The sequence below is a fragment of the Hemicordylus capensis genome, chromosome 3 (genome assembly GCF_027244095.1).
Source record: "Hemicordylus capensis ecotype Gifberg chromosome 3, rHemCap1.1.pri, whole genome shotgun sequence".
In the NCBI taxonomy this organism is placed as follows: domain Eukaryota; kingdom Metazoa; phylum Chordata; class Lepidosauria; order Squamata; family Cordylidae; genus Hemicordylus; species Hemicordylus capensis.
In genome coordinates this window covers 166633752-166738537 of record NC_069659.1, presented here as the reverse complement: position 1 = coordinate 166738537, position 104786 = coordinate 166633752, and the positions used below count along the sequence as shown (strand labels likewise).

General features: G+C 44.6%; 1 protein-coding gene across 3 annotated transcripts; it reads left to right on the top strand.

The window, feature by feature from the left end:
- The first annotated feature begins 23104 nt into the window (after positions 1 to 23104).
- SLAIN1 (SLAIN motif family member 1) lies at positions 23105 to 84725 on the top strand. Of its 3 annotated transcripts, XM_053311294.1 has the most exons (8): positions 23105 to 23807; positions 42665 to 42804; positions 55545 to 55694; positions 59018 to 59167; positions 66393 to 66746; positions 72887 to 73042; positions 78296 to 78587; positions 82762 to 84725. In XM_053311294.1, the coding sequence occupies exons 1-8, from the start codon at positions 23293 to 23295 to the stop codon at positions 82835 to 82837; spliced, it is 1833 nt and encodes a 610-aa protein (XP_053167269.1). In that variant the 5' UTR covers positions 23105 to 23292; the 3' UTR covers positions 82838 to 84725. The 3 variants fall into 3 exon arrangements, with proteins under 3 accessions (XP_053167269.1, XP_053167270.1, XP_053167272.1); XM_053311295.1 differs by lacking the exon at positions 55545 to 55694; XM_053311297.1 differs by lacking the exons at positions 23105 to 23807; positions 42665 to 42804 and adding an exon at positions 44962 to 45019.
- Positions 84726 to 104786: the final 20061 nt, after the last annotated feature.

Genomic DNA, 104786 nt, shown 5'->3' with positions numbered 1-104786 from the left:
CAGAGGCATATTGCCTCTGAGGCTGGAGGTGGCCTGTAGCCATCAGGATTAGTAGCCATTGATAGACCTGTCCTCCATGAATATGGTCTAAGTCCCTTTTAAAGCCATCTAAGCTAGTGGCCATCACCAGCTCCCGTGGCAAATAATTCCATGGATTAATCATGCACTGTGTGTGTGTGGGGGTGGGGTGACTTTGTCGGTCCTAAATTTCCTGGAAATCAGTTTCATGGGATGACTCTGGTTTTAGTGTTGTGAGAGAGGGAGAAAAATGTATCTCTACCCACTCTCTCTACTCCATGCATAATTTTACAAACCTCTAATGTCCTGCCTCTTTTCCAAAATAAAAAGCCCCAGATGCTGTAGCCTTGACTTATAAGGAAGGTGCTCCAGGCCCCTGATAATCTTGGTTGCCCTCTTCTGCACCTTCTCCAGATTTACAATGTCCTCCTTAAGATATAGTGACCAAAACTATACACGGTACTCCAAATGTGGCCACACTAGATGTTTGTCTAAGGGCATTATCAATTAGCATATTTATTTTCAACCCCCTTCCTAGTGATCCCTAGCATGGAATTTGTCTTTTTCACCACTGCCATGCACTGAATCGACACTTTCAACGAGTTCACCACGATCCCAAGAAGTCCTATAATAAATAAATTAATTAAACTAAATTAAATTAAATTAAATTAAATTAAATATGTGAAGCTGGGTTTTTTTGCCCCAATATGCATCACTTTACACTTGCTTACACTGCATTTGCCAATCATTTCACCCACACACCCCGGTAGGAGAGATCCTTTGGAAGCTCCCTAGAATCTGTTCTGGATTTCACTGCCCTAAATAGTTTTGTATCATCTGCAATTCTGGCCACTTGGCTGCTTACCCCAGCTTCTGGATCATTTATGAATAAATTCAGAAGTAAGCAGTTCGAGATCAGCATTAACACTGAGTAGCAAGAAACTTTAAATCAAAGCAAATGACACAGACATTGTTGTCATTGTGACATCAGTTCCTCCATCACTAAAGAAGTTTGACCTTCAGACCATGTTGGTTTCTTTTGGCAAAGGCACAAATCACTGATGGATCTTGTCCACAAACTTGCTGACTCATTAAGGTGTGAAGAAAATAGCAGACTGCCCTTTTTTCCTTGCATTCACTGGGTGTTATACTATATATCATTTTGTGGCAAAGGCAATAAGTCTGCGTGGCATGCACTGAATGTGTTTTATGATGTGTCAAGTATGTTTACAAAACTGATTCAGTACCCAGCAGTGACTGGAGAGCAAGATCTCAACATCTTGGATATGGTTGTGGTAAACATATATACAGCTGTGCATGTGAACGATGCAACACTGGAAGTTTCTGCTAGGAAACTTGACTTCACTCCAGAATGCATGGAGTTTACTCAAAACCACAATCCTAGAAGCCTAGTTAGAATGTATACCAAAAAAGAGGAAAGGTATCACTAAGTCCAGGAGGATGCCAGCACGGCTAACAGGTAAAGTCAAGGAAGTCATAAAGGAGAAGAAGACTTCCTTCCAAAATTGGAAGGCCTGCCCAAATGAAGAGAACAGAAAGGAACATAAATTCTGGTAAAAGAAATGCAAGGAGAGAGGAGACAATAAGGGATGCAAAAAGAGAATTTGAGGAACATTTAGCTAAAAGCATCAAGGGGGATAACAAAAACTTCTTTAAATACATCAGAAGCAGGAAACTTGCCAGGGAGGTGGTTGGATCGTTAGGCAATGAAGGAGTGAAAGGGATTATTGAGGATATGGACGTTGCAGAGACGCTAAATGAGTTCTTTGCATCTGTCCTCATGGCAGAGGATATTGATCATATACCTGTTCCAGAACCAGGCTTTTTGGGGATGGAGGCTAAAGAACTGAGTTGGATAGAAGTGACAAGAGTTGATGTTCTAAATTGTCTGGAAAAATGGAAAACTAGCAAATCGCCAGGGCCTGACAGCATCCATCTAAGAGTCCTTAAAGAACTCAAATGTGAAATTGCCAACCTCCTTGCTAAAATATATAATTTATCCCTGCAATCAGGCTCTGTACCGGAGGACTGGAAAATAGCAAATGTAACACCCATTTTCAAAAAGGGATCCAGGAGCAATCCGGGAAATTACAGGCCGGTTAGCTTTACGTCTGTTCCAGGCAAATTGATGGAAAACATTCTCAAGGATAAAATTGTAAAGTGGATAGAAGAACAGGCCTTGCTGGAGGAGAAACAGCATGGCTTCTACAAAGGTAAATCTTGCCTCACGAACCTTTTGGAGTTGTTTGAGAGTGTCAAGAAGTGTGTGGATCATGGTGAACCAGTTGACATAGTCTACCTGGACTTCCAAAAAGCTTTCGACAAAGTTCTTCATCAAAGACTCCTGAGGAAACTTAGCAGTCATGGGATAAGGGGACAAGTACATGTGTGGATTAGTGACTGGTTGAAAGACAGGAAACAGAGAGTAGGTATACATGGGCACTAACCCCTGTACCTTGGGGACCTGGTCTGGTCTTCCAAGGTCCCGGGGGGGGATCCAGATAGTTGAGGCCGGGGGCAGGTGGTGGCCACCCTGCACCTACCCCTCCAAACTTCTGCTGGTTTTTAAAAAAATTATTCTTACCGCAGCCAAGGGGTGGTTGTGGGGGGGAGCAGAGCAGTCCTTTTCACTTCTTACTCCCTCCCCCGGCAGCGGCAGGGACCAAAGCGATGCTGGACCCATCTGTTTGGGCTGGCATCTTTAACAAACTGTGAGGCGCACCTGCGCAGTTGAGATTGTCGCAAGCCCTTGACATCACGGGCATGCAATGCTCTCTAAACTGCACAGGCGCGCCTCATAGTTTGTTAAAGACGCTGGCCTGAACAGATGGGACCAGTTTCTCTCTGGTCCCCGCTGCCACCAGGGGAGGGGGGAAGAAAGGAGAAGGACTGCTCTGCTCCACCCACCCCCCCCACAGCCACCCATTGGCCATGGTAAGAATGAAAAAACAGCAGAGGTTTAGCGGGGTGGGTCCCCCAAATTTGGTTTCGGGGGGCCTCGCGTGCGGGGGGGGGCTCACAGCTGGCAATCCAAGTGCCCAAATTACTTTGATGTGCTCCTGAATGGAGAGTTTTCACAGTGGAGGGAAGTAAGAAGTGCGGTCCCCCAGTGATCTGTACTGGGACCAGTGTTTTTTAATTTATTCATAAATGATCTAGAAGTTGGGGTAAGCAATGAGGTGGCCAAAATTTACCAACTACATCAAACTATTTACGGTAGTAAAATCCAAAGCTGATTGTGAGGAGCTCCAAATGGATCTCTCCAAACTGTGTGAGTGGGCGACAAAATGGCAAATGTGGTTCAGTGTTGGCAAGTATAAAGTGATGCACATTGGGACGAAAACCCCCAACTTCAAGTATACGCTGATGGGATCTGAGCTGTTGGTGACAGGCCAGGAGAGGGATTTTTGGGTCAGGGTGGACAGCTCATTGAGTGTTGACTCAATGTGTGGACACTCTGAAAAAGGCCTATTCCATGCTAGGCATGATTAGGAAGGGGATTGAAAATAAAACTGCTATTATAATGCCCTTATACAAAACTATGGTGCGGCCACACTTGGAGTACTGTGTACAATTCCGATCACCACATCTAAAGAAGGACATTGTAGAACAGGAAAAGGTGCAGAAGAGGCAACCAAGATGATTAGGGGCCTAGAGTACCTTTCTTACTAGACAAGACTACAACACTTAGGGCTTTTTAGTTTAGAAAGAAGACGACTGCGGGGAGACATGATAGAGGTCTATAAAATCATGCATGGTGTGGAGAAAGTGGATAGAGAGGATTTTTTCTCCTTCTCACATAACACTAGAACCAGGGGTCATCCAATGAGATTGATTGCCAAGAAATTTAGGACCAACAAACGGAAGTATTTTTTCACACAACGCATAATCAACTTGTGGAATTCTCTGCCACAAGATGTGGTGACAGCCAACAATCTGGATGGCTTTAAGAGGAGTTTGGATAACTCCATGGAAGAGAGGTCTATCAACAGCTACTAGTCGGAGGGCTATAGGCCACCTCCAGCCTCAAAGGCAGGATGCTTCTGAGTACCAGTTGCAGGGTAGTAACAGCAGGAGGGAGGGCATGCCCTCAACTCCTGCCTATAGTCTTCTAGTGGCATCTGGTGGGCCACCGTGTGAAATAGTATGCTGGACTAGATGGGCCTTGGGCCTGATCCAGCAGGGCTTATGTCCTTATATTAAAACAAAAATCCTATTTGGCTATTCCACCAACTAAGGATGCCCTCTTACTGCACTCAATACAGCCTGTGGTCAAAGCAGGAATAGTGTGGGGCCAAACAACTGCATGTCAACTGAACACACCAAGTCCTGCTGAGTGGGAATGGAAAAAAGAGGGAGAAACTTGGAAAATCCTTTGGACAGCTCTCCCACCTGTTGCGAAACGCTGCAAGGAACTGACAAAATGTACTTGCACAGCTGACTGCAAAGGAAGGTGTAAACATTTCAAAGGTGGCCTCGATTTCATTGGATTGTGTCACTGTACATGCTTGGATTAGAAAACTATAATTTATCTTCATTTTAGTTCATTACTCTGTTAAGTTAGTTTCACCATTTAAGTACTTTGTTGTATTAAAATAGTTTTGCTCATAAACACTCAACAGAACCATATAGCAATATTAACGTTGTTTATTACATGTAAGATTTTTTTGCCTCAGTTACTGAACGTGTCTTGTTACAAATACTGATCATACTTAAATTAAATTAACTACTTAATTCCTCCAAATGAAATATATTCCATACAATCTTAATAATATTTTATTTTATTTTATACCAGTATTCAAATGACTCTGAAGAATTTTAAGATCATGACTCAATATTTCTGTTCAGCTATCATATTGGATTTTTATCTACCATATTGGACTTTTGGGGTACAAAAAAGCTACTTCTTAAAACAATAAACATTTGACAACATTTCTGCTGAATGATTCTGATGACTTTCAACCTTTTATATTGAACACCGCCATATTTATATTCACCACCATATTGGATGGATATTCACCACCATTATATTCACCACCATATTGGATTTTTAGCCACCATATTAGATTTTTTGGGTGCCTAACATTGCTTTCTAAAAGCATAAACAACTGACAATTTTTCTCAGGTCTGTATCATCATCTGATGTTTTTTTAACATTCAACATCTCAACACCATAAGTATGTTTAGTGGCCATTTGGGATTTTTTGCCACCATATTGGATTTTTGGGGTGCCTAGCATTACTTTCTAAAACCAAAAACATTTGACAACATTGTGCTAAATCTCAGGTCTGTGCTACTATGAATGATTCTTGTGATTTTTAACAATTTATATCATGCCATATTTATTTTTGGCCACCATATTGGATTTTTGGGGTGCCTAGCATTACTTTCTAAAACCAAAAACATTTGACAACATTGTGCTAAATCTCAGGTCTGTGCTACTATGAATGATTCTTGTGATTTTTAACAATTTATATCATGCCATATTTATTTTTGGCCACCATATTGGATTTTTGGGTGTGTCCAATCTTACTTTCTTAAACTATACATACTTGACAACATTTCTGCAAAATCTCATGCTTGTGAGTCAGAGTGCACGATAGGGATGTGCAAGCTGGCTTGCATCAAGTTGGGCTCAACACTGAGCTGACCTGCTTCAGGCAGTCAAAGTTCAAACTGGACCGGCCTCCAAAGGGGTGTGTGTGTGCCGGTCTGAGTTCAAACTGGACTGGCCCCAATCCAGAGAACCAGTTCATGGGCCAGCTTGGGGGATATACTTGTTTAGGGGGATCCAGCTAGGATTCCCCTTTACAAGTACGGCAGATTCCCTAGCCTAAGAAGGGGGTGGCGGTGAAAGGGGAATCCTTTATCTTGAAAATGAAGGTGCTGGGGACAGCGGAGGTGGCTACAGCAGACACATTGGTTGGGGTTCCTCTAACCGCCCCACTGGCTTCCCAAATGACAGTTTGAGCAGGCTGTGGTTTGGGCCTGTGTGCACACACAGAGGCTACTCTAAGCAGCTGACCTGGACTGTCATAATGGAGGCCGACAGGGCGGGGAGTGTTGGAAGAGCCCCTGCTGCCACCTCTGATGTATATCCTTCATCACCATGGCCATCACTTCCGCAGTCACCTCTGCTGTCTTCGGTGCTTTCATTTTCAAGGTAAAGGATTCCCTCTCTAAGCCTCTTCACCCTCAATGATTAAACTTACAAAACTTACCCAAATCTCACGCTTATATACCACTTTTTCCAACAAAAGCAAAGCATTTAGAGCAAAAGAAATGAGAAAATTGTTCTCTGTCCTAAAAGAGCTCACAATCTGAAAAGACAAAGACACTAGCAACAGCCACCAGGAAGGACACTAATGCTGCACTGAAAAGGGACAATTGCTCGGCTCTCTCCCTGCTCAGTGTGGGAGTGTGCCTCTTGGCCTAGATACCAGTGGTTATCCATAAGTGGGCCTTCAAAGCTTGCTGAGAAACTACTGAGTCCTAAAATGGCACCCTTGTTGACTCCCCTGCCCCATTTCCCCCCAATCCTAGTCAGGTAGCAAAACAGGTTTATTATTGAGCCCTTGGCAAGTGACTTGCATTGACTTGGTAAGCCACAAGTTGTATAGGTCAGTTCTATTGTAAACTTCCTACTCCTGTGGAGGATATCTGCATTTGATGTTTTCATTAAACCATCTAGCAAGTCCCTGGGCTCCCCCATCATTTCAGACATTCAAAAATTAAATAAGTTTAGGAGCATCTGTTGTCTAGGTTTCGATTCAAGGCCATCTGTACAATAAGTGGGCCATGACTTCTTCCACAAGAACCCAGCAAGGCATAAACAATAAGAACTAGTCCTTCTGTTCATTAATTCATCCTTGCTGAGCAGCTGCGGTAATTGTACCATGTGTTTTATTGCTCTTATTATAGCTTATTTAAAGAGGGAGCCAAGAAAGGAAGGATGCTTTTATAGATCCTGGAATGTATCACATAAAAGGATGGGACAGTGACACTCCATTTCTTATTCCTAAAAACCATTAACATTTCAATGCTGATGTGAGGGTTTTTCAAACATCTGTTGTGCATAACTCTAGAGGAGTGTTGCATTTCTCTTTGACGAAGGCTTCATATAAACTTCCAAAAGAACAGTTCGCTGGCAGCTGTTTTAATGAACGGCTTGTCTTCAATAATGCATTAATTTAGACCGCATTGAGGGATGTTCTCATAAATTATAGGGTTATCTATGACTCATCAAATCCATTTTTCCAACCACAAAATGAAAGCACGTCTTTGTTTTACAAATCAGGGGCGCAATATCAATAGGAAAGGAACAACAGAGTGGAGCAGAAGCAGCAGCCTGTTTATTTTGCCAGACTCATTTTTACTTGGGGTCCCATGGCGAGGAGGGGGTTGACTGCTCTTAGCAGGCAGAACATACTTCTAAAAAATTAAGACTTTAATTTTCAAAATTATTATTGGTGATGAAGTTGTAATAGCTGTTAGGTTTGGTTTCGTGAAAATTCAACCTGCTTGTTTCTTTTTTGTTTCCTGCCCTGGGTATATCTCTATTACATTTGTATTTATTACATTTGTATCCTGCCTTTCCTCTGGAGAGCTTGGGTTGGCATACATGAGATTATCCCCCTCTCTCCTACCTGCAACCTTGGAGAAGCCGCTGCCAGTCAATACTGAGCTAGATAGACTAATGGTCTGACTCAGTATATGGCAGCTTCCTATGTTCCTAAGAATCTGGTGAGGTGGGATAGTCAGAGAAACAGTGACAGGCCATGGCAGCCCCCAAGTGAGCTTCACAGCTCAGCAAAGGCCTCGAAGCTCTCCTCAATCCACATCTCTCTTCTTTGGAGTGGAGTGGGCTACAATTCGAAATATACAATCAGTTTTGATGCTAAATTATTCATTCATTCATTCATTCATTCATTCATCATATTTCTATACCGCCTGATATATACATCTCTAGGTGGTGTGCAAAATTTAAAATATTTAGAAGTCACAGATTAAACTACATGACAATAAAAACAATAGGTATTAGAACAAGTTTTAAAATTTATTTAAAAATTCATTCTAATTAAAAGCCTGCAAAAACAGGAGAGTCCTGAGGTTGTTCCTGAAAACAAACAGAGAAGGAGATGCTCTTCTTTCAACAGGGAGCATATTCCAAAGCGCTGGGGCAGCCACAGAGAAAGCCTGGTCATGGGTTGCCACCAAATGAGCCTGTGGCATCCGTAACTGGACTTCTCCAGAAGATTGTAATAGCTGGCAGGGTGTTATGACAAAGGTAGGTGTTCTATTGAATAACCTGGACCTAAGCCATTAAATGAGACTTCTTTCACATACGGTGATACTGAATGAGAGCTGTGAGCCTTTCATCAATGCTATTAAACTCAGCTGAGGAAATAAGCATTAGAATGTCATGGGCTCCACTAATATAGAGGTTTTTAACCTTTTTGGATGTACAGACCCCCCAAACCTCAAATATTACCCACAGACCATTTATAAATTATAATTTTATCATTAAAATTCAAGAAAAATGAACGGCACACCATATTTGATTATAGATGATGGTTTTGGGGAGCTCCCTTTAATTATATATTTAATTTTCCACAGACAACCTGACCTACCCCTTGGGCCCATGCCCCCCACGCCCAGGATCCATGGATCCCAGGTAAAGAACCCTTGCACTGAGCTGACCCATGTGAAAGTATCTGTACCTGTAAGGAAGTGATAGTATTGAATGAAATGGATGTCACTGGAATGATTTTGGGAAAATCCGTTATTCCAATTGAACAAGAGTGGTTAGGGAAAGTATGGGATGGATTAAAAAATTGTAAAATAGATGGCATATAAGAAAATGAGGAACAGAATGGATTTGTCAGTGTCTGATGCATGGATATCCGAAACATAGTAATAATTACTTATAGCAGCTTGATAATACGGTTATGTGCTTCTCAGATCTGAGTGAAGCAATGTTCAAGAGGCAGCACTACTAGATGTAGTTTCTTTTGATGAAATAACACTTGAGAGTTGTGATGTCTGGGTAGTATTTGCTTTATTTACCATTTTAAGCAGTGTATCGTGGAGGTGAATACTCCTACAGCAGAGAGCAAATTGTGCCTTCGCCCCAAAGCTGTACCCCCAGCTCTAGCTAGCATCAGTTAGACACAACTCTCTCTCCCCCCCCCTCCCCTAGAGCACTGCTCTAAGACCCCAGCCCTGCAAGTGAATTCCCCATTCAGGAGGCATCTACCAACATTAATAGAACATTTATGATTCTTTTCACAAATCCCTGACTACCCATTAGATGATACTATAGGGGAAACTAAAGTGATAGACCGACCTATAAAACCATAGACTAGATTACATTCACAGTAATCAGATGCTGAAATTCACATTAGTACAATACATATTTTTTAAACCATCTCCTATATCTGATTTGCTTTATTGTAACATTATAATTACAAATAAATGCTGAGAACATAAACAGTGCTGAGATGGTTTTATACTTTTGGATATGCAGAGCAAGTTCTCTGATCCATGACCACTGATTCTATATAAGAAGGAAGGAAAGAGGCTAGAGGGTACATGCATGCATACCTTCTGTTGCACGCTGAACTCTCAGAAAACCCTAAGAGGAGGGAAACATATATTCTCTTTCCCCTGCTGTCAGCCTAGTATAAGCCTATGATTTAGACAGAACAAGTAACCACACTCCCCTCATTTTGAACCATGCATACATTTCGTAAGCCAGAGGAAAGGTATCCATATTATTCTGTTGTAGCAAAAGGTATAATTAAAGGTAGCTCCCCCAAACCATCATCTATAATCAAATATGGTGTGCCGTTCATTTTTCCTGAATTTTAATGATAAAATTATAATTTACAAATGGACTGTGGGTAATATTTGAGGTTCTGGGGGTCTGTATGTGCAAAAAGGTTAAGAACCCCTATATTAGTGGAACCCATGACATTCTAATGCTTATTTCCTCAGCTGAGTTTAATAGTGTTGACCAAAGGCTCACAGCTCTCATTCAGTTACCACCTTTTGTGAAAGAAGTCTCATTTAATGGCTTAGGTCCAAGCTATTTAATAGAGTGCCTCCTTTGTCATAAACATCTTAAACATCTTAAAGATTAACAAAACTATTGTGGCAGTAACTTCCATAGAAACTGAACAAGCTGAGTCTAAGATGCAGTCCCTCAAAGTGTGCTGAAAAAAGCTGGATCCACACTAAACACTGAATTACACAATGTATTAACAGTATCTCACAAAACTATTTCAATCAAATCAGCTCATCAAATGAAATCTGTCAGTTCCCTGAAATATCTGAAATTTAGAACCCAAGTGAGTTCAATTGCTTTTCAAATTCAGTCAATAAAACCACTAAATACATTTCAACAAATGTCTTCTGCAACTGAGAAGTCCAATGTTTTAAAATAACCATTTTGTACCAGCAACCTCTTGCCCCTAGGCAAGTTACTTCCCTGCTGCACCATTAGGTGGCTATACCACTATTCTGGGTAAAACACCTCTATGATGTCTTAAACTTCATCACTTGTCTGTAAAGCAAGTATCTCAATTTTGAAAGCTTGACTTATACGTATTATTGCAGGGATCCAAATATTAGGAGCATGATCCAATGCTCATAGAAACAGAGCCCACACACGAGGGATTGCCATAGGCCCTCTTGCACCCACACCCACCTACTGACTGTGTTCTCACTTTTATTTTCTTATAACAAGCTTCTTTTTCCCCCTTATGAGCTTCTCAAGGTAACTTGCCCTTTTCAAAATACACTCCTAATTCTTTCATTAGAAGACATTTGGCATGTGATTGTAAATAAAATAATTAACATATAATTTTCTAAATCAGATTCAAGTAGAAAAGATGTGATTTTCTTTATGCTACATCAGTGCTGACCTCCGGCTTCAGGGAGTTTATCAAAATCTCACAATCCTTGGGAGAAGGAAGAATATTGGTGTTCCACCTTGGGAAGTGGATCTGTTTGGACTGCTGTGCCTTTTCAAATATATTTAAATATAGTGACGCAATGGCTCAGCAATAGCAAAGCAGTTATAAACAAGAGGAATGTACATTATACGCAGGCGGAGCAGTGCCAAGAAAAAACCAGCTAAAAGCAGAAGAATCCATATGATCAATATGGCCATAATCTGTAGATAACAGCTAAATTATTATCTTAAAGGACTTATGAAAGTCAACTTCAAAACTGATTACAGTATTATGGTAATAGGCACTCCACAGTTTGCCTCAGGTTTCCGTGAAAGGAAAGGAAAATCCTTCAAGTCATTTACAATAACAAGTCCTCTTGTTATTTACACATGCATTGCATATATCATATCTGTGGTTCAGAGGATCAACACCATCACTATTCTGGTTTGGTTGTTCTTCTACGGTTTCTTATTTATGGCCCCCACTGTCAGAGCAAGCAGAAAGCTGGTGGTCAAAGAGCAACTCATAAAAGCTGCTTTATAGTGCTAAGTGGAACTCTATTGGCCTTGAGCTCTATAACTTGAGCTCTGCTGAGCTGCTAGCTGCAATACCACCAGACAGCCATCTGCTGTGGTGTTGGTGCAGCCAGAATCTACCATATGATGTCCCTGAGAACAAGATATTTAGATCCAGCTGTCTAGTTTGAGACCCCCAGTGCTTAGGGATGTGCAAACAGGTTTGAATTCAAACTGGTTCAGTTCGAAGGTCTGAACTGGAACCAAACAGGGCATTGAATTGGCAATGCCGGTCCGAGTTTGAACCAAAGAGAGCCTGGTTCTATTCAAACTGGTTCAAGCCTCCACAACTGAGTTGGGTGGTAGGCACCCATGGGTGCCAACTACCACCCAAACCCCAAAGCAATTGGACACTCCTATGATTTTTAATGTTTTCTTGAAACTTTTCCCCCCATAGGGTATAATGGGGACTCGAACTGGCCCATTATACCTAGGGGCACAAACATGGGGTGGGTGGTAGGCACCAACAGGTGCCTACCACCCACAGAAACCCAAAGCAATCGGACACTCTTGCAATTATAAATGATTTGGGGGGGGGGAAGATTTTTCCAATTATTGCATTTCTCCTCTGGGGGACAGTGAGGATTTGAGGCACCACAGCCAGCCCATTCTCCCCTTTGTGGGGTGCCTGGGCACTCCAAATTGGGTCTGGGGGCATGGAGGGTTGTGCCACAACTCCTCACAGGCAGCCCCAAGCTGGTGGGGTTTATGGTGCCCCCCCCGGAATTTTTTTAGTGAATGGCCTTTCTCAACAGTTTATTTATTTATTTTATTTTATTTATTGTTGAATTTCTATACCGCCTTTCATTAAAAACAACTCCAAGGCGGTTTACAAAAGTTAAAAACATACAATAAAAATGACAATTAAAATATTAAGCTAAAAATATTAAACAGATCTAATTTAAAAACTATAAAATACAAGCATAAAAACATATAGACACAAGAATAAGAGTTTATTAAGAGATAAGAGTTTATCTCTATCAGAGTAGCTTCTCTGGGGTGTGTGTGTGTGTGTGTGTGTGTGTGTGTGTGTGTGTGTATGAAGAGTTCTTAATAGGAATTCATTGAGAGTACTCATACAGCCACCAAGAATCCATGCCATGCCACCAAACCCACTTTGGGGTGCCTAGGCACCCCCCAAAGGGGGGGAATGGGGCTGCCTCAAATCCCCATTATTCACGATGGGAGAAATGCAGGAATTGGAAAATTTTTCAAAAATTCATTAATTTTGGGCGTGTCCAAGGAGTGTCCAATTGCTTTGGGGTTTGGTAGGTGATAGACACCCCTGGGTTTTGTGCTCCTAGGTGCTTCACATAGGGAATAATGGGCCAGTTCGAGTCCCTATTATACCTTATGTAGAACCTTTTAGAACTGGTTCAAATTGGGTTTGAATTCAAACTGAACCAGCGGGGGTGGGGCATTTGAACAAAACCAAAACCGAACCTACACACCCTGGTTCGAAGCTGGTTTGAATTCAAACCAAATAGGTCAAGCCAAATAGGCCAAGCACATTCCTACCAGTGCTTAATCAACTCTTGAAATTCTTCCGAATGAAAACTCCACTGACTGATGTATTTGTTCTTTCTGGCTACAATGCGCCAGTACAGGATACCACAATGCCTATCAAGCAAGTGGATAATTTTTTTTAAATTCTTTTGTTTAGCTAGAGAAGTTTCTTCAGTGGGCATGGAAGGCTAGAAGGTGGGTTCTAACCAGAGTAGGATTGATTTGTTAATAAAATGGGTTGATTTTAAATAATGTTTATTTTAGTTTTTGGTGCAAGATATGTTCCAATTTATCATTTTCAGTTTATAATCTGACCTCTGGGTTCTGAACCAGATGAAAAGCCCTCAGGGAAGGCCCCACATATTACATATACTAGTAATCAAGTCCAGGTCACATGTCATTACTGTAGCATGGATAACTCTGGCAAGGCTTATCTTAACAGGAGTGCCACATTGGCACACCAGCCTAAATTTTTGAAAGGTTATTTGTACCACAGAATGCCATTTGGGCCTCCAACGTATGAGCAAGACAGCACCCCCAAGTTGTGAACTTGATATTTAAGAGAGGGGATGACAATGCCATTCACAACTGGTTAAATTTATTTATTTATTTAACACATTTGTATACTGCCCAAAACGCAAGTCTCTGGGCGGTAAATGCCACCTCTCAGATCCATTGATCCTTTCAATGACACAATGAGCCCTTTCTCACAATCTGTGAGAAGGGCTCAAAGGGGTGAGGAGGAGAAGCCTCGAAAAGCTTGCCTCCCCTGCAGATGATCCACTTGTTGCTGGACAACTGGATCAGCTGCCCAGATGATTGCCGGCTTCTGCCAGTAGCTCGGAGGGTTCGGATGCTGGAACACAACACCACACCCCCAGAACTCCCATAAGGCACTGTGTGAGTGCACAGTGCATTATAGGGATCCCCTCCTTCGCTCCCTGAAGCCAGCCAAGGGCCCCGCAATCTGCCAGCCCCAGTCAGGGCTGGCAGGCAATCAGTAAAACAGGGTTAGGAGAGTGCTCTCTCTCATAACCTCGTTATAGAGGATGGCTCTGGAGGTGGGCTTGCCACCAAGGCTCCACTGGGATCGGGCATGATCTCAGTGGTACACACATGCAAGCAAAACCGGGCTAGTCTTCCTTAGTCCAGTTTTGCCTGCACGTGTGAATAGCTTCTATGACTGTCTTGTCTGGATTGAGACAATCTTCAGTTTATTAGTCCTCATCCAGCCCATTACCAACTTCAGGTATGTGTTCACTGCCTCCCTGATTCAGGTGAAAAGGAGCGATAGAGTTAAGTGTTATCAGCATAGTGATAATTTCACTCAAAATCTCTAAAAAAATTAAAATTGATTTTCGAAAAGTTTTAAAAATTGTTTTGTATTGTGTGCGCGCGTGCGTTGTGGTTTGATTTTTTAAAATGTATTTTTAATGGAAGTTTTAAATGTGTTGTGAGCCACCCATGAAACAACTTGTGGTGAACAAAGTTTATTAATTATTATTATTTATTTACACAGTCAGAAAGGTGTTATTGACTGGTTTGTTTTATCCAGACATCGAGTCCTTCCCAAGGACCTGGAATGGCTGAATTTTATGGTCAATGTTGTTGCTGCTGTTATAGATATCGTTGCAGAATATAGGCTGTTCCCAGTAAAGCTGCTTTTTGGAATTGGCTGATGGTGATTTCTGTGGCCCCTATGGTGTTGAGGTGCTCTTCAAGGTCTTTTGGAACTGCACCCAGGGCGCCAATTACCACTGGGATTATTTGGGTCTTTTTCTGACACAGCCTTTCAATTTCAATTTGTAGATCTTTGTATTCTGTGATTTTTTCTATTTCTTTTTCTTCTATTCTGCTATCCCCTGGTATTGCTATGTTGATTATTTTGACTTGTTTTTCTTTCTTCTCGACTACAATTATATCTGGTGTACTGTGTGGCAGATGTTTGTCTGTTTGTAGTCGGAAGTCCCATAATATTTTTACATCCTCATTTTCTTCAACTTTTTCAATTTTATGGTCCCACCAATTTTTGGCTACAGGTAGCTTGTATTTTTTGCAGATGTTCCAGTGTATCATCCCTGCTACCTTGTCATGCCTTTGTTTGTAGTCAGTCTGTGCAATCTTTTTACAACAGCTGATTAGGTGGTCCACAGTTTCATCTGCTTCTTTACAAAGGCGGCGCTGTTTGTTGTTGACTCTTCGACTTTTGCTCTTATTGCATTTGTTCTTAGAGCCTGTTCTTGTGCAGCCAGTATTAAACTCTCTGTTTCTTTCTTCAAGTTGCCTTTCTTAAGCCATTGTCAGGTCTTGGTGATGTCTGATTTTCCACTTATATTGTGCAAATATTGACTATGCAGTGGCTTATTTTTCCATTTTTCTGCTCGGTTCTTGACTTGTTCTTTCTTGTAGGCCTGCTTTGTTTCACTGCTGTTGAATAGTTTCGCATTATTGACCATTTGAAGTGCATCTTCTTCACTGTCCTTGATATATTCTGCAAGGCCTCTTTTCTCCTCCTCTGCTGTTTGATGGACTTGCAGCATTCCTCTTCCACCTGAGCTGCGAGGGAGGTAGAGCCTATCTACATCACTGCGGGGGTGCAGAGCATGATTGATGGTCATGATTTTCCTGATCTTATGATCAAGCGTCTCTAGCTCTGCCTGGGTCCAGTCTATTATTCCTGCAGTGTATCTGATAACAGGTATAGCCCAGGTGTTTATGGCTTGTATAGTGTTCCCGCCATTGAGTTTGGACTTGAGGATTTTTCTAACTCTCCTGATGTATTCACTTCCAATTTTTCTTTTATCTTCAGTGTGTGTGATGTTATCAGCCTGGAGAATGCCCAAGTATTTGTAACGTTCTTTCTCTTCCAGGTTCTTGATGTTGCTTCCATTGGGCACTTCTATTCCTTCTGTTTTTGTTATTTTCCCCTCTGTTCATTATTAATGCAGCACACCTGTCTAGTCCAAACTCCATTGCTATATCGCTACTGAATATACGGACAGTGTTTAGCAGTGATTTGATTTCTGACTGGGACTTTCCATACAACTTCAGATCGTCCATGTACAGCAGATGGTTGATTTGACGATGTTTTAGATGTTTGGTATCCGAGGCCGATGTATCCAATGTTTTAGATGTTTGGTATCTGTGTACTCCATATGCTCATTGCTTGTTTAATAAAAATCTGAATGTTTTTGCTGACACCAGTTGTTTCTAAACATTTTAGTATCCATGTGTGAGGCAATGAATCGAAGGCTTTCTTGTAGTCAATCCATGCAACACTTAGATTGGTTTTTCTTCTCTTGCAATTTTCTAAAATCATTTTGTCAATCAGCAGCCGGTCTTTTGTGCCTCTGGTGTTCGGGCAATTTCCTTTCTGTTCAACTGGAAGCTGTTTGTTAGTTAATAAGTGTTGCATCACTTCATCTGCTATTATTTCAGTTAATAATTTGAACATGGTTGGCAGGCAGGTTATCGGTCTATAATTACTTGGAACTGCACCTTTTGCTGGCTCTTTCATGATGAGATGAGTTTTCCCAGTTGTTAGCCATTGTTCGATATCACCTCCTTGCAAAATGTGATTGAACTGATTTGGTAGTTGTTTATGAAGGCTTGTTAGGTGTTTAAGCCAAAAGCTATGCAGTTCATCGTCGCCTGGAACAGTCCAATTTTTAATTTTCTTTACTCTTTCACTTATTAATTCTGGTGTTATTATTAGATCTTGCATTTGTCGGTTACATTTTTCTACCTCTTCCATCCAGCCTGCTTTTTTTATTATAATCTATTGGATTGTCCCATAATTTCCCCCAGAATTGCACTGTTTCTTCTTTATTTGGTGTTTCTATGTTTATTGTCGTTTCTCCTTCTATGCTTTGGTAGAAACGTCTCTGATTCGACTGGGAGATTCTGCCTGTGTTGTGTAATTCTGGCTTCATATCTGCTAATCTTCTGGATCAGATACTGTTTGGTGTTTTCATTCTTCAGCTTCTTGTCTTTCATTTCTTTCAATTTACTAGCATCTGATCTAAGCCTGGAGATTTTATTTTCTAATCTAATCTTCCATTTAGGTGATGTACTACTTTCTTTTTTTACAGGTCCACTGATCTTATATCCGAGCTCTTGTGTTGTTATTGTTGCTGCAATGTACATTAGTTGGTTTGTTTCCTGCAAATTATTGGTTGTTATTTTTGCAAGTGCAGCATTGACATCTTTTAATGCCTGAGCAAGTTGTTTTTTGACAAGTGTTTTTAGAGCTGGAAGTCGAACCCTGGTGGTTGTTTGGTTCATGTGCTCAGTTATTTTTTGCTTTAGTTCTTGTTGCTTTTCTGTTAAACGGCATTTGGGTTTTTGAGGTGAAGGCAAAGTGGAGGTTGCCTGGTTTTGATTTTGAAACAGTTCAGCAACAGTGGCATCCTCTATTTCCAACATCTCCGACACCTGCGCCTGAGTAACTGCTTCAATTGGTGGTAATTCTTCTTCCATATCTTGAGTCTGTGTTGCTCTTTGCAGTTCTTCCAGCTCAACTCCTGTGAATACTTTATTTCTTATTATGAATCTTCTCTGGTCTACTAGCCTTTGTTCTGTTATTTCTGTATCTGGATGCTTCTCTTTCCAAAGTTGGTACATTCTTTTTAAAAAACCTGTTCTAGTTGGACTAGACTTGTAATAGCAGATCATTATTTCCTTGTGGGCATTTTTCATTTTTTTTTTTTGGTTAAGCGACGTGTCTTCATTTATTATTATTATTATTATTATTATTATTATTATTATTATTATTATTCCTTGTTTACACAGTCAGACAGGTGTTATTGACTGGTTTGTTTTATCCAGACATCGAGTCCTTCCCAAGGACCTGGGATGGCTGAATTTTATTGTCAATGTTGTTGCTGTTGTTATAGATATCGTCGCAGAATATAGGCTGTTCCCAGTAAAGCTGCTTTTTGGAATTGGCTGATGGTGATTTCTGTGGCCCCTATGGTGTTGAGGTGCTCTTCAAGATATTTTGGAACTGCACCCAGGGCGCCAATTACCACTGGGATTATTTTGGTCTTTTTCTGACACAGCCTTTCAATTTCAATTTGTAGATCTTTGTATTCTGTGATTTTTTCTATTTCTTTTTCTTCTATTCTGCTATCCCCTGGTATTGCTATGTCGATTATTTTGACTTGTTTTTCTTTCTTCTCGACTACAGTTATATCTGGTGTAACGTGTGGCAGATGTTTGTCTGTTTGTAGTCAGAAGTCCCATAATATTTTTACATCTTCATTTTCTTCAACTTTTTCAATTTTATGATCCCACCAATTTTTGGCTACAAGTAGCTTGTATTTTTTGCAGATGTTCCAGTGTATCATCCCTGCTACCTTGTCATGCCTTTGTTTGTAGTCAGTCTGTGCAATCTTTTTACAACAGCTGATTAGGTGGTCCACGGTTTCATCTGCTTCTTTACAAAGGCGGCACTTGCTGTTTGTTGTGGATTTTTCAACTTTGGCTCTTTTTGCATTTGTTCTTAGTGCCTGTTCTTGTGCAGCCAGTATTAAACCCTCTGTTTCTTCAAGTTGCCATTCTTCTTCTTCTTCTTCTTCTTCTTCTTCTTCTTCTTCTTCTTATTATTATTATTATTATTATTATTATTATTAATAATGCTATTTACATACAGTCTACCGGATGTTATTGACTGGATTTGGTACTTTAATAATCGGGCCCTTACCAAGGATCTAGGATAACTTAAGAAAAATCAAAGATATTTTTGTAGTATTTATGCTATCCCGAATAGCGTAGCCTTCTGTAGTTGGTGTGTTGTAATTTTATTCATGCCCATGTTGTCAGGATGGTGTTCAAGTTATTTTGGTATTATTATTTTTTTATGTATGTATGTATTTAGTTGTTAGATGTATATACCACCCTTCCAAAATGGCTCAGGGTGGTTTACAGCACGTTTATTTAAACATCTTCCATTTTGTGCAGATATTAAATAGCATGGGAGACAAAATAGAGTTCTGTGGTATCTCATAGGACATCAGAGAGAGCAAAAGTCTCCCAGCACCACCTTCAATAACTGGTCTGAGAAGCAGAAACAGAACTGCTGGAGTATGTGGTTCTGTATCTGCTCCTAAAAAAGGCATGTTCTGTAACTCTTCTTTCCCTTCCAGGAAAGGAAGGTTCTCATGAATACAGAAATAAAACCTATATTTGATTTTATCATATAATGCTTGGTATATTTTTAAACAGAAAAACATTTTATAAACACATGTACAGCATTCATCATAATATCCAAGTTTATTTCATTTTACCAGTGTTTGCTGTTTGCTTATGAGAATCCAGCCTTAAAATATGAGATCTCTATCTTTCCAGTGTTCCTTTGTCTACAGTGCATCCACAATGAAATCTCTCTGTGTTAAGACATGAACTAAGAGTAGCCCTTCCCACAAAATGATTGGGTACAGAAAACACATGTGCAGCTCTTATTTCTCTTTTTCAAACAAGCAGCCTATATTGGTGACTTGTGCTTCTGTAATGTTACATTTGCATAATTACACCCATGCAATTAACAGTTTCAGTTGTGTGTGTGTGTGTGTGTGTGTGCGTGTGTGTGTATAGTCATTTTGGGAGCTTTCTAACTCAGAATTGTGCACACATGCTTCTTTGTGTCACATTAGAACTGGATAATTTCAGGCCTGAAAGTCCAACTGTACCAAGAAACCTTACTGTCCCAGCATTCCAGAAAACTGACCTACAATAGAAGAGGAAAAAGTAATTTTATGTAGTGTGTTTCGCTGTCATGTTATTCTTACCAATGCCTGTAAAATTTATATATTTAGATTTTGTTTTTATGATGTAACCTTTTGATAATCTTGTCCTTACAGCTTATAACAATAAAACTGAACTTGGTCCAGAATCTGGAAGAATATAAACTCTGTTCAGTTGCTTATTCCAGGAAGCAATGAATACACAACATGGGAAAAGGGGTCACATCCACCAGCCCTGCACTCACACTCTGGCTACATTTGCACGTAATACAGAATCGCACTTAGGCCTGCAGTTCCACACATGACATCCGAATATAGGGAGCTACAATCGGGTGTGGTGATGAAACTGAGGGTTCGGGATTGGATCTCCAATCTGAACCCTCTGGTTGTAGTGAGTTTCACTGCTGCAACCTAAGGTTCCAGGCAGCCTGAGGTATGTCTGAATTCAGAACTGCAGACTGCTGGCCCTGGAATCGGAGTTGAGGGAGGAAGCTCCTCTCTCAACTCCAGCATGATTGGCTGTACGGCCTGTCCTTCAGTAAAGAAGGGAGCCCACACAGCCGGCTCCCTGCCTCTTTGCAGTCTCGTTGACTGGAGAGAGACAGCTCTCCTGAATGTCTGAATTTGGACAGGAGAGCAAGGGGAAGGGGGGCAGAACTGCGGGTCCATTGGACCAAAGGTTTCACGTTACATGTGAATGCGGCTTCTGTGTGTTCATCATTGTTTGCATTTCCTTGTTTGCACAGGAAGCTAGACATGAATTGTTTTGCAGGCTGCAGATTGCACACAAGGAGCTATTCATATTAAGTGTATGCATGGAAGCTCTTCTGAAAGCAGGACAATGAAAGAGTAGAAGTTGAGAGTGGTCCAACAGACGTGAGATTCCCTTCTCCCCCCATGTGTTAATTTTTACACAGAATGAATGAACAGAATTATTGTCATTAAAGTACAAAATAAGTAAGATAGTGTTTCATGCTCACCACTCCCCCAAGTGGTCGGATGCTACAGGGATTAGTTTGCTTGTGAAGAGAGACTATTGGAGACCAAAGCATGGTTGAAGTACCAGATGAGATGATATCCACCTCATGATCTGGCCTTACTGTGCCCACTTCCATCTATATTTTACATATGCAAGGCTTGGGCTGGATAAGCTGCATGGTCTCGAGATGTGGCCCTGGTGTTATGTCCTAGGTATTTACTGGATTGATGATTATCTATATAATTATTTCTCTTAGCCAGCATGCGTGCCCAGGCTTTGGCGGCAGAACTCTCGCAACACGCTGAGAGAGTTCCCGGCATTACCTGGCCACAGTAATGGAGGTGGCGGCCTGGCCCGGCTCAAGTGAGGAGGAGGAGGTGGCAGCAGCCCCGTCCTCCAGGGTCATGAGGCAGTTGGGCCACCAGGAAGAGGAGATGGCAGGCAGCGGTAGAGCCGCGCTGCTGAGAGCAGAATGTGGGGGAGGAGAGCAGAAGGTGGGGGAGGGCAGGAGAGAAGGCCGCGATGAGGAGGTGGTGGCGGCCCCGGTTTGGCTACAGGGGTTAGGAGGTGGCGGGTGGCGGTAGAGCCGTGCCGCCAAGAGCAGTCCAGGAAAGAAAGCGCTGCTGGCGGCTGGGGACGGAAACGTGAGAAGACTGAGGCAGAAGGTGGGAGGGAGAGCAGGAGAGACGGCCACGGTGAGGATGAAGCAGCGGCCCCAGCCCAGCCCAGACACCAGGGTTAGGAGGTAGCGGGCGGCGGTAGAGCTGCACTACCAAGACCAGCCAGCGCTGCCGAGAGCAGCCTGGGAAGGAAAGCGCTGCTGGAGGGTGAGGATGGAAACAGGGCAGAAGGTGGGGGAGAGGGGGAACCACCAGCCCCAAAGAGCGCACAGATGCTCTGTGCGGGTTCAGCTAATTATAAGTATTAGCTTTATATCCTGTCTCTCTTCCATCATGGGGCTCAAGGCAGCATACATGGGTTTTTCTCCCATCTAGACATTGACCAGCCCTAGGAATGCTTAGCTTTATCAAGGTAGCTGTACCAAGTGCCCTCTGATGATGCTCTGGACCAATGCTATATCCATTCAAGGCCATGGCTCATGGCACTGCATTGGTACCATGGCTTTTTTTGCACACTACATCATATGGTAGTAGAATCAGGTGTTTGGCTGCCATCTGAAAGACATTCACCTGGAAGGAAGTTCCTCAGAAATCGGTGAGAATGAAGGTGAAAACAGCTAGCCACTTATTATGGCATGGTTACTGCTTAAAAACATCCACTGAGGATACAGCCACCAACAGAGACATAACTATAATAGGGCAAGGGGAGACCATGGTCTCGGTGCCCCCTGCCTCACCCCCTCCAGAGACTCATTTCCCCCACCCAACGCCCGCCTGAGCTTCCTTGAATATATATTTTAAAATTTTTAGAGGAAGGCAGTGACTGGGGGCCCATTTTAAAATTTGGTCTCTGGGCCCACTCCAATCTTGTTACGCCCCTGGCCACCAACTTCTTTACTGGGTCTGTCACTGTGTTTACACACAGAGATATTTAGCAAAAGAAGCTTTCTTCATAACTTTCTCTTTATGTTGTGAATAGCTTTATCTGATAAACGTCTAAATTAGACTACATTTAGAAGCAATAGGGCAAGAAAAAACACTGCCAAGTTTAAATGTTTGAGACTCTTATCATGTAGGCAGTTGATGACTGTGGCCACAGATACTGAGCAGAGAATTGCCATGGCCTTGCTGTTTGATTGCAGCAGTGGTGGGGGCAATGAGTGGCCCATTGCATGACCAAAGCTAGCATTCAACCCATAATTCATGGAGCAAGAAGGGGTTTGGTGTTGGCTATTTTTTTTTACATTGACCAGTGGTGGCTATAGTGGCCCTCTGTTTCCAGCCAGCTTAAGTCTGGAGGGTCAGAAGGTCATTACTTCCAAAGAATTTCCCCAAGGCATGGTCTTTTCAATTCGGTTTCCTCTCCCCCGCCCCATATCCAGTGACCAATACAAAATGGGGCTCCTGTCCCTCCCGCCCCCCATGAAACGATCAATACAAAATGGTGTTTTGAAGCCCCCCCCCCAATCTTGCTCTTATCATTAAAAAGAAAGAAAGTCTGGAAAAAACATGCTGGTTGGGAGAGGGTGGCGCCTCCTCGATCTCTCTCGCCTGTCCTGCCTTTCCCCGCTTTCTCCCTCAGAGCAGGCCCAACCTCCCGCGCGCTGCTCATTAGCGTCTCCCCGCCCCGCTTTGTTCCCATTGTGTGTCTTCCTGGCCCCGCTGGCGAGTGGGAGGGGATCGGGCGACGTGGATTTGTCGCTGCGCGCTGGCTCGCTGGCTGGCTGGCTGGCGCAAGGTGCGTCTCTGGCTAGCCGTGGCGGCAGATCGAAGGCGCGTTAGCGGAAAGGAAGGACCTTTTTCGTCTTCTAGCCAGGAGAAAGGAAGGCACGGGAAGAGGGTCTGCTTCTGCTCGTCTCCCAGCCGCCTCCGGGGATGGAGGCTGCTTTGCTGAAGCCGATCATGGCAGAAGTGAAGCCGGGCGCAGGGGCGGTGAGCGCCGAGCTGGAGGTGAAGAAGCTGCAGGAGCTGGTGCGCAAGCTGGAGAAGCAGAACGAACAGCTGCGCAGCCGGGCAGCTGCCACCTCCCCTTCCTCTGCGCCCTGCCCGGGACCCGGCAGCCCGCTCCAGCAACTGCTGCTTCCCGCAGCCATCCCGCAGCAGCAGCCAGCCACGGCCTCCTGCAGCTCCCCACCGGCCTGCATGCCCAGCCCGGCGCCCTCTCTCCTGTGCCAAGCCGAGCCCTTCGTCTACTTCAAGCCATCGCCTGCTGCGGGAGGAGGAGGAGGAGGTGGTGGAGGAGGAGGAGGAGGAGGTTCCTCCGGGCAGCAGGAGGCTGCCACTGCCCCCGCCACCAGCATCCCCCCGGCCACCGTCTTAGACGAGGTGGAGGTGCTCGATCTGCAGGGCGACAATTGCTGTGACCGGGAAGAGGAGGCGGAGGAGACCTGGTGGGTACCTTGCTCCCCCCCCCGCTTGAACATATTGCAGCCCCTTCCCCCACAATCAAATCTGCTCCAACCCAACCCGGCAGCGGGAGCGCCTTCCTGTTTCTCCTCCTCATTGCCTGGGTCTCTTCCAAGAGAAGCCCCCTCCCCTTCTTTTCTTACCCAGCTGGCGCTTTTCAAGGCTGCCTTATTAGCATTAACGCTGCAATCCCCCTTGATCCTGTTTTGCTGCCATTTAAATCTGCCTTTTCTCCCCCTAACGTCTCATCTGTTGTCATTAACTCCTTCAACGGTCAAAAGGACCCACTTAGGAGATTCCTGTTGTCGTTTCCTCCTTCTCCAGTCCTGGATTTGCCTCCTTAATCCTGCCTTTAATACAGGCTTTAAATGTGTGGGTTAATTTTTTGGGAAACGTTCGGATATTAAGTATTGTGATGTTTTCAGGTGCAAATGCATTAATCGATATGTAGATCCTACTGAATGCAATGTGTTGTGTGCATTAATAAAATTCCAAGATTGCTCCTGAAAATGTGAAACAGGTCAGTTAATAGTACAGATTCCAAAGTGGACGTTCACATTGGTTTTGGAATTAATTGTTTTGAATGGAGTGGAGCACGTTTTTCATCACTGCTTTCTCTTGCTTGAGCTGCTGGAATTTGTTGAGAGCCCCTGCAGTTCCACTGAGTTATTACATTTTGATTCTGTTCTCAATAGAAGAATTTGGAAGTGGTTGACAAGAGGAAGGAGAACTGAAGTCAGGCAAGGTGATGATCCCAATATTGCTTAGTTGGAAGTAAGCCCTATTGCAATCAGTGGAGCTTCTGTCTGAATTTTCATGCATAAAGTTATGGTAAAAAGAATGGTCATGGTTTTTCATCCATACTGACACCTTTGCGAGGCTTGAAATCGTGTTCCTTGAAAAAGCTTGCAAGGGATTTCAGGACTGTGGTCAGCAACCCCCATCTACAGCAATGGAACTTTCTCCTCAGTAGAAAGCAAAGTGTAAATAGGTTTGGAAATAAAATGAAATTGGAGGTAGCACGTGTGATTTATACAGCTGCATCAAACTGTATAAAGGCTGATAGCCAAAATAGCTTGTTTTTTCATTTTGTGTGTGTGTGTATGTGTGTGTGTGAGAGAGAGAGAGGCTGCCATCATTGTAGCTGTAGTCTTCAGTCTTTCCCAAAGCAAGACCTATGTTTAATCCCAGCCCGTTTACAGGGGATCCAGTTATGATTTTTTTATTGTGCATCTCAGCCTTTCCCTTCTGTGTTTCTCCTTTTGTCTTTTCAACCTTGATGGTTGCTTCAGGAGGGGGCAAATTTCAGCTTCAGGAGGGGGCAAATTTCAGCAGAAAGGAAATGGAAAGATAGGTTGCTTACCTCTTTCCTCCCACGCCCTGCTGATCCACAGCAACTCTCCACCTCCAAGTCCTGTATGCATTCCCTTCATGGGGTTCAAGATGTATGTTTATGAAAGTTAAAACATCTGAAACCTGGTGGGGGGGGGCTGTCTGGAGTGTCTAGAGCAGACAGGTGGCAGCAACAAAAGGTTAAGTGCATGCACTGTGACATTGAGCCACTGCAAATTGCTCCCTTCAAAATCTGCTTGTCCCTAGAAGAAGTAGCCATTCAGGTTTAAACACAAGTATGTGTAACTTGTAGTTTGTCCCTCTGTCCGTTTTCCTTCATCTCTCCTACTTTTGTATTTGAAACAGAAAAGAATTGCTGGTGGCCTTGGTGTGATATACATTAGCTCTGATTGTGATATAACTGTAGGTCAGGATTGTGATATAATTGTAGGTCAGGTTTTCCATCCACTGAAAATTCACATGCTATAGGGAAGAATAATGCTGATTTTTTTTAAAAAAGGAGGGAAAGGTTAATATTTTATTTCTTTTATAATTGTCTAAAGTGAGTCATATAGTTGGGGTTTTTTTTAATGCACACACACCTGCTGTTGTGCATGGGAACAACCTTCACAGTTAAAGTGATTTAAATGGGAAAGAAAAGTACATGCTTAACTCTCTCTCTCTCTCTTCTACTGGAATCCTGTTTGAAAATGGAGCCATTCACATGACCTACCAGGCAGGCAGGTGGGGTGAAGGCTTCCCAAACCTTTCCTTCCCCCTGATGATCCTTGTAAGCCTGGTAGGAGTGTGTTCCGCGCTGCCACACGATCAGCCCTTCTCTGTGCAGTGCGGAGCATGGCAGATCGCTCTGAGGCTGGGAATTGTTGTCCCAGCTTCTGAGAATCTCACAATGCACCATGTGAGTGTGCAGTGCATTGTGGGAATCCCCCCAGCAATGGGTGGATGTCCAACAGTGTTTCAGCCCCAGCTAAAAGCAGCCAGCGCTGACACATGATCAGGTTAACAGGGTTGAGGGCGCACTCACCTCCTTAACCTAGTTTAAGAGCCTGGCTTCTTAGCCATGTTTGATGCTGAGGCGACACTGGGAGGTGTGTGCCTACTGGTGGTTCCTACAGGCAGCCAAACCTAGACTTAGCTGTCCTAGCCCAGTCTTGGCTGCTCATAAGAACAGCCTCAATATCTATTTATCACTTTAGAAGTAAGCATTATGATAATTGGCAATAGAGGCCTGGTTTAGACGATTCCACAAACTATGTGAGCCAAAAGAGTACCACGTGTGGACGCTCCTGCTTCCCCTCTCCTCTTTTCTCCTCAATGTGAGCTACAGGTAAGGTAAAGGATATCTCACTGGTTAGGCCACAGCTCCGCTTGTCTGAATCCTAGAGCTGTGGTTTAATGGTGGCTTACAAACTAGGAGATGAAGCAAAGATCCTGGTTTATATCCTAGTTTATGAGACACAGTTCCCAGATTGGAAGAATGCGAAGCTGTAGTTTGAGGTACCAGGATTCCGTTGCACATGATGGAAGATGAGAATACACAGGTTCATTACTTGTTTAGCTTGCATTCCCAGGCCAATACGCCCTGGTTTGTAGAATCATCTGATGTGAGCCCATATTGGTAATCAGACACCACCAGAGCAATTATTTGTATGTGTGTCCATAAACTGAGAAATAAGGCCGTGCGCTTTAATTTTGCAAAAAGCTAAAGGCGGCATCACAAACATTAAGTCATAGGTGTTCCTTATACTGGGAAAAAGGCCTAGGTTTCAGAATGCAAATCTCAGCATATGTACCCTTGGGAGTAGAGCTTCTAGAAATTCTATTAGATCATCACTGACAGACTTGGCTCCAAAAATTGTGTTGACCTCAGCCAACATTTGGGGGGCACCACCACCATCACCACCACCATCATTATAAACAATCAACTTAAAACAATAAAAGTTCTCACATCAGTTTTCATGGCAAAATATATGAGAAATGGTGTCTCACCCAAAAAGTCTCACTATCTAAACATTATGTTACATGTGATCTATTGTGAAGGCCCTCTCATTTTCTTATTTAGTGTAAAGGAATGTAATTTGATTAATGTGGTGATGCATTTTTGCAGATGAACTATTAGGGCTTTTTGTGGGCTAGTGACCTTGGGTGGTGTGGATTTGCCATGACAAGCGTACCTGAATACCTCACGGCTTCCATACCTTATCACTTCCAAGGAGGCAGGCACAAGTCTTGTCACCTGTCTTCCCAGGATATCATTGATCCTTATAAATTTTGGAAGGTGGTACATAAATGCTAAGCTGTGTACAATATCTCTATATTGCAAGTGTGTTTGAGGGTGGAATGGGAGACTAAGGCTGAGAGGAAAATAGCTTGCCTTAGGCCACTTAGTGTGCTCATCACTGAGTTTTGAACTAGGGATTTAGTTGTAATGTTTCACTTCCACTGAAATCAGTGGAACTTACTTATGAGTAAACATGTTGTAAGGGTGGTTGAGTAGCCATCTTGATCATTTCTTGGATAGAGGGAAATAGAGTAGAAGCTATGTTGTAACTTTGTTTAAAAGCCAGTGGCTTTAATTCCTAAACTTGCCAGCTTAATATTAAATCCTGTTGGTTTCTGTAAGATCTTCGGAGTAACTGTGCATGGTGCTAGCTAATGTTTAAATTTAGGCATCTTATAAGGTGATGCATGATTATCACTTGTAAGCTGTAATTGTTCTGCTTATCTCATGGAGCTAGAGTGCATAGTAAATATATTCTCAACTGGCTGAAAGCTATTTGTCTGGCACAGCTGAGCTTGGCCTTTGCTTAAATATTGTTGTGCTAGGCTAGACTGAAACTTTCTTGTGGCTGAATTCCAGTCTGATTCCATAGTTGGGCCATGGTATTAAAGCTTTGATCTGAAGGAATCTAATTTATCCATAAAATTTTGCTCTTATTTATCAGAAAAGCTTATCAGCAAAATCAGCTTATCAGCATCAAGATCTGTTCATTCGTACAGATCTTGTGAATGTAGCATTGATTCCTCCCCCCCCCCCCCCCGGAAATGTATGTAAAGATCTTGGGGCTCCTCTTCTGCCACCTGGCTCATCATCATCATTATACTTAATTCTCTTAGCCAGCCACCAGCCATGCATGGGGATGTGGCAAGGCTGTTCGTGCTGGCGAAGGAGGCGCCTGATTGGCTGGGCACTGGTTGGCTGCTGTTTGCCAGACTGGAAGCTAATGGCGGCGGTGAAGAGAGGCAGGTGAGACAGTGGCAGCGGGCCTGGCCGCATTGGGGAGGCAGAGGTGGTGGCGGTGGGCTGTGGTGTGGTGTGGAGGTGGTGGTGGCGGGCTCGGCGGTGGCAGGGACTCGGCAGCGGCGGGCCCGGTGGCAGGGAGGTGGCGGTGGGCCTGGCAGTGGCGGAGAAGGTGGCGGTGGGGGGCCTGTCTGCGGCGGGGAGGCGGCGGGGAGGCGGCGACAGTGGGCCCAGCCACCTGGGTGAGGAGGTGGCTCTGCCGCCAGGAAGAGGAGGCAGTGGCAGGAGGGGAGGGGACGGGCTGGCTTGAAAGTCGGCCAGAAACCACGGGGCGGGGCGGGGGAGCAGGCCGAGCGGGCATAAGAGACGCCCAGGGGAAGAGGACACAGATGCTCTGCGCCGGGTCTGCTAGTATATTTTAATGAGAGATCCAGAGAAGTAGATCCGTCTGTTGCAATAAATCTACAGCTGCAATGCATTGATCACTAATTAGTTACAATTAAAAAATAATAATATTAAAATCCCATTAAAAAGGTGCCCCAATTAATTTGACGGATGATTTTTAAAGTTAATGATCTTTAATACAAGTCCTTACAAAAGCAGGAGACAGTTACCATCTTAGAAGGTGCATTCTTCCTTTTCTTGCACACACAAGGGAATGCCCTTTCTGAGAGTTGCCTTCTGCAACATGTGCGTCCATCAGCTAAAAACAAAGGGCAGCATCCAACATCAAGTCACAACTAAGTAGCATTGTAATCTCAATGAGACAAGTCAGTCATGACTAACTTAAGTCCCTTTAGTTTCAACAGGATGTAGTTATAGTAAACAATCTGCCCAAAGAAAATATGGGCTTTTCCCCTTCAGAGCTATTATTTTAGTCATAAGCAAATATAAGCAGATTTCATCAATTAAAACTAATATGATTTAGTCGATTACATTTTTTAACAGAGTGTCAGCCCTAGATAAGTCAGTTCCTGATCCAAGACTTACCCTATGCTTGTGATAGGTAGTATGAAGGTAATTTCCAATTGAAATGAATAAAGGGTGGGTTTGGACAATGCTTCATCTGCTGGCCCACCACAAGCAATCTGGACATGTGAGTACGCATACCCATATTTACCCAAATCAAAGACAACTTTGAATTCAAGACAACCCCCTTAAAAAGTAGAGGTTAAATACAAGTTATACCTGCATTCACTCAAAGAGAACAGGACTCTGAATTTAAGACTTCCTGATTTCTAATATAAAAAAACTTGGAAAAAAACCTGATTTAGGTAAAACCAGTATCATCCTCCTGGGAAAGGGGATGGGTGTGAATGCATGAATGTCCTTATCATGTTTGGGGGCCAGGCGGATGGAATATTGACTGAACTGGTCCTTTCTATTTCTTGAAACCTGTAGTTTTGATCTTAAGCAGGTGACTTCTTCCTTCCCACAAGAGGAGGGTTTTCAGACAGCAAGCCTTACTGCAAGTTTACTGCGAGGCTTTACTGTGATTTTGAAGTTGCCAAAAAATAAAATAAAAAACTCATGCCAAAAGTGGGGTTTTTTTTACCCTGGATATAAATCGGGCTACACTAACACACAATGAAAAACTCGAATTGTGTGTGAAGTGCTCCCCGATAGTTCGCAGGGTCTTCACAGTAAATCTGGCCGATATGTGGACACACACCTCAATTCCAGAGGAGATGTGGGCTAAAAGCCCTGTGAGAAAAATACACAGGAAATGGTTGGCATTGTAGCCATTCCATTGTTCTGGAACTGGGCATAAAAAGAAAGAGTTCCCTTTAGTGTTCCTTTTAATGGTAGCTGCCAGTTCATATTGACTGACATTCTGTGGCTGTTGCTGGAAGTTCCTGTCAATCTCCTGAGATATCTCTTCCCCTCCCTGCCATATAACAGCTTTTCCATATGTGCATTCAGCCTTTTAAAAGAAGAAAGAGAAGGAAAAAGCCAAAGCAGTACATGTTAAAATCAAAATCTGGTACACCCAAGCATGATTGCTAGTTTTGTACCATTTCTTCTGCATCACAAATAATATCCATGTTCTCAAAGAATCTTGTTGTTTTGTGTGCAAGATTTAGGAATAGTAGAGAAGGGAGAGGAATGTCAGACTGGCATTTGAGATAAGTGTAGTAGGGAGTTGGACAAGAATCTGAGTATCGGTTGAGTATCCCTTATCCAGACATCTGAAATCCGGAATGCTCCAAAATCTGGAAACCACACTGTAACAAAAACAAAAAACCCGCCTGCAGCTTTAACCTCTCACTGAGCAGAGCCCCGCCAGAGGTGTGCTTACGCTTTTTCTTTTTCTCTGGACCAGCCTGGTCCTTTAAGTGCTTTGTCTTCTCTGCCGCTTTTTTGGGCAGCAGAGCGGCCGTGACAGGGGCTGCCACGGGAGCCGAAGCTACCGCTGCTTCGGACGCCTTAGGGAGAGTCGCGGCCGCAGTCCCAGCAAGCGAGGGAACCGTCGCGACCTCCGAGAGCGCCCCTTCCGACAGGGAGCCTCTCAGGACGTCTCCCAATTGAGAAATCTCCATGTATTTTAAAGGCACAAATCACCAAAATGCAAGGGAAACTGAAAAAACTAACCGAAAGCCAACCAAACCTAAACAAATGAAGAAAGGGAAAGGAAGAAGAGAGGAAAATGGCAACTCCCTCCCCTCACACACAGTAGAAAGGGTAAAAGTCCTAAGCCTCACATGGCAGAAATCGCTAAAGAGAGCTAGCAGCTCAAAAAGTGACCCCTCCTCCACTCTCTGCTCAGTTTGGCACCTGCTCTGGCCCATGTCCAAGATATCTCATTATGCAAATATTCCAAAATCTGGAAAAATCCAAAATCCGGAACACTTCTGGTCCCAAGCAGTCTGGATAAGGGATACTCAGCCTGTATAGACATTCCAGGCTAATCAGGAGAATCTTCTAGGCGGGGGCGCACAATTCTCCTTCCTGTTCCTGACTCTTGTGACAGCAGAGTTTGAGGTCTCAGTGGAAACTCAGCCAACCCATCCGGTTTTTCTGATTGCAGCTCCTTGGACCTTATTCCTTACAAGTGAATGTTGCAAAAGCATGGTGTGAGGAAAAGAGTCTGCAGAACACTTGAGAAGGGGACATGATTCAGCCCTGCTTCAGGCCCTGTTAACCTAAAGGGTTAGAGTTAAAGTCTGTCCTCCACCAGCTAATTGCAGCCCCTTGCCTTCATTCAAGCTCCAATTGGGGGAAAAACTTTGAAAAATAAATGCCCTCCACCCTTACCCATGTAACAGGATGAGGTGGAGGAAGTTGATTTTTATTTATGGTGGCAAAATAGCTTGAGCCTGCACTGTATAAAAGACATACATGTTTGGATGCCTGTGAATGCTCCTCTAAATTAGGATTGTCTGCAGTTCCCTGTTCAGTGTGTGCGAAACTGAAACCTGGGTTTGCTGCCACGTAGTATATAGAAAGGCTCACAGTGAAGCACTTAAGTTGCCCTGATACCAATGCAAGTTAAGTGTGCCTGACCTTCTCTGGATTGTGCCCAAGGTATTTAAGCTTGTAACTAAGTATTCCCACACATGTAAGCAAATAACCTTTGACCCAAGAGAACCTGAAGTGAAGAGCTATTATTGGATGCTGGAGAGACTCCTTCACAAGCTGGATTTACAGCATAGAATTACTGTTCCTTTTGTATAATGTGCATAACCCCTGATAACTTGGCAGAGAGGCACCTTTAACATGGTGATTCTCTTTTATTTAGCAGGAGGAGAGGAACTGGCCCTATCCACCCCCAGCACAGTACCCCTCCAGTGACTGTTGCTGGTGTGTGTCTTATCTTATGTTTCTCTTTAGATTGTGAGCCCTTTGGGGACAGGGAGCCATCTTATTTATTTGTTATTTCTCTGTGTAAACCGCCCTGAGCCATTTTTGGAAGGGCAGTATAGAAATCGAATGAATGAATGAATGGATATCAACCTCCTAAATAAAATTAATTAATTAATAGAATAGCAGCCCCAAGTATGGGACTGAAAAGGCAAGCCCAGCACTGTATGTATTCAGCACATACACACACTCATTCCAGAAATATCTAGTCCCGGCATGGAATCTGGCAACCCAAAAATATAAGAATTGCTTTACATTCTACATGTTTAGATTATGCCAAGATGTTTTATGTGTCCACCTAACAATGTAATGTGTGAAATGGGGTAAACAGGTGTTTCATATTAATCAGGTAGCAGCGTTGACTGCAGCTCTCTATCAAGGCTTTGCTCAGAGAGGGTGTACATACCAGGATTTGCCCTGTATATAGTGTGAAATGCCCCTAGGCTTTCACTTTTAGAAGGCATATTTACAGCTCTCAGATAATAACTTGGGAATGAATAGACAGTTTAGTGATGACTCAAAAACTACAATGATGCTAGCCGGGGTTGTGGTCAAGGGGACTTTATTCACCTCTTGGGCTGCCTCTTGGGTTGAGCTGTTCTTGCATTCATTATGGTTGAGAACCGAAGGACTGCACCCAAACTTCTACATGCCCAAAAAGGTTCTTCCGGCTTTCAGGAAACATGAGTTTTGAGCCTCTCCCATTGCTCTACGCTTTATTTCACCCATGTATCTCAAATATATTTCAAATGTATTTGTAGAGTCTATAAATACATTTGAAATCTCCAAAGCACAAGTGTTGTGTGCAAAGTGACACATTTAAGTAAAAAGGTTCTGCTAGGGATATGGAAAAATTTAAATTGTGGATACTAAAAAGGAATTTAAAACAAAATCAAATGGCTTTTTAAATTTGGTTTATTTAAAGAAGGTGACTGGAATAGACACTGTGGGGCAGGAGTTTATTTTATATGGCTACCCCCCGCCACACACACACATACCTGCTTCTGGATTGGGAGAGGAACTCTGGTTGTGGCTTTTGTGAGCTTATCACTTTGGCCGTTATCTGTTTTGCTCATTTTTAATTGCTATAAGATCTTGCACCTAGGCCGGGTTTGCCTGATAGGGTGGGTGAACAGCTATTTGTGTGGCCACCAAAGCCAGTCACCAAAGGGGCCAGCCTTTGGTGGTGGCCTTTGGGGGTGGGACTGAGGGATGGGGCCAAACATGTTGTTTTGGACTGTTAAAAGGAATACTCTTGCTGACTACATTATTATTGTTGCCTAGTAATCAGTTGGGCATAGTACAGGTATGTGTCTTGGTTGTCCAGAGATGAAGAGGCGGGGCCTGGTATGACTCTGGAGTACCTATTCCAGTGGTGGTGGGGAATCGACGAAGATATGGCACTGGTAGGTCAGCTGGTTGTTACAGAGGAAGGGAACTCAGAAATTTAATTGTGGTTTCCCCTTCGAGAAGGCCTACCAGTGCTTTCACCTTGCAGAGCAGTGCTAATTGTCCACAGAACCTCACCTTATTACTCTGTAATGCCAGGTCGGTCCAAAATAAGTCTGAGATCATCAATGACTTGATTATGAATGAGCCAACCTGGTATATATTGTGGAAACTTGGTTGAGAGAGACTAGTGGTCTGGTTTAGTCCCAGCTTCTCCAGGTGAAATATTCTATGGTGGAACAGGTGAGAGAATGTGGGTGCGGAGATGGGGTGGCTGTAGTCTATAATACCATCTCCCTTACCTCTCTATAATACCATCCCTGACAGGGAATGGGCCCGTATTGAATGTGTGTACCTAAGCCTGGGGACCAAGGATAGGCTGGGACTTTTGTTGGTGTACTCATCACCCCACTGCCCAACAGAGTCCCTAACTGAGCTGATGGATCTGGTTGGGGAGTTGGCATTGGAGTGGCCCAAGTTGTTGTTAGTGTGGGACTTCATTTCAGGACCGGGTTGTCAGGAGCAGCTCAGTTGTTCATAGCAGCCATGATGATTATGGGCCTATCCCAAGTGGTATCTGGACCAATGCATGATGCTTGTCAAATGCTCAGTTTGGTCTTTTGCTCTGATCAGGGTCATGTTGCATGGGTGGAGACTCCTGTCATCTCCCCATTGTCATGGACGGACCACCATCTGGTTAAGGTAGGACTCGCACCCACAATCCACCTCTGCAAGGGTGAAGGACCTATTAGATTGGTCCGCCTGAGAAGGTTATTGGATGCAATAGGATTCTAAGAAGCCTTGGAAGGGTTTAGAGTTGGCTCTGCTAGTGATTCTGTTGATGCTATGGTACAGATGTGGAATAATGAACTCACTAGAGCAGTAGACACAATTGCTCTTAAGTGTCCTCTCTGACCTGCTTCAAAACCAGCCTTCTGATATTCGAAAAAACTATGGTAGCTGAAGCGGTGAGGTAGATGATTAGAACGCAAGTGGAAGACTTGGTGTGAATCCAACAGATCACAACACAGAGCACATTTTAAGATCTAGAGCTATGCTCTGACAGTGCAGGCAGCAAAGAAACAGTTCTTTTCTGCCCACATTTCTTCTGCAAATTCACATCCAGCGGAGTTCTCTGGGGTTGTGATGGGGCTAGTATGTGCCCCCTCCTCCTTGAATTTAGACTTGGAACCATTAGTCACTTGCTGTGACATTTTCAATGACTTATTTGCAGAGAAAATCTCTCATATTTGGACTGAACTGGATTCCATAGTAAACTGCTGAGTGTACTGTGGAGGTGTCCAACAACTCTTATAGGCTTAGATTGGATCACTTTCAGTTTGTGACTCCTGAGGATATGGACAAACTGCTTTGAACTGTGCGTCCTACAACATGTTCCCTTGACCCTTGCCCAGCTTGGCTTATTTCATCTGGTAATCATATTATCAGAGAGGGTATGGTAAATTATTATTATTATCATTATTTTGATTTCTATACCGCCCTTCCAAAAATGGCTCAGGGCGGTTTACACAGAGAAATAACAAATAAATAAGATGTTATAAATGCTTCTCTGAGGGAGGGCAGGATGCCTCCTTGTCTTAAGGAGGCTATTATTAGACCACTTTTGAAGAAAGCTACATTGGATCCCTCAGCTAATTACTAAAGACTTTTCACAGTCTTCCATGGTTGGGCACAGTGATTGAGTGGAAGGTGGCCTCTCAGCTTGAGGTAGTTTTGGATGATGCAGAGTATCTAGACCCATTTTAAAGTGGCTTTCAAGCCAAATATGGGATTGAGACTGCCTTGGTTGGCCTGATGGATGATCTCCAATTGGCTGCTGACAAAGGGAGTGTGACTCTGCTGATCCTTTTGGATCTCTCAGTGGCTTTTGATTAGAGGTGTGCAAACCAGTTTGAGTGGTCCGGGCTCAAACCAGACTGGCTCCGTTCCTGCCTCTCTGATAGATTCCAGATAGTGTCTCTTGGAGACTGCTGGAGTTCCACAAGGCTGCAATGCTCTTTAACATCTACATGAAACCGCTGGAAGAGATCATCATGAGGTTTGGTGCAGGATGTTATCAATATGTCTATGACACCCACATCTATTTCTCCATATTGACTTCCTCAGGAAATGGTATAACTTGCCTAAATGTCTGCCTGGAGGTAGTGATGGGCTAGATGAAGCTGAATCAAAATAAGACGGTGGGGGGTCAAAACCCAAGAGTTGGTTTAGATCTGCCTCTTATGGATGGAGTTACACTCCGCCTGAAAATTGAGGTATGCAGTCTGGGAGTGCGTCTGGATCCACATCTCTCTTTGGTATCTCAGGTTGAGGGAGTGGCCAGGAGCAGTGACCCTCTAAGAGAGATTCCCAGATGTTGTTCACTACAACTCCCAAAATCCCCAAGCAAGAGCCATTGCAGCTGGGGATTCTGGGAGTTGTAGTCAACAACATCTGGGAATCCCTGTTAGAGGGAACACTGGCCAGGGTGCTTTCCAGATTACACCCTGCAACAGGGTCACAGTGGATCTCTGAAGTGTGCTTCCATGCTTCCTGTGTTGTGACACTGCAGTCCCTACTCTGACAGCAGGGTGCTGTTCACATTTCCGATGCCTTGCCATATAATGTTATGACATTGTGTATCTGGCGTAAAAAGGTTGCTATTTTTTCGGGTTGTTAGTTTCCGTGAGACTGCTCCTCCTGCTGTTTACGTTTTGCCTGAACGGAAGCATTTTTCTGCTGTTGAGCAGCTAGTCTGGAAAGTGTCCAGGAGTGTTTTTTATCAGCTTCGGCTGCTGTGTCAGCTACGCCCATTTCTGGAGGCAAATGACCTTAAAACAGTGGTGCATATGCTGGTAACCTCCAGGCTCAATTACTGTAATGCACCCTACATGAGGCTGCCTTTGTTCGTAGCCCAGAAACTACAATTGGTACAGAATGCAGCAGCCAGACTGGTCTTTGGGACAACTCAAAGGGGCCATATAGCATCGATTCTGAAAGAACTGCACAGGCTACTGATGTGTTTCTAAGCAGAATATAAAGTGCTGGTTTTTACCTATAAAGCCCTCAATGGCTTGGGTCCAGGGTACTTAAGAGAGTGCCTTCTTTGTCATGAACCCAGCCGCATATTAAGATCATTTGGAGAGGTCCAGTTATGATTGCTGTCAGCTTGTTTGGTGGTGACTTGGGACTAGGCCGTCTGCCAGGGCTTTGGAATATGTTCCCTGTCAAAATAAGAGCATCTCAATCTCTGATTGCTTTTAGAAAGACCCTCAAGACACACCTGTTTTCTCAGGCTTTTAACTGAAATAAGTTTTAAACTGTTTGTTTTAATCCTATGAAGTTGTTTTAGCTTTTTATTCTATGACATTGTTTTGTTTTTACTCTGTTTTAGAGTTGTTGTTTTAAATTGTGTACACCACCTAGAGATACACATATCAAGTGGTTCATAAATTAAATAAATAAATAAATAAATAAATAAATCAGATGTTTTGATTACTTTAAAGTTGGCAGCCATAATGGTATCTTTTTAAAAACAAACTGGTTTAAAATGAAATCTGAACTTGATTTAACATAATCTCCTAAAACTCAATTTGTGACTCTTTGATGAACTGATAAAAACCTGCTTTTCTTTGCCAAGAAAGAACTGTGAGAAAATAATTTTGGGCCCAGTACACGAAGAGGGTGTGATGACACACTGAGAGCACAACCACCCTGACATCACTGAAGGACATCTTGATGTTCTTTCAAGACATCCTTCAACTGCATGTTGGGGCCTCCTAATGATCCATAAATGCATGCTCCCAAACCCTATTTAAATAGGGTTTGGAGTGTATGTTTAGGGGTCATTTGGATGAACAGCCCCTACACATACAATTGAAGGAAACCCTCACAGCACTTCAGGACATCTCTGTGACACAAGGGTGGATGCGCTCTTGGTACATCACTACCCTCTTCTCATGTTCAGCTGGTACTTGCGTGAATCAGCCCTTTGTCAGTCGTCATACAGCACAATAATTCTTATACTTACATTTTTGCTTGATAGTGGCGGCCACAGACGAGCAACTTTTCATGGCTGTCATGACTGATCCTTCTGGGTGATGTTTTTCTCCTATTTTATAACTTGTGTAACTATCTGATACCTTTAATTAGGTAAAAGTCAGTACTCTAATTATAAATATTTATACCAGTCAGCCAATTAGCCTGCAGTTCTATTTAAGTAGTATCTAAATAATAAATGGAAAACTTGATTTAAACCAATGGCTTTTGGTTGTTTTCTTTTTCCTGGTGACTTCAGATCAGACCATCCTGCAAAAAACATTATAGAAGGCAGGATGCCTCTGAGTAACAGTTTCCGGGGAGTAACAGCAGGAGAGAGGGCATGCCCTCAACTCCTGCCTGTGGCTTCCAGCAGCATCTGGTGGGCTACTGTGTGAAACAGGATGCTGGACTAGATGGGCCTTGTGCCTGATCCAGCAGGGCTGTTCTTATGTTCTTAACTTTATTGCTTTAGGCTGCAATCCTCATTAGGTTTACTAGGAGTAAGTCTGCTTGAACACAGTGTTACTGACTTCTAAATGAACGTGTTTAGTTTTGTGCTGTCAATATTAGACCAACATATCTGAGAAGGAGAGCCTCTTGGGTGTGTCCCTTTCCCAAGGATGGAATTATTGTAACCTCATATAAATGTAAGACAAGGATTAAAAAAGTAGTTTTCCATTTTACTGGAACGGTATAGCAAGCTGGTGCTTTAGTACATCTTCTGGAAGAAATAGAAGTGATTCTACATATTAGTGAAGTCTGGAGCATATGGACCAATATCACCAGTTTTATAAAGTCTAAGCAATTTCTTCTAAAACTGTTGCAAGCTGGTTGATTTAGTATATCTTCTTGAAGCAATAGAGGTGATTCTATACATCAGTGGAACATATGGATTAAAACCGCCTGTATTATCAAGTTTCATTGAAGCTTTCTAATTTCTTTAAGACTGTTCTTCACTTGACAAAGTTGAATGACAAAACGGAGGTCACTGTGTCACCATTGTAGTTTTGTATTATGTAGATTGCATTGACTTTTATACTATGATTATCCTCATAAGTGTATTTTCATTAAGTATTATTTCAGGTTATATCTCAGTTCTATTAAAAGTTGAGTCTGTCTTTAGATTTACAGTATATAACTCCTTATGTTAACATAAAAGACACCTATATCGACAGAGTTTGTTATACATTCTTTATTATATAGTAGGGATCTTATTGCTTCTCCTTTGTTTTATAGAGAGATTTACGTACGCATTGTTTATCCCTGTCACTGTCAGACAAACATATCTGAGAAGAAGAGCTGTTGTGTGTGTCCATTTCCCCCACCACATTGCCATAAAGGATGGAATTATTGTACAGTAACCTCATATAAATGTAAAACAAAGATCACACTTAAAATAACTTAGGCAGGGAAACAAGAAAGAAAATATTAAGATGGAATATCAGCTCACTCTAGGATAGCATAGCAACTCAGGAATTAGGTTTAATATGTATTGACAACAAGAAGTAGTGAGAGTAAAAAGCCCCCCCCCCCAAAAAAAAACAACCCACACTTTTTTCTGCTTCTCTGCTTCCATAACATGCATTTTTTCATAGGGCTGGTTTGAATGATACCTCCCTGGACTGTGCAATTAAAAGCAGAATGTGCAGAGTATGCAGTCTAGTATTTGAAGTGTATGTAGAGGAACCATTCAGACTAACAGGGCCACCCCAACCCCCCCCCCCATGATAAAGGGATGCACCGGGAAGGCATTGGGATTAGGGATGTGCACAAAACCGGGTTGCCCAGTTCGGTTCAAGTCATGATTGGGCAAGTTTGGTTTTGTGCACCTCGAACACACACACCCCACCCCGTTTGGTTTGGGTTCGGGGGGGGGGGTTCACGATTTAATTTTCTTTTTTACATAAATAGAACTCACTGCTGCTGCTCGGAGGCTTCTCCGAAGCTGTGTCTCCAGAAGTCCCCCCTCCACCTGCCGGCCTCCATTACTTTCCAAATCTCCTGGTTCAGCCTGTTCTGGGCCTCACCCCCATGGTGGTGACCATTTTGGAGGCCGCCGTGCATGCTCAATGGGCCTCTGTGTGGATGGGTCATGATTTGGAAGCTAATGGAAGTCGATGGGGGGGCGGAGAGTGGGAACTTCTGGAGACAACCCCTCGTGGCCTCAGAGAAGTCCCCAAAGTGGTGGCAGTGAGTTCCATTTCTGTAAAATAAATTTTTAAAAAAACCTCACGAATACTTCACACAGGCTGGGCGGCGGGGGTTGGCTCGATATTGAACTGAACCGAGTGTGTGTGTGTGTGTGTGTTTTCAGTCAGATATCGAGCCATCAAACTGAACTGGTTCAGTGTTGAACAGGTTTGTTTCTGAACCTGTTCGCACATCCCTAATCGGGATGTTGCAACTGACATCACACTGCACACTCACTGTGGCCCTCTTTTAATTACCTGGGCCGAAGAGGCATCATCTGAACTGGTCCATTGTTTGTATGTTATGTGAGTTTCCACAGCAGTATGCATCTGAAAACCACTCCCTCTCTCTTTTTGTGTGTGTTTATGCGTACATGTAGAATTGGGCATGAACCATTTTGGAAAGAAACAGGAACTAAAGGGAGGAAGTGAGGGTTGGCTTCTTTGAAGGAAAAAAGAAGGGGAGAGGAGTTAAAGCTTTACCAGAAGCTGCCTTGGATTATTGAACTCTGACACTGTCCAGACCTGGTTATTTGGGGATTTTTTTTTTTTGCCTTGTGCCATGATGGCTTTTAAACCTGCTTAAAATGGTTCCTTAAAATGGTCCATGAACCAAAGTTCTGTTTCGTATAGAACTTATTTGCAACTCACCTGCACATAAAAGTGATGGTACACATATAGCCTGATACAACATAACATTTTAGCACATGGCCAGGTCACCAAAGCTTTCTGTGGCAACTTCTTACTTCTGAAGTTAACTGGGCTATACCTCTATAAAGATTCGGAAACGGCAGCCTTGTCCACAAGCAGTTAGCATTGGTTTGATGTGAAATGCACCCACAGTCGAGATAGGGCAGGACCACATACTTAATAATGTCTGAGAGGGCACAGCCCCAGCCAGACCTAAACGACCTTGAGCACCCAGAGACACCCTTGGAAAGTGAGAGCTCACCTCATCTCTGTCATAGAACTTGGAGAAGAATAGAGGCTAAAGGTCTGGCATTAACCTGGACTGACTTGCTGCCCGTCCACATCTTGGTAAGGAAAAGGACTCCCATATAGGAACTTCATCCGAGTTGCAGAGGGAGAAAAAGGAGTGTCCTCTTTTTTGCCACTGCCCACCCTTGGAGCTCTGCTTCTTTTCTTCTGCATCCTGCCTCTGCCCTAAATCAAGTGTTGGATATTAAGACAGATAATTAGACATAGCACTGAAACAAAGGATGGCATTAAGGCTGCATCTGTGGCGGTATCTCAGGTGATTCTGTGAGTTAGCATAAAGCTGCTGGTGTGAGAGGCATTATCATCGGGAGAAGGAGGTACAAAGTGGAATGGAAAATTATGCCAGTAATTTGAAGGGAAGCCCATTATTTAAACTGTGCCATCTGTGCTGGCTCTCCTAATCTCCCAGTCTGCCATTTGGGCTAGCAGGGGTTAGCACTGCACTCCCTCCGGGTTTTCACATGTGCTGAACCCGCTGCCTTAAAAGTGACCTAACTAAAACAGAGGTAATCAGTAATATCCATCCATTAATTATTTAAAGGTGATAGCAGACTGTTGACAGTTGTAAGGACACAATGTAGTTTACAGTGAATCATCCCTACTGCCTGCAGTGAGATAAAACATATCTTTGACTTGACAGACACTTAAGTACTTTTCAGGATCCGAACCAACTTCTTAGTGCCTTGCTGTGTTGTAGATTTCTCAGAAGCGATTAACTCTGATACATTCCAAGTCTGTTTAGTGTTCTTGCCTAAAAGGTAATTTCAGAGCTTACACTGTAGTAAGAAATGTAAGTGTTGTAAAATGTGAGTTACAATGACTCTAACAACAACAACAGCAGCATCAGCAGCTTGAGAAGGCCCTTGGTCTCTGCTACTGTAGTGTTTAAAAACTTGTGTGGTTTGAAGCTGAAGATGAACATTCATGCACGGGGTGCTCCTTCCATGAGGCAAGTTGAGGCGGTGGCTTCAAGCAGCAGATTATTGGAGCATTGGCAGGGAGCCCCCCACTGCCTCACCTGCCTCATCACCACCCACTGAGCAGGAGTCACTCTAAGACATTCTTCTGCTGCTCCCAATTTCCTCCTTCACAGTGGCTGAACCCTTTGTCACTACATGATTCGGCATAGCACACAACCTCCACCGCCTTCTTCACACATTTCTGGGCTGTTATGAAAAGAGGTACACCCTGCATCTCTGGTATTCTGCTACCACATTTCCTTATCTGCTTATTCCCCCTTTGCATAACCAGTCCAGCAATGCACAAAGGGAGAGACAAAGGAGGTGCAGGAGGATGCACATGCTGCATCAAGCAGTGGTGGCCATTGTCACAGCAAAAGACAAGAAGGTCAAGGTGAGTGAGTGAGTGTGTGTGTGTGTGTGTGTGTGTGTGTGTGTGTGTGTGTGTACACATGCATGAAATTTTTTTTAAAAATCAACAGGGAGAGGGATGCACATCTGATGAGGAACTCATCTCATGCCTTGCCTCAGATGATGATGATGATGATGATGATTAATAATAATAATAATTCAATTTCTATACCACCCTTCCAAAAATGGCTCAGGGTGGTTTACACAGAGAAATAATAAATAAATAAAATGGATCCCTGTCCCCAAAGGGCTCGCAATCTAAAAGATGCACTAAGATGGGCACAGTTCATTCATCAAATTATGTATTGTGCTAAAGATCTGCATTTATTCTGCTTTAGGTTGTATGTTGCACCTGCTAAAAGCATCATACCCCAAGAAAAATTGCTGAGCCCTCTGCAGTGGTGTAGACATGTTCTGGATCATCCAAGCCCTGAGATGGAAGCTGCAAAACGCTCTTTGTGCTTCAGACTGGAACAAGGTACTTGTAAAGTTTTTCATTCATTGTCTTTCATTGGATTCCTCAGTTAATATTTCTAATTAGGTTGGCTAAAAATCAACCAGGAGACCACACATGGAGACAGGATCCTCTTTGTGCAAGGTGTTCTATACTGAATTGTTCTTAATACTCATATATAATATGTTCCACAGTAGAGGAATGGGGCATATAGCAGTCAAGAATAAGTCAGATCTTGGGCCAGTTTATGCAATTAAAAGGATATACAGTAAGTATGAAATGCTAGATTCGGTGTACATACTCCACAGTGCACATATTCCCATTTTCCAGTTGTGTAAACCTGGGAAAATTGGAGATGTTGGGTTGGCACAGTGCCAACCCAACATTGTGATTTCCCCTTGAGGGACACACACCATGAAATCTAGAATAGTTACCAAAGATTCTTCAAAGTCTCCTACTAACTGAGCAAAGAGGCACCTTTTAAAAGTGGTGATTCTCTTTATTTAGCAATGGGAGAGCAACTGGCCCTATCCACTCCCAGCACAGAATCCTTCCAGTGGCTGTTGCTGGTGTCTATCTTGTGTTTCTTTGTTAGACTGTGAGCCCTTTGGGGAGAAGGAGCCGTTTTATTTATTTATTTATATCTATGTAAACTGCTTTGGGAACTCTTTTTGAAAAGGGGTATATAAATATTTGCCGTATTTGTATTCGTATTCTTTTAATTGTGTGAACTAGCCCTTGAATAAGTTCAGTAATAGTTTATCACATAAAAAATTCAAAACTAATAAATTATCTTAGTACATATACCATGTAGCAAAACTAACCAGATATTTTGCCAACATAATAAAACCAGAATTTGAAATCTAAAACCTGTCAAGAGTTTCCCAACAGAGAGTCTTCATGGTAAATTGAAGATAATTTTACTTTCAAATTTCCTTTTGATGTTTGAATCAGTATTTCATTATTATGTGTTGTTTTTTCCATCAGTGGCTGAGAGGGTTGTAGCCAATCCTAGTGGGTTAACTCTCATTGTTATTCAAGAATTCTTGTTTCTATATGTCACTTTTACTTTTATAGTCTATATGTGACTTTCACCCCAGGATACTGGGGTTTCAGAAGCAATTACTGAAAATGAACACATATTACCCCCGTTTGAGAACCAGGCACTGAGACCAGGGAAAATACTCTCTTCAAGGGTTTTTCTTTTCATTTTTGTCTTGTTACTGCAAGTATTCTGATATGAAAGTGTTGTTACCAGATAATTGACATTTTTGCACGTGAGGTAGTATCTTAATTGGACACCACATCACTGAAAAAATGGTTGATTGAGTAAGTGAACCTTATACTGATTATCCTTCTAGCCCGGTATTGCTCTGACTGGAAGCCCATCCGCAAGGTCCCAGGCAGACGTCTTTCCCAGAGCTACTCTCAGAGAGCCTTTTAACTTAAGATGCTGGGCCCTTATGCGTGCGAAGCAGATACTCTGCCATTGATCTCTGGGCCTAAAGTTAGTAAGCAAACACTGCGTTACTTATGATGAACATATCTCTGATTGTAACAGAGGATGTTTGATGTGGCCTGGTGCTCAGGATCAGCAGGCATGTATGTGCTACACTGGTTTATGAAAGCTTTTGGGCTTTATGTTCTTTTTGAGCCCATTATTTCCCATTATTTCTCGGTAGGCATGCAATAACTGTTGCCTCAGTCACCCTTCCCTGCCCCTGCCACTGGCTGAGCTGAGAGTAGCTCCATGTTGTTCAGGGGCATGAGTGAATTCATAACAGAATGTTGACAATGCACATCTGCTGGGAGGGAAGTTAAGGGGCGGTTTGTCTGGAGGAAGGGAAATCCTCATGTAGGGTCTAGGAGCAGGAAAGACTGAATACCATGTGCAGGAATGGGGCTACAGGAGGCTGCAGGTTTGGTTGCTGAGTGGGGAAGAGGGCCCAGGAATCGGGGACTGAAGCAGTAGAGGCTTCAACCAGAAGGGCAGCTGAAGAAATGAAGCAGTGTGCTGAGAAATGGGACCTGAGGGAAGGAGGGGTGGAGTAGGCAGAGAAATGGGAAGGGAGCTCAAGGAGAATGGCAGTTTGTATAAAACTCTCACGTTGACCTTCTTATCCTTAGGCCCTGTGTGCTATTTGTGGGAGAGGGAGGAGGCGGCTGGGAAGCTTTGGAGACAGAGGACCCTGAGTTTCGTTTGTTGATTTTGAATAACCACCGAGACATTTGGCTGCAGGTCTCTATTGCATTTAATTCGTACGTCAAATACATTTTGTGAAAAATAGAATGCAGGGTTATATAACAAGTGCATTTTCAGTATACTAAGCAAACAACTTGAAAACTAAAGTGCATTGCAAATGTCAGGTCAGTGGAGAAGAGCAGCATAAAGCAATTTGCCTAGCATTTGGGGAGGTTTCTTCAGTAGTTATTCAGTATCTCTGAGAATCAACTGTGCTACTTGCGCTTTTGCAAGGGTCTCTTAAAATTTGCAGAGTTGCTGATTATCACCAGCCACCTAGAACCACTTTTTGCCTCAGCTCTTTGATATTTTGAGAGCTACAGCCTGTAGTTGTACAGGTTAAGGCTGTTCTTCAACTGTTCTTCATGGAGTTTTGATTCCTTATAAATATAAACCAGTCCCAAAGTCTATCAGAATGGTAACAGTTGGGACATAGGAAGCTACCTTATACTCAGTCAGACCACTGGTCCATCTAGCTCCATCTACCAGACCTGCTCAACATAGGCCCTCCAGCTGTTTTTGGACTACAACTCCCATGATTCCCAGACATAATGGCCAATAGCCAGGGATTATGGGAGTTGTAGGCCAACATCTGCAGGAGGGCCAAAGTTGAACAGCCCTGATTTCTACACAGACTGACAGCAGCTACTCCAAGGTTACAGGCAGGAGTCTTTCTCAGCCCTATCTTGGAGATGCCAGGAGGGAACTTGGAACCTTCTGCATGCAAGTATGCAGGTGCCCTTCCCAGAGCAGCCACATCCTCTAAGGGAATATCTTACAGTTCTTACATGTTGTCTCCCCCTCAGATGCAAGCCAGGGCAGGCTCTGCTTAGCAAAGGGGACAATTCATGTTTGCTACCACAAGACCAGCTCTCCTACCAGTTAGAAACTAGGTGAGCAACAATGACAGGGAAGTGAGAATATTCAGAGATAGTGTCTTAGGTCTGCAAATGCTTTAATTTAATTACATTTAAAAATGTATTGACTGCCTTTGCAAAAATAACTGACCTGATTACAATGTACTTACAAAAGAAGAATGTCTTTGTCTTCTAAAGGCAGGTTGAAGCTTGATTGTGCGGGTTTCAGTTGTAGAAGTATTCCAGACAGTGCCATCCCTTGTGGGGCTCGGGGTGAAGGGGCTCTTCCCCTGTGTCTGACATCAGCAGTGTCTGACGTCAGATGCAGCAGGGGGCGTGGCCTCGCTCTGAAATGGGGCCACACTCCCCATTTCAGAGCAAATCCCGGCCAGCGCTGTGAGCGCAGTGCTGGCCAGGAGCTGCTCTCCCTGCCTTAAGGCAGGGAAAGCAGCTCCCGGCCACGCTGTGAACACAGCGCTGCCAGTATTTGCTCTGAAACGGAGTGTGTGGCCCCATTTCAGAGTGGAGCTGCCCCCTTTGCATCAGGAGCAGGGCTTGCTTCCCCCCTCCCCCAGGCAAGCACACGTGGTGGCTGGCAGATGCTGTGGCTGCCATGCGTGCCGCCGTCAGGAGCCGAGCATGTGGGCAGTCTGTGAGGCTGCCCGCCGCTCGCTGGCACAGCGCGGCCCCTCCAAAAGTAGGGCCCAGGGCTACCACCCTGGTCGCCCCGCCCTAAGGTTGGGCCTGATTCCAGAGTTAGTAACTACAATGGTTTCTAGCCTTCATTCCCACCAAATTAATGTCCTGGATGGGGCACAAAGCCCATCCCCTCCCTTTGGAAGGGGTGGGGTATTTATATGGTAAAAGGTGTTCCTGAAGATGCATTGATCCCAGGCTGTGCTTGTGTCTGAGCAATACCCTCATTTCTATTACTATTACTACTATTTATATACCAGTTTTCAACAGAAGTTGCCAAAGTGGTTGACAGAGAAAAAGTAAATAAATAAGATTTATTTTTCACGGGGAGAGGCCATAGTTCAGTGGTAGAGCACTGGCTTTGCATCCAGAAAGTTCCAAGTCTAGTTCCCAGCATCTCCAGTGAAAAAGATCAGAAGGATCAGAGCTAGGAAAGACCCCTACCTGAAATGTTGGGGAAATGCTGCTTGTCAAAGTAGACAATAGATGGACCAGTAGTGTAGATAGGCATAAGAGAACTTCACAGGTTTCACTGCATTTCAGTTGAAGGAAATAGAAATGTAATGACTCCTTTGGGCCACTGGGGATGTTGCTGGACACCCAGCGCAGTATTACAACTGCATAATGCTGTGCTGCAGGGCTGTTCCACCCTTCAAAGGCAGCATCAGGTTGTGCAAATGGGTAGATGGGCAAACAGTGCTTCCATAGATTTCCTCTTCCAGGACAATGGGGAAATCTGAATAAGTGCTGTTTATACAATCGCCCATTTTGTACAATCCCGATGTTAGCTCTGAAGGGTGCAGCAACTGCACAGCATTACGGAGATGAAACACTGCTCTGGATGTGTATCATTAAGTTTTACAGCATGCACATTCTGATTTGATTGGATGCTGCACAACTTTGAGTCAGCATGGGGTTGAGCTGCAACTTCTCTCATTTTGGAGGAATTGGAGGATGGGGGAGAAGCAGCCTATGTATTTTTACCACCAACTGTTTTATGGTAGTAGTGCTACTCCTGCCAGTGACCACAGTTTTTATCTCCAGGAATGCCTCTTTGAATAAGGCTCTTCCATTGTTGTAAGAGGGATTCTGGGGTGTGTGGAGGGGTGGGCAAAAGCAGTCTCTAACTGCTAGGGGGAGCACCAGTAAGTTTCCTCACCACCACTGAAAATCTCCAAAATGGTCCCTCCACTTTTATACCCTATGAATGGAGCTCCAAAATGGGGAAAGGGATTTCAGCCTAGTGTTTGTTCAACCATTCATATGGCCAACAATTTTCTCCAACACTTTGCTTTGTGCATGATCCTCCCTCCCCACAAAAAAAAAGTAGGGAAGAGATCATTTGGGGGGAGAAAAGCTAATTACGTATAGGTGTTCTTGTGGAAGGCCCATTCGCACACTATGTTCAACAGTCATACAATGAGTGTGTAGTGCACACAGGTACAGATCTATACACAGTACAGTCATTCACATGTTATGTTGAAAGCTGATATAGAAGTACACTTCCTATCTGTACTATGCATTTGAAAGGCCTGTATCCAGGTTCACTAACTTTTTATAATGAACTTTTTAACATATACTTTGACTGTACATGTACAGCCATTCACACAAACACCTGTATGAGTGCACAGACATGTGTATACTTGTGCAGCATAAGGTCTGAATCGGGCTAATATTTTTCTGTATTCTGAAAGGATTAGCAAAGTATTGTCACTGATGTTTTTTCTTTCATGAAGAAACCACACTGTCTGGCACGCCAAGCCTGAGAAGTGACAAATGGGGTTGAAACCTCAGTTTTACGGATGAATGGGGGAAGGGTTGTCTGGATTTAGGCAAAAAGTCCTTAAAATATAGGTGAAAAGAAAAAGAAAATAGCCACATTAGTTGATAAAATAAGTTTAAAAAAACAGATCACCAGACAAAACACATGATTCTGCAGATGCTGTCCATAAAATCTGAAATCCATAAAATTGAGGGTACATAAAATTGAGGTTTCTCTGTAATTTTGACATATTCTGACCAGGCCATCATGGGCGGGATCAGAGATCACTTGCAAAGCATGTGCTCCTGAACCAATTCACATGCTTTCCTAATTGACAAAAAGCACCTTGTATAGAAAATTTGAATGTGGGAACTTGTAGTCAGTGGGAATGTTTTCTGCTCTGTGGGCTAGATTTCTTTTGCTTGGAACACATTGGTCTTTGTGGGGTTTTCTTAGTGGTGTTTTCCTGGCTGTATCTTCTGGACATAAAAGTCGAGAGACAGAACCAGGAAGCAAACCCAAGAACAATTACAGGCAGTGATGCAGTTGGCATGTGGCTTTATGCTAATGGCAAAGATTTCATTGCAAGCAAGATGGCTGAAGGAACTGTTGCCTAACCCACTTCTTTTTTTAAAAAAAAAAAACCCTGGTGAAAGAAATAAGAAGATGGGATAAACCATTGAAAACAAAATTCACGTAATCTGAATGGAAACAAATATTTGTAAAGGATGCTGCCTGTTTCATCTGTTTTAAGGCCAAGCTACACATGAGGCAAGAAATATGTGAGCAAATCTCCTGGTGACTTTTTCTTTAAATTAGCAGCTTCCCACAGGAGCTTTGATTGGGAAAGTGGCAAGAGGGGAGAGTGATTAACCCCCTGCCTACATGCAGCTTCTCTGATTGAAATCCACCTTGAAGCTTCTGCTAGCCCACTGAGGGCGGAAAGGCAGGTATCTATATTATACCTGTCACTTTTCTCCATAGGGGCTAATAGCAGCTTTAGGGTGTGATGACTATGATTGAGAAAGGTTAGCCAAGGCATCTCCCCCTGCCAACACACACACTTCCCCCTGCCAACACACATCTTGGATCACATTAGCAGTCTCTCCACAGCTGCTTTGAAGTAAAGAAAGAGATCTCCTGCATAATGTGCAGTTTGACCCTTAAGCTGAGAGAATCAGTGCAAGAGTTTGCACAATTGGTATTTGACACAATAAAAGATTAATAAGGTCCATATGACTAATCACCTTAGGTGTGGAGGTGCCACTTACCTGTCGCTTTTCAAGTAATATATCTGTAGGCATTTCAAAAGAAACTCTAAGAATGTTGTTGAAATTAATGAATTTCTCTGAGTGAGGTGCAGGTTCTCACTTCTCTAAAACCAAGGGTGTAAGGGTCAAGGGTGTAAAGTGTAGGCCAGGAAATTGCCAGTAAAATCTTTGATAGCGCAATGCAATACCTAAAAGACTGAACCATAGGGTTCAGGGTCCAGTCTTGCCTAAAGCCATACAATGGCTGACATCCTGACTTATGATGTGTTCATGCAGCAAAGGAAGCATTTGCACATTTGGTGCATTTTAGAGTAAAGCAATATGGGCAGTCACACAAGGGTGTGTGTGATTTTTGCCATTCTCCTCTTCCCTCTGAAGCAGTCTGTGGTCCCAGAAAATATGTCCCCGAGGGCTCTGAGACCCTCAGGGACATGTTTTAGATGATCACAGAGCACCTCCTCACATGACAGATGGACTGCTTTACTCTTTAATGCAGAGAATGTGCACATGCAGCAAAGGAAGTCAAGATGTCAGCTAGTGAGACTGTGGCTAAGACAAACCACTCTCTCATTCTCAGCTCACCATCTGCAAAAAGGGCACAATGATACTGAGCTACCGCATAGTGTTGCAATAAGGATTACCATGATAATGTTATGTAAATGCTAATATTAAAAGGTAAAGGATGTGTATGATATGAAGAAAAACCAAAGCTAAATATTATTAAAAACCCACAATTCATTAACTCTCTTGGTTATGATCAGAAACGCACACCCTCCCCATGTTTCTTGCAGTTGCTGTAGGCCCAAGTGGCGGAGAGGGGCGGGATATTGCACTCACTGAAATTCTTTCCTTCATGCATTCAGTTCTTAAGGTAATCTTTGTTAGGAAGGCACTGGAAAACTTTATAGATATCCCTAGAGATTTCTGTCAGGCACCAGAAACCCCGACTCAAAAAGAGTGGACTGGCTCATTCAAATCAGTATTTTACGTTTCGGCCACCACCTCTCTCTTTTTTCTGGCTCTCAGGCTCACAGTCTTGCTTCTTCCTGCCAGCAGTGCAGACATCACAGCAGCTCAGCAGTTGGCTGGAGTGGGTCATCTGCAGCTTATAGAAGACAGCCCTTCCCCTGCCCCCACAAGTGATTGTTTGATCCACCAATGTACTACTGCACTGAAATACATTAATTCCCTCAACAATACATTGAAGGCATTTCTTTCCTCTTCCTTCAGTTTACACCCCAGCCAGTTTTGATTAATCCCATATTTTGACAAGTACATCCATAACAGCATTGCTTCCAGAACCACACTCAGGAGAAAAAATAGGCACTTTCCATTGGCATAATGGGCTGATCAATCAATGTCCCTAATAGAGGTAGCTCCTAGGCTTGGTGTAGCTTGCACGGAAGGAAATCCAAACAGACCTCGACAGCAATACCTACAGTGACTAGAATATTTGCCTAAGCTACCAAATGCTGATCAGAAGATATAGCAGCTCACAATGGCAATAATCCCAGGGTACCATTTTGCATTTTAAACCAGTTTTCTACTCAGTTTGGAGGATCAGTATAAGCTGCCTCCTAGTTTATCGCCAGTTTCTCCTGTTCCCACCCCTTTGTCCTTTCATAGGGCTGAGCAAGTTGTTTGAAATGCCATGCCTACCTATAGAGTAGTGTGCTCAGACTGCACACAGATGCTCCAACCTGATTTGGCTGTCTGTGAGAAATGACTCTTTATAAGATACTAGATCATTCTGGACATAGTGATACAGGCTCTTAATCTTTTTTCTCTTGTTTCTGTCTGGGCCAAGTATCCTTTTAAGCTGTGTTTTCATTTTCAAGCTTCCATGCTTGAACTCTCCCATCAGTTCTCATCACATGTTGACTTAGCTGAATTGGTGAGGCAGGGATTTTTGTGTTTTTGAACTCCTCCTCAAAGGAATAGGTTTTTAAAACATTTACCTACCTGGACCTGTATGTTCTCCAGCCTCAGAGTCCGCTTTGTAGGGGTACCCTTGCATTGGGTGGCAGTATAAATAGGTTCCTCTGCAATTGGCAGGCTTTTGGATTGCCCAAGTCTGGTCTGAATACTAAGAATCTGGCCTTTTGCTCTTGCAGAGCCAACTCCAGGTACCAGGGGCCCTTGGCAAACTGCCCTCCGTGTGCACCCTCCTACCTGCATAGGTCCTGAGGGAGTAGCTCTGCCGCCACCACACAAAAGCTGGGGGCACAAAGGTGGTCTCCTGGATCATCAGTGGACCTAATGATGCCAGCCCCTGACACTGCCCCTATGCTCTAACCGAGTCAACAGAAAATAGATTTAGCAAAGCCTTGCTCTCGAATGTAGTCAAGAGTAAATAGGAACAAAATCAAATTTATGTTAAAGAATGAGGACATGCACGCAATCAAAAATGGAGTTCTACCTGGGTTTGGGAGCTGTGTGTGCTCCCAATTTTCAGTTGTGTGGAAGGAAGGAAGGAGGAAAGTTTTCCTCCTACCTTGCTTCCACACAACTGAAAAGGGAGCACACACAGCTCCCAAACCCAGGTAGAACTCCATTTTTGATTGCGTGCATGTCCTCAGTGTTTATTATAAAGTAATGTTTGATACATACTAAGGTCTACAGCTGTATTGCCCATACAGGAACCCTAACTGTTGAAGCAAACGAATTAGTGCCTTTGGCATGCATACCTAGTAGTGCATGGGCTCATTTAATTGTTTATGACAGTGATTTATTACATAATTGATAAAACTAGTGAACAGGCCAGAAATATGACCTGGTAGACAGTTCACAAATTGTCCAAGTTGCATTTATGAGGAGGGGCACGGTTGAGCAATTTCCCCCTCTCTTCAAAAGACTGTTGTGTCAGGGTGGGTCTTGCACCTCTTTTAGTGGATATCTCCCTGTTTGAAAAAGGTGACTTTCTTGCTGCCCTCTTCTATTTCCTTTGCCACAAATACTGTGTCCTTAGTGTAGTTCTTGCTGTCACAGCTGCAATAAAAGTAGCTTTGTTCACAATGAGCGATCACACAGTCGTTGTTATTGTACAAAATAATGAATGCTGCTTTGCACTTGCATTGTTGATTGCATCTGTGGGTGAGAGCATGCAGGCCCTTAATTGGCCTTGGCCAATGATCAAACTGTTACAAAACAGTATGTTGTGTTAAGAAAGTAGAACCACAAAGGCTCTTTTTGGGCTTGTTTTTGCTATTCATTGGTGACATAACGAGAAGTACAAAACGTTCGTGAGTTTAAAACTGCAGGTTTTACCTGTGAGTTTTCTTCTAAAATGGGGGCTGCCTGCCTATTCTTAAAATAAATCTTACACTGAAGTACTTAGCTAATGCATTTAATTATTAAACCTGGTGAGGTAATAGACTGGGCTTTTTTGGAAAACAGACTTTTTTTTGGAAAAGCAGACTTTTACACCTTGTAACCAAGCTTCAAAAGCAGGAGGTTTATCATGCCCCTTGGTGTGCAGTGACGAAGCTTCCATACATGCCTAGTTGACTATATTCAGCTTGTTGAGTCACAACATATATGGGCCTGAGGTAAATTATTGCTCAATGGTAGTTGTGTATTTCATTAATGGGATTGCCATATCAAAATGAGTAGAACGATGAACTCCATAGAGTTGTAGTGTCTCTATACTATTGAGTTTAATGTACTGAACAAAGGGGATGTCCACTGTGTTCTTGGGAATGTGATACTCTGGATTAAGGAACAGTGTGTGTGTGTGTGTGTGTGTGTGTGTGTGTGTGTGTGTGTGTACACACACACACACACACACACACACACACACGGATTGTCCATTAAATAGTGATACTCAAATGTCAGTATGGGATCCATCAATATAGGAGCTTTAGTTGTAGGCCTGGTTCACACAATCATTTGAATCAGTTTAATGTCAGCAACTGACATTAGCATAATTGTGTGAACCTTTGCCAAGGTGGGAATCACAGATTCATCTCAGGTCACAAACTGACATTGGTAATCTTGGTGTGGGTTCACACAATCACACTACTGTTGGTTACCCACTTTAAACCTAGATTCAGTTGTGTGAACCAGGGCTTATAGGCTCATGCTCTGTTTACTTCTGGTAGGAAGTCTTATGCACAGCACAGTGACATCACATGAGATGTAATGACATCATGAGTTTGGGGAGTTCAGTTTCTACTAAACCCTGCCCCTTCACGAAGTGCACAGTTATCACATATGGGAACTGGAAGGAATTTGGCAAATTGGCCAGAAAGCTGTATCAGCTCAAAATGGTTTCTTTACTCAATGAAATACTATGGGTGTTTTGGGAAGTGTGTCAACTGTACTTATTTTTCTAAATGATTGCTATAAACCACATTGTTTTCTATCATAAGGTGCATGATGAACACTTCAGAGTGAAGCTGCTATTTACTCCGGGGACTAATAGCATGAAGGGCACACTTTTTGTTGGGACTGTTATGTGATGGGAAATATACCTCTTTCCCATGGTTCTTAATCCTGATTCTTTATATGCCCCCCCCACACACACACACACTTCCCAAATGCAGGGCCAAACAGTGCATTTAATATAACATGTAGTTTGGCCCCGAGTTATCCACTTAACTCAAGTTGAATAACAATTCAAGTTTGAATAACAAATATCAATTGTTCAGCTACTCTATATGGATGTCAAGTGCAAGTCATTATTGTGCTCCCCATTTGCAAGACTGGCTCTTTTGATGTTTTTTGCTCATGGCCAGCTGGTGGGCTGGATGGGAGCCCTGAAAGAGAGGCCCCTTTGCAACCAGATAACATTTTAATAGCATTGTGATGGAAAAGGGCTTGCTGACAGAGAACGAAAATGGTTTTTTGGAAAGTTGTGAGAGAGATTTTCTATACTTGGAATGCTACAGCTCTCTTTGGGTTTCACATAGAATGCCCTAGAATTGTGAAGACTTTAATGCTGTGTTAATAATAGGCAGTGCCAACTCGAGTATAGAGCCTGAGCACACACATTTCAGTTTGTACTGGAAACTACATGGTTAGCCTCTGGAGCACTCTCTGGAGAATGAAGTGAACCCTGACCATAGAGAGGTTGGCCATCCCTGCTCTAGTTTCTTATTGTGTAAGCACTTATGGTGCATCCAGAAAGTCTCTCTTGTCATTAAGGCTTATGTTCCCAAAAAATAAGGTCAATATACATAAAAACACCCTAAGCCTTGCCCTGTGATGTCATGGATGTGACTTTGATCAAATGCTTTTTGATGTTACATATTTTATAGAAATCTAAGATGCCTGTTCCAGAATGTGCAGCTATGCACCCAAAATATTCATGCTTATGTAACTCTGAATTTCTGTTGGCAAAAGGAAGAACTATGTATGTCTGGTAGCTTAAAAGCTTATGGAAGAGATTACGTTCGTTTTTAGCACTTGACAAGCAAGCCTGTACTTTTACTGTCCTTTGGCTTAACTCAGCTCAGTTATGTCCCAACCAACCAAACCCACTAATACTGTATTCTGTAAAAACACTAACAGTAACCGTTTACTGAGCAGAGCAGCTCCTGCACTGGTTGCAGCAGTTCCAGTGATCTCTAATCTTCCTGAGTGTTTTAATGTACATCAGTGTTTTTATACTGAAGTTCTTGTTCCTCAACTCTACCAATCTTGAGATGGCTAGCATGACAATTATTGGCATGTACTAGGAAAGATGAAATGTTAAAAACGTTACTGTAGAAAAATATTCTAAACTTATCCAATTTCTGCACATTTGCATCAAGCTTTCTTTCATTTTTTTTTAAAAATATCAGCCTATTTTTTCTCTTGTCTGCAATTAACAAGACACTTCTAGATAGGTTGTTGTTTGCATTCCACCCGCTTCCCTGCCACCTACTTCCTATTAAACAAGCACATTCTGCTGCCAAATATAACCTGAAATCTTTCTTTTCTGTGTCTGTTAACAGCTAGTCGATGGCGGAGTCTCTTCTCTACATCTGTCTCCTTGGCTTTTCCCTATAGCCCTGTTGCAAGGCTCACTCCATATAGCAATGGTTTTAACACTCCTGCCTTTTCTAAAACCTTCAATAAAGCAATATTAACACCTGAAAAGACAGGTAATGTTTGCCTTCTTACTAACATAGCACTGTAAGTTCTGTATAAATTCCTGCTGTTCCCGCTCCCCGCCCCCCTTCAGCAATTGAGATATTTAACTTGCTGACTGACTAAGGTATATGTAAGGGCAAGACTAGATGAGAAAAGGCAGTCATATGCATTGATGTATATGGCTACTCCTTTCCTGTATAGAACAGGGAGGGGTGGTAGTAATGTCTGTTTTTAATACCCTCAAAACATGAACAGTAGACGAGGGGAGCTAATCCTCCCCCTCCATGTCTTGTCAGATGAGAGGATTTAGCTCTCCTTACCCATGTACTTATTTTTGTGTGTAAAAGAAAAGTACCTACCTCACTTTATAAACACATATGACTGCCCTCTCTCAGTTTGGCCCTAAGAGCTGGGGGCCAAGTCTTGGCCTAGTTTAAAAATATTTTTTTCTAAATAATAAGAAAACTATTATTATTCCTCCTTTTTCTCATTTCTATTGAACATTTGTTCAGAGGTGCCTGATTATGGATGGCGTGAAGAATTTTCTTCCTCTGGAGAAGAAGCACAGCTCCTTCTTCAGTACTTCATGGGATATTTTCATGCATTATTACTTTGGGACAAGTTACTGTGACCTGTCCTAGCCATGACCTATGTGGTATCTGGCTGCAACATTAGTCCAGTACTGCCGGGCAGTGACCACAGTTTGGGAAGGACCTATGCATTCATTGAATGCCAAATGTTCTGTCTGGACAATAAAGATGCTATAGTAATTTATTGAAGGCAAGGAGGCTCTTCACATGATTAGTGTGTGCAGGGTATGCTGGAGAGACGAGTGCACAGGGGCCAGGCATGCTGGAGAGACCCCTAAGCCGGGAGGCTGCTTTTCAGCCTCCCAGTCGGGGTTCTACTCGTGAGTAGCCACAGAGCAGAGCTGCGCTGCAAATACTCACAATTTTTAAAAACAGGTTTAAGGGGCGGGCTACCTAAGCGGGCTAGCCACTTGTAAGCCACCAGGCTCGCCTGCGAGCCCGGTGGTTTACACGAGCAGCAAAAATTGGGCTAGGCTTTCCTAGCCCAATTTTTGCTGCTCGTGGGAATAGCCTCTCGGTGTTTGTAAACAGCAAGGCAACCTAGCATAAGGAAGGATGACATTGAACTATGAGGCTGTTCTCATGAGCAGCCAAGGCAGGGCCAGGGCAGCTAAGCCCGGGCTTGGCTGCCTGCGAGAACCGCCAGGAGCTGCGTGGCTCCCAGCAGTGTCTTGGCGGCAAACTCACCTAGGGAGCCCGCTGGCTAGCTGAGGTTAAGGGTGTGATCGTGACCTTAACCTGGGCTAACTGCTCATGTGTCAGCGCTTGCTGCTCCCTGCAGGCAGAGACACAGTCTCCGGTGGGGCGGGGGGATCTCCACAGTATCCCCACTTACGTGGTGCATTGTGGGATTTCCAGGGCCCAGGATGATACATTCCAGCCCCCGAACCTCTGCTCTGCCTGGGGCAGCAGCAGCTCATCTGGGCACATGATCCACACACCCAGCAGCTCTTCTCGATCATCTGCAGGGAAGGTAAGCTGCTGTCGCCTTCCCCGCTGCCTGCCCTCAAGTCAGCTCATGGGATCATTCGAAAGGGCTCTGTGTTTTTTGTTTGCACAGTGCTCAAGTAAAGGCACCATGTGAACAGATTAGTTCTATGCAGGGAGAAGGAAGTAAGGGAAGCACATCTTTGGTTATAGGTTGCCGTTGATTTGTTGGTAAACCTTGGGGCTATTCACACGATTAGCAAAAATCGGGCCAGGAGAGCCTAGCCCGATTTTTGCTAATCGTAAGAACCATCGGGCTCAGCTGCGAGCCCGGAGGTTCTTGAGCGGCTAACCCGCTCAAGTAGCCCACCCCTTAGCCCGGGTTTGTGGAACGAGTGCTCTGCAAACCCGGGCTATTAGATCATGAGTAGCCGCACCGCGTCTCCATGCCGCGGCTACTCATGAGAAGACCCCTGGAGGGGAGGCGAAAAGCCACCTCCCGGCTCCGGGGGTCTTGCCAGCATGCCCTGCGCACTTGCACAGGGCATGCTGGAGCTTGCGGGGGCCAATTGGCCCCCTCTCCCCCAAGCCCCTGCCGGCTCCGTCACAGAACCAGCAAATGTGTGGGTGGTCGATCTGGCCGCCCAGGGCTCCCTGCCCGATCGGCTGTGGGGAGAGTGGGCTCAACCTGCTCTCCCCGCAGTCTTGGAAAAAGCGGGTCTCATGGATCGTGAGACCCGCCTCCTTGTGTTATGGCATGGCTTACCATTTGGACTAGAGCAGAACTAGTGCTTTCAATGCCAGTTCCACAATTGTTTCAGCGTGGAACCATCTTTCAAAGTGGAGAATTAAATTTATGTTTGGCTAAACTTGATGGTTAAACCTAATGGATTGGAAATATCCAGATTTGATCTCTTTATCAATATCAAGAAAGAAATCACAAGCTCCATGCTCAGAATAAATTTTATCTTACTTTGCATGATCTTGCCCTTGTTTTATATGTGGAATATACATTTTCCAGAATTTGTGGGGTATTTTTAATCAGAGAAGCACTGTAGTGGCAGGAGATATATGAATAAGTTAGTGTTAGAAATGTGTGAAAATTCTGAAGGATGTGAAAAAAGAGCAGAGCCATGAAAGAACAGACACTGCTTCAGGCTTCTGCAGAAATTGCTTGTATATTTCAAATTTGTCTTTATCTCCATGAGGGCTAAAACTTTCTGGCTGGAATTCTCAGGAATTCAAAATCTACATTGGAATCTGTGTTGAGTTTTTCAAATGTATTCAGGACTGCTGGCAGTCTAGGCTGTGCTTGAACTGCAGTTTGAGCACCAGTCTAAGCCCGGGTTGGGAGTGGGGAGCTTTAAGAAAGAGGAGAGCAGGTCCTTACCGGCTCTCCGCTGCCCCATGCTGCTTCCTCATCCTAAGTATCCCGTGCAGCGCCAGCACACACATGGCATACGTGCATGCAGGGATGGACCTGCTCTCCTCTTTCTTAAAGCTCCTGCCCTCAACCAGGGCTCAAACTGGTGCTCAGATTGTGGTTCAAGTATACCCCTATTATAGAAGTCAAAAAATTCAACCTTGCAGAATTGAGTCTTCTGTGTCTCTTCAGTAACGAATTAACAAGCAAAGCACTAAGAGACAGCTTTTCAGTGGGCAGTATTAAAAGAACTTATTGATGTGAAAGAAAATGTTTGTGATAGGTCTGTTCAAATGTAGCTTCCTGTGTATGCGCTTGAAATGTCGCTTGAAATGTAGCAACATCCACTCCTTGTTTAGTGCCTAAGCTATTTGTTTTTGTTACTATTTTATAGGTTGTATTTCTAGAAGTTCCCCTCTCAGCCCCCAGTCTTCAATAGACAGTGAATTGAGCACCTCAGAAATAGAAGATGATTCCATCTCCATGGGATATAAACTGCAAGACCTCACTGATGTCCAGATCATGGCACGACTTCAGGAAGAGAGTAGGCTGCTATTCCCCCACCCTCTTCTTAAATGGTTCTTTGTTACTACTTTTAACCTGGTGGAAAGTGTTTCTGTAAGCTATTGTAGGAGAGGATTGTTTTTTAAGAAAGTGCTGATAGATTATGTAATTCGCAGTTGGCATTATTGCAGCTGAGGATGGTCTTTCCAGAACTATACATTATCTTCACATGTAGCTGGCTAGCATAGTATGTTTGGTTTTAGAAGTAGTACAAAGAAAAGGGACTTGAGTACGGAACTAAGTGGGTTTGGGGGTAATTGTGTATGTAAGCAGCAAGTGCCATCTGTCTTCTTTCATTGAAAGGCTCTGAAATTGCTTGTCTGATCTGCATCAAGAAGGTGTCATTCAAAAGCCCATGCCATATGAGTAAATATGAAAGGGGTTAATTTTATAAAGGCTAATCAAGGATTTTGGAAGATTCTTAAGATCTTCCAAGTTTCCCTTTTGCATTCAGCTAATTGGCCCAAGGCTCCCTCTACCCTCTGTTACATTTGAGGAGCTAAGCCAGCGGCAGGTACAAAGGACCTTGCTGGCTAAACCTGAAACCCCCACTGTGATTTTGGAAGAATTCAGGCAGTGGCATCAAGAAACACAATACACAAGAGCAATAAGGACTTGAGGAGGAAATCACAAGAGGCTGGAAGATAAAAGGAGATGCAAAGTCACTGGTAGAATTTCAAAAAGCACTCACAAATGTAATTTCTGTAATTCTTGGGAAGTGAGACCATGGGAGTGGGTGGTCCTGTGCAGCAAACAATGTTGTGTTTGGATGTGGGAGACCTGCATTCATTTTATCCATTCGTTTGGATGGGTTAATTAAATTATCCATTTTGCAGATGAGATGGTGAGAGGGTGAGATGGAACTAGTCACTAATTCTTGGGGGCACTACACATATGCATATGCATCATGTATTTACTTTGTACTTGTAACTGAATGTGTGGACTGTGCACTTAAGCAATATGAAAGTGGCATTTGATCAGTGCTGACACATTCACACATCCTGCAGTATTGGATGAACTTGTATGTGTGAAGTTAGTTCAGTTTCAATTGTGCCTAGAGAGACAGTGCAGGTGAGTCACAGAGCTTGTGGGAGGGCCCACATTCCTGAGGTGGCTCATTTTGGAAGCAGCGCTTGAGAAGACAAGGCTCAGTCAAGGGGTGCTTTGCTACCTGGTGTTTTGCAAACAGGAGTTTGCTAACAGATATCAAAGGAGTTTTTTCTGGAGTTTATTGGGGAGGCACACAAGCAGTTCCCTTTTATCACAGAGAGACACCCAGAATGAGGAGAAGGTGAGTACTACCCCACTTTTGTAATTTTCTTGGAGGACAGAGCTTAAAACCTTTAATTAGCTGATAACTGCAGCTGAGACCTAGCTTTCAAGTAAACAAGTTCTATATATTCTAAATAGTCAATGAAACTAGTTATGAAGATAGGATGCCAGCAGAGGAGGGGGTACTTCTGAGTGTATTGCATGGAGTATTGCATGTATGACTATTTGCCTGAGGGGCAGAAGCCATGGGTGTGCCCTTAGGACAAAGAGCTCCTCGCTCTTGGAGAACAAGTTTGTTCCCTCGAAGCCAAGGTGGCTGACCTGGAGAAGCTCAGGGAGGCTGAGAGGTATGTGGATGAGACCCTCAGGATATGATGGAGGCATCCCACTCCCAGGCTGACAGCTCCTCTGTTATCATGGAGAATAAAGATCTCAAGGAAGGAGGACATCATTCCGAAGAAGAGAGGAATGCTCCATCAGAAGGGACCCCTTCCTTGGGTAATGCACCCATATACTTTCACACAGAAGATACTCTGGGGGTTGTGGGTGGGAGGGGTCTCCTAGTAATGGATGATTCAATCATTGAGGCATACAGAGATGGGTTTGTGATCCGTATGTAGACTGCACGTTGACTTGCCTGTCTGGTATGAAGGTTGCAGATGTTACACAGTGTCTAGATAGGCTGTTAGGCAGTGCTGGGATGAGTCAGCTGTCATAGTGCACATCAGCACCAATGATGTTGGAAAATGTGGCCGGGAAGTCCTGAAACCAAATTTAGGCTGTTAGGTTGCATATTGAAGTCCAGGACCCCCAGGGTAGCATTCTTTGAAGTGCTGCCTGTTCCACGCGCAGGGCCAGCAAGACAGACATAGCTGAGAGATCTCAATGTGTGGATGAGATGGTGGTGCCAGGAGGAGGGGTTTAGATTTGCTAAGCACTGGGATACATTTTAGAGCAAGTGAAGCCTGTACAAAAGGCACAGGCTCCACTTGAACCAAAATGGAGACAGTCTGCTGATGCTTAAAATAAAAAAGTTTGCAGAGCAGCTTTTAAAATGACGCCTGGGTAGTTGTTGACAGGAACTGGGTGGTATCTGTTTCAGCAAGGAAAATCCCCTAAGATGTGAGGGTGCAAACCTTTCAGATAAACCAGAAAGGGACAGGGTAGAACCAGGAGGAGAGCAGACCAAACACATGACAGCTGGTCAGAAAGGTCAAATGACGGTAAGGGAGAGAGGACACGCCAATGGCAGGTAAGAGACTTGGTGTATAGGTGTTTATGTACCATTGCTATGAGCCTCTGAGCCAAGATGGGCAAGCTAGAGTGCTTGGTTGCTAATGAAAACATGGATATATTGGGCATAATGGAAACCTGCTGGAACGGTGAGAACCAGTGAGAAACTGCTAATCCTGGGTACCGCCCTGAGTACTCTGAGCCATTTTGGAAGGGCGGTATAAAAATCATATCAAATCAATACATACATACATACATACATTATATTCATTGAGGGATCATAGCAGAGATAAATAGCAAAGAGAAGGAGACTCTAACTGACTACCTCTACTCCCAATGCCACTACTGGAGCTGGATCTCCAACATATCCGCCCTGAGCCATTTTGGAAGGGCGGTATACAAAATAAATAAATAAATAGCATCTGCTAGGGCAAGTCTTGCTTCATTAACCTTTTGGAGTTCTTTGAGAGTGTCAACAGGCATGTGCATAAAGGTGATCCTTGGACTTCCAAAAAGCTTTTGACAAAGTTCCCCACCAAAGGTTCTTGCATAAACTTAGCAGTCACAGGATAAGGGGACAAGTTCATATGTAGATTGGTAACTGGTTGAAGGACAGGAAACAGAAGGTAGGAATAAATGTACAGTTTTCACAATGGAGGGAAGAAAGAAGTAGGGTCACCCAGCAAGCTGTATTGGGACCCATGTTCTTTAACTTACTCAAAAATGATCTAGAAATTGGACAGCCATGTGGCCAAATTTGCAGATGACACAAAACTATTTAGGGTAGTGAAATCCAACACAGATTGCGAGGAGCTCCAAAAGGATCTCTCCAAACTGGTGTGGTTCAACTGATGTGATTCAATGTAAGCAAGTAAAGTGATACATATTCGAACAAAGGTTCCCTACTTCACATATACACTGATAGGGTCTGAGCAGTGACTGACCAGGAGAGATTTCTTAGAATTGTGGTGGACAGCTCATTGGAAGTGTCAACTCAGTGTAGGGCAGCTGTGAAAAAGGCCAATTCCATGCTAGGGATCATCATCATCATTATCATCTACATTTTCTATCCCGCTCTTCCTCCAAGAAGCCCAGAGCGGTGTACTACATACTTAAGTCTCTCCTCACAACAACCTTGTGAAGTAGGTGAGGCTGAGAGAGAAGTGACTGGCCCAGAGTCACTCAGCAATTATCATGGCTGGATGGGGATTTGAACTCTGATCTCCCCAGTCCTAGTCCAGCACTCTATTATTATTATTATTATTATTACATTTATATCCCTCTCTTCCTCCAAGGAGCCTAGAGCGGTGTACTACATACTTGAGTTTCTCTTTCACAACAACCCTGTGAAGTAGGTTAGGCTGAGAGAGAAGTGACTGGCCCAGAGTCACCCAGCTAGTTTCATGGCTGAATGGGGATTTGAACTCGGGTCTCCCTGGTCCTAGTCCAGCACTCTAACCACTACACCACGCTGCTAGGAAGGGGATTGAAAATAAAAATGCTAATATTATAATACTCTTATACAAATCTATGGTGTAGCCACATCAGGAGTACTGCGTACAGTTCTGGTCACTGTATCTTAAGAGGGACATTGTCATGCCCTTGAGCTCCGACAACGAGGAGGAAGGGGAGGCTGGCAGCTTTCTGGCCGAGTCAGGAGTGTCTGAGGGGCAGAGCCCGACGGTCAGCGTTCCTGAGACAGCTGTGATGGATCCAGCTGAGGGTTTAGAACAGGCACAGCAGCCTGAGTCAACAGAAAGTGTGAGAGGCCAATCGGAGGAAGAACTAGGCAGTGAAACACTGTTGACACCAAAACAACGCAGGTGTTCTAAACGCAGGACGCAATTAGAAGCTGTAAGGAGGAGCAAATGCCTATTATTGAAGGCTGACAAGCCGTAAATTCTACCAGCTGAGAGCTCTCGGCTTGCTCCATAAATTACACCTCCAGACTCCCACTCATTGCTGAGTTTCAACGTTTGTCATTCAGCCAACATCGAGCAGCCGAGCCATGAACTTCCCTGGCCTTGGACCAGAACTTGACAGACATTGTAGAACTGGAAAAGGTGCAGAAGAGGGCAACTAAGATGATCAGGGGCCTGGAGCACCTTCCTTATGAGTCAAGGCTACAGCATCTGGGGCTTTTTAGTTTGGGAAAGAAGCGGCTGCGGGAAAACATGATTGAGGTGTATAAAACTATGCATGGATTGGAGAGTGGACAGAGATAAACTTTTCTCCCTCTCTCACAACACTAGAACCAGGGGTCATCCCATGAAACTGAAGGCCAGGAAATTTAGGACCGACAAAAGAATGTACTTTTTCATACAGCACATAGTTAATCTATGGAATTCACTGCCATGGGATGTGGTGATGGCCACTAGTTGTGATAGTTTTAAAAGGGGCTTAGACAAATTCATGGAGGACAGGACTTTCAGTGGCTACTAGTCTGGTGGCTATAAGCCACCTCCAGCCTCAGAGGCATGATGCCTCTCAATACCAGTTTCAGGGGAGCAACAGCAAGAGAGAGGGCATGCCCTCACCTCTTGCCTGTGGACTTCTCAGAGGCATCTGGTGGGCCACTGTGTGAAACAGGATGCTGGACTAGATAGGAACAAATCTACGGAATTGAACTTCTCAGGCTCAGAGGCTGAAGAACTGGGCCAATTTGAAGTGCCTGGAGAGGATGTTCTAAACTCTCTTGATGAATGTATTCCAATGCTACAACAAAAGAGGGAGATAAAATCTATATATACTAGGATATATAAAGTAAAAACAAACAGAAAGAATATCCAGATATTATTGATAATACATTTGATATCTCATATGAAAATAAACCCAATGACTTTATATGAATGAACATATACAATTTTAATTTTTTTAAAAAAATTAAATTGTTATGTTTTAAATTTCTTGTTTGTGTTTTTAACTAATGTTTTATTTTCTGTTTTTATTTTGTTGTAAACTACCCAGAGACGTGAGTTTTGGGTGGTATAAAAATATGTTAACTAAATAATAAATAAAATAAATAAATAAGTAATGGTATTCTTACAACATGGATGAAAGGGGTAAAACTCAGAAATAAGTTTCTTTATTTCAATTCACCACATAACAATAGTTCATTTATTATTACTAGAAAGACCCAGGCTAAGTTTGTAATGACTAAATTAGGTCATGACTAACTTGCTTCATTTATTTCAGTGGTGCTTAGTTGATCCTGTTATTAATATTAATTGTTACTAGCTAGGCCAGGCACAGAGCATCTGCGCCTCCACCAGCCTGCTTCTCCCCACTCCCCACTGCCCACTTATCTCACCCCCCCCCCCCCCCGCTGCCCAGCACTTTCTGGGTGGTGGGCCGACTGGCCCGCCACCTCCTCCCACCAACCCAGTTCCCGGCAACCAGCCAGCAACCTGCTCCCGCCGGCCGCCCCCCCCCCCACTTTCTGGTTGGTAGGCCAGCTGTCCAGAAAGCTGGTCCACCACCTTCTCCCATGCACCCAATTCCCGCCCGCTTGCCCGTCACCTGCTTCCGCCGGCCAGCCACCCGCTGGTAGGAGCAGCCCACTTCTTCTTCCCCACCCCTGCTTTCTGGCGGGCCAGCCGGAAAGCCAGCCCGCCACCTCCTCCCACCCGCCAATCCCCGGTGGCTGGGCCGGCCCGCTGCTGCTGCCTCCTGCTCTTGGCATCCAGGCCAGGCTGGCCTGCCACCATCTCCTTCTGCCGCCCACCGCCTCCTGCTCTCGGCAGCTGGGCCATGCCGGCCCGCCGCCACCTCCTTCTTCCAGCACAGCACAGCCCATCCCAGTCTCCTGTTCCCAGTGGCTGGCCAGCCTGGCCTGCTGCCATTGTCTCCCCATCCCTGTCGCTATCCCCCAGGCAGCTGCTCTCACAAGAGCTGTCATGCATGGGATTAGCAACAGGTACGCCTAGGAGAAATAAATATATAGATAGATTATTTCATTGTGAATTTTTTTTTTTTTAAAAAAAACTTGTTTAAAGACTAAAATATTTCAAAGGCTTATGATAAGATGAGGTATAATGTAATCTATTCTGAGACCCAATGAAATAGTTATGTTGTAAATGGATAGAGAACTAATTCTTTGCCTAAATATCCTACCAGTTCTTATATTGCATTTTCAGTATATGTTTAAAAATGCAATATATGTAATCTTAGTACCACTTCGCATTAGTAACTTCATATTCTGAAAAGGAGAACATATATGTGAAAATGACTATAGCCCTATTCACAAATTATGATCAACGTAAGTACAATTTGTGTATAAGGTACACACATACAGTTATTCACACCTTATGTTCAACACACATATGGTAGTAAATTTCCTATCTCTGCCCTGAGTTTAACGGGGCATGAATCCAGGTTCATTTTTAAAATGAATGCATGTACAATCATTCACACAAAAACAGGTACATGTGTGCAGACACAATAGGGCTTATATATACAACTTTACATTGAGTCTCTTCACATGATCACATGAGTCTCTTCTCAGCGACTTGAATCTGTCCATCCATTCTCATATTATGTTTTCATATTTCTTATGGACATGGTGGTGGTTCGGAGGAATGCTCCAGTGTCTTCCCAGATATCTTGTAGAAAGTGACTCTGGCAGGGATGGAAAGTGTGGTGTAATTGAAAGGTCTTGGCTACATAGTACACTAAAATGTCACTTGTCTTACACTTTCCAGGTCTCAGGCAAGACTATGCTTCTACTTCAGCATCTGTATCAAGGAACAGCTCCAGTGTTTCCCTTCATTCGGGCAAGAAAGGGACAAGCAGTGACCAGGAATTTGATCGCTACAGCCTTGAAGATGAGGAAGAAGAATTTGATCATCTGCCACCCCCACAGCCTCGGCTTACTCGTTGCTCCCCATTCCAAAGAGGAATTCCCCATTCACAGACTTTCTCCAGTATTCGGGACTGCAGGAGAAGCCCAACTTCCCCATATTTCCCCTCAAATAATTATCAACAACAACAACAACAGTATTATTCTCTCCAGGCCCAAAATCCTCTTGAACAGCAACCAAACAGGATTAATGGAGGTAAGGTTGGCACGCTTTTCTGAATATGGATTTATTTTGCCTCCTCCCTGCACTTCCCTGCATACTGTGAATTTTTCCATCTTTTATTTCAGGGATGGCCAATTTTTGAATTATCCAGGGCCAGTCCAGTAATGATGTACATGAATCGAGATTTGTGCGCTGATTTAAAGCTCAGCTGGGGCACCTTTAAGAGTGAGGAGAGCAGGACTGTACCTGCTCCTCCTCTGCTTACTCCTTCCTGTTACAGTGGCATGCCCCCCAGCACCTCTCACATGGTGGCAGCAGTATGCACATGGCTTCTGTGAATGTGTGGTGGCCATTTGTGTGGTCAGCATGATTGCACAGAGGCCATGTGTGTGCTGGCGCTGTGTGAGGGGTGCTGGGTGGCATGCCATCGCAGCAGCAGGAAGCTGAAGCAAGCAGTGGAGGAGCGGGTATGGACCTGCTCTCCTCACTTTTATTTTATTTTTTTCCTTTATTGCAATAAGGTTGCAATATATAGACATAACTGAGGATAATAATAATACATGTAATTATAACTAAAGAAAAAAGAAAGAAAAAATCCTTAACACAGCTTAGCATAATAGGATACAACCAATGCAGGAGAGAAAACGAAGAGATTTTTAAAAACAAAAAACCCACCTTCTTCAAGGATATTTGACTTATGTTTCAAAGCATAACCAGTTCACTGAAGTTTGACCAAACCAATAAGAATTCTTCTTCTTTACCTTGACGATGGAAAAAAACCCCAGTTCAAATGCAGACAAAGAACGCATATCAGTAATCCAAAGTTGTAATTCTTAATAAAATGGACAGGAGACCATTTTATTTATGTATTTTTCTTTGTAAACCACTTTGTGAACTTTGGTTGAAGAGTGGTATATACATATTTGTAGTAATAGTAGTAGTAGCTGAAGTAATTCAGGAGTAAAATTGTCCTTCCAGTGTATAAAATCAACTTGTGCACAAATTCCACCAAGTGTAATACCCTTTATATTATCCGAGTCTCTAATAGCACAAACAAAGGGTTCTAATATCTTATTGAAAAAAGAGAAGATAGAGAACATCCCTGGTGAGTACCCCGTTCTAGCCTAATTAAAGGGGATAATATACCATTGGTGATAACTCGTGAATAGGGAGACCTGTATAGTACAGTAGCCCAAGTCAAGAAATTTGGGCGGGGAAACAAATTTGATCAAAACATGAAGTAGAGTGTCATTAGTGGTCAATAGGGTTGCTGGTGCTAAGAGTTGATGCCATCAGGAGCTGCATCTCCAACACTAGTTGTAGGACTTGTATAGGCATGATGAATGAAAAACGGGGTGGAGGTGGTGTCTGTTGCTAGTGATAGCATTTACTGTATCACTTGTGGTTGTATATTTATCTGAGTTGCCCTTCAAAGATGGTGGAAATCAATAGGCTCTTGAAATTGTTCAGATCTAGGGAGTCTACAGTAAGATCAGCTTTCAGTTCCTTCTAAATGGATGAAGATTAGAATAAATCTTTAAAATGTGCTAGTGTGACATTATGGCTCCAAGAATAATATGTCAGTCAGGAAGCCCCTAGTTGGAATCTTGCCTCTACTGTTAACTCAATAAATGGCCTTAGGCACACCAGTTTATCTTTGTCTCAGACCACTCTGTATTATGGAGTTAGTGCTTTACAAGGTTGTCCTGTAGATTGACAACATTTACATAGATACAAATTGTATTTTTAATACCCACTAATGCACTATTTAAATGCTCAGCATTATTATTATTACTACTGTATTATTATTATTGTAAAATGGGTTTATTAAGATTTGATTGATTTAAGTGCCTTCAATTCGGTGTCAACTCTTAGTGACCACATAGATAGATTCTCTCCAAGATAATCTGTCTTCAACTTGGCCTTTGTGGTGCAAAGTGGTGCATTCATTGCTGTCGTAATCGAATCCATCCACCTTGTTGCTGGTCATCCTCTTCTCTTTCCTTCAACTTTTCCCAGCATTATGGACTTCTTGAAGGAGCTGGGTTTTCACATAATGTGTTCGAATGATGATAGTTTGAGCCTGGTCATTTGTGCCTTGAGTGAAAATTCTGGTTTTATTTGTTCTATGATCCATATGTTTGTTTTCCTGGCTGTCCATGGTATCCTCAAAAGTCTTCTCCAACACCAAAGTTCAAAAGCTTTTTCTATCTTGTTTCTTCAAAGTCCAGCTTTTGTATCCATAGAGTGTCATAGGAAAAAAACATTGTCTGAACAATTCTAATCTTTGTAGTTATAGACACGTCACAGCATCTAAATATCCTTTCCAAGGCCTTCTGCTACAATATTCCTCATCAGCCACCTAATGGGACAGCAGGAAAGTTACGTGCCAAGGGAGCAAGAGGTTGCTGGTTCGAATCCCCACTGGCATGTTTCCCAGACTATGGGAAACACCTATATCGGGCAGCAGTGATATAGGAAACTGCTGAAAGGCATCATCTCATACTGCACAAGAAATGGCAATAGTAAACCCCTCCTGTATTCTACCGAAGAATACCACATGGCTCTGTGGTCGCCAGGAATTGACACCAACTCAACGGCACAACTTTACCTTTACAATTATGTTACATTTATTTTACTGGCTGAATACCTTGGTGTAGGGTTCAGAGGCTTTTCTTATTAATTATACATTAAAAGCAATGTATAATCATGAATCTAAATAATAAATAACTGATCATGACAGTCAATGCTCAGAAGTTGTTTAATGTGTTGCAGATGTAGTTGTTAAAAACAACAACAGTGTTTCCCTTATCCACCACTCACTTTTATTTTCTTGGCCTCAGATTCCATCTCATCCACCATACAGTTTTGCTTTTCCTTTGTCATCACGTCCCAAATTAATATAAAATGTCAAAATCTAGAAGTGCTGTTCTTCCCACCCCTAGCTCCTCACTGCTTTTGTTTTTGCCTTTTTAAAATTTCCCTCTCTCTTTTTCTTTCATAAGAATGTAATCAGAGTCCTGCTTGATGTTGGAGCACATTTATCTATTCCAACATTCTGTCTTCAGCAGTATGCAGTCAGATATGCAAAACAAAATAGGACATGAAGGCAACAACCTTCTACTGTTGCTTGTCCTCATCATCTGATATTCAGAAGTATACTGCTTCTGAATGTGGATGTTTAATTGAGCTGTCATGCTTTTCCTTGCCTTCCTAATCTCTTTTTTGCCCATTTGCTATGCAGGTATATTCCAGTCTTTTTGTGTTTGTAATCTAGATGAAGTTAACACAAGGCCCAAATTTGCCAGAACTGCTAGAAACCATTCCGGTGGTGGTGGTGGTAGCCAGGAATGATACACGCTGCTGCCTTGCACTCTGCTATGTTTACACATTTTGTCTCGCTTCAAGGGGGCTGTGTCCATTTTCCAGTGATGTTCTTATTTAGTCACCAAGGTTGTCAACATCCCTTGGGAAAGAAATCATGCAGCATTTAAAATTACCTATTTTTAGCATACCTGTGTTTCATTGTTCAGTTACAGGTTCCTGATAAATAGCTTATGGCAGGGCCCTGACACAAGCATGTGTGGTTAAAGCTACCTTTGGCATAACAAATGGAGGATTAGGAAAGAGGAGAAGGATTGTTCATCTGAGAGCGACATTTGTTTGTATGCAATATACACATCATGTTGGTTGATGGCAAGTTTGCACAACTTGTTACCTGCCTGTTACGTATGGTGACTTGATAAGCCTCGTTGTTTAGTGACTGCGAGAACCAAGGGGGTTCTCAAGCACCTGAGATGGCTAGTGGACTGCATTTGGGTTGCTAGGTCATACATTTGTGCAGGCCTGGTTTTGAGTACTAATTGTAACATGCCAAAGGACCCTTACTGATACAGTAGATGCAAACCTGCCTTGTAAGGTGGAGGGAGGAGGAAATTGGCAGCAGGGAAAGCTATAGACTATAAAGGATCGGTCTCCAGCTTGTAGGAGCTCCTGAGGTTGGGGTCCTACAAGCTTCCCAGCAACACCGTGGAGGTTTCCAATGGGAATCTTCAGATCTGTAGTTTGTATTTCCTCCTTGCTGAATGGAGTGAACCAAGAGGGATTAAAAATGGCAGTCCCCTTTTTCTGAAAGTAATGGAACCTCACAAGCATGCTTTGTAGATTGTGTTTTGTTACCAAGAATACTTGTAACTTAAAGATGGATCCCCTGCCATTTCCCAGTCTTCTCTACTACCAGTTCTTTTCCTCTTCTGTCTTCACAAGTTAAGTTTGGGAAGATGTGGGAGATGGAAATCAGCAGCAGGAAAGGCTGGGATTGGCTAGTATGGAGGTGAGCTAATTTGTTGAACTTTGCCTTGTATGAGTGCAGGTTTTCTGAACCTGAAGAGTAAATGAGCTCACTGGCCCACTTGCTACACAGCAGTAGGTGGGTGAAAGAAGGGCTGTGAATTTGCAGGGACCCTTCAGCATCCCTGCAGCGAAAACCTTTTGTGCAGCTGAGTGGAGCGGGAGGGGAAGCAAAGCACCTTTCTGCTTGCAAGAATATGTTCCTGAGGGTTCTGCAGCCCTTAGGAACATATTCCTACAGTCAGAAAAGTCTTTTGTAGTGTGGAGAGAGAAGCAAAAATCACACACACACCCTGCATACTCACTCCATGCACATAAAAACCTCCATCAGTGCAGGGATGCTGAAGGTTCCCTGTGGAAGTGTGGCTCTTTTGTCACTCGCCTGCTGCTGCACAGCAGAAGGGGTACTACCTCTAGCCTAACCGACCCTGCAGGGTTGTTATGAGAATAAATGGGGGTGGGGAAGAAGACTCATGTATGCCATCCTGTGCTCCTTAGAGAAAGGCCATGATGTAATAAAGAAAATGAAAATAATAAATATTTTCTAACTTCCTACCCACCCCACTTCAACGATTCAGAGCAACAATGTTTTTTCTTCCTACATAAACAAAATTCGTCCCTCAGGAAATGTGCCACAAACGTATAAAGTAACTGTGTTGCTGGCCCTGCTTGATCCATATGTTACTGAAGTGTCATGAAAACAAGTTTTCATGACACTTCAAGCCGGGCCGGGCACAGAGCATCAGCACCTCCGGCTGGTCCCTCCACCCCTGATGCCAGCATGCCCAGCTTTCTGGCCAACCGGCTGCTCTCCCACCACCACCCGCTTCTGCCCCCCACTGGCCCCGTGCTTTCTGGCTTCCTCTCCCTCCCACACACACTTTCTGGCTTGCAGGCTGGCCGGAAAGCCAGTCCACCACCTCCTCCCGCCCACTCTCAGTAGCGGCTGCCTCCTCCTGGTGGCCAGGCTAGCCTGCCACTGCCTCCTGTTCCCACCAGCCCACTGCCGCCTCCTGTTCCCGCCAGCCAGCCCGGCCTGTGGTCATCTCCTCCCAACTGGCTGCCACCGCCATTGTCTCCCTGTCGTATCCCCTAGGCAGCTGCTCTTGCAAGAGCTGCCACACATGGGATTAGTGTCAGGTACGCCTAAGAGAAATAAATATATAGATATTTTCCACAGTTAGGGTGCTGTCTTGGACTCTATTTGACATTGTATTCATTTTGTCCTAATATTGTCTTTAGATCTCCATTTAGGCAATGGCCTACATACAGGCTAAAGAAGTGCTGGTGCTACGAAGCATTCCTGATGGCTTCAACTAACTCAGCAGCAGCAATCGCACAAGCTGGGGCAAATTTCAGTGACCTCCCCTTCTCCCAGAAGGGCTCTGTGTCTCATGAAAATATGTCATGCAGTCCTCAGAGACATATTTTTGTGTGGCACAGAGCATTTTAAGGGGAAGGGGAGGTCTCTAAAATAAAAAACAAACAAACCCATGTGAGTGCTGGTTCTGCTTAAGTTGGGAACTCATCGAGAGTGCCTCAGGTTCTCACACAGTTCTGGAGCTTCCTTAGACTGGATGTCAGCCAGTATCTTTCTGAATATCAGAAATTGGGGACAAATAAGAGGGAGGGTTGTTGCTCTTTTATCCTGTTTGCGAACTTCGCTGAAGCATCTGGCTGGCAACATTTGCAAACAGTCTGCTGCCTTCAGTGGCCCTTTGGTCTGATCAAGGATAGTTTTCTTACATGCTTAGGCATTAATGAGAGGCAACTTGAGTGTAACAATTTTTCTAATAATGAAAATCATTTTGTTTTCAATGCAGACAAACTCCGAAGGAGCATGCCTAACTTAGCTCGGATGCCAAGCACCCCCACCATCAATACCAATGTCAGCCCCGCAGTCACTGTGAGGAACAGTCTAAGCTTTGATTCTAATTTGCATGGAGCTGGTAATGGAATATCAAGAATACAGTCTTCTAGTAAGTGGGAATTCTTTACAATTTATTGTGACTGTGGAAATCTGTTAGAAGACGTCTAATATTCTGTTTTTCACAATGGAAGGTGCTGTTTTCCCTCCAGAGGCATTTGTTTTGAGAAGGATTTCTATTTACAGTTCTAATTTTACAGTAGTTGCAGGTTTTCAATTTTTTCTGTCCATCCTGAACTGTCAGTTTTTGTGTATGTTTAAGAACTAGTTTATGCATCCAGCAGAAGCAAGTAGTAAAGCTTTTCCTGGATGGTACAAACCATTTCAGACTGCAGGTGTGTTGTTGACATCGAAATACTGCTCCATCAAAAAAACCCCTCCTTGTACATAGTAAAAAGGGCATGTCAAGGAGAAGCCTAGATGGGACAATATTATGTAACATAGTTGTTTTGTATATTTCTCTATCAAATGTTTATGCTGCCCCAAATTTCCATTGCTGAGTGGCTTACAAAAACTTAAAAATACACCAAAACACAAAGTAAAAACCTTAAAACAATGTAAAACCACAATTAAATTAAAAAGCTTGGGTGAAAAGGTGAGTCTTTAATCACTTTTTAAAAGTTGTCAGAGATGGGGAGGCTCTTGCCTCAGCAGGGAGAGCATTCCAGAGCCTTGGGGCGGCAACAGAAAAGGCCCGCCTCTGTATAGCCACCAGACGAGCTGGTGGCAGCTGCAGGCAAACATCTTGAGATGATCTCAATGGGTGATGGGGCTCACGGAGAGGACGACATTCTCTGAAATACCCAGGGCCTAAGCTGTTTAGGGCTTTTTAGGTTATAACCAGCACCTTGTACTTTGCCCAGAAACTTAACGGCAGCCAGTGTAACTCTTTTAGTATAGGAGTGATATGGTCTCTTTGAGATGATCCGGAGACCAACCTTGCTGCCTCATTCTGTATCAATTGCAATTTCTGGACTATGTACAAAGGCAGCCCAACATAGAGCACATTGCAGTAGCCAGGTCTGGAGGTGACCAGCATATGTACCACTGTTCTGAAGTCATTCATCTCAAGTAATGGACGCAGCTGGCATATCAACCAAAGCTGATAAGAAGCACCTCTGGCCATCATCTCAACCTGGGCCACCAGGGAGAGGTGCAAGTCCAGGAGTACTCCCAGACTGTGCACCTGTGCCTTGTGGGGAAGTGTGACCCCATCCAGAACAGGTATATCCAAATCATTGCCCAAGTTCCGACCCCACACAATAAGTACCTCCATCTTGCTTGGATTCGGCCTCAGTTTATTCTCCCTCATCCAGCCCATTACTGCCTCCAGGCAGGCATTTATGGAGTTTATGCCTTCTCCTGATGACGTTGACATGGAGAAATAGATTTGGGTGTCAGCAGCATACTTATAGCACCCTGCGCCAAACCTCCTAAACCTCACTCCCAGCGGTTTCATGTAAATGTTAAACAACATGGGAGACAATATGGAGCCTGAAGGGACACAATACAAAAGTTCAGATTTTGAAGAATACCAGTCTCTAAGGGACACCATCTGGAATCTGCCCAAGAAGTAGGAGCAGAACCATGACAAAACAGCACCTCCCACCCCCAATCCCCTCAGACGCTTCAGAAGGATACTATGGTCAATAGTATCGAAAGCCAATGAGGGTCACACTTCCTCTGTCAGTCCCCAAATGGTGATTATCCATGAGGCCAACCAAGGCAGTCTCCACCCCATAACCCACCTGAAAGCCAGTCTGATATGGGTCTAGATAGTCAGTTTAATCCGAGATTGCCTGGAGTTGGGAGGCCACCACCCTCTCAATTACCTTGCCTAACCACAGAAGGTTTGAGACAGGCCTATAGTTGTTCAACTCTGAGGGATCCAATGCAGGCTTCTTCAAAAGAGGTCTAATAATTGCATCCTTAAGGCAAGGAGGCATCCTGCCCTCCCTAAGTGAAGCATTTATAATCTCTACCAGGCCTTCTACAACAATCTCCCTGCCAGATAGTATAAGCCATGTCAGGCAAGGGTCAAGAGAACAGGTTGTAGGCCACACCACTCCAAGCAGCTTGTCCACATCCTCAGGAGCCACAAACTGGAACTGATCCAGCCTAACCACACAAGAGGAGTAGCTGGACACCTTCACATCAGACACTGCAGTAATTGTGGTACCCAAGTCTAAGTTGGTCCGAATACAAGAGATTTTATCCACTTCACAGCAGGAAATAGATAGTTCCAAATTCTGATTCAAGGGAGGAGAGGCACACACTAGCCCTTTCACAATCCTGAATAACTCTGCTGGACGTGAACTTGCAGGCGCAATACAGGCAGAAAAGAATCGCTTCTTTGCCGCCTGTATTACCAGAGCATAGATCTTCAAATGCACTCTATGTTGTAATCTGTCAGATTTGAGTCAAGTCTTCCTCCACTTGCGCTCCAGTCATCTACCTTGCCGCTTCAGCCCCTGTAGTTCTTCTGTATACTGAGGAGACAATTTTGAATTGGGTCGGCAAGGATGCTTAGGAGCCATCATGTCTACTGACCTGGTGAGTTTGCTGTTCTAGTTCTCCACTTGGGCATCAACAGGATCACCAGCAGAGCCAACTCTAAATCCCTCCAAGGCATCTTGAAATCCTATTGGATCCAATAACCTTCTTGGGTGGACCATGCTTATAGGCCCCTCACTCCTGTGGAGGTGGGGTGAGAGTGTGAGTCCAACCTTAACCAGATGGTGGTCCGTTCATGTCAATGGGGAAATCACAGGAGTCCCCACCCACGGAACACCACCATGATCAGAGTGAAAGACCAGATCAAGCATGTGACCAGCAACGTGTGTCGGTCCCGAGACCCGTTGGCCCATAGTTGCCATCGCTGCTATGAACTCCTGAGCTGCCCTGGACAAATAAGGCCCAAAGTGAACATTGAAGTCCCCCAGCACCACAAGTCTGGGAGAGTCCAATGCCAACCCCACAACCAAGTGCATGAGCTCAGTTAGGGACTCTGTTGAGCAGCGGGGTACACCAACAGAAGTCCTAATCTATTCCTGGTCCCCAGTCTTAAGTACACATACTCGATATGACCAGATACTTCAACAGGGATCCTGGTAAAGGAGATGTTATTCTTATAGACCACCACCTCACCACCTCCCTGCCCACGTCCCCTCACTTGCTTCTCAGAGTAATCTGGAGGGAGAGGCTGGGACCAGACAGGGCCACCAGCCTCCCCCAACCAAGTCTCTGTGATACATACTAGGTCAGCCCCTTCAACCATAATCAGATCATGGATGATTTCCAATTTATTCTGGACTGACCTGGCATTACAAAGGAGCTGGGTGAAGCTCTGTGAATAGTTGGCACTGCTCTCCAAGGTCAGAGAGCCAGCAGGGCAAACGGAAACAGCCACTAAATTTCTGATTTCCCTTCCGCTGGAATGGCCTGCTGACCTGCCAACCTGCCAATGTTACTTCTTCTATTCCCCACCGCCACTGGAATAGCTGCCCCAGAGTCAATGGACACCCCCTGCCTCCCCATTTCCAGACAATCCCAAAGACATAATAAATTGATTTCAACCAAGACTCCACCATAGAAGCTCTCCCAGCAGCAATTTCAGCTTCCGGTGTAACCATGAAATAGCATGCCCTGCCCCAACCCTCAGTTCCACACCAAAAGCCCAGCACCAAAGGCCGGCCCCCGTTGATGGCCAGCTTCGGTGGCTGCCTGCAGGTCGACTGCACCGTCAGCACTCCCTCCATTGTTGTAAGTGCCCAAAAACTCAGAGTCACCCCTCTCACAGGCAGCTCCAAGATGGGGCTTATGACATTAGTGCCAACAGGTGGAAGTTGTCAGGCACTCAAGAGAACTAAAGCAGCAGAATAATAGCTGAGCAGAGCCAATTTTCTGGCTATCCAAGCTGGGGGCAGGGGGGCTGTGACATATCTCCAGGCCAAGGCCAAAGAGACAGGCTGACAAAATCCAAACCTTCTCCCCCCGTCATAATCCATACCTTCTCCTCCCGTCCACTCTGTCCACTATATGCAGGCAGTTCTTTGGATGGGAGGAGGGACATTCTAGTTGCAACCTAAAATGGCAGAGACTAGTAAAAACTTTATCACTTGATTCTGCTTAATGTATAATGAATGTATCAACTGGCACAGAGTGCTTGCTTAGATGTGATGTTGCCAGCACAATATTCTTTTCATAGGATTTAGGAGAAACACATACAATGAGTACATGGGGTGTGTGGAGAGGGAGATATGTTTATTTTTCTTTTAAATAGTTGAAATATGATATGGCAGTGGGTTCCACTCTGGTATTATTCCCCCAGTTTTTGAAGATTAGTTTTGAACTGCTTTTTTCAAAACCAGATAGCTGAAGGTCTCAGGGAGTTTTTATTATGTCTCACTTATGTATCACAAAACAGTTGTTGGTGCTCACTAGAGAGCAGAACTGCATGCACCTTGGATGCTTTGACACTAATTCCTACTGACAATTTGTACAATACTAGATCTACAATGTAGATTTCTGTGATTAGGAGGCTTTATTACAGCATTTACATAAATCTGAGTGGGACTCATAACAGCCTGTGTCAGTGATGTGCACGGTTTTTAAAGCGGAGGCCACTTTGGCAAAAGTGTGAGAACCATTTCCAGCTGTGCTGATCTCTGCACAGTAATGCACTTTCCTCAGTGTTGGGAGGGCCCAACTGCTTATACCTGGCATGGTGGTGCAGGGTTCAAGAGAGCTGTTTCCCTTAAAGGAGCCTCCTCCCAGTGCTAGGGAAAGTGCAGCACTGCGTGGTGAGAATCGTTATCTCTGCATGATGCCAGGATAATGGTGAGAGTATTCATCAGCTTTGGCCAGAACTTCACACGGGCCCAATTAACAATTTGTCAAGGAGCCACACTTATGGTCAATGTGGGCCACCACTGGCCTCTAGGCCTTACAGTGAAGAACACTAGCTGGTGTTGAATCACTCAACCACTCTCTTTCAGCCTAACCTTCTTCACAAGGTCATTGGGAGGGCAAAAACCCTGCTTTGAGCATCTTGGGAAAGGGGCTGAGTGTAAATGTGCCTCCCCCCCCCCCCCGCCCGCCAAAGCAAATACTATTTGAACTAGCTCCAGCAAAAAGTCCTTGTCTGTTTCTTAAGTTAAAGCCATCTTTCAGGCTGGCTTGGTTGTGTGCTTGCTCAGCCTGTATGTTCATTCAGCATATGTGGAGAGTGTGACCTAAAGGAGTGTGCGGCTCTCTGTTGCAAGACGATCCATTCCCCTTTGTTTCTGACATTCCCCCTTTCTAGTTCCTTCTCCGGGGCAACTTCAGCACAGAGTTCATAGTGTGGGACATTTTCCAGTATCTGTCAGGCAGCCTCTCAAAGCCACAGCCTATGTGAGTCCAACTGTTCAAGGGAGCAATAGCAGCAGCAGCAGCAACATTGCATTGTCCAGCACCTTACAGTTACATGCCAACACAGGCATCCCAATGCCAAACAAGACTGCCAACGCAGGCATCCGCAGTGGTCTTCCAAGGCCTTCCCTGGCCATCAGTGGGAGCAGCATACCCAGGAGCAAAATTGCACAGCCAATTCGAAGGTAAGAGGAGCTTTGCTAAACAAGGAAGTCAAGTTGTGTTTGTAAACCTGTGTTTTTAAAGGCAAGTTTGTGTTTGTAAGCTGGTTGAACTGCCATTCTCTCTCCTGGGGAACTATGGTTCTGTGAGGAGGGCTGAGATAAACAGCATTCTCAGCATCTCAAACTACAATCTGCTAGGGGTGTGCACCGGACTGCGGACCTGCGGCTCGGCACTGGGGTGGGGGGGTCCATTAAGGGCGGGGGGGGGCTTTACTCACCCCTCCCGCGCTTTGCTGCTTCGGCGCCATAATTAGTTTAAAAAATGCGCCGCAGAATCCCTCGCCGCTCCGGGGCTCCTTGACTTCAAAATCGGGCGGCAGGATACTTCCCTGCCGCCCCCAAAGCCCCCTCAAGCCATTTGAGCGCTTTAAATCTCGCCCCGGACCGAGTGCTAAAGCGCTCGGGCGGGCGGCGGGGAGATGTCCTTCCGTCCGCCCGCCCCCTTCCCTGCCTTCTGCGAAGTGCAGGGAGCCTTCTGCGCGCGCGCTTGCAGAAGGCTCCCTGCTTCTGCGCACGCGCGCGCAGAAGGCTCCCTGCACTTCGCAGAAGGCAGGGAAGGGGGCGGGCGGACGGAAGGACATCTCCCCGCCGCCCGCCCGAGCGCTTTAGCACTCGGTCCGGGGCGAGATTTAAAGCGCTCAAATGGCTTGAGGGGGCTTTGGGGGCGGCAGGGAAGTATCCTGCCGCCCGATTTTGAAGTCAAGGAGCCCCGGAGCGGCGAGGGATTCTGCGGCGCATTTTTTAAACTAATTATGGCGCCGAAGCAGCAAAGCGTGGGAGGGGTGAGTAAAGCCCCCCCGCCCTTAATGGACCCCCACCCTAACCCTCCCGAACTAAAACCACCCCTTGTCCGGACCGGTTCGGAGGCCAGTAGAATGGCCTCCGAACCGATCCGTGCACACTACTACAATCTGCTGAATTCTTTGGGGGAAGCTATCACAATTAAACGGGTATGAAACTGATTTAGGTTTTTACTGTAAACATAGCCTCAATGTAGGTCTTGCTTTCAAAGTAAAAATAGCTTCTCTAATTTGCTGCAGAGATGGCTCATCAGTAAGGGCAGGATGGGTTGGGTCCCCCCGCCTACCAAACAAACAAGCTAATGGTGAAACTCAAACTTACCAGTCCCTACAGCCAGCAAATCTTCCAAAGCACAAAGCTTTCTCCAGACCCTCCTCCTTGTTTGTTGCTTGCTTCCTTCCTTATTGGCTGGAACAGCCTGCTAATCAAGCTGTCGGATTCTCAGGGGGCGCCAGCCTGGCATCGACTGGGAACTTAAAAAAATAAACTTCCTGGTGGCTTCAGGCCAGGCTGGTGCCCCATTTCTGTGCTTTCTGCCTTTTGCCATTTGGCCCCACCTTCTGCTTTCTCCCCCCTTTCCCCTCTGCCTTCTCCTCTCTTTCTGGTTTCTCCTTTTTGCCCCTGCTTTTCTGCTTGCCTGCCTCCCTGCCTGCTTTTCACTTAAGTGTATTTTCTCCCTCAGTGAAAAATGGGGTTGATTATACCCCATTTGAGAAGTTAAAATGTCATTTAAAAGTTTGTGGTCAGTATTCTGCAACTCTGTCTTCCAGGTGAGGATTAATGTTAACAAGGTCAAGTGCTCTGTTAAGGGTTAAGTGCCCTTTTGCAAGCAGCAAAAATATTATCATTGAGCCCCTGACAGACCCCATACACTGCCGGTGGGGTGCATTTGGCTTTATAGGTCACAAGTTGTACACGCCAGCTATAAATTCTTCTAATTGAGCAGCTGGCACACTGTCAAGTATTGCTACTCAGTTTTCCTTGGAGAGAATCCTGATTAAGCGATCAGTTTCATTAAGCCAAGAGCCATTTAATAATTCTACATCCATTTTAATTGTGCTGATAGTTGGATAATGAAGTGTTGCTAAATGTTAGGTTTCTGTAATTAAAGGTTAAACTCAAAGGCTAGAATCCTACACCCCCTTGGCTTGCTTAAAATACCATTGGCTTCAGTAGGATTTGAGCAACTTAGAAGTGTGCCAGGATTGCAACCAAAATGGTTTGATCAGGGAAATTATCTGCATCTTTCTTGAAATGGTGGGACTCAAAGGAGTCCCATTGAAATTAAAAGGACAAGTTAGGCAATGCCTAATTTGTCCTTTTACTTTCAATGGGACTACTTTGAGCAATTTTCCTCATCTTGATAGCCAGTGTTCTTTAATCTGTGGTAAGATATGTTCAACTGTACTTCTAATTTGGACAGTTCACCTGGAGGAGCCAGGGAATGGAGGCACCAGTGACGCACCGCACGCAGCAGTGATGTGCCTTGCGTGTGATGTCATGTGCAGGTGGGCATGGCCCGATCGCTGGAGGGCCCGCACGAGCCCTCTGGAGTGCATTCCCAGCCAGCATTTGCTGGCTGGGTGCATTTATTTCCCTTTATTTCCCTTCCTCTCCCTCCAGTGAAAGGGAAATAAATGCACCCAGGTAGCAAATGCTGGCTGGGAATGAACTCCGGAGTACTCATGCAGCTCTTCCATGGCTCATGGTTGAGCTCTTTGAAACTGCCTGCTCAATGGTGGCTCCGCCCCTGAGTTCACCCTAAAGTGCTGTCTGCAAAATCATTGGCATATACAATAGGATAAATTTCCCCTTGAGTTATCATACTGCAAATGTGAAGTGCCATTGACAATTCCACCATCTGTGTGAAAGTGCATTAGAATTCTACACCTCTTTATTTTAAAAGATTAAAAAAAGAACCTCACACCTAATTCTTTTAGGTGGTTTGATGGTTAAACCCAAGCATCATCATTGTTCTTTTATAATTGCAAGTTGAGGCCATTACTTGAAAGATTCCCCTTTTCCCACTTAGCAGTGTTTTTTTTTAAAAGCAGGTAAATGTTATGTGGGGGAAATTGAGATAAGTCTGTTCACCAGGAAGCTGCTGGTCGATCCAAGCTCCCTGCTGTGAGTACAACACAACAAATGTGTTGGGAGAGCCCGTCCCTTATGATGTACCTAAGCCTCTCATTCTGAGGGCTGAACTAGACACCCATCTCACCACATGGCAGAACTGTGCCTGAACTCCACCACTTTCAGCTTCAGGTGCATGTTGCAGAACTCTTCAGACATCCAGTGTTCTGTGCCCAGGAAGGAGGTTTTTAGTAAGGGGAAGCATTAGTCATGCATTTGTGCCCCACCTGAAATTTGAAGTAGTAAGAAGCCACCTAATGGCGCAGAGGGGAAATAACTTGACTTGCAAGCCAGAGGTTTCCCGTTTCAAATCCCTGCTGGTATGTTTACCAGACTATGGGAAACACCTATATCAGGAAGCAGCGAAAGGCATCATCTCTTACTGCACGGGAGGAGGCAATAGTAAACCCCTCCTGTGTTCTACCAAAGACAACCACAGGGCTCTGTGGTCACCAGGAGTCGACGCCAACTCAACAGCACACTTTACTTCTACCATCAAGGAAAACCTCTTACCTCTTGATTCTGTCAAAAATGTAAAATGGCCCTGAGACACCAGATAAGAGCTCTTAAGTCCACCCAACACAGTTCTGTCAGAGTTGAGGTGCTGAAGGGGAGCAGTCTGCTAAAGCCCGTGTAGCTGTTCACATCGGGAGGAGAGGGTTAAAGAGCACTTTGCCAGTATCTTGGCTTACAATCAAAGTTTCTGGCCCTTAGACCTTGCTCAGCACCTTGTTAAAAATTAGTTGCCAGCTAGGAATGTATATGAATGTGCACGATATTTGCCTGGTTTGGGAACTAGTTTTGATAGATGCCTCTTTTCAGATTGGATTGGAATGAATGAGAAGAGCAGTGACTGACATACTGCACAGTGACTGACATACTGCATATGGTGGGACGTAATGATTGCTCAGTTGCACAAGAGCAAATATTTCACAAATGGAGTTGTGCATTAATGCAGGCATTATATATAATGGCTGCTCTGTCATGAAACTCGATTTGTAAAATGTTGGCACTTGAACAAAAGTGCTTTTGCGCAGCTGCGCAAAAATTGCATCCCACCATGTGCATAACATTGTGCAGTGTATCAGCCAGCCCTCTCTTCTGTACTCCTCATGCGTTTATACAGAGTTCTGCATTCTGCTGGATTAGGACCATCTTTTGTACTGTGCTTACTTGGAATGTGACTTGTTTCTTAACACAGTTTTCTCCAGCCACCAAAGCCTCTTTCATCACTTAGTACTCTACGGGATGGCAACTGGAGAGATGGCTGCTATTGATGTTGGGTGGACCTGGACTGAGGACAAGAAATAATGTGGATCCTCTTACCTAGCTGGCTGGGTAACTATAACTGTAGGAGGCCGGATGGGCAACACAGCGCTGTTTCTTTCCGTCTTTCATTTTCATTGGTCACTGAACACATGCGAGATTACATATTGCACTTTGTTGTTTGCTTGGAAGAAACAGCAGTGTTGTCACATTAATGTTGCAGCATTATTATTTAGACCTCTTTAATACTTGTACGAAGTATCAGAAGTGCCCCACTTGGGGGAGCCAATGTTATTTCTGAACACTTTGTCATAATGAAATTTTCAGGACCTTTAACATGTCCTTCCCCACTGCCCACCCCAAGAAAGGCATTGTTTTCATTAGTTCTCTTGCAGATTTACAGAATGGATTGTTATACTACGTGCTTGACCTTTTCTTTTGTAGCCTTTCCAACTAGGCTTTTTTGCACTTAATTTGTTTTTACATTTTCTTTTCACAGTGTTACAGTCTTGTGTGTGTGCCATTAAGTCTTTTTTTTTTTTAATGGTAAGGTACTATTTTAAGTATATATTTTAACATATCTGCCCCAACCCAGATACTGGCTTGCACACTATGCAATACCCTGCTGATCCAAAGTGGGGATCACATTCCCATGTATGAGCCAGCATGGTGTAGTGGTTAGAGTGCTGGACTAGGACCGGGGAGACCCGAGTTCAGATCCCCATTCAGCCATGAAACTAGCTGGGTGACTCTGTGCCAGTCACTTCTCTCTCAGCCTAACCTACTTCGCAGGGTTGTTGTGAGGAGAGACTTAAGTATGTAGTACACTGCTCTGGGCTCCTTGGAGGAAGAGCGGGATATAAAATGTAGATAATAATTAAAAATAATAATTCACTGGTTCTGTTTATTTCCACATTCCATCCATACTGCTGTGGAGTGTGGAGAGGTTTCACAGCGCCTAAGAATTGCATCCACATTTTTGCAACAAAAATATAAAAACATTGCAAGAGCACTGACACAATTCTTAGGCGTCCAGGGCCTCTCTGTGCCTGGTAGTAGGGTGGGTGGGTGTTGGCGATGGACAGAACCAGTGCGTGTGCCCTGCTGGTGGGACACTGAGCAGTTTGCAAGCCAGGATCATCAGCACATAGAAGCATCAGTGCATATGTACATCTCTAGCTGTACAACAAACCATGGGCTGAAATGTGGGTATTCCTGGTGCTAAGAAGCCCAATTCAGACTCAGATAGATGATCAGTAATCTTGCCAATCAATTTCATGGTCTACGGGAATAAGGAGGGGGAACAGGGGACCGGAGTCAGTCCCTCCCCTTCCTTCTTGGGTTCTGGGAAGTGGGCATTTTAGCATTAGATGCTCAGCCCACTCTTGTACTGATGGATTGGGGCCATCATCAGTAGTACAACAGTGCTATTCTCTGTTTATGTTGCAGTAGCACACACTAAAAAAAAGAAGCATTCACTTGAAACTGACATGCCTTTGGATCAATATGATTCGTTCCTGTCGTCTCTTTGTTCCAGTGTTAATTTATTCATCATGGGGATGTATTTATAAAGAGGGCATAGCTTACATTGCACTTAAAAGTGCAATGATCTCTAAAAAGTCGGGTTTCAATACTTTATTATGAAGAACAAAATTGCAATGTTTTATTAACAATTGTGTATGGGGAAAATGAATGAGTTTTCATGGAAGTAAAACTTTTTTGATAGACCTTTTACAAAACCCAATTGCACTAACCAATGCTTTCTTACTATGGGATATGGTTTTAATATTTGATTACAACTTGTATTCTGCTGATCTGGAATGTTTCAGGAAATAAAGAAATCTATTTCAGCAATATCATGCTATCCTTGGATGTGCAATAAAAATAGAGTCTGTGGTGTTTATTGTCTTCACACAGCCTTCATTAGAATATAGTGCTATAAACCAATTTTGACCACTACTAATACAAACTAACATTGTACTCATGGCAGTCTGGGATAAGTATAAGGAATACGTCAGTGAACAGGGCAGGACTTGGACCTGGGTACCGTGTTCACAGTGTTTGAACAACTAAAGAAGGCTTGTGTCTGGCACTGTTCTCAAACTAGCAGTTAGTTTTAAAAGTGTTAATTACATCTTGCCATTCCTCCAAGCGGCTCAGGGTGGTTTCCCCCTGCCGCCACCACACTCTAGGTTAGCTTGAGATATCATAAATGGTCTGGGGACACCCATTTGCCCTGGGAATTTTCCAGTCCTAGTCTGACACACTATATAAGGTCATTCACATGACCCAAATCTCACAGGGCTAGAGAGGGCTGAGGGGAGGCAGGAGTATACCTACCTTCCCCCTCATGACCGCACTTATCCTCATGTCGTCCAGCTGTGCACACAACCACTGCTGTGGTGAGTGGCACAGCATTATAAGAACATAAGAACAGCCTTGCTGGATCAGGCCCACGGCCCATCTAGTCCAACATCCTGTTTCACAGAGTGACCCACAAGATGCCACAGGGAATCTACAGGCAGGAGTTGAGGGCATGCCCTCTCACCTGCTGTTACTCCCCTGCAACTGGTACTCAGAGGCATCCATTATGGAGGCCAGGGAAATGCAACCCAGCCTCCAGAAATCCCACAATGCACCATGCAAGGAGTATGTTGTATTGGGGGATTTCCCTGCAAGCCGGGCACTCAGGGCACCTGGCTCTGTGGCTGTTTGGACTGCAGGCAACCCAAGCAGACATATGAGTGGAATCCCAGGTAGAAGGGTGCATTCACACCCTTCTTCCTTTGCAATAGCCGGGGGGTGGGGGGGTGGGAGGAATCGCCTGCTATCTGGTGTGTCAGCAGCAGGATTGGGCTCAACCCTAGTGCTCCACACAAGCAGCCCTATCCGGGTAGGGCTCTGTAAGCCTGGTTAGGGTTGCTCATGTGAACAGCCGCTATGACCGCATTCACACATAACGGCGACTAGAGTTGGAGGGACCTACGGTTTTCTCAACATTACATCCCAACCCAGTCAACTCCGGTCCTGTTGATAGCGCAACCCAAGGTCGAACTGATGAGACTCCCATTTGAAGCCTTGGTTTGGAATTTTGTTGTACAACAATGACAACTAACCAACAAGCAGCTATGGGTTTGCCTTAGAGTTATGCTGATCAATATCTGAGGTTTGAAAGAAGGGTGTTAATGTTCCTTTCCTTAATGATCTGTTGGTTACTGGATACAAAGCTCCTTGGGGAATGTTTGTTATGGAAAAAGTCACCCGAGTTTGGAGAAGATGCCACATGTCTTCCTCTTGAAGATAAGGAAAGACTGGTGTAAGGTTTGTATGTGTGTAAAAAACTGCAGTTTGAGACAGAAGCAGGGCGAGCAAGCTGAAGGTGCAGCGCTCTCTCTTGCTGGGGATCTGATGTGAAATACAAGATGCTGCCTGGTAGGTGTGTGCATGCTGCTTGCTTAAATGCCCCAAGTCTCCAGTGCACTTCCCTCCAAAGGAAGCCAAAGCTAAATAGCATTACTCCATAATGTCACAGCACTCAGGGAAGTGGGAGGTGAACAACAAAGCAGATGTTTGCTTGTGAACAGCACACATCAAGAACAAAATGGAGGGAGAGTAGAAGATTGGAGGGAGTTAGGCAGATGAGAGGATGATAGAGATGGGGCAAGGACAAGAAAGAACAATGAAATGCCAAAGACAGCATAATATAATCACCCCAATCTACAAGTAACACAGTTGCATCCAAATGAAAGCAATAAAAAATAGCTGGCATCTGTATTTGGATGCACACATCTGATATACATCCACAGTTTCCTATCTAGAGGAGATCCATGAGGCACATGCTTCTGCACATGGATCCCCTGCTCTGGATAGGGGTGGTTATGTTTGTGTTATACTTAGAGGATATTCAAACGTGCGTGCAAAACTGGGCTAAGGGGGCCCAGCCTGGTTTTGCATGCATGTGTGAACCGCTGGGATCTGGCCCATACACGGCGGCAAACCTACCAAAGTAGCATCCCTCTAAAATGAGGTTAAGGGCATGAGCACTCCCTGAACCTCATCTTTTTAAATCGTGTGTCAGCCACGGCTGCTTGCAGCTGTAGCTGGCACACTCAGGGGAGCGGACTTGCACAGTGCATTATTGGAGCTCCAGAGGCAGGCCACGTTGGCATGTCCTGGCATCTCAACCTCTAGAGCTGCTGGGTGTGCTGCCGGTCGTTTGGGCGAGCAACCTGCCCGCCCACCGAAGGGAGGCCGATCATCTACAGGGAGGGTAAGTGAAACCCACTCTCTGCACAGAACTCCCTGAAGCCCTCTCACTGATCGTGAGAAGAGCACCTTTCTCTGCTAACACCAAGTGCAGGAGGTATCCACACACATTCCTCTGCTCTACTCTCCCCCTCCCCCTGCCCAAAGTATTATTATCTATATAATTATTTCTCTTAGCCGCCCACTGTGGGGATGCGTGTCTTCGGGGCAGAACTCTCGCAACATGCTGCGAGAGTCTCCGGCAAAGACGGGAGCAAGGATGGAGAAATTGGGAACGGATTGGGAAAGAGCCGCACGAGGGAAGCAGCGGGCCTGGTCGCGATGGGGAGGCGGCTGCCCTGGCCGCAGTGGCGAGGCAGCAGTGGGTCTGGCTGTGGTGGTGAGGTGGTGGCGGTTTCAGGCCTGGCTGTGGTAGCGAGGTGGCAGCGGGGTGAGTTGGCGGCTGGGCCACCAGGAAGAGGGGATGGGCCAGTTTTAAAGTCGGCCAGAAACCGGAGGGGGGGACCAGCCTGGGTAGGAAACGCCAGCCCCATATACCGCACAGATGTTCTGTGTGGAATTGGCTAGTTATTATTCTTATTGTTATTATTTATTCAATTTCTATACCACCCTTCCAAGAATGGCTCAGTATGTCCCACAGCACACGTATGCATGGCCTTAAAGGTAAAGGTAAAATGTGCCGTCGATGTCAACTCCCGGTGACCCCAGAGCCCCGTGGTTGTCTTTGGCAGAATACAGGAGGAGGTTACCATAGCCATCTCCTGCACAGTATGAAATGATGCCTTTCAGCATCTTCCTAGATCGCTGCTGCCCGACATAGGGGTTCATCATAGTCTGGGAAACATACCAGCGGGGATTCGAACCAGCAACCTCTGGCTTGCTAGTCAAGTCATTTCCCCACTGCACTATTAGCATGGCCTTACTATCTTACTATATTTCTAAGGGGTTTCCAGTTGGCAATTATGTGAAGCTGTTACTGAATTAAAACCAGTGGAATAAAATAATGCTATACAAAGACTGTAACTCTTCTGCTGAACACATGAGGGCACTATACACTCTAAAATTTCATTAAGCATTTTCTTTCCTTATCTTTCCAAGATCATCAACTCAAACCTGAGACTGTTTCTTGTGTTATGTTAGGATCCACATTGTGATCAGTAGTGTGAATCACTGAAGTGTCTTATTTGCTATTAGTGCCATAAGCAATATAAAGTTTAGAGCATTAATAAAGAATGAAGTGTCTGCTAATATTTTGCTTTCAGGTAAAACAATATTGTTTCTCAGTCTTGTTTAGCACCAAAGTTTATAACCACCATGCATCATTATACTCTGGCTTTTTTCCTAATATTGCCAATCATTAACAAGAGAATTAAGTTGTGAGGAAGTGGATGACCTGCTATTAGTCCACATTCTAGCCAGTCCAAGAAAGAAGATGCTGCCTTGCCTATATGCATGGAATAACCATAACTAGCTTAACCTGTGCAGAGCATCTGCATGTTAGTACTTGATTGATCTCCCCACCCTCACCTGAGCTGTACTCCTGTTTCTCCTTCTCCATCCCCTTGCTTCCATCCCCCTCATCCCTCTTGGTCACTCCTCCATCTCTTTACTCCACCCCCTCACTCCTCTTGGTCATGGCTGCAGTGTTTGTTGCTGGCGCCTGTTGGCCAAGCTGCAGCCTCCTATCCCCAGAGGCCTCCCCACTCTCATCCGAGCCCCACTCCTGCTCCTCCCCACAGGAGTTGCAGCAGCACCGCGCCACTATCCTTTTATATATATAGATTCCTCTCCTCTACAGTCAAGAACATCTTCTGGCCAGTAACAGATGCATTCCAACTGACCTTAACCACAGGCTCCTCCTCCCTATCTGCATATGGAATTCCCACTGCCCAATGACCATTGTGCTTCTGCTCTCACAGGCTCCTTCTCCCTATCTGCATATGGAATCCCCACTGCCTACTCAGGTGATTTTGCTTGAGAACTCTCGCGAGAGCTGCCACACACACAGGATTAGCCACAGGTACACCTAGGAGAAATAAATATATAGACTAGCTGAACACACACAGAGCTTCTGTGCGGTAGTTTACTTACTTTTTGGAGTTGTGTTGTGAGAATTTGGCTGGTTGTTCAGTTGTTTCTTTATTTTCCCATGTGTCTTCGTTGTCTTTTGGCAGTTCTTTGTGTGCATCAGTGCACGTTGGTTTTGGATTTTTGGGGGGGGGGGGGCGGGGGTTGGTGTTTCAAGTATTTGGTTAGGGGTTTTTTTGCTGCTGTTTTGGGGGGGGGATTTCTCCCCCTCTTAGTTGTTTTTGGCTTGGCTTTTGGTATGTCTTTGCCTGTTAGTGCCTTCTGCCCCAGGGTCTCACCTGCCACCCCCCCCCCGCCTTCTGCCCCAGTGTCTCGCCTGCCATCCCCCCGCCTTCTGCCCCAGGGTCTCGCCTGCCACCCCCCGGCCTTCTGCCCCAGGGTCTCGCCTGCCACCACCCCGCCTTCTGCCCCAGGGTCTCGCCTGCCACCCCCCCGCCTTCTGCCCCAGTGTCTCGCCTGCCATCCCCCCGCCTTCTGCCCCAGGGTCTCGCCTGCCATCCCCCCGCCTTCTGCCCCAGGGTCTCGCCTGCCACCACCCCGCCTTCTGCCCCAGGGTCTCGCCTGCCATCCCCCCGCCTTCTGCCCCAGGGTCTCGCCTGCCACCACCCCGCCTTCTGCCCCAGGGTCTCGCCTGCCACCCCCCGCCTTCTGCCCCAGGGTCTCGCCTGCCACCCCCCCGCCTTCTGCCCCAGGGTCTCGCCTGCCACCCCCCCGCCTTCTGCCCCAGGGTCTCGCCTGCCACCCCCCCGCCTTCTGCCCCAGGGTCTCGCCTGCCATCCCCCCGCCTTCTGCCCCAGGGTCTCGCCTGCCATCCCCCCGCCTTCTGCCCCAGGGTCTCGCCTGCCATCCCCCCGCCTTCTGCCCCAGGGTCTCGCCTGCCATCCCCCCGCCTTCTGCCCCAGGGTCTCGCCTGCCATCCCCCCGCCTTCTGCCCCAGGGTCTCGCCTGCCACACACACCCCCCGCCTTCTGCCCCAGGGTCTCGCCTGCCACACACACCCCCCGCCTTCTGCCCCAGGGTCTCGCCTGCCATCCCCCCGCCTTCTGCCCCAGGGTCTCGCCTGCCATCCCCCCGCCTTCTGCCCCAGGGTCTCGCCTGCCACCCCCCCCGCCTTCTGCCCCAGGGTCTCGCCTGCCATCCCCCCGCCTTCTGCCCCAGTGTCGTCTCTAAAAGCCCCCAGGTTTTTTTGTTTGTTTCTTTGAATGTTTTTGTGGAATCTTTCCCCTCCCTACCTCTTACCCCAGTGTTTGTCCTAGAAGTCCTTCGGGTGTTTTGTTTTTGTTTTTAGTGTTGAGTGTGGCTACTGTTGGATCTATGTTTTTCCAGTCAGTACTTGGGGGGGGTGGGGTAGGGAGAATCTGGTGTTTGTTTCTCCTCACAGTCTGGCTCTCCGTAGCTCCCCCCCCGCCGCTGCAGCCCTTCAGTTTTCTCCCCCGCCCCTTATTCTGCCCTTTTTTATTTTTTATTTACTATACCATGGTTGATTTTTCTTTGTCAATCTGTACATTTTCATCAAGTTTCATCAAATGTCCCTCAGTCTCCATCTCTACAATCTCTAGCTGCCGATATAGTGTGGGAGACCAACCGTTGAGTCTGGTGCCTGTCAACTGTCTCCTCTGTCACATGTCCCCCTACTGGCTCCCTCTCGCGCCCATTCCCGTGCCAGGCCCTTGAGATTTATCCCCCCCACCCCTTGTGCAACCTTACCCCCTGTGCTCTGTTTTTCCTTTTTCTGGCGCAGCCGCCTCGTTGCTGACGGGTCCTGCGGCTCGCTCTCTCCGCAGCCCAGGTACTCTGGCTTGTTGCAGGCTGGACCCCTCTCCACTTTATTGGCTTGCTGCTGCTGGATCGAGTCAGCGTTGATCAGCTTTGCGGCCGCCGCTTGCCTCCACAGCCTGGCCCCCTGCAATCTTTGGCCTCCCGGCCATGCCCACCAATGCCGCCTCTTGCCTGCGCGGCCACTGGCCAGGCGCGCTGTCGCCTCTTGGCCCCACGGCCTCCAGGGCCACCACCGCTTGCCCCCACGGCCGGGCCCCCGCAATCTTTGGCCTCCCGGTCATGCCCGCTGATGCCGCCTCTTGCCTGCTTGGCCGCCAGCCAGGCCCGCCGCCGCCTGGCTCCACAGCCGCTGGGCCCGCCTGCTACCTCTGGCTTCCTCGGCCATGCCTGTGCAGCCACTGAGCCCGCCGCCGCCACTTGCCCCTGCGGCCGGGCCCGCCTGCTGCTTGTCTCCCCGGCCATGGCCGCCTCTGGTGGTCTCCTGGGTGTGCCACCCGGTGCCCAGCCAATCAGATGGCTTGCCGGGACGCACATTCTAAAGGTACACCCAGGAGAGATATAGATATAGATATAGATTCTGTGCCCAGTTCAACAGCCAGCTTTATTAATTGACTTACTTACATATGAACTACATTTTTATACTGCCTTTCTGCCTTGACACAGGCACCCAAAGTGGTTTATAATATTTAAAAAAGCAATTAATAAAAAGTTGTCTCAGGCCTGGATGCCTCCTTTCATGCCTTCCTCTCAGGATACACTGGTCTTTCCATACTCCTGGGAAGTTGGGGGAGGGGCTGCCCCAACCATCCTCAGAGGCCAGAGCTGGTCTCTATGGGGGCCGATGTTATGCTCTCCCCTGGCCTGGCATGTGTGTGTGGCCTGGTCCACACATGTATATTCATCACTTGATGACCACAACATGTAGTTGATGACCTGTATGAATGAATCAGACATCACAAATCTAATCCTACAGATAAAATAGATCACCCAAATACAGTGCTGCTTTTTTTTTAAAGCATTCACATATTTATTTGCGAGACTTCAAGTGTTCAGGTTAGCAATAGTACCAAAGTTTATAATTATTTACTTTGCAATTTTAATTTGTTCAATTTATAATGCCTGGCTGATCCATGAATTGGGCACCGTTTCCTCCCAGAAAAGTTGTTCTCTACCTCAGAATATTTACAGACTTCTAAATGCATACAATCTCTGTTCAGCAGCCCAAAATAGCCCAAACTAGTTGCTTTATAGGTGCATGTACTATACAAGACAAGCTTACTCTTCTTACTGAAACCTTTGTTGATATTCACTTGAAGACTTGTCATTGGCAACTGACAATACACCTTGTGTGGATAAAAAAGCTAATCATTTGTGTACCAATCAAGGCTCTCAGACAGCATGTGCAAAACACATGATTTACAAAAACCTATCTTGTGGAATGGGGTATTTTCCTCACTCTCAGATTTCTATATCAGTCCCATAATCAGTAGGTAAAGAAACAAGAATCATTGTTGTAACTTCTCTAGTTATCAAGAAAATATACTTTAAAGTTAGCCTAGCAACAGTGGAGACTGAAAACACACCTCATTGGCTTATGTGATTATGACATCACTTCCTTGGGCTTTTCTGGGACAGAGGGAGCAAGGTTGGCTTTTTTTTTACCGAAGCTTCTTCTGCTGGCTGGCTTTACTATGCTTTCCCCTTCTAAATCGGCTGCCCACTAACAGGCCCCATAATTATTAAGGTGAGCAAACTATGGCGTGTGGTGGGGGGAGTTTTTCCACCTTTACTAACAACCAATGAGGTTGCAGCCAACTTGCAGCTCTGATTTGGGTGGGTTAATGCTGGGGCAGAGGAACTGAGGAACTCTCTCTGATACTTCAGGCCTTTGGGGTATGAGGTGGCTGCGTTTCTGATTTAGGGGGGATACTGGAGAGGGTGAGGAACTATTTCTCTATCACCATCTCTAGTGGTCCTGGGTCTGGAGTTGGAGGGTGGGGGGAATCAGAAAGTGATGTCATAATTGCATCAGCCAGTGCAGTGTGTGTTTTCAGTCTCTTTCCAAGATTGCAGTTTTCAGCTAACTTTAAAGTACTTTTTGAGAAAAACTATAACCGCACTGGTTCTTTAGTCTAAGAATTTAGAAGGGGGGGAACCAGTTTTCAGTTGCTGAAGACCACCTCCTCTTTTCAGAAATTCCAGCACTAGCCAATCATAGTCCAGTTAGCCTTAAAACAGAATATAATAAATAAATATTTAGACCCTTTTTAAAAAATTAATAAATAAGGTTAAACAATTTAAAAAGTGAGGCTAAAACCACGATTAAAATAATTTGTCTTAAAAATCAATGAACACTAAGAACGTAAGAACAGCCCTGCTGGATCAGGCCCAAGGCCCATCCAGTCCAGCATCCCGTTTCACACAGTGGCCCAACAGATGCCATTGGGAGCTTCTCCTGCTGTTACTCCCCTGCAACTGGTACTCAGAGGCATCCTGCCTTTGAGGCTGGAGGTGGCCTATAGCCCTCTGACTAGTAGCCATTAATAGACCTCTCCTCCATGAAGCTATCCAAACCCCTCTTAAAGCCATCCAGGTGGAAACAGTAGGAGTGTCTACTGTCTAGCAATACCACATAATCAAGCTCTCCAAAGCCCTTTTTTCAGGAGCTAGACAGGACTGGAACTGGGAGGTACCTGCATTCTTCCTTGTCGCTCTTCATGCCTAACAGTGCCAGGATTATGGAATTCAAAACTTATGACTAGTTGCAGAACACAGCTGTTGCAGAGCTCGGAAAGGCCAAAACTGGGGCCTCGGGGAAGCTCCTCCTACTCTGCTGAGGTCCTGGCTCAATTTTGATTGGCCCTGTCTTGGAGCGAATGAGGCAGTGCGACGTTTTCTTCTGGATGCACTCCTTCACTGCTGGAGCATGAAGTGGCGAACACCCAGCCTAAACATTATGCATTAAGATTGCCCATGTCAAAGAAGATGGACAAGCTTAATAAAAGAACAGGGTGAAGAGGAGCTGTGTGGAGTCGCCACCATCCCAAAGAGGAACCTTGCACATATGCTTGTCCCCCCTCCCGCTACGCAGTTCAAGAGGAGAGCATAAGACTGACCAAAGGGGAGAAAAGGTAATCCTGTGGTAGTGAGCATAAACTGTCTCCTTTGCTAAGTGAGGTTCACCCTAGTTTGCATTTGGATAGGTGACTATAGGAGAGCGCTGTAAGATAGCTCAGTGCAAGAGCATCTGCTTTTATGAGTAAGATCCCAGGTTCATTCCCAGGTAGCATTTCCAGGTAGGGTGAGAGAGACTCGTGCCTGAAACTTTGGAGCACGGCTGCTGAGTTAGAAGGACCAATGGTCTGACTTACTCAGGATAAGGCAGCTTGCTATGTTCCTAAAGGACAGAGCCTCTGGGGACACAACCAAATTGTATCCAAGGGAGCAGGAAGCCCCACCCCATTACCCATATCCTGGGCCACCCACCCCAAGGAACAAAGATAGAAGAGAAGCTTGTTTATTGCAAGCTTGAGGTAACACTATGGGGTGTTTGAAATCACCTGCTCTGCCAAGAAGTCCACCTCCCACCCCTGCAAACTCTCTCTTTGCATGGCAGGTGCTCTATGCAAGAACCTCCACCCGCATATCAATTATCTGCCTCTGCAAGAAGCTGCCAGAGTACAAGCACTTTCCACCAAGTGACCCCTGTTGCAGTCATTGTGCCTGATGGAACCCCTCCTCCCCACACTCACTAAGAAACCTACCAGATAAAAGCAGAGGATAAGATATTAAAAAGCCTCTCTAAAAAGATGAAACTTTAGTTGTTTCTTAAAAACACTGAGGGAGGGAGTATGGTGAAGCTCTTTTGGGAAGGCATTTCAAAGTCGAGGGGCCACAACCGAAAAGGCCTGGAGTCTACTCACCACCAGCTGGATCTCCATTAGTAGTGGGGCCATGAGCAGGGTCTGAGATGCTGAATGGAGGTCCTTGGCAGGTTCCTTTATGGAGGAATATGGTCCGACAGATACCCCAGTCCCAAGCCATGTAGGACTTTAAAGGTCAAGACCCAACCTTGAATCTAGCCCAGGAGGAGACCAATTATCAGTGAAGCCGCTGAAGTTTGGGTGTAACACTCATGAAGCAACCTGTGCTCACAAGCATCCTAGCAGCAGCAGTATTCTTGATTATTTGAAGCTTCTGAACTGTCTTCAAGGACAGTCCCATGTAGAGCATATTGCAGTAGTCCAATCTAACCGTCACCAAAGCTTGAGTGACTGATGTCATGTCCTACTCCTCCAAATAGGGTCGCAGCTGGTATAACAGCTGTAGCTGGTGATAAGCACTTCTGCATACCACCACCACCTGTGCCTCCAAGGAAAGTGTCGCATCTGAAGCATTTCCAAGCTGGGGACTTTGTCTTTTGGGGAAGTATAATCCCATCCAAGACCAGTTTTACCTCACTACTCGGATGATCAGTTATACTAACCCAGAGCACTTCCACCTTATCTGGATTAAGTTTCAGTTTGTTTACCTCTGTCCAGTCCAGCAGCCTTCAAACCAGAGCTGCTCTACAACTGAGCAAAGCTGTTTGTTTGTTTGTTTGTTTGTTTGTTTTTACATTTCTATACCGCCTTTTGTTAAAAGAAAACCCCAAGGCGGTTTACAAAAATTAAAACATACAATAAAAGCAATAAAAACATCAAGCAATAAAAACATCAAGCTAAAAACATATAAAACAAGCATAAAAACAAGACAACAGATAACAGATAAAAACACAGAGAAGCCGCAGTAAAAACGATTATGCAAAAGCCTGGGTAAAAAGCCAAGTCTTTAAAAGCTTTCTAAAAGCCGTGATGGAGTCTGAGGAACGAATGGCCACTGTGAGAGCATTCCAGAGTCTAGGGGCAGCAACAGAGAAGGCCCTGTCCCAAGTGCACGAAAGCCGGGCCTCCCTCATTGTTGGCACCCGGAGCAGGGCCCCCTCAGATGTCCTTGTCAAGCGGGCAGCAACCCTTGGGAGCAGGCGGTCCCTCAAATACCCCGGGCCCAAACCGTTAAGGGCTTTAAAAGTCAAAACCAGCACCTTGAATTGGACCCGGAAACGAACCGGCAGCCAGTGCAGCTCTTTCAAAATGGGGGTGACATGTTCCCAACGGGCAGCTCTGGATAACACCCTCACTGCCGCGTTTTGCACTAGCTGCAGTTTCCGGATTTTCTTCAAGGGCAGCCCCACATAGAGTGCGTTACAGTAATCCAGCCGCGACGTGACTAAGGCGTAGGTAACCGTGGCCAGATCTGCCTTCTCGAGAAAGGGACGCAGCTGGCTCACCTGCCGAAGCCGTGCAAAGGCACCCCTGGCCACCGCCTCCACCTGAGCTTCCAAAAGCAGAGCCGGGTCCAGTAGTACCCCCAAGCTGCGTACTTGCTCCTTCAAGGGGAGTGCAACCCCATCCAGAACTGGTAAATTCTCCTCATCCCGATTGGCTCTCCTACTGACCAACAGTACCTCTGTCTTATCCGGATTCAGTTTCAGTTTGTTAGCCCACATCCAACCCATCACGGCCTCCAGCCCCCGATTCAGGACATCCACCGCCTCCCTAGGATCAGATGACAAGGAGAGATAGAGCTGAGTGTCATCCGCATATTGCTGACAACTCAGTCCAAATCCCCGGATGACCTCTCCCAGCGGCTTTATGTAGATGTTAAACAGCATGGGGGACAAGACCGATCCCTGCGGGACCCCACAGGCCAACGGCCACGGGGCCGAGCAGTAGTCCCCCAGCACCACCTTCTGGACCCTCCCCTCAAGAAAGGACCGGAACCACTGCAACGCAGTGCCTCAGATTCCCATACTCGAGACGCGGCCCAGAAGGATACCATGGTCGATGGTATCGAACGCCGCCGAGAGGTCCAGCAGAACCAACAGGGACGCACTCCCCCTGTCTAGTTCCCGGCGTAGGTCATCCAATAGAGCGACCAAGCCAGTCTCAGTCCCATACCCGGGGCGGAAGCCAGATTGAAAAGGGTCCAGATAATCTGTATCATCCAAGACCCTGGGACGCCACCACATGCTCCATCACATTGCCCCAAAAGGAAAGGTTAGACACAGGTCTATAGTTGTCTAGGTTGGAGGGATCAAGGGAGGGCTTTTTTAATAGTGGTCTTACCACCGCCTCCTTGAGGCACGATGGCATCCTGCCCTCCCTTAATGAAGCATTAACGATCACCTCCAGCCATCTGCCTGTCCCCTCCCTGGCAGCTTTTATTAGCCATGAAGGGCAAGGGTCAAGAGCACACAAAGTCGCCCGCACACTGCCCAGGATCTTGTCCACATCCTCAGGCCGCACCAACCGAAAAGAATCCAACACAACGGGACCAGATAGTACCAAAGGCACGTCTGCCGGAACTGCCAAAACTCTGGAGTCCACGTCAGCATGGATGCAAGCGACTTTATCTGCAAAGTGACAGGCAAACTGATCACAAAGAGCTGTAGATGACTCCTCCCCCATTGTCCGGGGGGATGTGTGGAGCAAGGTTTTCACCACACGAAACAGCTCTGTTTGTCTGCACTGAGCAGACACAATGGAGGCGGAGAAAAAGCATTTCTTCGCCGCCCCCACCGCCACGGCATAGTCCCTAAAATGGGCTCTAGCCCGTGTTCGGTTGGATTCGTGATGACTCTTCCTCCAGCGTTGTTCCAGCCGTCGTCCGAGTTGCTTCATCGCCCTAAGCTCCGAGGAAAACCAAGGAGCAGAATGGGCTCCACCAAGCCAGAGAGGGCGCTTGGGGGCAACTGTGTCAACAGCCCGGGCCATCTCTCCATTCCAGAGATCCACCAAGGACTCAACAGGGTCACCAGCTCTGGACACTGGAAACTCCCCGAGGGCCGTCTGAAATCCAAGCGGATCCATAAGCCTCCGGGGGCGGACCATCCTAATCGGCCCACCACCCCGCAGAGGGCAGACGGAGCAGTCAAACTAAACCCCACCATTAAACAGAGCATGTTTAATGAACATGCTCAAATTTCCAACTTAAATAATAATTTCCCCAAAAGAATCAATGAGAAACCAAAAAATATTAATAAGTCTGGCCAAATAGCCAGACTTGTGGGAAACATGGCCAAATGGCCAGACTTGTGGGAAACCATGAACTGCTTTATGCTTTTCAAGCCAAGCCATTTCCTACAAATAAAGATTGCTCCCCATCCAGTTCTTTGCACAAGTCTGTTCCCCTGAAAAACAAAAGTATTTTTAGTTACCTTGGAGAAGTATCTCTTTTTCTCTTGAGAGAACAGAGATATTGCAGGTCCTGTAAACTGGAAAATTACCTTTCAATTTGCAAAACAATAATCAAATGGTCAGATCAACATTTAATCATTATAGCTGTCTTCTGCGACTGATTTGAAAGGGCCAGTGGGCCAGAACACAAACCAAGTAGCCATTTTCTTTGGCAAGAAAGGACTTTTTTTGTTGCTGGTGACCACTTGTGATCTTTTACACTTCCTCCTTCCTGAAACAGAGCAACGATGTGTATCGTTGGACTTTGTTATGGGTTTTTTGCTTTCTTAAACTGATTGAAAATTATGCATTTCAGAACAGATTATTTCATACTAATAAAGCACATTGTGTTAGTGTTGCCTCTCATTCTCTAGGAAAGAAACTAAATGGCTGCTTTCTTTAGCAATAAGACAATTACATATGTGTTGGTGATGTTAATATTTGAAGTTTTCCACTTCCCTTTTTCTGAAAGAGTGCAACAAATTATGTTCCTTACTTTGCATCATTCCTTACCTTTTTTTTTTTTTTTTTGGTCACGGTTTTTGTTATGAGTTTATTTTTGTAACCTTGGTGGAATTATAGAGTTTTTAAAAGCTTTTTCAGTTGATTCCCAAAAGGACATTTCCATTTGTCTGTACTTTCCTGTTCAAGTTGCTCTATTTCCAGGGTGAAGATTCTTCTCCAGGCAACATCTCTTTCCCCCTACTGTCTCTAGAATTAAGCCTTGGCAAAGGTTGTTTACAGAGCCAAAGAAAGAAAGTGAACTAATTCAACACTGAGAGATGTTGGAATATTTGCCTCATCTGCGGGATTGCTTGGTTTCAAACTGCCTCCAGCCATGACAAATTCCTCCTCTAAAACAGAAAGATACTTCTTATCTGGCAGCCTTACCATTCATTTGTATATTTAAAAAGAGCACAACTGCTTTGCCACAATTGTCCCATCTATTCTTGGGCTATAGGAGGAGAACCAAGCTACCTCTGTGAGATGCTGCTTCTTCCTCTGCATCCTCCACACCATTGAGCCTGATTGAGCTTTAGCCACCATCAAGGAGACAATGAGTGCATCATAATAGAGAAACCACACACAATGTCATAATATCCACCTGCATATGGGGGCAAAGTGTCATCTTTCACCACTGGGGAGATATGCAGCTGGTGGGCACCTATCTACCTATCTACACTACAAACTTATACATGTTTTATACCAGTCCTATCCTAGGAGTTCTAATTTGGAGAGAGTGCTGAAAATTTTCAGATCCCCAGATCCAGGTGTTCCCAATCTTGGGTCCCCAGATACTATTGGCCTACATCAACCCCAGGTAAAATGACCAGAGGCACACTGTGGCTGGGGGTTATGAAAGTTGTAGTCCAACAACATCTGAGGACACAAGATCTAGGCTTTTCCCACAGCTGTGTTAGTCCAGTGTGGCCAAAAACATTCAACAGCATCTGGATCCAACAATAACTATAGCCCAATGTGTGGGAATGCAAAATAGGAACCCCTGCCCTAGGCCACACTTCATAGAACTACAGTTCCCAAGGTTCTATGGGGAGAGGAAATGACATCAAGTCTATTGTGTGTCACATTCCGAATTTTGAAATGTGTCAGGTGTGTGTGTGTGGGGGGGAGGAATTCCACTTCTCCAGTGGATGTGGCATATAAGCATCAGCATCTCTTTAGAAAAGAAAGATGAAATACAAACTGAATGCTACACTACACATTACATTAAATACACCATCATCTTGCTTAATAATCTCTTGAGAGAATAAAATGTCAATTTCAATTAGCATGCAGGATTTGGGGTTTTCAATACACAGGATTCCAGAGCCCTTTCTCATGAGTCCTAATCCGGCCAGAGCTGATTGCTGGAAAGGGGAAAATGTGTGTAGGCTAGCAGACAAACTGTGAGGAAGGGAGTAGGGATGTGCAAACAAGTTCGACATCAAACTGGTTTGATTCGACATTTCGAACTCAAACCGAACCACCTTCTGTTTGGTCAGACCCTGGACCGAATCCCCCCAGCCTGTTCGGGGGGTTCGTGAACTTAATAAACAAACAAATAAAAATTTGCAGTCAATTATGTCATTGCAACTAGATAACTATGCTTGATCCTAATAGTCTCACAAAAACTGATTCACATGCCCACCTTTTAAAAAAAAATAAGATATCCTTTGATACTGAACTCACATAGAACTGCCTGCGTGAGTCCATACTGAAGATTCACACAACCCTTGTACTTCCTAGTACAAGGTGGCCTACTTTGCACCATTTCATAATGGAGATCCTGGTTTTATGAATGGTGCACCCATAAATCCTGCCCACAGGCCAAAACAAGCTGAGAAAACCTACTTTTGGAACACATGTTGAACCGTTTATACGGAAGGGATCCATATCAGGCTTGGTTGCACAGTAAGGAGTTGCACAGTAAAAAATCACCTCATAGTTTTAAAAATATAACTGAGAGAAAAGATGCCGTTCCAGAGTGTGTGCGCACGCATACATACATACAGATACCTTTCTGGAAAAAAGCTCAAGTCAATTTCAATTCCTGGTGCCCACAGAGCCCTGTGGTTTTCTTTTGGTAGAGTACAGGAGGGGTTTACCACCATTGTCTCCTCCCACGCAGTATAAGATGATGCCTTTCAGCATCTTCCTATATTGTTGCTGGGATTCGAACCCATCTTCCTATATTGCTGCTGGGATTCGAACCGGCAACCTTCTACTTGTTAATCAAGCATTTCCCCATTGTGCCATTAGGTGGCAATGGTAAACCCCTCTTGTATTCTACCAAAGACAATCACAGGGTGCTGTGGTCACCAGGAGCCACTCAATGGCACACTTTACCTTTTAACCCATGTTGTATGCTGATAGTGGACACTAGATGGCTCCCTTTGTGCATTTAATATACAGGTTAGTTTCCTCTCATTCTAGTGAGAGGACAATGATTTTGCAAGCAACCAATTTATCCATCTGTATATGTGGTGATAAAGCAGCCAGAAATATCACATCAGTACCCAGATCTAACATATCCAAAGAAGCAAAGCTATTTCTTCTTCTCATTTTACTTAGATTCAATGCATCTCACATTCTCAAGTCAATCCAATAATGAAATAAGTAAATAGTTGGAAAACCACAAAGTTTACTACTAGAACTGTCGTCATTCTAGAGATATAAGACGAGTGAGCAGTAGCAAACCTATTAGGTAATGCGAACAGTTTCCCCATTTATTCACAGGAAATTTATGTATTGTGCAATGCAATTCTATGGAGGTTTACATGCATGCAAATCTTATTGAATACAATGAGACTTACTCCCAAATAAGTGTGCACAGGACCAAGGGTGTAGCCATAATTGAGTGGATGGGTTCAAAGAACCCAGGACCTCCAGCTCCTAAGGGCCCTCCAGCTCCACCCCTTTCTATTTTCTTCATTATCTCCCTCACTCCGAGGGGCCTCCGGGGAGAGGGGCAAACATGGGAGACCTCTCTCCTACTGTAGCTATGTCCTTGCATAGGACTGAAGCATTTGCTGCAATGCAATATGCACGTTCAAGTGCCACAATGGGACCATTAAGCATTTGCTATGCTCTTACGCTTTGAGATCAATGGGACTTTAAAAGGCTTAACTTTGGCTGAACTATCCTCATGGTTTTGTGGGGTTGTGTGTGTGTATGAATGATTAAGAAAAGATACAATAAACTGCAATAAACTGGTATTGGTTCCAAGAACAAAACACTTTACAACTTGTACATGGGTTGCACATAATGTGTGAATAGGACTTCTAAAATGACATAGAAGTACTGATCATATTTTAAAATCACATTTTAATTAAATCTTTATTTAATAAAAGTGTTTTATAGTTTTCCATCAGAGCCTTGATACCTTCGAGTATACTTTGCTTACCAGCAAATTCTTATTGAAGATTATCATAGGTATCTTTTCTTTCTTCCCAACTCTCCAATTTACACCCTGACCTTTACTTGGCCATGCAAGGTGGTGTTTGTTTTTTTTTAACCACTGGCATGTCACTGTCATCATCATCATCATCATCATCATTTACATTTCTATACTGCCCCTTCCAAAGGCTCTGGGCAGTGATATGTGGGCTTAAAATATTCCTTTCACACAAACATACTTCTTTCTGTCTTTTATTTCCGCCATAGAATCCTGAAATGTAAAAAGCAAGTCAGTTGTTACTAACAGCCAATCACAATCTTATTGTTAATTGACACACATATTTTGGAAACAGAAAACTATTTAATCTTGTGAGACTGATGGAATTTGGTGAGGCTTTAAAGAAATGAGTTACATTTGCAATTGGCATGATCCAGCCAAAGTTAATTATCGTTAAGCCTGTTTGATTTTTAATGGGAGAATTAAGCACTAGCTTAATTATCTGCCATTTACATCAATGGAACTTAGAATAACTAATTTTAGCTGGATTGTGCCCTGTATTAATGAGCACAAGTGTCACTCTTGTATGTTTTAAGCACGTTAAATCAAAACAAGCAGACTCCACCGAGTTAAATGAGACACACTTCTAAAAAAACAACAATGGCCTGAGAGTTTGCCTTTTAGTGCATGAAAGGAGATTAATATTTGGTCTCAGACAAATGAAATGTTGTTTCACCCACATACAACATCTGATGACAACAAAGCGATCCATGAGTTTATAGCAGATCTTACAGTATTGTCTGATTTTACAAATAGCTAGCAAACACTTCATGGGCCCCATGGGAGAAATGGGAGCCAGAATATTAATAAGGTAGACTAATTTATCTCGTTACCAAGCCACAATGTAAAATTTACTTCTGATTTCTGCAAGCAGCTGTTTAACAGAAGAATGTATGAGGTCCTAATCTGCAGCCAAGTATTGCTTAATTGATACAGAGAGGCTTGAGAGGACAGGCTGAAAACTCAAAACGATCTTAATACATTAAGGAGGCAGATGGTAACAAAATGAAATTCACTGAAGATGCAGCATATGTGTACGATGGGGATGACTAGACTGAAGAACTGAAACACATTTAGAGATGAAAGTGGTTTACATGCTGAATATGATCATGTTTGCTCATCTGGCACAATCAGTATATCACATGGCAAAAATGTCAAGGCTACTTTGGGTTATATTAAAAGCTAAATTGGCTGACATGATGAGGAAAAGTACTCATCATGGATGTCCAGAGTGGGAGGGCATGGGGGGGGGCTGTCCCCCCGCCAGTTGAGCCAATCCTATTCAATGGCACTTATTCCAAGGTAAGTGAATGTAGGAGCTTTTGCCAACACCCTGGAAAAAGTCCTGCAGACACTCATGAACATCATCCCATTGAAATTAAAAGGGCAAGCATGGGCGTAACTATAATTAGGCAAGGGGAGACAGTTGTCTGGGGTGCCCGCTGCCTCGAGGGGTCCCCCAGAGACATGTCACATGACTCCCCATTGCCCAGGACCAAGGCCCCTCAGCAAGTCTCCCTTGCCATGTTCGCCCTCTCTCCTGCTTGTCCTCCTGGCTGGCAATCTAAGCAGCCTGCAGGCTGCTAGAGCTCCTTCTCTCTCTGCTGATTGGTGGGTGGAGCTTCCAGAGAGGCCTCTGCATAGGCCTCGCTGAAGCCTGAAGCTCCCCAGCTAGCAAGGAAGGAAGGAGACAGGCAGAGTGGCCAGTGCTGGCAGCCCTTACCCACCACAGTTCTCTGCAGACTCTCTGCCCAGCACAGACCAGCCTTTACCTGCTTAGTAATGGAGATATGATTTGAATTCCTTTTTGTGGTTATGCCCCCCCCCCCATATCAGGATCTGCTTGCCATAGGGCTTTGATATGGGGTGGGGGGGGGAGACTGAGAAGTCTCTGAATATTTAATATGAAACAGATTGGAAAATTTGCTGGCTTTTAAAAAAAAACTAAAAAGTCCGTTAGTTAAAAGTACATGGCAGAAAATTACTAAAATTTCTGGAACAAACAATATTATATTTATATTCATTCATTTATAAATGCACTTATGTTCAAGTTGTTTTGCAACCCAGAAGGTCTGAGTGAGAACTGAGAAGCATGTGTTGTGCTTTTATTTTATTTTATTTTTGTTTAGAAATGCCAATGGTTGGACATGTCCAAAAACATCATTCACACTATTTACACTGTATGTCATCAGTCAGTATGTTTCTGTAATGATATGAAATGTTGAGGCCCTGCACATGCTTTGCCTCCCAGCCCCGCACCCCACTAGGGATGACCCTGCTTCTGAGCACCTGCAGAGAGTACTTTTTGTCTCAGTAGAGTAAGAGACCACAACCAGCCCTACTTCCACATTGGGAAGCAGGGAGAACGACTTTTACGACAGACATGTTTCATATATCTTAAAATTTTACCAAGAAGAGGCAGATTTCTCATCCCCCCCCCCCCGCGCTTTTTTCTCCTGAGGAATGGTGCTAATTCTTGCTCTTTTCTATATTTCTCTCCACATATCTTCCTTGCTTCAGTGGGACTTACTGGTCTCCTATAGCGAGCAAAATATGCTGGGAGCACAAATTGGTTTGCTTTACGTCCCCGAGTAT

Bases quoted from the DNA above. Each gene is read 5' to 3' on its own strand.
- SLAIN1 (XM_053311294.1), top strand. From the start codon at position 23,293: ATGGAGGCTGCTTTGCTGAAGCCGATCATGGCAGAAGTGAAGCCGGGC. The intron at 55,695-59,017 runs GTAATGTTTGCC...ACTATTTTATAG, and splicing joins ATTAACACCTGAAAAGACAG to GTTGTATTTCTAGAAGTTCC. The intron at 66,747-72,886 runs GTAAGGTTGGCA...TTTTCAATGCAG, and splicing joins ACCAAACAGGATTAATGGAG to ACAAACTCCGAAGGAGCATG.